At 39.4% G+C, this 111,842-nt stretch overlaps 1 protein-coding gene across 9 annotated transcripts; it reads left to right on the top strand.

The window, feature by feature from the left end:
* Positions 1 to 37,905: 37,905 nt before the first annotated feature.
* On the top strand, positions 37,906 to 109,926 carry FBXL4 (F-box and leucine rich repeat protein 4). 9 transcript variants are annotated; one of them, XM_055713186.1, is made up of 10 exons: positions 37,917 to 37,989; positions 40,946 to 41,073; positions 43,841 to 44,009; positions 44,813 to 45,402; positions 54,776 to 55,121; positions 63,212 to 63,456; positions 72,944 to 73,157; positions 88,938 to 89,009; positions 90,975 to 91,287; positions 100,247 to 109,926. In XM_055713186.1, exons 4-10 carry the CDS (start codon positions 44,894 to 44,896, stop codon positions 100,408 to 100,410), a joined length of 1,863 nt encoding a protein of 620 aa, XP_055569161.1. In that variant the 5' UTR covers positions 37,917 to 37,989; positions 40,946 to 41,073; positions 43,841 to 44,009; positions 44,813 to 44,893; the 3' UTR covers positions 100,411 to 109,926. The 9 variants fall into 9 exon arrangements, with proteins under 9 accessions (XP_055569165.1, XP_055569161.1, XP_055569163.1 ...); XM_055713188.1 differs by lacking the exon at positions 37,917 to 37,989 and adding an exon at positions 38,021 to 38,432; XM_055713189.1 differs by lacking the exon at positions 37,917 to 37,989 and adding an exon at positions 38,661 to 40,031.
* Positions 109,927 to 111,842: the final 1,916 nt, after the last annotated feature.

The following is a 111,842-nucleotide window of genomic DNA, read 5'->3' on the forward strand; positions in this document are numbered from 1 at the left end:
GATGTGTAGGAGAGCAAAATGTGCTTCCTGTCAGCTGGTGGAAATTAGCCATGATTTGAAAAAATGGTAAGGGTTTTTTTAAAATGTCTTTTTTTTTTTTGCATGCTCTCTGCATTTAATGATGTGCTGTGATCACAGCCTAGTGGTTCTGTGGGAATGCCTAGTGTGGGAGTATATAAATCACACCCTGCTTTTCTCAGTGGTTATTGGAGTTGCATGGAAAGCTTTCCGCTAAGCTGCCAAACAGCTGCTTGTCACTGTCGGTGTCCAGGTTTTATCCATACAATTCAGGAAGTTTATCCATATAACTCAGGAATTTTACATTAAATGAGGCAGAAAGTTCAGTCTCAGGCTGTAGCTCCTGTACAGCCCCAGGTGCCCTGGTGCTGACAGATCTAGGTATGTAGCAGAATAGGTCTATTCCTGTCATTTTAAAGAAATACAAAAAAATCCATAGGAATTCTCTTAGATTATTAATGTAGCAAAATTAAAAGTTCAAAGGCAGAGAAAAAGGGTGAAAGTGGCAGCTGAACTTTAATTCTGGTCTCTGAATCAGGCTTTTAATTATGCCATCAAGCAGTTCTGTGCAGAATCCCAGGTCACTATGAACGCTGAAACCTGCTGATTATTTCTTGCACCGTATCTACCTAGTTATCCCCAGACACCGTGGGATGAAAGACTGGGAGCCTCCGAACTCCACAAGTCACAGTTAAAATGAGGAATACAGCTATGAGCCAGGGTGCGGACTGAGCTGTACAGGCAGCTGCAGTTTTTATAGAGGGCAGCATTACTTTTTCCATGGTATATCAGTGGATGGGGGAAACTGAGTCTGAGTCTTAGCTGTTGGTCTATACGTGTGTTCTTTATATTATGCCAGAATTTAGCTAACCTGATCTCTGTAAAGGGAAAGTAAGCATTTCAAAGAGGCTATAGCTGAGACCTTTGGTCAGAGCTGTTGTAGCTCTCCTTTGGAAAAGTAGATACAGGACAGGAATTCTGATCCAGTTTTGCAAGGAAAGAAAAGACTTAAACCTGTACTGCCTGAGATTCCACTCATCCCTCATCATTTCTTTAATCTACTGATGACTGATGTAAACAAGTTTTACCAATTGCAGCTCTCGGATACGTGAGTTTATTAGAAACTGTGAAAAGCAGCATCTGCAAAGGGAAGAGGAATCCAAAGAAATGCTGTGCTGGAGATTTCCTCAGGGAGGAGCTCAGCAGCAGGGGCCTGAGCCCAGCAGTTATTTGGGGTTTGGTTGTCAGCTGCTAAGCAGGAGGTGCTCGCTGGTCAGCCAGCTGGCACTCTCATCCCCTGGGACCAGCCAGGGTGCACGCTGCCACTTGGGTGGCATAGGGGATGGCAGAGACACGACAGTGCTGGGGGACGTGGAGGGCAAGGGGATAAGGGGAGGATGCTGAGGAAGGGTATCGAGGCCATTGGGAACATGATGAGGATTTGGGATGGTTGGTGGGGAGGAGGAAGGGAATAGGAATATAGGACACAGTTTCATAGTAAAGTAGGCTTCGTTAATGATGCAGCTCTCAGAACTGCTTGTTTTCTAACTTGCGAAGAGTCTGTCAAGTGCTGCCTTTTTTCTCTTTTAGACTTTTCTCCTCATTACTGTGTTCTTTTCTTTATTGCCATCCCATGCTGTGACTTTGATTCTCTGCTCTGAGTCACAACATATCCACTGCTGCTTTATATTTTGAAATGCTTTCACATCAGCATTAATATAAAAATGCATTTTGGCATAATAATTATATCCAGTTATTGACCACATAATCAATGTGGAGTTGGTAGAACCTTTGCTGCCATTTAAATCAAATCATTAACCAAAGCAATAAACCCCTAAATGTATAGACTGCAAATGGTCCTAAGAGTTGCTTTATATTAAAGGGAAAAAAAGGGACTAGAGTTTGGGTATTTTTTCCTCCCAGTCATATATAAAGCTGCCAAATAAGATGATTTCATCCTTTTATTCATCTCTCGAGCAACCCCAGGATTAGGCACAAACTACCGCAAGTGTCAGGCTGGGCTCCCGGGAAGTCGCAGGCAGCAGCGGAAGGGACTGCAGGCCATGTCATGCCTGGATTGCACTGGCAGAGTGATCCGGGAACCGCAGTCACACGTTACACCCTGTGGACATTTCCATGAGCCTTGTTCTTGCTCTCAAAGCAAAAATCAAGTTGTCAAAGGCTGTGTCTGTGCTGCTAAATAAAGCAGGGCTATGGAGCAAGCTTGACTTAACCATCCAGGCTACTTAGCTACTTAGCTATTAGCTGTTAGCTCACACCTCAACACGGTCTTGATACATGCCAGCTTTTCTCCCACAGGGAGTGCCAGGATGCGGCTGGCCCATCGCTCAGCTGGCACTATCAGTGAGGGTGCACCAGGTTTGGCTCCCTTTGTCCTGCGGGCACCCGGGATGCTCTCTCCAACGCCTCTGCCCATGTAGTCACAGCACAGAGCCTGGGGTTCCTGCTAGGAAAACATCACTGTCACAGGCTGCAGATCCTCGTGATTCAGCACCAAATACAGCGATGACAAAGCCAGAATACCACACTTATATTCTAGGCCTGTAGGAGCATCCCACAGGGCCCAAGGAAGAGCCAGATCCTAGTGCCATGCAGCTGGTAAGCCTGTGCCTTTTTGAGCTGCAGAGCCAAAGAACAGCTCCTGGACCCATTTAATTTAGCAATAGAGATATAGCTGCTGTGACCAGCAGTGTAAACAGCTCAGGTGGAGGATAATTCTGCAAGGGCACATGAACTGCTGTGAGGTGATGCACTGAGCCCTCTCAGCCCACTTGCAAAGGTGTCTGAGCTTCCCTTTTTTTTTTTTTTTTAAGCTAAGTCAGCCTTTCAGTATTGAATTTTGATGTATTAAATGAAATTTTTCAGACACTGTTAATGCTCAGCATTATGAAAACTAAGACCTTTCGTAGACCCTTACACCAGGCATCTGAAAACCGAGGACCCTCAACTCATTGGTTACTTTTGAAACTCTTAGCCTGAATTTCTGGCTCACTTGTTCTCTTCTCTTCCTATACGATACATCATTATGATATGTAAGAATTTCTCACTGCTGTGCTTTCTCCAAGAGCCTGACTCAGTTCTTGCTCATTCCAGTTTAAAGGAGAATTACTCCCACTAATGGTAAAGGGGTTTTGTTAATGTAAATTTTCAGTACCATGAAATCAGAACCAGGCAGCCAGAGTTTAGGGGCCGAGAAGAAATCACAGTGGCGCTGGTACTCACCTCCCTGTGCTTGCTGTGAAACTGACAGCAAGACAGCACAATATCCTTCTGTGCTCTTTGCGGGGTGTTGGCTGTGACAGATGGGTGCACACCCTTAAAACACCTCTGTGCTTCTGAGGCTACTTGTTTGTGTGGAGTGCTTTAGGAAGGCTGTGTTTTTAAAAGGCTGATCAGAGATATTTAAAAGAGAAGACAATATACTGCTTTGGTCCCTTTAAGTCTTATTTTATGTAACAGAGACAAAATTGCTTGTTTGTCAAAGCCAGCCTTGCACTGTGAGCATGGCACCCACAGTTCAGGCTTTGTGGTCTCAGCCTTTCAGCTGAGATATTGTCCTGATTACAGGCTCTCCCTCCTCCTCTCCTGCTGTCCCCACCTTTAGGGTCAGATGAGCAAAAGTTACACCACAGTCCAGAATAAAGGAAAAGAGGAGGAGGAGTACTCGGAGATCAGCTGCATTGGGGCAGTTCATAGCTGCATCCCAGGCAGGGCAGCTCCCAAATCCCCCTCTCAGGTGACTCTCTTACCTCTTGTCTCTTACCCCAGGGCTACATGCATTTTTCACAATTCATCTGGGGCTTTTATAGTCAAAGGGTCAAATCTATAACTCAGATGACAATTTAATGTACAACAGCAATGTAACCTGCAAGTATCATGGACAAGCTCAAAGTGCGGACCCTGATCTGAAATATTTTATATATGTGCTTTTAAAACCATAAGCAGACCATAAACAGTCCTTCTCTACCGGTTTGCAGATCTTGAAACTGACTGCAGCATCTGCTGGCAATGTTGTCTACATATATGTAAGCTTTTTTTTTTCATGCATATTCATGCAGTAGGTCATTTATACACAGCATAAACAATAACAGACCAAGGACTATGTCTGATGGACCCCAACAGGACTAAGCTGAAAAGAAGATTTAGTGCTTCTAGTAACAATATTTTGTTGGCAATTTGACAGCTTTGACCTAAGTCAAGTGACAGCATTAGGTGATACACAGTATGCTGACAACTTATTACATAAAGTATCATGGTTGGCTGTCAAAAGCTTTCCTGGAATCCAGAAATATAGCTCTGGCCAATTTTTACGGTAGTGAAAATGTGTTCAGTAATTCCTACCAAGGCAGCTGTTGAGTGGGGAGGCTGAAAGACAGGACTGATGGAGAGTTATTTGATAACAACAGGTTGTCCACCTGCACTTGGGCAGGTTTATCCACATGGGTTTGTAACCTTCTTCACAGTGACTCAAACATTACAATACAGTCTGGATAATTCCCTTTTCTTTCTGGGGAAAAACATAATCCCAGCAAAAATAACATGCTACCTATTTCCTTTTTAATCTAAAAATGAATTGGGAAGGAGTAGCAGTGCATGGGAATAGTAAAGCGATGCCGGTTGGATTCTGTGACTCAGTAACACAGGGCACCTCATTTTATGTCTCAAAACTGTGAGGACCCCGAGGGCCAGTGGGCATTGCTCACCCTTGTGTGGCCCTGGGAATCCCAAGGGAATTAGCAAAGCCAAGGATACGGTAGACCTACAGGGCTGCTTTTTCAGCAATGATTTGGAAATACAAAACCACAGTTCTTCACGTTCTTTTTCTGAAGCTTTGCTTGCAATAATAGATGATTCTTAGACTATGTCATACAGTTTTGTGAGCAGAAGGAGTGATATGACTGGAATGGTCACTTTTGGCCAGCAAAAGCCTTCAGTGGCTTTCCCAAGTATCCCTCACTTTGCCCCTGTTAAGGGAAGGGATCAGCACATGTCCAAGTAGCGGGAAGGAGACATGCAGTGTTTTGAGAGGGGCAGATAGCTGCACTGCAGAGTGTATGTCAGCAGGCACATGACTCACATACTTGTCAGCTCAGGTATCCTGGTAGGCCAGGTCTGTTTGGATCTGGGTAGCTTCTTTTTGATGTGGTTTTTGCTACAGTGGTTTCATTCTCTGAGTTATAGAGGTTCCCATATACTTTTTAAATGCAAATCAAACATAGCATAACAGACACATGCTCTTATTTATAAACCTTGATCTTGTTTTTACCAACACAGCAATTGCTTTTGTAGAAAAAGAATATGAGTCTAGGGATTGAATTTAAATTAGTGCGATTTAGGCTGTGGAAAAAATCAAGAGGGTCTACTGTCTGGTGATTCATCAAGAGGCAGCTGCCCCCCAGCTTTGGTCCCTTGGGTGTGATAGCTCTGCTCCAACCTGGCTTGCTCCCTGGGTGGGGAAGCAAAGTGACACCAGTCCCAACTGAAGGGAAGGCACTGCAGTTATCAGCAACGGCCTCTCCTCTGCATGGTGCTGACCCATCTTGGTACAGCCTTATAAAACAAACCGGTACGATGAGTGAAGCAACCACAGGCAATCGTTTTTAACTGCCTGCACATGATCAGACACACAGACCCCTTCTTCTGGCATGTCTAGCACAGTCTTAATTAAGAAAGCCAGGAGCTGGAGTTGAAAATACGGTATCACATTTCCCATAATGTGCGAATTGATGGTTTCCCACAGTCAGCGCCGAAAAAAATCTTCCCTTCCTCCAAGTTCAAAGTAACCGTTGAATATACAGATGGGCCGTATCTACACCTTTCCCCTCACAGCAAAAAGCGCTTTAGATGATTAAGAAATTAAACTGTACTGTGACCGAGAACCTTCGTTGTTTTAAGGAATAAGAGTTTCCTTAGAAACCAGGAAAAGTAGTTTAGAAGCAGACATTTATGAGGGCGAATATGTACACCATCAATTAACACCTTGTTTCTTTCACAAGTTCAGTTATATTTACAACACTGCTATGAAGCAGTGAAAGCAGACAGTTTTGTATGTGCGTCAGGGCTGTGAAAGATAGACTCTGTGCTACCAGACAAACAGGGATTCACACCATATGGCTGGTTCAGGAGTTTTGACCAATTTAGAGCAAATGCATAGTAATTTCCCACCGGGGCCGCGTTAGGATGAATATTAATACAGGTCAGAAATGACAAACAGAGAAATGGACAAAGATTTTCCCCAGATTACACCCTCCCTCAGCCTTGCAATAGGTTTGAAAGCTGATTTCTTGGCAAAGTCAGTGGTTTGCACCTGATTTCCATGGTACTTTACTTACATCAGGTCTCCATAAAATCCCACCAAATGTTTCCAGCTCCAAGCGGCAGATCATCGCCTTTAATTTCATATCCAGAAGAGTTCATAGGCTGAACATGTTTAAAAAGCAGCCAAACAAGCAAAGAGCTTGACAGCTAACAATGTTGAGGAGGCTGTAGACACCATTCTTGGCATTGACAAACGCTGCTGTCATTCCTACCTTTAGTGCTGGTTTTATCCAGAGATGATTTTATATCAAACATGGTGCTGGAATACCAGCACATTGCACATACATATCCTGAGAGGCTGCAGTACTAATACATTGCAAATAACATAGCAGTTCAGCTGACAAGCAGAAGAGTAAACTACTGTGGACCCAGGTGGCATAAAATTAACCCTGGTTTTATCTTGCCTTCACTGAAGGATATTTACTCCTCTTCTTTGCAAGAAGATAATTTAGAAGATAGTTTACAATTGCCTGTGAGAGTCTCCTCAACCCAACTTCTGATCAGCTTATGTAGTGGAATTAATGAATAATTAGGTTTAAGCCAAAACTTCAGTTCCATATTTGGTGCAAAAAATGGACATTTTGAGCTGTAGTCTTTCCATCTCTTTTGTTTCAGAGATTCAGCACTGCATTAGGCTCCATGGAAAGCAAAGGTGCCACCATTTAAAGCACTGTTCCTCAGCTTCTAGAAGAAAGCCCTTTTGGAGATGATAGCTCAGTGGGTTTGTATCCTAACAGCTGGGTGGATCTGATCTGAGTACTCACCACCTGCGGAAAGATAACAGCGTAAGCCCACACTACGCTTAGGGTACATTGATTCTCCCTACATACAGATTCTGTTTTCAGCTGACAAACTGTAACCATGTGAGTGGAAATTTTTCATTCAATGGCTTATTTCAGGATGGCTGAGCTGAAAGAATTCAATTAAAAATGACTCAGCTGATTCTGAGGACAGGTTAGTAGAATGACTGTTTTTGCTATGTTAAAAATAATTCATTTATTTGAAGAACTCTCTCACGCAAATGCTCTGGAGTGGTGCCTTCAAATTTGGCAGGATGCATGACTCCTCTACACAAGATTGGGTTTTTTTTGCAGTTAGTCTGAGTATTCTCATCCATAGGTCTTTGAAAAGGTGCAATTAATACACACCCTTTAATATATGTGTCTGGGTTTTTTTACGCTGAATTATTAAGCATGTTAACATGGGGTTCTCTTGTGACTTCTTAATTTTCTTTTTTATTCATTCTCTGTTTGGATTTTGGGTACCACTGAGCTACAGTATTCATGGTGTATGTATTTTACTTCCAAACAGAATATATGAAGGAGCATTAAGTTACAGATTCAAAACTTACGCAATACCCTAAGCTTGATTTTCCCTTGCCCACCCAATGTACATAACAAATCGGGTGAAGATGACCAACTATCTCAGCAACTATGTGCAGTTCAGTTTTGTCTCCCTTCTCCTCTGTTTGGCATGCTTTATTTTCTATACATTGTATTTTCTAAAAGTTGTTCACATTCTGGTCTGAAGGCAAATTTTCTGACTTTCTCATGGCTTGCAAGGCATGTATCCTCATGGGTGTATCTTCATATTCCAAACACAAACTTAATTTTTGCAACACTATTGGCATCGAAGAGGACTGAAAAGACTACCACAGCCTGGAAACCATCTCTTCTTGAAATCCACTGATTCATCACTACCCACCTATTCCATGGCAAAAGAGGCAGAAGTCATCCAGAGATTCTCTTTTTTTTCTTAACAAGCTTGTTTCAAAATTTGTTGGCTGATTGCAGCATCAGTCGTGTGGCAAAAAATGCAGTCATGTAAGCAATGCTTACTGCAGATAACTATGAGGAGCACAAATTCAGGGTTTTCCAAACAATCCCAGCTGTTGCACAACCTATTTCTTAAAGTCTGGTTTTCCTACCTTTGAAACAGTCTCATTCAATGGTTGTGCAACAAGTAGACTGTTTACCCATTAACAGAAGAAGAAAACATAACATAACTAAAATCCACATCCTCAGAAAATGTCTGCACCATCTTCAGATGCCAAAAAGAAAGGTAGTTCTGATCCTGATATATATCCCAGATATAATATTATTATATTTACGATAACATATGGGAGGAAAAAACCCCAAACATGACCAGGCTACCGTTTCTTTTGAGCTACTGCAAAATTGTTCTTTAAGAATAGATGCATGTAAAGGGTGTCCTCCTGAACGGGATCTATGCAACTGCATCTTCTGACCTTTTGCAAACATGAGACCTCAGCTTGCAAAAAATACAGTAGGCTTAACAATCTGAACAGCCTATCACAGTCTGGTCGAGACAGACTCTGTGAACTGCAGGACTTGTTTTTCATCAGCGAGGCCGTTGCTTACCTCCTGAACGTTTCAATCAGCCTGCTGGCAGATGTGCTCCCATACAAGCCTGCACACTCAGCCCCCCCGTGGCCTCCAGCATTGTTTGGCAGCACCGCAGCAGAAGCAAAACAAAGATAAATGGAAGTGCAAAAGCTATATTTACACAGCATTTAAACATACTATATACTGGAGATTGAAGGGCTTGCTGATAGGTGTCACTGCAGGTTTCAATAGGGAGCACATCTCGTGGAGCCCTTATGCCTCATCCAGGTCATGCAGCTCCCATGACTTTACTTAAGGGTTGCTGTTTTGCCTGAAAACCAGTTTTTTTGTGGGTAAAATCCAAACGACAGTGAAGTTTGATCCTGATCAAACGGCGAAGCAGGAACATTGCTCTCCCAGAAATGTTCTTCAGCTATTCAAAGATCATCCAGATCTAACTAGGAAATAAATATGAAAAGGAACATGCACAGGAAGCACAAATCCAGGAAAAATTTACTTTAAAAACATGTTGATTTTGCTTCATAAGCCAAAAACATGAAGCAAGAATAGAAGTATTACATTAATTTTTCATCACTTGCCATTCAAATAACATCTCCATTTGGCATACCTTTAGAGATTAGTCTTACACTTCATAGTGTTAATATTAAAGGCGAAAAAATGTGAAGCTGCAAGAAGTATTTGTAATAAAACAGATTTTCATTGAGATAGGCCCTTTTTCAAATTCACACTGACAAAACTGGAGTAAACGTGCGATACTTTGAAGACTGAAAATCCATTTCTACCATGGATGACTTTGGAATTTTATGTTGGACTGGCATAAAGGAGATATTACGAGGCATTACAAGGTATGTCTTTAATGAGAAATATTTTACTACATTGATATTGTCCTGGTTTTGGCTGGGGTAATTTTCTTCCCAGTAGCTGGTATGGTGCTGTGTTTTGGATTTAGTATGAGAATAACATTGGGAACACACAGATGTTTTAGTTGTTGCTGAGTAATGCTCACTCTAAATCAAGGACTTTCCAGTTTCCCATGCTCTGCTAGTGAGGAGGGGCACAAGAAGCAGGGAAGGACCAGGGCCAGGACAGCTGACCCGAACCGGCCAAAGGGGTGTTCCATACCATAGAACATCATGCTGAGTATATAAACCAGGGGAGTTGGCTGGGGGCTGCCGATCACTGCTCGAGGACTGGCTGGGCATCAGTCAGTGGGTGGTGAGCAGTTGTACTGTGCATCACTTGTTTCTCTTGGGTTTTATTCTTCTCTCTCTTTTTGTTACCTCCCTTTTCATTACTATTATCATTACTGTTATTATTGTTGTTACTGTCATCATTATTCCTATTACTGTTGTTGTTGTTACTATATTTTGTTTCAATTATTAAATTGCTCTTATCTCAATTCATGGGTTTTACCTTTTTCCAACTCCTGTCCCCATCCCACCAGGGGCGGCGGGGAGTAAGCAAGTGGTTGTGTGGTACTTCAGTTACCAGCTGAGGTTAAACCATGACAGATATAAAGAGATCATCAGACTTACCACTGCTCCTTTCAAGAAATCTTTTGATTCTGTTGTGAGTCACTGACAGAGAATACAGAGTATGAATGGCAATAACCACAGTGGTATGAAATAATAAATAAATTTTCATTGTAAAAGATTATTTTAACCAGGTCTCCTTAGCTGGTGAACAGAATATTTATGGCACCAAGGCAGGCAAAATCTTGATGTTGCTGCTCTGTGAGTGCAAAGAGTGAAAGGCTGTTAATGTTACCGGTATCTCTGTTAGACATTAAACACAGAAAGGGATGAGGGTCATGCATGTTAGCTGTACAAGTAGTGCCTAAGCACCTTGAAGAGCTGTATCAGTTGTTCCACCACATCAGACGAGGTGCGATTCAGCTGTATGGCTGCTTCCTGCAGGCAGGTCTGTAGAGGTTTGCGGGAACCCTGGCCATAGTTCTGGGGTGTTATTTTTTCTCAAAACCCAGTTCTGATCCTCAGAGTATGCAATCATGATGAGACTGTATCCCTGGAGAGGTGGGGGGATGACTATGGAAAGGTATAGCTGCTCCCCCATCATATGCTGGGGGTTACAGCCCCTTTGGTTCATGCTGTTCCTCCCTGCCCATGAAACTGTGCGTGCCTGCCTTACTGTAGTGCAAAATAATTCAGCAGAAATAAAAGTAAAATACTTCAACCAGATGAAATTTAAATAGTATAAAATTGTGATTTGTGAAGCAAAACTGCTGAATGAGTAAAAGAAAAAGAAGCATGAAAGATTTCGTATCAGCTTTCCCATTTCAAAAGGCTCGCCTGTAGAATGACCCATCCAGCATTCTTCAGGCTTTAATTAATTAAAAGCAGGCAGAAAGTTAGGATTTTGGCACAGGATAAATATTCCAGACTTGAACAGAAGATGTTGCTTTAATGACCTGGACACTATCCAGGAAGTACGCAAAGGCTAGCAGGCACTTCTGACAGCTAATATATCTGATAAAAAAGAGCATTCTGGCCAATTAAAGAACTGGGGTAGAAATAATGGTTTGTCACCAAGTGTGTAACTGAGGCCAATTGGTCCAGATTAACCAATGGGTTATCCTTTGTAAGTGAATTTAAAGGTCACGGTGAGCTGTCTTGGTGGGTAAAAGATAAAAATGTTAAATTAATATGGTGGCAAAAGATTTTCAAATGTGAGATGTGGAGATAAAAATTAGATTTGCAAATTATGCAAAATCACCTGTAGTGGACTAAGCAAATTGCTTTTATGGCAGAAGGTCATTAAGAAAAAAGTGTGAATAGAAGTATGAATTTCTATCCACCATAGAAAGCAGAAGTTTTCTTTAAGTATTCATAGGCAAATGTACTCCTGAAGAGCTTTATCATAAACTAACAGCTGGGTACATACACCTCTGTATTCTGGGAGGAAGCGAGGTGGGGCTGTTTTAGGGCAATCTAGTTTCCACCTTCTACAATAAAAAACCTGGTTATGTCATTGATAGCTGACCTATGTGATACAACTTGACCATGAAGAGATTATCTCTAATCTAGCTGTAATTGTTACCGTTTCCATGTTGCAGATTGTCCATTGAAATCCCACAAATCCCATTGAAGAGGACTTTTCCACCATGTTTTGGTCTACAATCTTCCATTGCACAAAGAGGTAAATTTTGACACTGACTCTGGACAAGAAGATAGTCACAGACTTCAGGATTCCCACAAGACCTAAAGGAAGCTCTAGGACATCCACTCGGGGTGGCACTTTGCTGTCCCTGGTTTGGCTATGGCAGCCTGTGGCAGAGCAGAGTCCCTAAGGTTATGTCACCTGAGCATCCCAAACTACAACCAGGCACCCTGGGAGAGAGAACTGAGCCGAAAAGTTTGCACTCAGTGCTGAGAGGTCATATCTGTTCCTCCCAGCCTTCCTCTTGACCTTCTCCTTGCTCAGTCCTGCTCTCTCCCCACAGACTGATGTAGGTGGAGATGCGATTGATCACTAACAGGGTGAAAGGATTTTTGCACTCTGGCTGGCTTCCCAAATGCAAGAGAGCCTATTTAGACACAGTGTGATACCTAGCTGAGAGCTGAAGCCTCCCCCAGCTTGACTCTCTCCATGGGGGCAAGGTAAGATGTCCTGCCCTCATGCCTACTCCATGCACAAGGGACGCGGGGGCAGCCTCACAGCCCTGGCTGTCATCTATCAGCACCAGGGATCCCATTAAAACACCCAGCTAGCTGGCTGCTGCTCACTGCGGGCCAGGCAGCCACTCCTCATGAGCACCTCTGCCACATCCCACTCCAGAAAGTCCTGTTGGGTTGTTAACATCAGAGACAGCCTGTCCACCAAACACTTCTGATTTCGTGTGCATCACAGCCAGCAACTGTATTCAAATGGCTCTGTTTGCTGCTGCTTGAGAGGTAAGATTCCCAAAATAAGGCGATAAATATCCACAGTAGCTGTTGCTTATTTTTACAAGCACTTGCAACATTGAGGCCCCACATCATCACTGCAGTGCATAAAAATGTAGATGTTTGTAACAGGCCAAGTCTAGCCAGGCCCACAGGGAGGCCTTCGGTGCTCACAGCCTCCCAGCTGGGCTTGGCGCTTCCTTCCTACCTAGAGGGGGTAACGCCCAGCCCCATAGCCAGGGGGTACGCCGCTTGCTGCCTTTCCTGCGTCCCACTTCCAAGCAGATGCTCAGGAAGGAGCCTGACTGCCCCCTACCCTGCGTGGAGCTGGGCTGCTGGGGACGGGCAGCAGGGCTGCTGGCGAGGAGAAGAGGAGCAGTGACAGCCCGAGTGCAGAAGCAAAGAGCAGCACGAAGGAGGCTGCATCTGGCTGCTCCTTCTCTCCTGGCACAGCGCAAATATTTTTTACCCCCCTTCTTCCAGCTCCAGGTCTGACTGTGTGTGCAAACTGCTGTTCTGGCAGGATTTGGGTGGCTTTGAAGCTGCGGAAAACAGCAACAGCTCTGAGAGAACTCAAGCACTGTTAAAAAGCATAGACCTCCATTCCTGCACATAGCATTGGGATACTGGTGCCAGGCCATGAGATTTTGGGACTTCAGAAATGGGTTATTACACGTATATAACCAGTGATCATAAATGGTATTTATTTTTCTTTATGTGAGTACCTAAAATACCCAAAACACACATAAAGCAGCTATTTATTTCTCCAAGGAGCATTTAAAATTCTTGTTCTTCCATGGATTACCCATGTGAGTGAATGAACTTAAACCACGAAACAGCTGATTCTGAGCCACATTTTCAGCGGGTATTAAAAAAGATGTACACATACCTAGGAAAGTGTGCATTGCCATATGAGGTAAATGCATGCAAATGAGGATATCCAAGTACAATGGCCATAAAGCGTTGATGAAAGGTATTTTATTGACACTGAAGTAACCTTGTTGAATTGCAAATTTTGGCTTCATTTCCTTTTCTGTAACCAGTGCAAAAGCAAAGAAAGGATCTGATTTCCTGGAAGCAGGTTTGTCTTATCTGTTAATATATAGTCCCACCTTTTAAACTGGCTGAATATATTTGTATGTCCTTGGTTGGCATAATTTGGGACAAAAAAGGAGGTATCTTGAGTTTTCAGAAGTGGTTATTTGGGAATGAATTCTTGGGAATTATTCTGACATTTCTTTAAAGAAAATGTAAAAACAAATCATGTCTAGAAGAGCATTAGAAAATTGCTCTTCTAGGAGAAGGAATTACAGTACTGAAACTTTTAGTACATGGTTTCCTATAGGTAGACTATGTTATAGGGTTTTGTAGAAAGTGAGCAGTCAAGTTGAAGTTAGCTTGTACGTGATATTCCTTAGGATGGAAACTTCAGAAATACTAAATGGTGCATGAGCTTAATGACCCACCCTTGAAACTGGCTGAGCTTAGAAACACGAGAGCATGTGGCAGCCCGTGCTGGCAATGGTGTGGAGAATCCTGACAGCTCCTCCAGCCCAGGCTGCGATGGCATCCACCTGGGTCTGCCTCTGCTGGTGGTATCTGTGTGTCTGTGGTGGAGCTAGCAAGCTCTTCTGATACCTGCTGGCAAGGCTGGTTTCAAGGCTGTGCTCATGTGGTGCCATTTCAAGGACTGCTACACCATACTTAGCTGCACTAAGACCCCACTGATTCTCCATGCAGTGCAGGCTCCCCAGTCCCTTACTTGCTTTTGAAGCATCACTTAGGAAGCTTCTGAAACTTTTACCTTAAGCCTCTTTGCTGACACCAGGAGAAAGTGAGGGAGCGAATACAAGTACTCATGTAAAATAAAAATGTATGTATTTAATATTTGAAATTTCAATGGAACTGCTGTCCTGCTTAGAGATAGCATTGTCTATCCAAGTGCTAGAGTGAGAAGCATTTAATCTTAAACCCAAAGAGCTGGCAAAATCTTCTGAAATCACAGTATTTCTTTCATGAGGTGCAAAATATGGGGAAATAAAGCTCACTCGAACTTTTCCTCCACTCTTAGTAACATGTAAAATAGAAATAAAACCCCTGCACAAACAACAAGCAGAGCCTGCTTGACCCAGCTGACTTTGCTAGTTGGTGCCTCGTTTTCTTCCCTTTCCTTAGCTGTCATTGCATCTTGCCCCCCGTAAGCAGCTCAGTCTCATTAGAAGCAATGCGGTGAAACTAGCCACATCATTATACTCACTTAGACAGAGTTCTTGTAGCCAGCACTTACCACTCATAGTAACTGCCACTTAGGATTTGTGACCCCGCTACTGGCACCTTCCTGGTGTTTTGTTGCAGGGGGTGTGTGTGCGTGTGTGTCTTACTTTGAAATTTACATGTCTTCAGAACAACTAAAATTCACAAGAACAAACTAATTAATGGATTCCAGTTTTGACAGCTACAAGAAGACAGATGAGAAAGTAACACGCTTCTGGCAGCGTGTTATCAATTGGGAGGCACCAGTGCATCGCCTCTATGTGGTACAGTGAGCTGGAACTGACACTGACAGATGACACAGCCCTTGACAGTGAAGCCTGTATGAGCTGACAGCTCCACTTGCACTCAGGCAGGTCCACGCTCAATGCTGGAACTGAACCAGCTTGATGTGCAGAATATGCTTGCTTTTATCTTCGCCCCGGCTGTACAGCAGGCAGGCTGAACAGCACCGTCAGGTGGATCCCAGGACCTACCTTTGAAGGCTACAGCTATAAGGAGTGCTGAGATTTTACCAGTAAAAATAAACTAAAACTAAAACAATTAACAAGTATCATTATCTTCCAGCCAGTGCTTTGTTCTCCTTGTTGGAAGCAGGGTGGCTCCCTGTCTGGCAGGACTAAGGGAGCTTGGTTTCCTATAGATGTCTCTGGTTGGATTCTCAAGTGTCTACTAAGGGGGTTGCTCCAGTGGGCCTCTGCCACAGCTGGGCACGCCGAGCCTCCCTCTGCCACATGGATTCTCCAGTGCCAAAGGAGGGCTGAAAGCACACACCTGACTTTTTTTTTTTCAGGTGGATCTCTCTTCTCTGGGCAGCTGCCTGCTTTCACAGAGCTGCAGGAGCTTGTGTCTTTGGGCCGGTTACTCCTTTGTCAAATTTGGTCAAAACAGGCAAAGGTTTAAGTCCAGATGATGCTGGGATGTGGAGACAGGGTGCGGATGTGCACGTAAAAGCAGAGTGTGACAACATAGACCTAAATTCCTCTGAAAACAAGGGTAATACAGCAAGGGCAGAGTTTCTTCACACCATACGTTCAAGACATATATCTACAGTTTTAAGATTAGATTGAGTCTGAGTGTAGAGGCCCTGGCTAATCCTTCCCTAAGGGGACAGGGATGCTAGAGGCACCTGTGTAACTGCTCCATGCCATGGTGAATTACAACCCCACAGCAAGTATCTGTTCACAGATTCCTGTGATAGATGTTTGTTCCAGTCCTCCTCTCTTAGTGTACATACACAAGCTCAGGAAGAGACCGTACACTTTTAAAAGGAACGGAATACTGGAATCAATATTCTTTTGTGGATTTAAGAGAATGTTGTCTTAATGAAGAAACTGTCTGGTCAAATTAGTTTGAATCAACCTAGATCTTCAAGAAGCTTCCTTCATCTCTAATGCTGTATTTTTTTTCAGAACACATTACAGAGGAACTGAGAGCCCCATTAAGGGGAAAATCCAACTTTTATGGCTCCAGTGAGGGGATTTATTGCAGCCGACACATCTCTCCCCCTTGCTCCTTACAGCTCCGTGTGGCCCTTCTGCCTGCTTCCCTCCTGTTCATTACTGTCTCCTTTGGCCCTTGAGAGCAGCTGCCAGTGCTCCCTTGGCCTAACGCCGGGGTGACACAAGCAATAATACTGGCAGAAGCCAGAATGACATTGGGCATACTTGTCCGCATTCAGCAGCTGTCAACAGGAGCTATTTGAAAGATTGATGGGGGTTTATATGGCTTTGTTTGTGTACATGTGCCTCAGAATATGGCACTTAACTAGAAGGAACATAATTCTCCAAGCTTCACTGGGACTATTCGTATCCTTAATATTAAGCTCATGTTTTAGGGAGTTTGCTGAATCGGGACCTAAACTCATGAAATTTGTGTTGTGTGTACATTTGCCTGGTTTCCTCTCTGCTGCGGCTACCCATGCATGCTGCCATTTCAGCTACTCAAGAGCTTGGTAGTACTATGTAACAGGAGGTACATTTCACACAGTCTGTTTTCAACTGTTTTAAAGTCTAAGGAGAGAAAAAAGTTCATTAAAAATCGGTCTATAAAAAGACAACTGGGTAATTTTTTTGAAGTGCTTTTCTCTGTAAAGCTCTATGAGGACAAAACTAAGGGGTTTTTCCACATACTGATAGTTTTGATTACTGTTATATATCTATGTGGTGCATAAATTACAGATCTGCTAGAATTCTTCAGAAAAATTTGTTTACTGAGGCTCAAGATTAACAGAAGTCAACAAGGAGGAATTTCTATTCCTTTTTCCAGACAGCCTTTGTGCGTCACATTCCCTTTCACTAGAAACCATATAAAATCCACAGCCTGAGTGGCTCCAGCTTCTCAGGTTGGTCATATAATTGAGAAAATAGAAAAGCATATAAGCATGGTCATTATTTATGTTACACTGATGTCTAGATGCTCTTATTTCACCTTCACAGTCAAGGAATAGTGACGCAAAGAGAAGCAATTGCCTAAAGCAACATTATGGTCCTGTACTGAGCCTTGAAGCCCCTATTTCCTCTGTAGCAATGGAAAGCCACATTTTCATCTACACCTGGCCTCTCCTCCTGTTGAGGCAATCTGCCTGGGTGAGAGCATGCGAGCTTGCAGGCGCTAGCTTGGTGACGGCAGCGTGTCGGAGGGCAGCACTGCAGGCACTGCCTGTCTGAGTCAGGCTGGGCACATGGGGTGAAGGGCTTTGCTGTAAGGTTGCGGTAGCATGCAGTAACTATATTTGAGCAGCCAGTAATTGTTAAGTTCCTGCTTTCATGATCTTACCCCCACCCGAAAAGTTATCTTTCAGAAAGAAATTCAAATATCTTTTCTTAGCCTAAACCAGTTCAGAATTAACAGAATATAGAAAACCCATGATTTTCATTGTAAAATTCTTTTCATAGGCAAAAACATTGTAGTTCCTGGATCCAGATGTTTGAATATATATGTTGCACTAGGTATTTTTTCAAAGAAAAAGCTTATGGAAAAGATGAGCTAAGGATATGTGGCCAGAGTTCTTTCTCTCTTACTTCATACCAACCAAAACTAATTTTATATAAGCAAACAGAAAAACCTTGCCGGTGTTCTTAATTTTTAGGTATTTTAAAAAAAACTTTCTGGGGATGAAAATATCTCATGGATACTGCTCCTGATTTAAGACAAGTCTTCCCAAGCACAGAACAAACATGCTGTGGGAGGTGCTCAACATATTATAACTGAGTGCCCTGGATGGTCTTCTGCAAAGGTCAATAGAAATGGCTATTTAGAAAACCAGGCCCTCACTTCAATACTTCTAATATGAAATTGAGCAGTGAATTGACTACCCTTCATAATGCACCTTGCAGCAAGAATCTAGGGTGTTTGACTCTTCAGAACTGAAGGTATTGTCCTTCAGGTGGTTTTTTTCCTTTGAAGTTTTTTGCTTCTGTATTGGTTGTGAGAGTCAAATCCTTATGCACTTACAAAACAAAGCAGGATCACTGAACAGGCAATTTGTGAACTCTGCCTATCTAGGTTAGGAGCTGAATCCAAATTCAAAATAGATCCAGATGAAATATTTATGAGTATGCATAGATAGATATTTACAGAGAGAGACATGGATAGAGACAAATTCAGATTATCTGTTTTTCTCCTGCATGATCAGCTGTTCCTGGATTGCTCGCTTAGATATATTTTAAATGGCTTGCATTTATATTCATGGTGTTGTACATATCTGTATTCTTGCTGTTTTAGATAGATTTTAAAATATCATACTGAGAGCCTGATAAAGTTGGATAGCAAACTTTCTTGAACAGAATGAAATTGTGCTATCTAACATCATACAAGACTATCCAATATATTTAACTTCTTTAAATACAACATAGAGCATGCAGTTCTTTTTCTTTGATGCTTTTTGAGCAAGTTCTCTTCAAAAACCTCCATCGTTTATATCTGCAACACAAGAATACATGCAATATTTCTTTACAGCCTTGTTTATCAAGGGAATCTCAAGCAGAGGAAGCTATGGTGAGCCAAATTTCCTGGTGGTGTATTGGGGAAGCTCACTGACCATAAAGGCTCTGGCAATTTACACTACTAGAGTCCAACTCTTCTGGTGTATCTGTATTACGGAGATTAACAAAACAAACATAAAATTTCAGTTGAGTATGGATTGTGATACTGTCAGCATGAAAAAGTGTATTTTACACAAAGAAAAATGAGCTTAAATTTTTTCTTGACATTTTCACTCCATTGACTCTGTCCTGCATTCACACAGGTAAACGTAGTGCCTGACTGTTTCTTGTTTCTGTTTTGGAGCCCATCCATGGAAGAGAAATCCACCAAGGGCTGTTAAAACAAAACACTCTCTCTGGCTCAGAAAGCCCCTGAGATGCATATCTGTGGTTGCTAGGAAAGTATTTTGGGGAAATATCACTATGAGTTTTCTCTATTCTCATACTTTTCTGTAGCCATCTGCCCTTGGACACTGCTGAAACAGGGTCTTGGGCTAGATGGACCTTATATTCATTGGAGTCAAAAAAGCTTGGAGCAGACGTAATCCCACACCATCTTAAATTCTCAAAGTTGTCCTATAAGTCGAAATATTTGCTGATACTCAGAGTGCATTAGATTCTGATAATGACATTCTGCTCTATTTTAGATGGCCCTGGGTCTTTTCCTCAGATAATGTGTTTGTGTTTCTTTCTCAGAAATTACAATGAGTAATCAGAAAAACCCTATCAAAGATATCCTACTCAGAATGGCCTCATAATGCCCCTTGTCCCTGCCTTTTATACCTGGGAAGGACTAGTGCTTTGCTTATTTTGTCACAAAATCATACCTAGCATGTGAGAAATGGGGTTCCATTCTGTGCATGGATTTTCTGCTGTAACTCTGGAAGACAGAAATGGGGAGCTGAAAGTGGTGAGCGCAGCAAGGAGGAAGAAGTTTTACTCCTTTGAGAGTATGAAACACTAAATAAGAAAACAGAACTGTCGACTTTTTTTTTTTTTTTGAGATGGTGGTTTCCACAGTAGATGAAACAAGGAAGAGATTATCCAGTGCTTGAGTAACAGGGCTGAGATTCAGGACGTGCAGCTTCAGTTTCTGTCCTATGCTAGCAACCTCTCGCATGTCTATAGGAGTCTGTCCATACTACCAAGTGAATGAGTACCAAAGAAGGAGTTTTCACTCTGGGTCCCAGTTATGCACCCTGCTAATTGCTTTCCCCCTCTTGGCTTTGGTTTGGATCACTGCAGACAACTCATTCACAGACAAGGCACAGGTTCCTTCCCTGCTGAATTCACTTTCAGGTCCATTCCTGAAAGGCAGTATGGAGGAGATTGCATTAGATCTGGCTCCTCTTGCCTGGCATGGTTTTCCAGCACTCTCTCACCCACTTTGCACTCTCACATCACCCTCCAGGATGTTAAATGAAGCCCTCAGTTTTGTAAAAACTGCTCTAGCAGGTTGCAGTGCAGGTTTCATATTATTCCAGCAGTTCAAATTGAAGAAGTACATGGAAGGAGTCATGATTACATCAGAAATCTGCAGAGGCACCACTTGGCCCAGAAGAGACCCAGATGTCATGTGGACGATCTGGAGAGAGCTGAAAGGAGTACCTCCTCCTGCTTTCCTCTCCAAGAAATCTGAGTCAGCAGCTGTCCTTAATTTTTTTTTTAAGCAACTAGATTAACAGCTGGAAACTCTAAGCACTAGTAAGCTTAGTAAATAATAAAAATGAAGCCAGCTTTTTGACAAAGCAGTTCCAGTAGGAAAGAACAAGATTTTCCATTACTCTTCCTAAATGCAATGCCTTTAAAGGATGGCTCGTCAGAAATGTCTATAGCAACCCTGTTTCAAGACATTCTCAAGAATTTCCTTAATTAGCCATCCACGTTTACTGTACTTGTCCCTTATAATATGTGCAGTGTTATATTTGCTCTCTGTAATCTCTTTGTTGATTTTGATTCTTCTGAAATGCACTTTTCCATCAAATGAAAAATAGCAAAAGGGCTTTCATTCAAGCAAATATGCTCAGCATCTGAAAGTCTGGGATATGTGGGAGTCACATCCTTTTGGTACAGTTTCATTTAGTACAGAAGGAGTTTAACTCCTTACTGTCTCTTGCAAAATGAAGTCAAACTTATGAAGCTTGCAGTGTAGGTGCTCAGGGAGAGGGGAAGGTTTCCAGGGAAAGCCCAGCAGCTTCTGCTCACCTGGAGAGGGGGCAGATGGAAGGGAAGGAGAAGGAGCTCGACCTGTGCTTGCAGCGCTGTAGCCCGGAAAGGCAGAACATCGCTCTCGCCACTGCAAAACAGCGAGTGCAGCTGTACAGCAGCTTTAAATTTGGTGCTGGAGAGGGAGGACTCCCTGCAGGCACTTACCTTTCTGAGGCTGAAGGCCTCTGCAGGATAAATAGGCTGCATTTTCATTTCTTATAGATCAGGTTTTGTACTGTTAAGGATTAGGAATAGTATCTCCATGTTAAGCTTTTTACATAGATCCTCTTTTATTTTCCAGTACTGTTCTAATTCCAGAGTTAGGTTACAAGCTCTAGAAGCTGATGAGAAAGTACTGGGTGCTGGACTGGAAAGAAAATAATATTCTGAATTTGTCACCTTCTTATTCTGGCTGATCTGTGGGCCACAGGGGCTCCTCTGCTCCCCACCATCTGTAGCTGTTCTGCTTTGACAACCTTGCACATTGGTTATGGTCTGCATCAGTATGCACACTTTGCACATTAAGTATATCTTCTCCCATCCATAAGCCACCATCTCCTTTTCTTGGCTACGTTTGTTCATCTGAGACTATCTGGCACAGGCATAAGAGCAGTAAAAATATAGGAAATGTTGAGACTGTGGCACTAGAGAGTGCTTCCCAGCTCCTAAACTGGCTTAGCGTCCGACCGAGGTCTGGACTGCATGGAAGCAAAGGAGCTATGACGCTCTCTAGCCAGGCCCCTGAGAGCACCTGCTCTGTGGTAAAGGCACAGCCATGGGGCTGATTTACTCTTTTTGCACCTGAGGCATTGCCAGAGATCATCACAGGCTCTTTGCTCTGCAGGAGGAATGTAAAAGAAGGCAGGAACCAGTATCTGGCCCACTGACAAGAAGATTTCAGGCCAAATGAGTCACCTCTGGAGAAGTCAGACAAAGCATTTCAGGGGACATGACTTACAAGGTAATTCAGTAGCTGGTATTTATTTATTTTTCAGGACTCGTTGAGCTTTTTTGTAACTCTTAAACAGTAAATGGGTATACACAGAGAACACAGACTTCACGCTCATGAGGTCTAAGGACAGACTTCATAAATGGTCACTTCTTGTGACTTACCCACAGAGGAAGAGAAAGCAGCTTTTTAGAATCTTATTGTTGCCCAGATTGTAAGACACTAATGTTTGTTTATATGAAGATGGCAAGCTGAGCTTTTGCCTCTGGTTATACACACATTATTTGTGAAAGCATCCACCTTGAAAAAGAGGAGTTTGAGGAGTTTGCTTCTTATGAGAACTGTCTCCTTTTTCCCTTGGTTCTTCAGCTGAAGCTTTGCCAAAGAGGTCAAGCAGACAGCAGTCTCACAAAACTGAGAGTCACCCAATGTACTTAGTGTATTCATAACTCTGACGGCTTCTAAATATACTGCTAGAGAAAGACCAGAGTGTTCAGGAAAGGACCACACTGATAAAAATGTGAACATCCTGTACAAATAGCCAGACACAGAGTAAGATGTAATACAATGGAAAACTTGGAGCATAACTCTAAAGTTGCATTACCTTGACATCCTTCACATTATATGCAATAGTTTATACCTTAAGTCCTTCAAGCATTTAATCCAGCATAAACTATGTATGTCAGAATAAACCCACAACTTACTCTGGATATCACTAAAAATTAACTGATGTTAACCATGACTGGAGATATAATACGGGATAATTCTAATGAAATGTTTACTTTTGCCATAACAAGTGGTTATACTATACAATTTTCAAGAAGAACCTCCCCAGTGAATTAAAAGGATAGGAAATTACTTAACATATATTGATAATTTTTCCCTTTCAGAAGTCATAAAACAGACTTGCTAGGTAGTTTGTTCTGTAATATTTTGCACCTTCAGAACAACCCCTTTTATATGGGACAGAGAACGATTTGATATCTGCTTGTGACAAAATTACAGGCTACATATTGTTGCTTCACTCAAATATCACTTGAAATACTCCGAATTAAACTCTAAAATCAACAGTTCCAGAGTGACGGGGTTTGGGTACTGTGCAAGTCCATTTTTAATTAACCAATTTTGCTATAGATAATATAAACACAAACAAAACACATTCACAGAAGGGTTTTGTGTTTAGAATCTTAAATCTACCACTAAAACCCTTGCCAGAGCATTGGATTAAAAAATAATAAAATTGCATTTTTCTGTTCTGTAAGTGTTAGTTGGGATTTCCTTGTCACAATGAAGGGTAATACGGAAGGTGATCTAAAGAAACTTCTCATAATCCACCATACCAGTACTTACAGATGGCACCTTCACTACTACTACTGGCCTGATTTACTCATTTCACTAGGTTTACATAGTATTTCTATGTTTGTATGTTGCAGAAGTGAAGAATGGCCATAAATAACGCAGGAAGAAACACATACATAAGACATTAGAAATTATTTCACCAATGGGCTACAGCTGCATTTTACAATTACAAGGAATTGTAATATCTTCATGAAATAAATCATGTAGCTTGTCTAAGCACAACAAGGTGAGCTGGAAAAATAAATAAAACTTCTTTCTGTAAATGGTTCTTGTACTGGGACCAGATCTCATAGTCTACTACAAGGTAGGAACTGCAGCAGCAGGGGAGGATGACTGGGGAGATGTGAGGAAGGTGCTAGATGCCCAAGAAGCTGAGGTGTACATAAATGGTCCTTTGCACGCTATTTTCTTGCCAGCAGCAGTGTGCAGCATTATGAAGACACCTACTCTGCCTACGTTTAAAGACAACCCTGCTCAGGGTGTTCCAGTTCTGTCAGAGCTGGGCTTTTCAGCATTTCTGGATTTGGACACCCGTGGAAGAATTCAGATTAATATTAAGATATTTCTGTTTAGAGCTGTAGACATCGTTTTTAGTAGCACCTCACTTGCAGTAAGCCTCAGCTGCTGGTCCAGAGGGCTGCTAGTTGCTCATAGCTCTGTGCACATGCCTTAGATACCACAGAACATCTCAAATAACACCAAGTTCCTATATTTAAGTAACTAAACTGAGACTTAGGTGTCTACATGGAGGCTTCTACAGGGGATGAAGGTATCAACCTTCCTTTGTAACCTGTGGACATGCTACAGTCAACAGAGACCTGACTTTGTTCTCCATGGTCCACTGACAATATTAACAGGGTCTCTGTTTACTAAGACAGAAGCTTAGATACCTGCCTCCTAAACCTAAACATATACCTAAACATAGGCATCTATATCTGGAGCTCCAAATTCTGGTTTAAACTCTGGCTTGGTTTTTTTTTCATTGAAACCACGCATGTTTTTATTGCCATCTAAATTGTGGTGATATCTAAGATGTATGCAGTTTGAGATTAAATAACTCATAAATTAAGTCAACTTTAAAGTCTTGCTTGAGGGTGGCAGAAACAGCAAATTCATCTGTGGCATGCTGGCAACATGGCAACTGTGATCTACTTACTACAGAAGACTACAGAAAGCAAAATACAAATTAAATTTGAGTGTGCAGGTTTTCTTCCTGCTGATGTGTAAAATGGGCAGTTCTGGAAAGCAGTATTGAGCTCAGTATAATGGAGCTTTTACTGTTCTTCACTGCACGATAGCAAGCTCCTTTCAGTCTATCAGAACATGGGACTATCAGGAGGTGTAGAAAATGTTCTTATGCTTGGTCATCTGTACATGACTCCATCCAACTTAGCATTGTCAACATCAAATTGGATTAGAAATTTTTAAAATATGTATCTGTCAAAAGTGAATTATTAAGAGATTTCTTAATTTCTTTCTGGTTGTACCTGAGACGCCAAAAAGGAAAATGATAAATAGTCTATTTCATCTGGGTACTGACTACAAATCAGAGAAACAGCAGCAGGAAATAAAAAATAACACTGGACTAGGCTAGACTTTGAATGGTCTTGGCTACGGGAAGAAGAAATGCCCATGGACAAATTTGGAAAGCTCAAAGGTGGTGTACAACTTATCTAAGTAACTATTCACTTGGATTCAGTTCGCAAAGCTTGGTGCATAAGGAGGATATATAGCCCCAAATTTGGGTGTTGTAATGGGCAAATTATCCTTAGGTGAATGAAAATGAAAACGAATTTGTGCCTCCTATTGCAAATACCTAAATATGAAAAGTTAGGTTCTAAATATTTGCCTTCCTGGCTCAGAATTATCATCAGACATTATATTTTAAGGAGTACACTTTATAGCTTGCAAATAACAGTCATGTGTTTTAATGTATTTAATTTTACTGGCCTGACTTTCACATATTTTAAGAGCTCTCTACTTCTCCTTGGCAGCATAAGAAATTTATCTTGCCAGCGGGATATAAAGGGTCTGTAAATGAAAATCAGGGCTCAGTTATTCTATTTCTGAACATCAAGGTCTTGGGTATTAGGCTGTTTGAGATTATTGGTACCTAATCTACCTTAATGTGAAAGTGAAATCATGCAATGAAGAATGTGCAAGGATGAGTGAAATATTTCCCCCTTCTGTTGTTGTGTTTTGTTTCCTTGAAGTTAAGAGAAGCATAAAATGTGCAATTGAAACCTGTTTGGTTGATATTAAGATAATAATTTCATACACATACCCATACAAACAGTGCTGCAATGAAAACTGAATACATTTCTGCAGCCTATGAAAATCTGTAGTAAATAGACCTACTCTAAATTAGCTAATAAAACTTTTCTAATTATGCATGGTAGAAAGGGTAAAGGAGAGTGATAGCAGGAAATTCCTTTTGCCTTATGCTATGGGTTTGGAAATGCAGTGACATCATTCCTATTGCCAGGCACTAGAGGAGATCATAATGGGATATAGTTGTTGCTTGCTCATTTGATTGAACTCCAAAACTATATCAAATTACACTTAATTATACACATAGAATACTATTACAGAAGACAACTCAGAACTGAGAGCTCAGTGTAAGCTGAAGCATTTAATAATTATACAACTCCTGTAGATGCAAATAGATAACTTGCTGCTAATTAGTCTGGAATTTTATGCTCACAATATCCTAAGTAAATCTAGTGAAAATTATTTGGGAGCCTGAACATACAGTTTTACTATAGCTCCATCTGGTACGTGCCCTCTGATTACCCAGCACGTTGGCTAGTTTGAGGGACACATTTGATATCTGGCCAAGTTTAAAGGTCTGCTGGAGGTAAAACAATGCCCACCCTTTTACAAGGGGATCATTGTTGCTCAATAATAAAGCTCTCTGGCTTATTTGAATGTCAACAATTCAGAAAAGTTGATGTTTGGATCCATCAAATAAAATGTTTTTGTGAAACAGTTTATTATTTCAGTGGTAATTATTTGAATCATTCATGGTAAAGGATGTTTGCTAATGAGAGCTTGGCTGCTGTAAATTCCAGGGAGACTGAATGCTCTTTGTGCTGACAAAAAGGCCCAAATCACTGGAGAGCGACCGACTGGACAAATCATTCATCTATGCAAATGCCAGCTGAAATGGTCAGATGCATTTATTACCCTCCTCATTATAGTAAACAAGGCAGAAATCGTGACTGGCAGTTATCAACTTGGCCTGAAGTATGATTTGTTCTCCTACCACTATTTAAATTAGAGGAAGAAAAGCATGCCACCAGGGACTTTTTCAGTTTATAAAAGAGTAAATGTCACATAGCCCAGTGCTTAAAGACTTTTGATTGACAAATGTTTTATTTGACATATCAAACAATAATGGTTTTCATATCAAATAGTCCATATTTGTTAGCAGAAATTTAACCCTTGGAAGAGTGAGAACTGATTTTTCAGAATGCTCTGATTCCAGATGGAAAGTTACAAGTAAAAAGAAACTCTTTAACCGGGTGAACTGGAAAGACACACGTAGTACTATAGAAAGATGTTTTTAATGGAGGCTTCAAATGAACTGCTGTCTTAGTTGCTTCAAGAAAGCATCTCACAATGGAAAGGCTAATAACATGTAACAGAAGGAAATAAAAACTGATTTCTTATTTCTTTTCCTAAAGGAAATACAGCAACAGTTTAAGAGATCTAAACGGGACCTGCCTTGTCCTCAAACTATGTTCCTAGGACTCTTATGGTTGTATTAGGACAGGATATAACCCAATTTGTTTCAGGAATGTATGGGCTGGATAACCAGATAACCCCCCAAAAATAAAAATTACAAAAAAGCAGCAAACAAGAACACAAATCAGAATTCTTATTTATATTTTGACTGTGTATTTGTTACTTTCATTTTAACAGGCACAGGCTTTTGCATTGGTGATCTGCCATTATTGAATATGGACCCATTATGATATAGGTGGCTCTAAGAACCTGTATAAATATTTACAACATCATATGTCCTCTGGTATTAAACAAGAAAAGTTACATGTGATGAAGCACTGATGCTTCACACCCTTTGCTGATGATGTCTTCAGCTTTGTTGGTGCAAAAAGCATGTATGTTCTATCCAAATGTGAATGTACACTTTGACTGTTCAAGAATGATCTCTTCCAGCTTTATAGAAGTGGGAGGACAAACTCTGGGTCAGATCCTTTAAACCTTTTCCATCCAGAACAATAAAACAGGTCTCAAGAATGAGATCCTGAAGCTGAGGAAAAATGAGAGATCATTAGATATTGTAAGGGGAGAATAAAGCTCTTTGATCACAACTTTTGTGGGGCATGATCCTACGTGCCTGTATCTTCTAACCTGTGTGTAGTATTGAATCAAGATACTGCAATCCAGGTAGCCCGGAAGAGAAATACTAAGTGGAAAAGAAGGAAGAAAAAGCATATCAGAAAGATGCTTTGGGTCATCTGGGAAATATAACGTGATTTTAATAATAGTATAAATGTGAATGATACTGCTTATTAGTTAGCATGATAGAGGGAGGAACTAAAAACAAACAATGTCTGTATAATGCTTTATGGCTCTTGTGAATCAAATATTAACTGATTCATTTGCTTATTAGTTCTGTGAAGTAGCATCATTAATCCTCCTTTGCAAGGAGAGAGCATCTGCATATATAGAAAGGTGATAGATATTTAAGGTCACTCAGCTGGCTGCAGCAGACCAAGGTGTTACTACTTAGAGCACCTGATTTCCACTTGCATGCATAGCTATTACTGTATGCTAAGAGTATGTAGAGACATTTCCTACATGCTGAAAATGGATCACCACAGCATTAGCTTGTGCTGTATACCTCTGCCATCAACAAGTAAAGGTCCCTGCCTTTTAATATCATAAAAGAGCAATTGTCATCATGGCTATCACTACTGTCATTACAAATACAGGATTCTCCATTCCAGCCTGAAATAACAATTCTTAATTCCAGTATCTGAAGGAAGGTCAGCCTGGTGCTTCAGAGTAATGTCTTTGGCCAGTCAGGCTTTGCTGCCTCATATGGAAGGAAAAATCCTCCACAGATTCTGGAACCACCAGGACCTGGTGAGATATACCTTGCATACAGAGGACTACAAAGATTCTTGCTGATCACAGAGTTATCCAAAATAATATTTTATTTTCTGACATCAAAGATGACTGTCAGAAGATAATTATTACAAATACAGGGAAGAAAATATTCCCCTTTTTTTTCTAATATAGCTTCTATTGCTAGATCTAAGTGCCTCCTTGCATGGTGTTCCTAATGTAGTCTGAACACACATATTAAAAAATAAGAAGTCATTTGTTACCAGCATCCTCTTTATGGGCATTTTGAGATTACCCTCCTGTCTCAGAATCCAGCCAGCTCTTATTTATGAGAGCCCCCACTTCTCCTCCCTCCTGTGCCCCCATATTACCCTTTTATCATCCTCATGCTCTTGATTTCTTCCTCAGTCTCTGAAGCTGGTGTTTTTAATCCCCTCGTCCCACCATTCCAGCTGCCATCAATCTCCTTCAGACCTGCCACACCATTCCAGAGCCATTTCTTCTGCAGGTCTTGAGGGTGCTGTCACAAGGGGCTGATTCTGATTTAACACAGCAGAAGAGGCAGACAAATAGCTGCAGAGATAGGACAGGCCAGTGGAGCTTTATAAGAGCTATAAAAATAGCGTTCCTGGTTTTGAGGATTTTGCAGCTGAAGAAGGCAAAGTGCTAATGAGGCAGGGAGGAGCACCTGCTCTTCGATGACATTGCTGGCCTCCACCTTCTCCACTGGAGAAAAAGTTAAAGGAGTTGATTAATATAGTTCAGGAAGGGTTCAGGATTAATTTTCAGGAATGTGAAGTAATCAACATTTTCTTAAGCAGTATGTTCAGTCAATAACAATGCCACCTTCAGTACTAACTGTGTGCCCAGAATAAGTGATCATCAGGACGCCAGGGACAGGAAAACACTCAGTCTAAAGGGTTATAATAATAGAAGAGGGGAAAGTCTCACTAACAACACTGAATATCTTTCATTACTGCATACTGGAAGCTAACAGCAGGCAGCAGAAAAAGCTGTTTAATTTTGCCAGTTATTCCTAGTAACTTGGTGTCCCCTGTGTGGAGATGAGTGGGCTGCGCACACATGAGCATTTTTCTGTGCATCCCAGGCCTCCTTAACCCATACAGGAGCTGCAGATGTCACTGTAGCTTCAGACTTGGACTGATGATCCCTGGCTATGTCCTCCAAGCAGTAAGGAAAGCTTTTGATGCCAGAAGCAGAGAAATCAATAGAATAAAAAAAAAACCAACCAAACAAACAAAACCAACCAGATTCAAACTAAATGCTGCTCTTGTGGTGAGACTGGTGTATTTAAAAGCTAAGAATGAAATCATTCTGCCATGAAAAACATATTCCAGTGGTCTTAGCAACTGCACACTGTTACCTTGGTTTTGGATGGACTAATTAATACAGTACCAGTAACTCATCAACAAGTCCCAGGCATGACGTGTTGGAGGAAAAAGCTCCAGGAAGAACTGACCTACCTACGATCTTCCTTAAGTGACTTTGTAATAGTGTAAGTCCAGTCACTTCAACAAAGTTACCCTCATTCAGAAGTGTACAAATCAGTGCAGAGGGAGGCCATGTATTTCATATATATTTGCAGTCAAAACCTATGTATTAGTCATAATTATTGAAATCATTGGCAGATCTGCAGAATAGCTTGAAACTGAAGGGAGAACAAAATAAACAAACTGTGAAGACATTTACATATTTAAAAAATTGTTCCTTCACCGTCTGATCTGTACCCAATACAAAGATATAAATATCAGACTTTTCATCATTCAGAATGCTTTCAGCAACTGAATCCAAATTAACATAACCATCTATTTCCATGTGAGCAGGAATTCGTGCTAATTGTACATTAATTCCCAGGATGAATAATTGAGGTATCAGATGCAACAGCTCAAAAACTGAAATCTTGTTTAGTGTTAAAGTAACAAGTTATAAGCCTTACGTTAATCCAGAAAACTATACATAAGTTTTCACTCACACACCAGGAATCAACCCACAGCTGATAAAATCACTGACCATGCAGGTTTAGCAGTGTGTGACTATCGTACTTAACTCAGTCTGAGCATATCTGTGTCTTTAAGTTTCACAGTACTGGGAATTTTATAGCTAGGAACCATCAGCTCCTATTATACTATGAGTCCTCTTTCCAAAGCAATAATGATGTGTAGATGTGAAAAAGGAATTTGAAAATGATGCCTAGTTTTTCTCATTTGGGATCAGCTAGCATTTACTCCCACTTCCCTGTATTTCTCCCTGGCAATGCTGCATGGAGAACTTATATGTGGATGTTCTGCCTGTCACGATTCCTCTGTGTACTAGTACGACACTATGCTGCTTGATATTGCTGCCTGTTCACGCCCTCTTTGTAAATATTACCTAGATCTCAAACCTTCTTCACCAGCTATAGAAACCAGCCAAATTCCTGCAAGAAAATATGATAATTTCAAAAGCTAAAATATGCAAAATAGAAGGGAGCTAGCAAATAAACTGAGACCCAAGGGTTGGAGACCTAGTTGTACATAGCAGATCACTTATTTCTGACCAGTTGTAAGATGGAAATAGAGCATTGAGCTCACGAAGGTAAAAAATTCCAGTATAATTAGTAGACAAGAATGAAAAAAACCCAGATCTTGCCTTTTATATTCTGATTGATTGAATGCCAAAGTGGTATCCGTGCATACTTCAGAAGCGACTTAGTCCAGTTGTTTCTATTGCTGTAGCAGATTCACTCCTGAACAGAATATGCTTGGGTCAGACATCTGGCTGTGTTATTTTGTATTTGCACTGTACCCATACTTAAGGGACTTTCACAAATTAAGGAGATCAAAAGTGTTTCTTGCATGTATGTGTGTACACACATGCATATTACAAGCACGTATACACAGAGAAACTTCTGGCTGTTGGTATAGCAGGAAAAGGAAGGTGGCTACAAGCTTCTAGATAGAAGCTGAAGGTCATTAAGTCTTTCCTGAAATTGGCTGCTTAAAGCTTATATATTTAGGGAACTGACAGTCTGTCTTCTTACACATTATCTGCTGGAAACAAAAAGCAGAAAGAACACAACTAGAGCCTTTTTGCCAGTTTAACACACTTGCCCTTGCAATATGAGCCCTCTTTCTCAATCCATTCTCCTGGTTTGCTCTACATTCTGGAAAAATGCTTGAATGACAAACTCCGCTGGACGACCTGAAGCTGTTTATCCTCAGCTCTGGGAGCACTGAACTTCTGCTGATGAATAGACTTTAACTCTTTGAGAAGATAGGTTCCTTTTCTGTGTCCTTGCTTGCTGAAGAGGACTCATTAGGTTAACCAAGAGGTCATTAGGTCATTAACTGCCCAAGTTGTGGCAGATTTCCCATGACTTTTTAGGGCTTGCATACATTTAGAGCTCCCAGATTTTCCTTCACTAAAACCCAAGAATAATTTTGTTTTAGAAGAAGGCAGCAAAATAAGGTGCTGAATTCTAATACATATTCTTTTCCATCACAAAATAAGCTTTGCAATGTGCTTTGTATATTTCCTCTTTCTTTCTTTCTTTCTTTTTTTTTTTTTAATAAAACACAGCAAGTACTAAAGCCTCCTTAATTTTTTATGGCTACATTTTCTTACATTGTCTTTTAATACATCACTTTTACTTTTTAGACTTGCAAGATATCTTTAGCAGTGGAGAAAGGTACTGAGTAGGCGTATGGTTTTACTGTAAACATGTTTACATGGCTGAAAGCAGCTTTTCTGCATGCAGTGGATGCACACACTATTTCTGAAAGAAAACTTTTGCATATCTGATCCTTGATGTTGGAAGCCTAAGGCATCAGTTGCAAAGCACCACCACCAGCTTCTCCATTCATTGCCATTGATAACAATGCTCACATTGACCTGATTCGGACAGTGATATGAACTTCACAGTACTTTTCACAGTTTTCCAGGTTTCTAACCCTTGGGTGGAATTATTTTACTGTTTAGCGTCAGTAACTCTTCAGCTCTGCTGAGCTCTGATTTGACTGATAATGCCATTGTGAAATGTGGCAGCAGCGGACGAGCTACAGGCAGTTTTGTAGCCATGGAACACAACTGACCTATAAAAATATCTCTGGTCATGTGAACATACTATAAAGTGTTTAAAATAGTTATATGATGCTTGACAAAAGGCTAGCAATGGCTTTTTGTGAGGCTAAATGACATATCTCTATTGAAATCAATATGGCTCAGATCTGCAAACATTGAAGTACTTGCACTGCAGCTGTACCTATTCCCTTGGGTTTTGTCCTAAAAACCCACACAGTATGGACATTAAATACATCTATCTCAAAACTACCATTCATCTGCTCCTTGCTGCCAGTCAGTTCATACAGCCATTACCCAAGAAAATATGAAATGGCTGATACATCTCTAAAGAAAAAGTACTGGCATGATAAAGGAGACTTGAGCTTATTAACAATTACTACCAATCAATATTGTAAGCCTGATAAAACACACAGAGTCCCGCTAATTATTAGCACTTTCATCATGAAATTACATTAAGACCTTGTTCAAATGTACCTTGCAGCTCTCTAGTTGTTATGAAGAAGGAATCGATTGTCCTTGTTTCTTGAGCACACACACCTGTGATACTCTTCTGCACTCCTAGCAGGCTGCAAGGGAAGCTGAGAGACTAGAAGCAGTCGACAGTGCACCAGAAGCACTTAGCTTTAGAAATCTGACATTCAGAAGGTTAAAGCAAGGGGTCCGGTTTGAAGAAAGCAGGTGATTTGCCAGAATTGCCTCTGGGAAAGTTTTTATGGCATAGACACCTAGAGCATTTACTTGTCTGCTGGAATAGAAAAATGGTGGTAGCCCAAGGGCTAAGGGAATTTCCTACTTATTCTTTCAATTGTTATTCAGGTTTCAATGTTACTGTATATCTTGCTAAAATGTTATACAGGTTTTATATTCACACTCTAAAATTTCAATTGAATGCAGTAACAAGCTGTGCAGTGTCAACAGAAAAGCTTAATAAGGTTGTATCTATCTCTGTCTCTTTACATCCCTATATGAAGCCTATCGCTCATTAAAATTAGCATATTATCCTTACTGGATCCTACTGCTGCTGACAAAGGATTCTGATTTAAAACTTGTCTGAATACTCTTGCACAACAACCTCCTTGTATACAGTAGATTTTACTATCTCAGATTCCCTAATCCTCATTAAAAACCTCATGAAGACTTCAGTCAGCACATCCTTTTCAGGCTTTAGGATTATTGCTCATATTTCTGAGGAAAGACAAAAAGGAAAGAGGAAAGATTTTTAATCATGATATGTCCAGGTAATAGTGTATTTTGATGAATTAGGATTTTCTCGTTCTGTATGCTTTTTTTCTTAAAGCCTAATTACATATCATGTGGAGTGCTTCCACAGTAAGGGCAGTCAGTGCTCAGCCATTCAAATGCTGAAGCTGTTATTGTTATAGAATTTGATAATGTATACTGGGTACTTCAGAGGAGACATAGCAAGACATCGCCTTTGCCCCAGTGAGTCTATAGTCTAAATTCTGTGTGACCTATCAAGAACCAGTGTCAAGTAGCAGACATACATATAAAATACTGCAGTAGTAATTGTGTATAAAATTTAAGCACATATTTGTACTATGTCATATTCTGCTCTTTCTCTTTTAATAAAAATACAGGAATATAAAGATAAAATACAGCAAATACAATTAACTATGCAGTATGGCATTTTCATCAAGCATAGCTGAGAGAGGATGCTATGCAAAATACTGTTACATGGGAAAAAAAGACCCACAGGGAATAAAAAAATTTGCTCTGGAAAAAAACAAGAGTTCAAGCTGACACAGAAACCAACAACTTGTTAGGCCTGGCTCTTGGAAACACCTACAAACATGTTTACATTTACTCAGTGAGGAGTCTCATTGACTTAGTATACTTTCTTTTCCACTTCAAGGAATAGATGCAATTTCACATATCAAAAAGCAGAAAAGCCAGTCCAAGAGGCAGTGTGATTTTCCCATGCTGGGCTAATATCCTGGGATGCAGGGGAAGCCAGAGAGAACAACTCACACCAATGGCACCGGTGTTAGGCATATGCACTCAATGCTGCTTTGCAGTTAACACTTGGTTAAGTTTGTTGTATTAAAAATAACTCACTGATTTAAATTATTTCATTATTTTTTAGGGTTCAGTTTAAAACTTCAAAATACAAAGCTTTGCAAAGTGATAAAGTAATTCAGATCAGTTTCCTGCTGGGAACAGGAACTGATGACTTACAAGCCAGGTAGTTTTTTGCATGATTTGTTTATTTACAAAATGTTTTCTCAACCCATAAGTTAGAAATCGCAACAGAGACCTCTTTTTTTTTTTTTTCCCCAAACTGAAGTGCTACCCTGTTCTCAGGAGGAGCTGTTTCCTAACTTTTTACCAAGTGCTCAGGTAAGCTTCACAGCTTGATCAGCAGATTCTTCATTCTCACTAAAAATCCCTTTGCTACATATGCTTTTTCAATGACCACCTTGCCTGGAAAAGTGGATCTGGACATTTTCTGGGAGTGCAGAACATAAAAGAGTCTTGGATCTCCAACCACCAAACACAACAGCTGATGTGGTGGAATCTCTACTACCTCCTACGGAAACTTTCCCTCTGGACATCTTTATCCATCGTCACAATGGTACCTTGTGGTGACAAGTGAGTTAAAGTACCTGACTGTGGATCCAAGACCCAGCCAGTCTTGGGAGTCAAAAGTAATTTAAATGTCACTAGCCATACCACTCCCTCATGTGCCTTTGGTATAGACACAGACATAACTTAATCACATTTAACCATACCAGTTATATGGCCTTTCCACTCTTTATACCTAATTTTGAAATAACAATATTCCTACTGACTTCAGTACAATTTCCCCCTAATGGGCGAGCCATGGCACTATTTATCATAATGAGCAAAAGCTGAAGGAGAAGCAGGATGCTGTTAAGACATGAATTTGATGATTACAAAGTTTGATTAACACACAGAAGATAAGTCTCACTGTTGTTTTACAAATAGAAGGCTTCCTGTACTGTTCTACCAGTGTATTTCCTTTCAACACAGACAGGACCATTTCTGGAACATATTCTATGCCTAGTTTTACTGCTGATGTGTATATAGAAATATGTATAAATTGTTTATGTGCCATAGCTCACTAAAAATTATCTGTCAGCTCCAGATGTGTATAACTGTTGAATAAAAATAGATCATCAATTGATTTTTACAAAGGCTGTGGAATGACAATTTGACAGTAATTTGGAGCACATTTTGAATGCACATAGTTTGAATTTGAGACAGCAGCCCAGACAAAAAGGACACTGTCACTCAGCATCCTCTGTCCCCTTCAATAAATACTAGTCTGTAGTTTTAAAATTATACCTGCTGTTTGACAACCTCTCTGTGAATAACAATTAAGTTGGTTCTGCAGTTTGTCTAGCTTGGTAAGGATGTATTCGTGCATTTGGTAAGGATGTGTTCATGAAAGCCTGGGGATGATCTATGCTAAGTGGAGAGAGGTATACCTCCAAACATCAGTATCTTCTGTGTGTCTTAGGCACCTGTCATAGGAGTGAATGGGATAGGCTGTATCACCTGAAGGTATACATCTCCCCATGAATTATAGAATAAGCCTAGCAGACTACATCAAACACGTAACTTTTAAAAAGCTAAATTTAAGTACAATGTATTTGTGATAATTCCAGCCTCTGTGAGCTGGCAGATGAGTGGACTGAGAGAAAAACTTCTTGTATCCACCTATCTTCTGCACTGATGCAGAACTCAATCTCAATACAGTCTTAAAATAAACACAGAATAGAATAGGAATGATTTGGCCAAACATAGACCTCTGTACAGCTATGTCAACTAGTTGCCTGCTTTTTCTTTGTATCAAATAGAAATGGCAACTTTTATGCTTTTATGCTTTTATTCTTAGGTGATATATTTAATGCTAAAGTAGAAGCCTTAAATAATTTAGATAAATTGTGCCTTCCAAGTGTTCCCTTTCTCTTAATTTCATTTGGAAAGGGAGGATATGATATGTACAAAACAAAAAATGAAAACAATAACATAAACAAAATAAAACACAAAAACTCAGCTTCATACCTAACTTATTTTCTGACTCATCAAACTTACTGATAGTCTTATTTCCAGTTTGGGGTTTTTTGCATTATGAATTCAAATTTTGAGGTGGCCACTGCCTGGTAAGTTGATTGTTGAAAGCACTTCTATAAGCACTCTGTAACTAGCCCCGGCCTGTAGGACAGAAGTGAGGCTAAATGAAGAAAGGCACACTACTACACTGGCACTGGAACCTGAAGAGCCTACCTTCCTCTTCCGTAGAAGCAGTGCCTTAAAAGTTGGGCGTAAATTGTTACTTTAAAATGGTACAGTGCATCTTATGCATATAAAAAGCGTACCTATGTATGTGTATTTCTGTATGCACACACGCATGTGCATGCAGGTATATGAATTGCCTATAAACTGGTCACCCTGGCGTGCCTGCTTGTGGAAAGCAGGGCTGTGCAGTGGCCTGTCTGCCACTACAGCTGGCAACAGAGCAGCATTCTATCCTAAATTTATATATTAATATATATCATAGAGATGTATAGAATTTATATTAAAGCATTATACAAATAGTACCTTAGATATCAAGTATTTTCAATATTTTATGGATTTTTAGATTTATTTCTTGACCACCTGGTTGAAATCTGCATTTTCTACCACAACCGAATGGCCCCAGGTGCCGCCCAGCACGGAGCACGCTGGAGCAGTGAGAAGCCTAGAGGGGCCGGTGGTAATTTCGGTGATCCTTGCAGGAGCTGGAATCGGAAGCAGAGGCTGAAAGCATGAATGCCTGGGCATGCATACCAAATTAAAGGATATTGCGGCAAACCATGACACTTCCTTTGCAATATGCTAGTTAGGGACCCAAGAGGCAGTGCAATTCGCTGGAGCAAGTGCTCATTAAGATCAATTAAAATCAGGGCAGCCCTTATGACATGCCGGGGACTCGGAAGCATGACCCGGCTGGGCTGGGGCTAGGGCTGGGACTAGGGTTCATAAGTCTTTGGGAGAGACCAGGCCGGGGCTTGCCAAGAGCAGGCGGGCTTCCAGAGGAGGTCGCAGCGCGCGCCTCGCCGCAGCCCTTCGCAGCCGCAGAGGTAGAACGACAACAGGCCGAGTGGAGCGAATCACAAACGGTAACGCAGCAGTGACCCCCCGCCGCCCTGCGCTTCGCTCTGCGGTTAACACGCGGCCGGGGGGGGCGGGCCGGGCCGAGCCCAGCGCTCCCGTCGAGGGGTACCCGCCGCCCGCCACGGCTGCAACGTCCCGCCCCACGCTCAGGCGCGGGCACGCGCAGCCCGCGGCCCCGCCCCCACGGCGCCCCGCCCTCGCGGCCGTGCGGGGCTTCCGGCGGCTCCTGGCGCGGCGGCGGCGCGCGGCCCGGGCTGCTCCGCCCTCCGGACGGGGTAGGGTGGCGGCTCCGCTCGGGCGGGGGGGCCGCGCTGCCTACCGGGGCCCCTCCCTTCGGGATGCACCCGCGGGAGGGGGTCGCCTCGGTGGGGTTGCAGGTGCCGGGTTCCCCCCTCGGCGTCCCTGCCTGGCCTGGCAGCGCCGCCGGTTAACGCGGCGCCGGGCCCGGGAGCAGCCCAGTGCAGCTGCCGGTGCCGCGCGGCCGGCTGTGCGTGCCCACCCGCTCGGCGGAGGCGGGGGCCGGACCTTGCCCCGGCGGTGGTTGGCGGGGCCGGGGCGGGCTCCTGTGTGCGCCTCGGGGAGGGAACCCGGAAGGCAGCGCCGGCACCGGGCAGCGCCGACGGCCTCAGGCTGGGGGTGCCGCACTGGTGCCCGCGGGCCTGGGCCAGACCTGCCCGGGGGAAGGGCCTTGCCGGCGGAGGGCGTGTGGGCTCGGGAGGTGCGAAACCCCGCGGGGGGGAGGGGGGGAGGAGGCGGAGCGCGGCGGGAGGGGCGGCCCCGGGGTGCCGGCTGCCGCGCCGTCCCTGTTCCGTCACACCAGTTACACCGTGTTGCCCCATTGCCCCCTCACAGCGCGGCAGGACGGGCCGCGGCGTAGCTGGGGTGTTTAATCCCCCGCGTTGCGGTGCGCGCCCGGGGGTGCTGTCTGCGCGGGTGGCGGGCGGCAGCTGCGGGCCTGGCCACGGCGCGGTGAGGTGAGGAGGCAGCCGGTGAGTGCTGCACAGGGTATGGCTGCCTGCAGAGGTAGTGCGACTTCTGAAGAGAAAAATGAGAAGACGAATGCACTTGCACTGCATATTGAAAGTAGTATTGAATGGGGATATTTAATTTTTTTATGATTATGATTGTTGGTGTGAGGAGGAGAGTTTCCCCGTAGCTGGAAGCACAGCTGGTCAGAATGACATGCTTTAGTGTTGGTAACTGTAGGCTTTGTGTAAAATTAGTCATTTTTAAAAGGGCCTACCTGGTGATTTACCCATATTGATAAGAAAATTTCTGTTGTGTGTGAAGACAACCCCCACAAGCCAGGGCAGTGACCTGGAGCGTGTAATAGATGCCTAAGGAACTTCTGTCTCCATTATACTCCGATGCTAAACCACGCGATGAGTTTGGTCCTAGCAGGCAGGAGCAAGCAGTCAGTGAAAGAATCTGAAATTCTTGGGTTTTGCATGTTTTGATGCTCATGCCAGCAACACAAGTGAGATTTTTAAAAAGATAGAATTGTCATTATGTTCCAGGTTTTTTTCAAACTGATACAAGTTGCAAATGTGTAAAATGGCTGTTTTAGTGCGAGAACACATTACAGGAAGAGACACAGCAAGTGGGGCCTGAATTTAAAATATGCTGTAAGACCTTACTAATTTTTAATTAATATTAGCCTCTGTTTTCAGCAAGTTGAGTGTAGATGTTGGTATAATTAGGTAATTAATAGTGAGAGATGCTAACCTGTGGTAAAAATACTCTGGTTTAGCCTGTAACGAAAGGATCCAGTATTCCCTCTGTGCATTAATGTACAAAGATAAGTGATTTCCTATTTACCATCTTATTTAAGACACGTTTATTATATTGCATTAATCTTTCTTCAGAGGTAATACAATCAAATGTTTTTGTCATTTATACATTCTTTGTAATTTGTCAGTGTTGATTTTTCTTTTATAGTCAAATGAGAGAAAAGTCTGCACAGTACTCCCAAGTGTGAGATAAGCAAAGCTGGTATAAAGAGGAATTACTACCTCTCTGGCTTTAAAAATCAAACCTGGTGTACACATGACTTGTATACAGCCTTTGCCTCTCTTGAAGTAGTATGAACTCTTCGTTTAACACATGCTTTGCCAGGGGCAGCTCAGGGATTAAATATGCCGTCTTTCATTTTTTTCTTTGCTTAATATTTGTTACTTTTTATGTTTTTACACGCATCCTTCACCTGTAGCCCCTCCAAATCCCCAGTATTTTTCTGTGTATTTCCCACCTTTTCTCAGCACTCTGGTTGGTAAATAACTGTGTAACTGTCTTGTTTCTGCTCTCATGGGATGGAATTGTAAATACTAGAGAGCTGCATTTGCAAAAACAACCAAAATGAATAGGTAAAATAATCATTAACAAGATGCATTGCTTGGAAGCTGAAAAACAGATTTCTGTACATAAAGTCCCTGTAAAAAGAGGCAAAATAAACTGAAGAGTTCCAGGGGTTTTGAATGCTTTAGTTTAATTAATGCCTCTTCCCATAAAGTCTGTACAGAAAGCATAGGACATTTTCCTTTATCAAGGTTAGTTGTGTTGGAAAGAAGGAAATGGTGAATTACAGTCTTAGAAGATTTCATGCTATACGTACAGAAAGGGAAGAACGCTTAATCATAATAGAAAAAGGGAATTTGTATAATTGAGATAGTTGTCAATTAAATAATGGACTGAATATGAGAGATTATAAATAATGTGTTGGGCTCTAATGTATTTTGAAAGAAAGTAGCATATCTCTCTCTCTTACAAAAGTTTTATTCCAGGTCTAGTCCAGTCTGGTTCTCTGAAGTCCTGTCTGTCTTGTAAAAGCAGAGTTAGCATTTCCATGGCTCTTTGAGCTGGTCTGACTTGGGGCTCTTGTAGTTTCATTGCATCCTTGAGCCAGACTTCATGGTGTCTGGCAGTGATTTGGTTTGGGGTGATGAACAGACTGAAAACTACACTTGCTTGCAGCAGTGGTTGGTGTCGGGCTGGATGAGTCCCAGGACTCATCTGGCTCCCCAGCAGTGCTAGCTTGAGAGGTGGTTGTGAAACAGAGAGAGATGGGTCTGTGTGGGTCATGAGATGGGGTGGGGGCACAGCTCAGGCAGCCCCCAGAGAGGCTGGGGATGGGATCCAGCCTGGAAGTGCAAAATGGGCATGTAGGCATAGGGCAACACCTCACAACATCACTGTATGTTCATAGCATATTGCTTTTTGTTTCTAAACAAACAGTTAACGCCATCTGTGGTGGTCGCTGAAGATCCTGGTGTTAGCACCATATTAGTCCATTTAATGATATCTGGACAGAAAAAAAATTCTTATATGAAAGAAAGGCTGCTGCTTGGGAGGAGGACAATAAGGTAAAGTTTTAAAGAAACCTTTATTAAGCTTCAGTTTGGCATAATTATGCCTGTACAAAAGAAAATGAATAATATACAACAGGCCAAACGTGGTGGCAGAGATTGGAAGGTATAATTGCATAGGCTTATATATATAGTTGCAAGTTGCATAGAATCTCTTAAAAATAATTCAGCAGTTTGGGGGAAGGAGGAGTTTTCCACGTAAACTTCACATTACATGAACAACTGTGCTCCAGAGGTGTTTATCATGATGCTTTGCATAGGCCTGAGTCTGCCTTTTTCCTTTTTTTAATGTTTTTTTTTGGAGAAAAAAAAAAAAGTCAAATCCTTTTAGTTGGAAATCAGCTTGACCTGTGGTAGTTCCTGAAAAAAATCTCTCTATATGATCTGGCCCTACTGATCTGTGTTTAATGTAGTTCTTTCAGTAGCTTATTATCCTTTAACCTCCTGAGCAATTTTTCATTGGTCTTTTAACTTCACACAATTCTTAATGCTTCTTCTAAAATGCTAAGAGTTACTATTTGTTTTGTAGTCCTAATGCTTATTTATCCTTCTTTTATAATAGTTTCGTTTCCTCATACTTGTTATAAACTACTAAATCCTATGTTTAACTCTTTAAAAGTAATTTACCTCCACTTGTATTATTGAGACTAATACATTTTTAGGAAAACTGTATGCTCTTCCCTGTTTCTTCCTATTTACTTTTGAGCCTGTTTACCAATGGCAGCCAAAAATGACAAAGTGCCATCAGCGTTGGGGATACCAGTTTTTTGCAGTCTTTATGAATCATCAAGTCAGTAGAGGGGGAATGACCCATATTAATGTTTCTGCTAACTTGAAATCATGCAGCAGATTTTCCATTATCTGCTTTGTTGGACCTGACTTAAACTGGGCAGCTAGCTGATGTACAGCTCTGAACTGAGCAGCAGTTACGCTGCACTTTGACAAGCTGATTTTTACAACAGTGCTGTAAGAGCTCTGGGCTGCGGCCAGAGGAAGCCTGGAGTTTGCAGTGCAGATAGGAAGTTGTGTAGGATGCCTGTGTGAAATAAGTGATTCGCACCTGATATTGAAGTGCCCCAGCTGAATGACTCTTAAAATTGAGCTCTGTAAAGCCAGAATTTCCATGGAGCAGCCTTCAAACTGTGTTAATTGGTGAAATTTTGAGATAGAAGCTGGTGTATATGCTGGTCTATGTGTAATGCCAGGGCTTGACAGCAGAGTAAGCTTGTTGGGGTTTAATGTCTGTTGGCATATTCTCTAAATAGATTTTTCTTTTTAAGAGGGAAAAATCCAGAAGGAGAATGTATTGGCAATCTTCACTTGCAACTTAAAGCAACTCTATGCTGAAAAGATAAAATAACAGTTTTCAGTTTGGAGTTGTTTCTTTTGGGTCTTTTGGGTGGGTTTTTTTAAGGAGGAGAGATTGGGGGTTGTGCTGCTTTTTCCACAATGCCTTTTCTAAAAGGTGGTTCTACAGGATGTTTGGGGGAAATGTGACATTATTGGGTTTTGGCATTCCAGGAGAGCTTGAAGCGAATCCAACATATCTTATGCATTCCCTCCTGCATGGAATGTCAGGAGTAATTTATGTTGTTGACAGCTATGTCAACGTGAAACTGAATGAAGGACAGGAACTGAACAAAGAGCTAATAATAGAAGAGGCAAGAAAGTGAGAAGTGAACACTTCTTCAGTAAACTTTCTTGCTGTCACGAGTGAGAGGGTCAAATAGTGCAGCCTGTCCTTATCTGTTACCACAAGTGCTGCCCTGTTGGCAGCGTTCAAGTGAGAGCGAGCGGTTTGTACAAGCATTTTGTGACTATGGGAAACAAGCAGTTTGTCCAAGAAATGTGCACAGTGGATTTATATAGAGGCATACAAAAGTCACTTTGATTCGTCTCTATTTGTTTAATTTTTGGCCCTACTCTAAGCTTATGCTTCCAAAAACTCTATATGAAGTGTGGTCTTACTTGTACCCATTGCAGACATTAAATATGTGGTTTGTCTGCCAAGCAATGTGAGGCATCATTAGTTGTCGTTTGATGCGTGTTCTGCAATAGAAGTTGCCTCTGTTGGTTCAGTGATTACCACAGTATGTACCCTGTGATAAACTAACTGGCAATTCCAGTACAGGCTGCTGAAGAAACATGTATTCTATTCTGAGACATGCTTAGTCATCCCTGTTTTGGCCTCTATTGGGTTACGGGCATTACTCCATATTCTTTCCTAGTAAAGCTGGTGAGCAAGTTAATCAGAAGGCCAGTTGGTGAGAAACAGTTTGTGATACTGGAGGAGGTGAATTCTGGAGTGTGGTGTTGTTGCCCAAGTGTGTTGTGTACTGCTGGCAGAAATCAGAGAGTATGTTCCATGTTTTTCTGTGTGTAAGTAAATCTAATGGTTTATGTCATGCAGGTACAGACCAGCTGATAAATATGGGACAAGCATATGTGAGAGGATCTTTATTAGTAGGGAATATGATACAGCACTTGTGTGCTGAAGACAGCATTCAGCTGTAAATATTTCTTCATTGTAAATAGAAAACTTTACTAAAGAGGCTTACTTTTACCTTGGCTTTTTCTAATTGTTAAACCTGCTTGCTTGTTTGTTTTACTTCTGATGTGATGTAGACTGTATAAAACACATCAATATCCTTAATTATTAGTATGTTTTGTGTTTATTTTTTAGATGGCCTGGCAGTATTGCAGATCTAGTACATTTTGTGTTTAACTGAATTGTTACATAAATGAAAATATTTTCTCTTATTAGAAGGAAAATGCTTTCTGTGGGGACTTCTGCTTCTGATGCCCAGGACTCTTTTGAAGACTTACTTTGTTGCTTGACTTGAAGGTGATGTTGTTAATGAATTCTGAGCATCCTTCAGGAGGCTGGTGACCCCTCTAGCATTGGTGAATGCTGTCATGGACAACTTCAAGGGGTAATGACTGTATTTTTGTGAGTCTGTTTCAGGCTAGTGCCCTGATACAGGAAGCCATGGGTTAAGTTTTTGGTCTAGATCAACTGCCCCGACTCTTTCTTCTCACTCTTAGAAAAAAAATTCACAAATTATGGGAACAAATTATAGGGAACAATTTGCTGGAGTAGCTGTCCAACTTTCTATATGAGCTGTCTTAGAAGGGTGCTTTTGCTCTCCAGTTTGTAGGATGATATAGATATACTTGAGCTAGCTTTAGATTAAATAAATTGGGTCTGGGAGCAGTCTTACTGCAAAATACAAAGCAGTGAAGTAACTTAGGTTTTGTTGAGCTGTATACTGCTGCAGCGTTACTAGGTACCAGAGTACTTTGTTTTAAAGTCAGTTCTAGTTTAACTATTTCAAAATGAAACTACAGATAATTTTAGCTGTACCTTCAGATGCTCTTCTACAGTTATTTACTACAAGGGCCACATTTCATTTCATACCTGATTTTGTTTCCATAAGTCAGTGCAAGATTTTTTTCTTTTAATAAATCCCTGAAAATAATGCTGAATTTAACCATTAGTCTTTTTGGTGCTCGAGGGCTAGTTTTGGCTAATGTTTCTTCTTAGTCTTCTCTGTTTTGAATACAGTAAATGGGAAGCCACACTTAGTAGCCTCCAACTAAATCTCTTAAAATAAAATGTAATAGTTCATTAATATTTTAGTAGCAGTATTTTTTGTTTAAGAGGATATTTGAAAAGTACAGTTTGCCTTCTAAGAATGTTTTATCTGCTCACTATGTTTATTCATTGTTTTATCAGCTCCTTTCCAAAACACCACAAGCAGTTAATGCACCTTATAAAGGACTCATGACCTTTCACATCTTCCTAAGTCATATCTAGATGTCACCAGTGTTTCCCATGTTAACAGTTCTGAGCATGTTTTACTATATGTGCCTTCGGCGCCGAGCTAGGACAGCAACAAGAGGAGAAATGAACAGCCGGAGGGCTATTGAATCAAACACCCGAGCCTTACCTATCAATGTTGAAATAGTTCAGTATGCCAAAGAAGTGTTGGATTTCAGCTCACACTATGGTAGTGAAAACAGCATGTCGTATACCATGTGGAATTTAGCAGGTATTCCAAATGTGTACCCTAGTTCCGGTGACTTTACTCAGACTGCTGTCTTTCGAACTTATGGGACCTGGTGGGATCGTTGCCCTAGCGCTCGGATGCCGTTCAAGAGGACACCACCCACCTTCTGTAGCCAGGACTATGTGGAACTCGCTTTTGAGGAACCAGTTTATCCCACTGCGGTGCACATTCTGGAAACTTATCATCCTGGAGCTGTAGTCAGGATTTTGGCATGTTCTGCAAATCCTTACTCACAAAATCCACCAGCTGAAGTAAGGTAATTATTTTTTTTTTCTCCTTTATGCTTTCCTAAAAGACATTAAATACTACAAGTAATGCTGATTAGCAAACTTCCTACTATGTCTCTGTTTTGTATCTGACCCGCTAACATTTTATTTCTGCATGTTTTTAAAACTGTGGTGACGTGGTTTAATTGCAACTTCAGAGATGTGGATTTTTTTTTGTAGGAATTAATGTAGATCCTAATATCAGATCTAATTTATATAATGACAGTTTCTGTGTTGGAATTCATATGAGCAGTAATTATTATGTATGTACAGAAATCACTTTTGAAATGGCAGTTCTGTTTCTCCAATAAGAAAAGCAAGTTGTGTAGAAGAGGTTGAGGATTCACAGTTACTGTATCATCCTGCTTCATGTAGCCATAAACTCTTTCTTCTCTCTGTATGCTTTAGGTTGTATGTATAGTACAATCAGACACTATAACTATTCATATGGAAATGAGGCCAAAAACAGAAGCACAGAACAGTTGGACAAAAGGTGATGCCATTTGTCTGATCTTTGTTTTTGGTCTGATCGAAGGGTGTGAGCTGCACTTCATTTTTACATTTGCTTCATAGACTAAAAGAAGCTGATTTGATCCTGTTGGTTTTCCTTATAGTAAGAACTCCTGATGAAATTCCAGCTTGGGGGGCGGGGCGGGGCAGGAAGATAGGGACCTGGGGAATAGTAAGATAATTAAGAAAACCACTGTGTATGAGGTATGAAGCTCTTAGTGAGGAGGAAATAGAAACAGAGAAGGAGAAAGAGCAGGTAAAAGCACATAACGGGGGAAAAACATAAGAAAAAGCTATCAGTATATGCAATCAAAGCATTCCCTGTATGTCAAAAAGAGATGAAATGCTAACAAACCCATAAAGGAAGAGGAACTGATAAAAGATGACTTAAAATGCATCCTGTAGAAAAATAATATGCCGACAAATACTGTATTATTTTAAAATGCACACTTTGGCGGTATAAGCAGCGTTAGTTTGGATGCTGCATGTTTTTTGCCTGACCTGCCTGTTACAGATAGCTAAAAAGCATACTTTTAGGTCTCTAACTTAATATCCTGTGCTTCCTAATACTAGGCCATTGATGTTTATGCAAAACCCCATAGAAAATCTAGTGTCATGTTATATAATCAAATTTCCCAGTTAATGTTTTGTGGGATTCTGTCATCTACTGTTGTTTAGTGCAGCTGTTTGTTTTACAGCTCTCTAATGAGTATATACTGTATAGCTCTAAAGTAAACATCCACATTCAAGGAACAGTGATAGATCAAACAATAATAGGCTGCGGAACTTAAGCAGGAGTGTGTTTGGCACTGTAATTTAGAACTTATTTATAGGATGATATGTGGTGAAGGCAGCTTTTGAAACTTTTGAACTTAGAACCTAATGTGAGATGACTTTTGGCCAATTACTCTGAACTTTCACTTTATTTTTTTATTTTATGATGTAAATTTTACTTTTTTATTTTATGATGTAGCACAGATTTATGTAGAGATTATTTCTGTAACTGTTGATAAGGTTGCATTAGACTAATAATATTGTGCTGCAGTGTAATACAAAGATAATTTGGAGTAATAAGCTAATGCTATATTTTATAAGAATGTATGGTTAGGTTTTGGTTCTTAAAACAATATGGGGTTTTTTAGTTTTGTGTAAATACTAAGGAGTGTTGAAGGAAAGCTCAAGAAATGTTAGCTGAAGGAGCTACTTATTAAGGTGCACTAAAAAAAGGGAAAAATTGTCTGGAGAGCTAAAAGAAGATGGAAGTGAAAATACTAATATAGAATTTTGAGATGTGCTTTATGACTGTGCTTGGGGTGTGGTCAGAGTGAGAGCTCAGACTTCCCCTTCATAAAAAAGGATGACGTTCCTATGGGACCCTACTTTTTAATTTGTAGACAGGAGAATCTTCTGTTCTGCCTACCTAGGTTAACAATGTTTTTGTTTAGAAAGTTTTCTCAGTGAGCCTCAGAACCAATTGCCTGTGCTGCATCTTCAGTATTTGCCAGTCTTGATGATAGAGAAGTTTTAGAGGGACTTCTTTTTTTCTTTTGGCTTACCTTCCCTCAGCCAGATTTGTCCGTTCAGAACTACACATATGGTTTGTCTCCGTTCTTCTGAAAGAGACAAACATGTTACACATGGTGTCTTGAAGGGAAGATGAAGGAACTGTTTCTCCACATGAGGTGTGCAGCTTTTTTTTTCTCTGTTCCTTTGCTCACCTTTATGAGGGAAATATAAAGAGTTGCAAGAACACAGCCTCTTTTCTGCTTCAGTTCTTGGTCCCTTGTTTTCACTTACAAAAATTATCTGAGATGTCAACTAAGAATTATTTTTTGAAGGTGGAATGCTGCTGATAATCTTAGGTGATTCTGTGTTTAACTGACGTTTTGGACCTGAACTGTCATACAATTTTCTTCTGTTAAAAAAGGCCATGGCTCAGTTACTCAAAGGGCACTGAGAACCTTGTTTTCTATTTTGATGCTCAAGTTTAAATCACCTTATTACCTAAAATCCTTAAAGTGCTGCTTTATTTTATCTGCTGACTCTGGAACTGTTTCTTTCTGAACACCAGTGAAAAAGGGCAGGTCATTAGAAAGGTTCCTTTTCACGAGTTCTGACTTTGATATAAAAAGAAGGCCAAATTAATGGTGGAGTCGAAACTGTTGGGAGAAAGTCTGTTGAGACTTGTTTAAATGTTATGCTTAGTGGATTATACTTGTCCAGCTGAGTAATCTTTTTTCACTTTGTTTAGTATTTAAAACATGGGCTCATCCAAAACCGCTGTGTGCAAAAGCTTCTAACCTACAAGAGGCTCTGTAAGGACTTGGTGTATTGCAGTCCTTGATGAAAAGGACTTTATATGTTCTTGAAAAATGGCTATAGCCCACATATTTGGCCAATGTGTTGCTAAGTTGCACACTTCATGCTTCACTTGCATGAAAGAATGACTTATGCAGGTGTTCAGAAAAAGGTCTGTAGCCATGTTCCTCTCTTACTGGTGCATTGAATATTGCTATCAGTTACAGCTTTGTGTGACACTATCTCAGATCGGCTTTATTTAGAGGTTTTTTAGAGCTGGGGTCGGCTTCTCATGGAATGGGAATAAGCATTTATTTTTCAGAATGGAATGTAATTGTTCTTTAATAATTCTAATGCTTAAAACATGACAGTTAATTTGAAGTTTTTTCCATTATGGTTTAGCCAGCTTTCAGCAATTTGAGGATTCTCTGTCCTCTCATATATTTTGCTGCTTTAAACACAGAAGACACTACATTGCTCTCTTCTGCATAAAACAATTTTTAAAACCATAAAAGTCAGAGAAACTGCTGTCTTTACACACAGAGACCTTTTATGCTTTTCATTAGTGCCACTCACACCTTGGCTGGTGAGAACTGTTTGGTAATTTCTTAAATCTATACTAACATATGTTAGTATCCATGTACAAATTTGTTACAGGAATTATCTGAGTGCAGAAAATCCAAACAAAAATTAATAATTAGAGATAATGGGAACAACGTAGCCTATAGTTTCTGGGTTTATGTGGTGAAGAAATACCTCCCTTTTTTGTATTGTGTTGTGCTGGGGTTATTACACTGGTGTAGCCTTGATTTTTGACTGTTGTGCACATTCTGTGTACTTAAGAGTTTGGTGAGAACGATGAGTCCCTCTTCAGTCAGTGGAAGAGGCAGGGTTTTGCACAGGTGTGATGAGGGCACTGCTTGTGGTAGTGATGTAAGCTGAACGCAACCAAGACAATTTTCTTTGTTTCTCCTAGTGTATTAGATTGAAGAATAAGATATAGCTAGCTCCTGTGATGGGGAAAATGTTTTCTTTCCTGTTTCTTTTTCCTCCTCATTTAACCAGAAGGCTTACTATTGGTGATTCCATAATGGCTTCTTTAGTGCTTAGCCCTTTTGAAACATTTTGATGCACCTAATAGTTAGCTGCTGTCAGACAGGAAGTGTTTGTGTGTGTTTAAATGGGAGCTTTCAAGTCAAAAATAATTTTTCAGAAGTTTTTCAACTTTTTCCTTTAATAAAAATAACTCTGTGTTTTAGATTTAGTATATAAAAGAAAAAAATTCGTCCATGTTCTTCTGTCATGGTCTTTTTTTAACTTAATTTGACAGTTTCTCTTATCTCATGTACGTTACAGTGACACCACTTGTGCTTTTTATAAAAGCTCAAAACCAGAGATTCCTAACTAGTTTGGGATGTGTGCCCATACTTGGGTGATGTTTCACAGCATATAACCTTACTGCAGTGGAATGATTGCTTCATTAGTGGGTTGGAGATTGTTTGGGGATTATTTTTTTCTTATTTTCTGTAGATAAAGTGTAATACTGGTTAGGTGATTTATCACAGGTGAGATAGCATGGTTATTTGACTGGGAGCAGTTCCATTCTGCTTTGTGTGTTCCCACCATTTATTGCTATTTAATTTAATTTCTCCATGTTGTTTAGAATTTTGCTAGATGCTCTTTTGAGCAAAATTCAGAGTTTGATTTGTAGATGAACGGCTTGGCTCAATATTTCCCAACATAGCTGTGTTTGCTGGATGCAAAGCCTTTCTCTTTCTGAAGGTCTTGAATCCTGTAGAGGCAGAAGCGCTGCAGCCAGAGGAGCAGGCTAAGGAAGATGGGCAAAGTAAAAGGCTCCCTCTCCTTCCGTTGGGAAGTTCATTGTATTTAGGCAGTACAATGCCAATCTGGGTGGGAATTGTGCAGATTTGTTTGCTGGCAGCCAGGATGGGGATCAAAAGTTTGATGGAAAAAAAAATCCCCCCCTTCTGATAGAATGAAACCAGAAAGGCAGTATACTGAATGTAAATATTGTGAGTCTGTTGCTTATAGAGCAGCATTTAGATGGTTCTTTACCTTTTGTTCCCTGTGAATCTCAGACGAAGGCACCCAAAACACTGCTGATACCATCAACACATTAGAGTGTGATAAGGGACCTTCAGGGCTGTATCTCACCTATGTGTAACACGCAACTTGAATTCTACCATTTGCATCCTTCCTTATAACTTACTTTGACATCTGCAGGGGAACAGCTTTTTCTCATCCAGATGACTGTCATAAAAGAATGAGTTGTGGGTCCATGTGGGACAGTCATTTCTGAGAAACCCATAAAAAGTTCATGTGGATAACAGGACAGTTATTTGAAATATCTTTTGGTATTTAAAATGCCCTGAGCATTCTTGGGAGTCCTGTCTGCTCTCTCTGGTATTCCAGAATTGAACTCTCAAAGTAGAAATGAAAATCTGCTGCGTATTCCCCCATAGTAATTAGACTGCTGTGAACTCTGCTTATCACCTAGAACAGAATGGTTCCAATACTGGTCTCATGATTGGTCTTCCTTGCCTTTTGTATTTATCAACTTAACATCTGTGGCCAGGGGTGCACTTTCCAGGTTATGTTGAACATCGTGGGCTAAAGCATCCCTGGCATGTTAGCAGGTAAGAGATGTTTTCTTGTAGCCTAAAGATTATTTACTGAGCACTTGCTTGGATAAGTGCAGATGGGATGTATTATAATCACATATTATGATTATAATTGTTGCAGAAGTTGCCATTTCAGCAAATGTGTGGTCATAATATTCTCTGAGTTGCCTTATGTTCTCCTCATTGTTCTGTATGAAACTTCACTTCTGGCTTTTAACACAGCTGTAAGTTTCTTGGGACAGGGAATTTAATTTTTGTGATTGAATCACATGGAGTGAGACTTGCTTTCTACACCAATCTCAATTTTACAATGCAAGAAATCTCAGCAGATTGCAGGCATAGTTTTGTATCACTGGAGAGAAATCTGGTTACTTTTCCTAGGAGCCACTTCTATGAAGAATCTTTCTTATGTAATTTCTTCAGAAGTAATCAGGTCTACTCAGGGATCATCTTAGCCATTAAAAAGCTTTCCAACAGCATTAGGCCAACAAAAAATTAAACATTAAATATGTGCTCTCATTTGCCACAAACCTTGCAAGCATGTTCCTCAGCCTAAAAATCACTGGACTGTGTTTTCCTTCACGGTGAGGGAAGGAGAATGAGAATTATTTTTTTTATTTTTTTATTTTTTATCACATAGGTGTATTGAGTTTTTAGCATCAGAAATTTGAGCAGAATGAGTTCCTGGCTATCTTCATAAGGTAGAGGGAAATCTAAAGAAAATTAAGTTTTTCCTTTCAGCTTTAATGGACTCAGTTTTCCCATTAATCAGTAGAGAAAATAATACAGATGTTCGTACTTCTCATTCAGGCTTTGCATGGCAGTATAGAGACTGAGGCTTTCTGACGCCTTGCTGGTGAAACCTTCTTATCAAAGCACTGTCATTGCAACATCTTTGATCAGCTGTTACTGTGTATCTGCAAGACTTGAGGACAAACAATGTCCCACCTTCAGTGATCTGATTCTGCTTAATTTTTGTGAGAGCTACCTAATTAACTTGGCCAGAGGGGGGGGGGGTGTGTGTGTGTGTGTGAAAATTCCTTTGACGTTTTTACAGGTATTTGTTGGGATTCAATTTCTCTTTGCTTTGGGCTGAATAGTTTACCAAGCATCTTAAGCTTGGAACAAACGCAGGCAACCTTGTTAGGAAAGAAAGCTGATTTTGGAACACACCCTCAAACCAGGACTGACTGTCAAAATACCTGTCTTCTGAAGGATTTCATAATGGGTGACTATAGCAAAAAATGCTCCAGAACAGAAGAAATACAGTTCTTAGTGAAGCCTCTTGGTAATTTAGACTTTTTTGATCCATTTCCAGCTGTGGAGTTTTCACTCCCTTTCAGGTTACATGTAGCCCATTTAAGTGTCAAAGTGCTGATTGTAGATGAAGAAACAGCTTCCAAGTGCAGTAATGGGTATATTCAGAGTATGCTTATACTCAGGAAGAATTCACCATCCCTGACTCAGAGCAATTGGGATGGCACCACACACAAGAACAGACCATAAAAGCAGAGAAGAACATCAAATCAACCTGGTAGACTTGAGGTTTTCCAGTTAAACTGACAGCTGAGTCCTTTAAAGTTAGATTGGTGGGCTATTGATGAAAAGAAAGCAGTATGACAAGGACAGTGGAAAATAGCCACTGGTCTGGTTCATCAGCACTTGATATATAATGTGGAGTTTCGCAAGATTGTGAAGTCATGCTACGTGTCTTTCCTTCTCTCTAGTTTATTACAAAGACTGGAAACTAGAGACACTGCTTGCTGAATGAGGTTATTGCTCTGCAATTTGATGAAGCTAGACCTCCAGAGTTCTGCTACTGCTAGATAAGCCTTTCTCCAGGGCACTAAAGGAGAAGTCAATAACTGAAACACATTCTGTTAAAAGTTGTTGGTCTGGCATGTGCTAAACTAGTGAAAAAATAGCTTTTTGTTTCCCTAAGGATAGTCTGAGCGGGTATATGAAAGTGTCTAAGCAAAATGTTAGATGGTGATCTGGATGTGTTCAAGAAAGGTCATGTGCATTGCTAACATTAAGTATTTGCTTAGGGTATCGACCTATGTGAGAGGGCATGACAGTGGGACTACATCTGTTCCTTTTTGCCATGAGCTGATGTTCATTTCCTAAATGAATGAAATCTTCTCTTAGTAGTAAGTCTCTCTTATAAGAACTGTTAACCTTAGGGTAGAGTTGTCCACTCCTACATTGGTACTTTCTGATGTGCGATATATTCACCAATCCTGCTTGCTTGTTTTTAGTTCATTACTTTTTTTTTTCTCTCCTTTGACATAAGAGTTCTGCAGGCCTCCCATAAAGTATCTGTGGAGAATGGCATGGTGTAGGATAGGAAAATATGCTACTATTTCGAGGATAGGAAAATTAATCCTCACATACCGCAAAAAGTCCATTGTGACGTGGCAGTTTCAGCCAATAAAGATTAATTTTCCTATCCTTGAAATAGTAGCAAATATCAAGCTTCTAAGCCTTATTTATACTGTGCGCTATGTTTTGATGGAAGTACTTGTATATGTCTTTTGTCATGATAAACAAAGTGTAAGCATTTGGTTCTAGAAAACAAAGAATGTTTGATTATTTACTTACTTTTAATTTTATATATATATAACACCCCCACACCCCCCCGTGTGTGTGTTCTGTAGTATATGTCAGTGTAGAGGAATACTTGTAATTTCTGAGTAGTGGTGTCTGGCAGGGAAAGCCAAGGTGCTGAGGAATTGGAAAGCACATACGGTGTTTCTGAGACAAGCAGCCTGAGAGAAATCCTTGAAGCTGGAATTAGGATGCTCAGAAAGAGATGGGGTAGATATGGAAGTGCCTGGGTTATGCACACAGGATGCAGAGATCACTGTAAGCATACTGTTGAAGGGAGTAGCAGCAGTGGTTGCTTCTTTAGGAATTAACTAGACTTGAGGGAGGAAAAGGTGGGCATCAGTGACTGAAGGACTCTAAAATGCATTCACTGGATGAGGACCCATGTAGAGAGCATGTTTCCGAACTTTTGGCAAGTTTGGGAGCACTGAAGACCTAATGATTGTAAGACTTGATTCTCCAGCTTCCTCAATTGGCAGTAGGTTTCACTGTCATTTTCTGGAAGAGATTTGAGGTCTGTGTGTGAAAGTAAGGGTGTAGTTGTGGAAGTTCTATGCATGCTCTGAACGTCCTTCTGTCAGTGGACTAAAGAGGAGAAAAACAACTCAGTTTAGTAATGTAGACATTTTAACATTTTTTGCAAAGGACCCTTTCAAAAGTGATTTGAAGATTTTATTTCTCTGGTGATTTGAAAGTGAATTACTTTTAAAAGGAATAGTTTGCTTGCCCAGACAGATAAAGTAAAGTTTCTGGGGTTTTGCTGCTTGCTTTTTTTTTTTTTTTGTAATTTGCAATGCTGCAATTCGATCAGGTTTGATGTTAAGGAGTCTGAGCTGTGGGTTTGGGTTTTTTCTTTTTTTGTGAAAACCTTTGTGGGAAATAAGAGGTCAGCTGACTGTATGTTTGGATTATGTGCCGAGGCTGTTCCCTGCATACTTACACTAACACAGCATCATTGTGAACACATCTGCAATCCATTTCTTATGACTACCTTACATGTAAGATGTTAAAAACAACTTGTGCATGAATAGCAGTACTCTTAACAAATGTGTGACTGAGTATATAGCTTGTTTTGTTAGTTAGCAATGCAGAGAAGATATGCTAAGGTCATAGTATGCCCAGTTAAATTCACCCTTAGGATACTTACCATATCTAAGGAAAACATGATTTTCACTGTCTTTTCAACCATGTTTCTCACTTGTTAAATACTTCTGACAGAGAAGCCCTCTTACTGTGTTCAGGAATTGCTTTACTAACTTTGATTTTAATCGCTATGCTGTCTGTATGTGCAATTTTTCTTTCACAGATGGGAAATCCTTTGGTCCGAGGCACCTACAAAGGTGAATGGTCCTCAGGCTCGGCAGTTCACACCTTGTATCAAACAGATAAACTTTCCCACAAACTTAATCCGTCTGGAAGTGAACAGCTCTCTTCTAGACTATTACACTGAACTGGATGCAGTAGTACTGCATGGTGTGAAAGAGAGGCCTGTGCTTTCACTTAAGACTTCGATGATTGATATGAATGATATTGATGAAGATGAAGATGAAGAAAAGTATGGCTGTGGAATGGACACTCTTAATAAACAGTTCAGCATTGTTAACCTCAGGGAATGGCCAACTAATGGGTATTTTGATAAACTGCCTTATGAGGTAAGGAAAGCATGTTTATACTCAGTGTATTTATCTTGATCATTAGGGATGCAAAGGTGCTTTATAGGGTCCTGGTCAAGATTGTTGTTTTTTCCAGTTAGATTTCCTTGCATTGTTTTGTGAATCTCCTGCAGTTATTTTATAGTTGCGCCTCAATTATGTAAGTCTCTTTACTTCCATGGATGTGTAATAGCGAGCCACTTTGCTGTTATTTGCATAGTTATTTCACTTTTATTTCTCAGTAATCTGTCCGTTTGCACGTAGTTTTTACACCAGTTATTCTAGCTCTTGAACTTAGAAGCTTTTGGCAGTTTTCCAGTAATTTTAGTCCTCATGCTTAATGATAGAAGAGCTATAAAAGTGATATGAAAAGATTGAATCAAGATCTGGAAGTGGAAATAGTTTGTAATAGGCTAAATGTTTCTTTTCCTGTTACTTCTCTTACAAAACCCCAGAACTTTGTTCCTGAAACTGCCACATTATTTTCATGTTATTACGAAATAAGCTTCTTCCATGCAGCTAAGTGCAGGTAAAAATGTTAACAGCTGGACTTCTTTTTTTATGTTTGCTATTTTTTATTCTATCATTAGCACAGAAAACAGTTGTGAAGAAACTACTCCTTTCAGATTCCCTGGCAGTGGGGCAGTTGCAGGAGTGCTTAGAGTCAGTCAATATTTTCCTTCCTGTAATTTTCAGTATAATAAGAATGCAAAGTATGTCCGCTGAATATTGTGTGCAGGCCAGGAAATGCTCAGTATTTCAGGCTCAGGGTATGGAGGCTAGTACCCTAATTAGAGTAAGAATTGAGAGACAAAGTAATTGTCTTCACCTCTTCTGAAATAAACAGGTTTTGCACATAGTGGAAAGAAGCCTTTAATTGCCAGTCAGACCTCTGGACTTGAGCAGAGACGTGGTTGTTCCTGCTCTTCAGTGTACTGCAGTCTGGCAAAAGAAGCAAGTATTTGTTTACTGTGGTAACTCATCAAATGCTCAGTGCTTGTGGCTTGAATCAGACTTGCTCTTAAAAGTGAAAGGAGGATAGTGGGAGATACTGTCACTGACTGGTTTTCAGAAATAGGTGATCTATTCAAGTAGTATTTTGGGGTTTTTACATCTTTTGTCTCTTAAGTACCCCAGTTTGGCACCTGAAAGCTCTGGTTGGTTGACCGTGTGCCCTAGTAACCTGTAGAAGTTTGCTGTGCCTGTAAAGAGGTAAAGAGAAAGGAAGAGGATGTAACAACTCTCTCCATCTTTCTACTGCCTACCTTGTCTTTTAAATCATTTTTCGTTCTTGAGTTTGTTGGGGTTTTTTGTTGCTGCAGTGGAATAATAAATGAGGATACTAACTTCATCCTGAGTTAGCTCTAGTGGTTTTTTCTTTTTCCCCAGAGTCCATATAATGTTTAATATATTTTACTGTTGGTGCTTGTATATCAGTAATGAAGTAAAGAAAGTACTTTGCATATACAAAGGTGCAGCTGATTCCAGAACATCGTAAAATGTATAACAGTTTGAAAGTTTGAAAATTTGTTGGTTTTAGTCATTCAAAGGAATTGATTGTAGAAGAAACTTGATTTAAGTCTAGGAAGTTTTGTTAGAAAAGGCTGGATAAATTTATTTGTGGTATAATAGACTACCAGAGAGGTTGATTAATCTTTTTTCTGTTCATGATTATACATACTAAGATTGTAATTTGGGAACCATTTGTGTAGTTCCGTTACTCCTATGAACTTCATGTACTTTGTTGTGCTTTTCTGCTTTCCTGTTTGTGTACCAGCTTCCCTTTTTATCCTTTTTTTAATGTTTGGTTTCATGAATGCATTTATATGATCTATCCATACAAGCATATATTTTTTTCTTCTGCTTTGATTTAAAGAAACTGAAAATACAAGTGGAATATTTATCAGGAAAACTACAAAAAACTATTTCTGGACTGGTTTTGTGATAGCAGAAATCCCAGTCTACTACGTTCTTGGTCCAGCTGGAAGATTTGGGTATTAGAATGACAAAAATGTTGTACTTTTGTAGCATGACAGGTTTTTTTGTTGCATCAGATATGGGAGAACAGTATTCTGCTTGCTGTCTTAAAGACTGACAAGTGTCAGGTTTTTCTGAGAAGTGTTTGAACCTTGTAATGATGAAATAAGGCAATCACTGACTCCTTCTAGTTTTGATTGATACGTTACATTAAAAATGTGTTTCTTTTTATATGTTCTGGTTGATTGCAAACATGTAACTGTCCTATGTCTTCATATGAATGCCTATTCCTTATTTGAGCTGTTTCAGGCTTTTTTCATGCTATCCTCCATAATTCACAAAATAAACGGGCTGTATGGTCTTCTGGGCTGATCTTAAAGCAGGCAGCAGTTCCTCCAGCCTTTCTTTTGCCTTCCTTGTCTTTCTGAAACTTCCACAGACTACCCTTTCATAGATTGTGTTGTTCCTCAAAATGGCATTAGGAATGGCTTGCTGCAGTGTGAGCTCTAAAAACATTGTAAGAGTCTAGATTGCTTCTGATGACAAAAGAGAAAAATGCTTGACTCCTGGGGCATGGACTTCCTTAGAAGAAAGTGTGAAATCTTGGATGAACTAGGTGAGAGAATTTTCCTTTCTTGCTGGTGGATGGTGTTAAACAGCCCTTAGTAGCTGTGAAGTACCTGTACTTCATTAGTTCTTCAGAATTACCTTAAAATTTAGAGAGGATTTTCTGGGAGATACTTCATGTGCTTGTCTGTCTGCCCAGTTATCTTTGACTAACTGGTGCTGCTTATAAAGTGGAAGGAGTAACGTCTTAGTCTTAGTTGACGCTGCAAGAATGCTTGAGACCTGAAGGCCTAAGCAAATTCAAAGCCTTTGAGAAAGGTGAGGCATACCTGCCACTGTGTACTTGTGCAGTGTGGGACTTGCCAAGATGTGCCAGCTACCAAGATCCTAAATTTTCTTTTCCAGAGAAGAGAGTCAGGAGGAGTCCTGCAGGCTGCCATCCAAAAGATAATTTTTATATAAATTTTGGTATAAGAAAGATATAAATGACATCTTTGTCATTCCTTGAAGCCAATTTTTCCTAAAGCTGCCTACAAGATTTATGAGCTGTTCGTGGGTACTGGGGAAGTGAATTTCACTGCTAAATGTGGATTTGGCACCTATGTTCCAGGAAAATGGGTCTTGCATGTAAGATCTGCATCCCTTAAATGATACTTAAAAGTCAGAGCAATAAGCAGGAACATTTTTAAGTGTCATATACTTTTTTGCTCAACAGTAAACTTCTTACATCTTTCCAGAACAAGTATTTGTAGGCTTTCAGATAATCAAGGAGATTTTATGCCTCTCTTTGAAAAGAGAACATCATGAGGGTCTTAAAAGCAATCTTGACAGCTAATAGCCATATGGCACAAGATTCCCTTCAGGTAACGGCCAATACACTGCCAGTTGCTATAGCAGGCTAGGCTCTGAGTGATGGCATGTGGAGATCTCTCCAGCTTTAGTCCTCCTGGAGTCTCGATTATTTGATGATACAGTCTGTCAGTAAGATCCTTTTTCTGTTCTTTCAATCAAGAAAGGGCTTAAAACCTTTACAGCCTTTCATTACTGAGAGGATCAGAGCCTATAGCTTGGTGATGTGAAGCCCACTCCTCCAAAGTGTGTTACGCAAGTAGAATAAAGAGAAGTGAGACTTAAATGGCTGTGTTTTGTCAAACAGTTGCAAGGTCCACTTTTCATGTGTTTGTGTCCTGTTAAATGTGTATGCCTTTGCTGGTGCAAGCTATACGATCGTGGAATTAAGGACTCTGTTTTCTTAAACTAGGTTGAGGAATGTCAAAATCCCTAGAATACAATCTTCTTCTTGCCTTCTCTCTTTGATTTTTTGTGCACATATCGTTTGTCCTTTGTCTGAGCATGTCTTAGTATAAATTCTAATTAATTAAAAGCTAAGCCCTGGCAGCTCTAGCTACAGAATGAAAAAATTGCAAGTCATTCATTTGCATGTTTCTGAATGAGTGGTTTGTATAGGCCAATGTATTTTCATATTGGAGGGCCTCATGCTGAAGTCTGCACATGTAGAAAGTGCAGATATTCAGCTTTGGCCAGCATCCAAGTATTCTTTTCTGACTTAAGTTCTGTTATTGTCCTCTAACTACAGAAAGTATTTTATTGGGCATAAATGGTTATTGCCTGCAATAACAAAAAAACCCTCAAACCACAACAAATGGTTATTCAGAAAAAAGGCTTTAAAAAGCTGGATAAACTTTTGGGTAGGTAAGTAAGTTTCACCCTGTGTATTGAAGAGTATGATGGAGATCCTGTTTGAGCTTGTAAGTGAACTTTACAGTGGGCGAGATGTCTTATTTTTTTAAGAAGTTATATTTTTTTTAATGATAAATATGTATGTAATGCACTGCGATCAGGGACTATGACGATAATAAAACACATGGCTTAGGGATGAATCAGGATTTTTTTTGTGCTCAGACAGCACACAATGACTTTGTATACTGCTATTTGTTGAATTGTGAGAATTATGACTTGAAAACCTCTGATTTTTGAAGTTTTTAACTGTAGTGGGTGTTGATCTTGCCACATCTCTAAAGCTGGCATGTGCCATGTTTGCCCTGGAAATGGGAGACGAAGTACTTCAGGTCCATCATAACCTAAAAGGGTGATCAGTATTTGTATAAATTGTATTTTGTTTTCCTCTTTATACTCCTTTGTATTTTTTCCAGTAATCTTGGTTTTACTGATCAGTTTATAAGGTGTGAAAAAATAACGGTTGCCATAATTTTTCATAAATGCAGAGTAAAAAGTTGTTCGTGAGAAACTGTTACAAAATTAATTTTCAAAGCAGGTACTCAATTCTGTAACATTCTTGGAATCACCATGAACACTGTGTAGTGCAATGCAACACATCGTGTCACATATTCATTATGGTATCAAATTGTACTTTATGCTAGGATACACATACATAAAAAGCGAATTTCTGACAGACAACCAGACTCCAGACTAACAGTGATTAATGGTTATTAGCCTGTAGATTTGGAACCTGTTGTCTTTGTTTAATTGAAAGCCAGAAAAAAATTGATTCTTAATGTCAAGTAATGACATTTCATTATGGTTTTCCATTCTAGATAGTATGAAGTAGCATAATGTCAGTAAAAAATAAGGATTATGAATGTCTTAATCAGAAAAAATGTGGTAAGAGATTTCATCTCAGGTGTGGAAAGATTGCAGCGTCCTGCAAGTGTCGTGGTTTAACCCTGGCCGGCAACCGAGCAACACGCAGCCACTTGCTCACTCACCCTCACCCAGAGGGATGGGGAAGAGAATCGGAAAGGAATATAAAACTCAAGGGTTGAGATAAGAAAAATTTAATAGGTAAAGCAAAAGCTGCACACAAGCAAAGCAAAGCAAGGAATCGATTCACCACTTCCCACGGGAAGGCAGGTGGTCAGCCATCCCCCAGAAAGCCAGGCTCCATCATGTGTAACAGTTACTTGGGAATACAAACACCGTAATGCCGGATGTCGTCCCCCCCCTTCCTTCTTCTTCCCCCAGGTTATATACTCAGCATGAAGTCCCATGGTATGGAATATCCCTGTGGCTAGTTTGGGTCACCTGTCCTGGCTGTGTCCCCTCCCAATTTCCCATGTCCCTCCAGCCCCCTTGCTGGCAGTGCCCAAGGAACTGAAAAGTCCTTGATTTAGTATAAACATCACCCAGCAACAACCAAAACCATCAGTGTGCTGTCAACATTGTTCTCACATCAGAGCCAAAACACAGCACTGTACTAGTGCTAAGAGGAAAGTTAACTCCATCCCAGCTGAAACCAGGACAATATGTTATGAAATACTCGCTGAAGTCATCAGTTAGTGTAAAGGGATGTTGGTGAGGTATTTGTAGTTTTATCCACCATTATCTTTAATTGAACAAAATTGGTGTTACTTTGTTCTTATCAGACATTATTATGCCACATTAATTGTAGACATAAATTTAGCTAACAGTGCAGCCTTTCTTGTTGAGCTCTCTGCTCTAGAAAACTTACCAAGTAATTATGGGAAAATCTGAGGGAAAAGACATTCATAAAATAGATATTTAGGTGGCTTAAGGTGTGGAATAGCTGAAAGATTGCAAAATATTTTGAAGATGTCTTTCAGAATATTGAAATTTATTTAAAGTGTATTGATGGTTTTAGAAAAATGACTATGTTTAGGTATCTGCTATTAGAATGACAAACAAAACTTAAGCAACTTCTAAGCTTAAGTATGGATCTGAGCCAAGCAATAATCAAGATACTAATTTGGGATTATATCTATGCTATTTCCTAGTTACTTTGCTCTTTCTTGGATACCAAAATGCCAACAACCTAAATGTCAGTTGGAAGCAAACGTTTTTATTATAATACATTAATTGCAGTTATTATATATGCATATGTATTCCATATATATATGTATTGCTGTCACATTGGAATGTCTACATAGATCCTCTGCATCAAGCTGAGGTGAGAGTTCCAGTTACCCGCAGAGACAAAAAGCTTGGGTTGTTTTTAGGGGAAAGGAGAAGCGAGGAGAAGGGAAGTGGGAAGGCTTGAAATCAAGCTTGAGAGAAACCGGAGTATATGCAAACAGTGTATTTTGGCATTTGAGAAAAAGGGGGGGGTGGGGGTTTTTTGTTTTGTTTTGGGGGGGGGGGTGGGTTTGTTTCGGGTTTTTTTGAAGAGTTGTAGATCATGTTTGAAATTCAAATGCTAAATCTGGAGCCGAGTAGGAAGTAACATTTTTCATTTTGCAGGAAGTTGGCTTGTTTTCTTTTTCTTTCTAGAAATGAAGGGGGGAGAAGGGGAGACGATAGCTAGCTGCGTAATAAACTGGTACATTGGAAGTACAGTCTGTTTGGATCTCATGAAAAGCTTCATTTTCATTTTCTTAAGCATTTTTTTCTGATTTTTGGTGGGTTTGTCTTGAGAATCCTTAAAACATTAAAATGAAACATGGTATTTTGAAAGGGCCACAAGACTGCCTTCAGTCTAAGCTGATTTGTGGGGTGTGGTGTCTGGTGGGGTTTTTTTGTTGTTTACGGTGATTAATTTCAGCAGTGACCATTTCCCACTCTGCTTGAAAACAGTCAATTTTAGTTACATAACTTGAGTGCAGGTACTTAGAGCTGTTAAAGACAACCCTGGTAAAATAGGTCTTAGATTGCATGTTTCAAGTGCGTTTATTTTCTCAGATTCTAAGCTTAAGGAGATCTTTTTTTATTAAGAGTTTTTGTTATTTCCTTATGTGAGTATTTATGTGTCTGTGTGTGTTGATCTTCCTTGAGAAAGGAAAACAAGAGCATGATAGGAGATGGGATATTTCTTAATTTCTGAGTGTGAGATGTTAGTCATTATGAAAACATATATAGCGGTGCTAGTCTGAAGGGCTGGTGATTATTCTGAAGCAGAGATGATTCAGTCTGGTAAAGGTAAAAAGGGGATTTGCCTTTCAGGTTTGACTCTGGCGTAGAACAAAAGTGCTCTCTAGTATTACAGAAAGGAGGAGATTACTTTGTAAAAGAAGATCTGAATATGTTAAATTTTTTAACTAGTTGCATAGTCCAGCATGGATGGGAGAGGATATAAGGTAGAAGACAAATCACTGATTTTTAAAACAGGGAGCAGAGGAATAAAACTAAAATCAGTTCAAGGTGTGGGGAAACTGGGACATGGTACATTTTTTCCATGTACTCTGCAAATATGCTGCCATCTGAAAAACCAAATCCAGAGAAGAAAGAGGATGCCAGTTCAGTGTTCTGATCAATGGCAGTGCAGACATTGTGAAGGGAAACATGTCAACATAGTGTTTACATAGATATCACTGTTTAAATTAGCATGGGTAAAGAAACTTCTAATTTGAAAGCTTAATGTCACAATATTGTCAAATTGAGGAGGCAGTGCAGTCCTGTTTAATAGTTAATGATTTGAGAACTTACTTTTAAGTGAAAGGACTTACTTCTCTTTGAAGTTAGGACATCTTTTCTTATTCTTTTGCAGTTTTTTTTCTTAATGTTTTGAGCACTGTGTGACCATCTGTGACTTTTCTTTTCTGTTTTTAATATAGCTCATCCAGTTGATTTTGAGTCACCTTACAGTACCAGACCTGTGTAGACTAGCACAGACTTGTAAGCTACTATATCAACATTGCTGTGACCCTCTACAGTACATTCATCTCAGTTTACAACCTTACTGGGCAAGAATTAATGACACATCTCTGGAATACCTACAGTCTCGCTGCACTCTCATCCAGTGGCTGAATTTATCTTGGACTGGAAACAGGGGAGCCATCTCTGTTTCTGGATTTAGCAGGTCAGTGCTAAATATACGGAAGTGTTATCACAAGCTCTGTTTGCAGAGCTGCTGTATTTTCACTAAGTATTTTGAACCTTATTAAAAGACAAGAAATGTCTTTGATTTACTATAAAGGCTGTGATTGTTATGGTGTAGAAAAAAACAACAGCTAAAACAGTAAGAGATGTTAGATAAAGCAACAGAAGTCCGTTTCGGTATGTAGTCTGCATGTGACAGGCTGCCTGTGACTGAAAGACTTCTTCCAGGGGGAGCAATGTTTTGCTTTCTCCTGGGCTTCTAAAGACTCTACTAGAACCAAGCTGTCAAAAGTCCATCTCGCTAAGAAAATGTTTGTGGTTGTTCTTTGTACAGGTGAGTCATCAATAGGACTGTATTAGAGTGGATGCAGTAATAAACTGATTACAGTGCATGCTTACAAGGTATGGGCCCTATGTAATCACTGGAGTGCAATGTAAATGCAAATATTTTCATAAAAATGATTTAAAACATTAGTCCTGTTGGGAAACAGGGGGTTTGCATGTGCATCTTCCCAGGGCTGAAAATATGACTGTGCTGTAGGTCATTAAAATAGCAAATTTGCAGGGATTCTTCTCTGTATAACAGCAGTGTTCTCTGCTTTCTTAAGATATCATTTCTTGCTTCTTTGCTCATTTGCATTAGTTAAACAGCATGTATCAATGCATTTCATTTAAGCAAAAATTGCTGCTTCAACTAAGAGTAATCAGCAGTGGCAGGTGAAAGCAGAACTTGACTCATAAGAAACAGAACTGTTTAATATATCTAAAAAAACCTGTCTTAACTCTCATCTGTTTTCTGAATAAAAAGGTTAAATCAAGTATTCAAGCATTTTCTTTCCTTTGGTGTCTGGGTGCCTTCCCTGGGGAAGTAAAATAATTTGAAGAAATACTTTATAAAGATGAGAATGTCACTTCTATTTTTCCTGACCTTCCAGTATAATCCAAGAGCCCTATGCTCTTTTGTGCTTGTTGGTAGAAAAAGGAGATAGATGTCAGCTAGTTGTCAAATGGGGTACAAACATTTATCCTAAATTTGGATTTTATATTAGGTTCATTATACGGAAGATAAATATGCAGGCTTTAATTGAGAATTCGACTCTGAAATCATGAAGTGCTTGCTTCCTGATGCTTAACTATTGAATCTGCCTTACAAAAACTTAAAATATGTGCAACTTCATGGCAATTTTTAAAAGTTCTCATAATTTTTTTTGAACATGCAGAACTGCTAAAAAATGTTTGTGGTCTTGAAAGAAATGAGTGTTCAAATTCAGGGAATTACCAACTTTTCAGTTGGTGTAGTCGGCATTTCTAAAATAATAAATACTCATTGTTTGACTCAATCTGTGAATAAACATGGTCAAATTAAGTTCATTGTAACATGTGATACTTTTTTTGTAAAAAGGGGGAAGAGTGTTGGACATTGATACAATTTTGAAGTTAACTTGTATTTCTTGGAAGAGATACATGTAGTCAGGGGATGGGAAATGCAGTTCAATTGTAAATTTTTGAAAAAAAAGTTGGAAGCTAAATAATTTTCAGGTGTGACTTCTGCTCAGACTTTTCATTTCTGAATCAAAAATTCTCCACTGTAACTAGGTCTGGTTTTGAAAGTGGTTTTTTTTCTAATACAGAAATTTTGCAACTCCTTGTTCTGTGGAAGTGTCTTCTAGTAAAACATCCAAACACAAATTTTTCTTTTGACATTCTTCATCAGCAAGTTTGTCAAATTTGCTGGCATTCAGGAAAGGAGAATTTGCTGCTCATTTGCTATGGAAGTATCTATTAATACAGGAGACTTACTAAAACAACACTTGCTTTTCAAAAGCTTTAACATAATTTTCTTTATAAACAAATAGCTTCCTGGTAGGAGAGGCTGTTCCTCAAAGGTGAAATCTGTCAAGTACTGTTAGTTCTGTTGCGCTGGCTATAATTAAGATACCACCATGTGGATGTTGCAGCATCCAAGATGTGTAGTCATGAACTCCCACAATTTTTCCTTTTGAACTTTTAGATGCTCCTGACCCAGCCCGACTTTTTGCAGATACTATGCAAAACAGAGTTTCCAAAGAATGGAGGTATTTTGACTTCCCTAGGAATTCTGTTTCACACATAAATTTTTTTCCTGTTTATTCTTCAGAACGATTACTGCAGGGGAGGTTCTCAGTTGGCTGGGGAGTGCAATGCTGCTTTTATCAGTTACCTGCTGATGTTGACTGTTGCTAGTAACTTAATCAGATTTTCAGACTCTAATTGTCCTTTGCAGAAATTTTATATTTATGTATTTTTTTGTCTTTATACATAATGGTAGAAGACGTGTACCACTATGTATATTAGTGTAAAGTCTCTTGCTGCCTGCTGCATGAATGTTTCTGAATTAGTTTGTTGATTTCTCTTTATTCTGCTCCCTTTGGCTCCCTCTCTGGTCTTGGTATTCTCTATCACTTTCTGCAAAGGAAATTTTGAAGTAAGGCAGTGAGGTGTGCCTATAGAGTACCAAGCTGTGTCTTTTAGATTTAATTGGTCAAAGAGTCTTCTTGTAACTTGAGTCAAAGTGAGCCTGAATTGCTTGTTGTAATACTTCAGGTTTATAAATTTTGTGATGAGTCGCTGAAAAAAGCGACCAGAAAGGGCTGTCAAGCCAGCTACTTGGAGGTGTAGAGAATTCTGCCTAATAGTTGTAACAATTTGAAGGATTGTTACGCTTTTTTAAAATTTTTAAATAACTTTAAAAACACTACAGATTGCTGCAGTACAGAAACAGCAAAATGCTAGACCCAAAATACCTTATCCTCATAGATAACAGCGTTTCACTTTTATAGGACCTGCTTTTTTTTTGTTTTTGCACTTTTCTCAGCATTTGGTGTTGTAGTTGGCACTGTTGAATTCAAAACTGGAGGAGTCAGTTTTATTCTTACAACTATACAGTTTAGGTTATAATTTCTACAAGTCAGGGCACATTTAAGTGCTACTTAAATTTTATTTTGGCAAGTATCTTTCAAAAATGTTCATACCTGTGGTTTCTTATGACAGTCTTAAAAGAAGTAGTATGTATACACTTGTGTGTTGCTTTAAAACGTATATATAGACATGATTCTAAGGAATAATTGAAAATACATATTTTCTTGCAAAAATGTATTAAAGTAGGAAATTTTAAAAAAAGTAATTTTGTGACTGAAGAAAATGCTGTATTATCATGAGAAGACAGAATGCTTCAGGCATATGAACGTCCCGAGGCAAAGCTGAAGGTATTTTAACTTATTGATAACATCTACTCCTCTAGGGCTGAAAATAACTATCATTTTTTCATTTCAGCATATAATATAAATTAAGTAAATTTTATTGTTTAGGTTGAACTAAAAGTATATGAAAAAGTGAGACAAATGAGTATCCGAGCAGTCTCAGGTGTCTGGAATGCAAAGTGACAGAGAATAAGCAAAGATCTCGCAGCAAGCATTACATAAGCAGCACTGTATTTCTCTTGGCATTAGAGGATGGTGAATTTCTTCATGCCAGGGGAGTGTCAGTGTGGGAGGGCAAGACCTATTTAAGAAAAGTGAGGCATGTTGATTGGAGGTATACTAAATATCAAGATGCTGAATAAATACTCTGAGGTTTAAACAGCTCAAGGACAATTACAGTTTAAAAACTGAGTTCAGCATTCAAATTTCTTTGTATCACTGATAATGTCATTAGCTCTTTTGCTTTAAATATCTCTAGTATTAGGATTTTTATTTACTTCTAATATTTCATACTGTGAAAATGAATTAATATTGTTTTATTTTCAGATTACTGATGCAGTGTTTGCATGTCAAGCACATCCAGGAATTAACAATTCTGTTGCTGTTAATGTTTGAAGGGTTTAGTTGCTGTATAATAGAAGTGTACTTTGACAATGTTTAACTTGATTTGTTATAATGTATATATATTATGTTATAACATAGCTTTGCTATGAGTCAGACTAGCAGGAAGGTCAGAGAAATTACTGAAACATATCAAATACAGAAAATAGGTGTTGTGTGACATTCTCAATTTAAAAATCGTGACTGTCTCTTGCTTTAATTTTCTTTTTTTTTTTAGTGAAACCTAGGATTACTGAAACTGAGGTTAAGTAATAATGTTTAGTTTGCATGTTTTTATTGAAATAGTTTAATCTGTGTTGAGAAAGCACAAGATCAGGTCTTTATTTTCTCCCTACATAAATGCCATGTTTTTAAGATTTGCTGATGAATGCAATACATGCTGGAGTAGAAAATAACGTTGTAACAATTAGAATATCTTAGAGGAAGGGAAGGTGACTTCATTTTAACAACAAAATTACTTTACTCGGTCTTACTCTCAAGCATGCATACTCATGTGCACCAAGACAACTGAGAGGTGTATCAAAAGCAATTTATCTAGCATGTAGTCTCACCGTCCTGTGCCACTTCTGTCCTCCATCTCCTAATCTGCGTGTCCTGAGAAAGTGCACATATATATGTTCAAGGATCTTGATGACCTGTTAATCTGACTTCCACCAACACACACTGCTATACTAGCCCTTGTATTGTCATTTGTTCTTTTCTCGTGCTTCTACACGTGCACATACCCATTTGTTCTCCAGTCATACCAATCTTAACACTTTTATTACAGTTATCTGTACGAGATGCTGCTGCAGCAGTCCTGAAAGGAAAACCATCACTGTGAATATAAAAATATCTGAACAAAACTTTTAGAAGTATATTAAAATGTAATTCCGCAAGCCATTGAGTTAAATGCAAGACAGGTTGGGATTATGAAGTCCTCCGCCAAGGTTGTGCAAGTACTCATATAGATAGAGCTACAGTAAGAAAGAGAAGACCTCAAGATCTTAGAAGTGAAGTGAGGAGGAATAAAAGCCAAATGTTTGTTTGACACTGTTCTTGTCTGGTGGTAGGCTCTGGAAAGGACGAAGGAGGAGGGAGTGTGTAGTTGGCTTGAAGCAAGCTGAAATGGTTGTTTTCATGAAATACTGTTCCTAAGAGGGAGATACCAGGGTAGGGCTAGGCAAATAGGGCAGTTATATCTGTCAAGTAATGGAGGTAACATTCCTGATTTGGATGCTAACATAAAATAATACTACAAGGGAAAGTGCTAAAAAAACCCCACAACTTATGCAACACTATGTTATTCATAAATGGAAGTTGTTTCCTTCCCCTGCCCCACCTGCCTTTGGGCACTACATCCAGAGGTTGCTATGTCAATGACTACAAATTGAGTACCTGAGATTTCCCTTGAAAATCGATTTGGTAAAATCAGTGTGATTGAAACCTATTGGGGTAATTGTACTAAAGGACTATAAAACTAGGTAGCTATTTGTGTTTAGGAAGGATTAGTAGATGAGGCAACACTGGACTGTGATCCTTGCTTGTTGTAGAGTTTTCAGTAACTTTGAACCATAGGATATCAAGTAAGTGAGGATCACTAAGCTAACTGAAGTGTAGGTTTTAGATCCACTGCAGTTCCAGCAAATGTGATATGTTTAGTTACCCTCATAAGCATATATCTAAAGCTATTTTGAGAATTTCATTTGGGAGGTCTTATGCAGCCAGTTTTGGCGTGAAGGGTGCTATCTCTTGTACCTTGGTATTTTAATTTTGGATCTTTGTTGGCTCTTGGGATATGCTTATCATACAGACATGAATTAAAAGATTGGAAGTTGCTAACAGACTAAGTGATTCTATGATCATGACAGGTTTAGCATAGGCATGAGCAAATAGCATCAGAAGGAATCTGTTAGGACTAACTTATTTCCCAAATAATTCCCCCCTGAAGCAGGGGAATATAAGGAGCAGTTCTTCAGAGCAGGTAGCGGGTGATGGAAAGTAAGATTGCTTCTTTTTATTACCAAAAAAAAAAAAGCAACCAGGAAACAAAACAAAAAATCCAAACCAAAAAAACCCCACCAATGCCCCCTACCCCCCTCCAACAACCCCAAAAAACCAACCACCAAACAAACCCCTGAAATATAGCAGTCTAGAATGAAGATAAGCTTTAAGGAAAAGGCCTGGTCCAGTGTCTAGCAAAATAAATGTAGATGTTCACATTATTCTAGGTTCCTTATGTTTCATAACAAACATGAAGGGACGAAAGGAAATATTTCAGAAATTGTGTGTATAAAATATGGTAATAAAAGCAAAACTAAAGGGATGGATGAATGTGCAGAAAGCAGATACTAAAAACAGGTACCAGTCAGTCCTTAGTGATTAAAGGAGAGGTATGTGAAGAAATGTTGATTTGGGTAGAAGGTGCTTTCGGTGGGGTGGTTTATTTTCAAATAAGCTAAATCGGAACCAGGCATGCAGTGTCTGTTAAATCCCAGAAGTATAAAGGCCATGACACATTTGTTCTGAAAGCATGAGAACCTATGTTTAACTTAGCTATATGGCTTTGAAGATCCATGTAGAAAGACATTAGTGAATACCTCTGTCCTGACAAGCCTGTTTAGTCCAAAGACTGGGGTGTCTTGATCATTCAGAGAACTCCTGCAGTTTTGCCTGATGTTTTCTGCCCTGTGCTGTTTGGTAACTTCCTCAAATCCTCCTCTTGTTTCTCTTCATCTTTTTACTTTATGCATGTCAGCCTGTTCCTGTACCCTGCTGCATGTCCTTTATCCCCCTTACCTTTCTGTTTAATGTCTCCTAAATAACCTTTCCCAAAAAGTCAGCAAAGCCGTGAAGTGCAGTGCTCTTCTGTTCCTGTGTTCACTCTGCCTGTGTGTTTCAAATGTAATGAATTTAAATAAAATGTTACAAGGTTAATAACTTCTCGAGCTGGTGAGCCTGGAGTTCTCTGAGACTAGGGGGTTGACTGAGTGTTTCCCTGACCTGGTAACGTTAACTTTTAATAGTGGTGAAAGGAGAAAACCGTTAGTTTTGTACCAACATTTGTAACAGCCAAGCCCTGTTAAGTTATATGGCAGTTAACCTACCATCTATTATTGTAATGGAATAATTCATAAAATATGTATCTGTTAGCAAATTAAAAGCTAGAGGTATAATAAATGGAGACTGACAATGTTTTATGGAAAATTTCACCAGTCAAAAAAACCTGATAATGAGTGCTTTAGCAATACAGCTTTTTTCATCAACAAATTAAACAGAGGAATTGGCCAATTGGTAATAAGCAATGAATCCGTATGTCTCTACTCTGATTTCCAGGGCGTTTCCATCCTGCATTTTTCCGTGGCAGTGTTGAACTCTATTGCTAGTCTAAAATGGCTCTTTAATGTTTAAATACCTGATATTAATCATTGTGAATGGTCGTGTCATTTCAGCTCTGACACTCCCATAAGAAGGCCTACTAGTCTAAGTGAATTTACTGTATCCAGTATGAAACCAGCAAATAAGTCCTTGGTGTTTTGATTAATCTCTGGGTTTAGAAGCTAAAATAGAGTCTAAAGAGAGACTGCAGTTAGGCAAAAATAGTGGAAGAATAAATCTGAAGGCCATACTTGGCAGAACCCCTGTGGCTTTGGGGCTTGTATCTCCCTTTTCATGTCTCAGACCCCCTCTTTGTTCCTGTTTGCATAGGCTCATAGAAATGTTGGATGTGAGGGACCTCTGAAGGTCATCTACTCCAGGCTCCCACTTGAAGTGCCAGTGTCCCCTGCAGTAGATCAGGTCAGTCAAGGTTTCAGGTGACACTTGGAAACCTCCAGGGATGGAGATGCCACCCTGGAATCTCCTTTCCCCTCTGTATTGAATAGGATCTGCATAATCAAACTAAGGCTGTGTAATGTGCACCATGAAAAGAAGAAAGAAAGGTAATGATGAATGGCAAGTATGACTTGGGAGTAATGAAAAAATAAAGAAAGGATGTTTGAAAACTTGGACCTTGAAAGACTGACTTCAAGTCCTGTGCTACTGTTCGTGTCGTCGAGGAATGCCTCCCTGAAAGTGTTTGCTTTTAAGACCAACAGCTATATCATCTTAAGTTTCAGCAGGAGAAATGTCTTGGGAAGGCCAATACCTGTTGTAGCAATAGGCGTTTTTGTGCAAGCAGGTGCCTGATGTGTCTCTGGCATTTCTATTGTATCCATTAAACCCAAGAAGTAATATTAACTTTGCAGTGAAAGTGTTCTAAAGCTGCTCTGCCTGCATGAAGACTTTTGTAGAATAGAACTGGTAACACAGCAGATCAGAATATTTATTATGTGAAACTAATTCATGCTGTCTCACAAGTAGCTCCATTATTCTGGGAAGTAACAAGGGGAACTCATTGCAGCCCATAGTTAGGAACCTAGTTTTTTCTACTGGAAAAACTAGTAAAAGTGTAACAAAATCATAGCATAGCATAGGGGTTTCTTCTCCTATTAAATATCAAACTTAGAAGCCTAGTGATTGATTTACGATTTGAAGGTTATCTTTGCAATAAAAAGGGAGATATGTGTGTGTGTATAAAGCTTGGATTAGATATAAAAGAGCTTGAATTTCTGACACACAATCTCTGACAGAAGATGTAATTCATGCAGAGACCATCAAAGCTTCTAAATTTTGGATGTTTTGTCTTTTAAATATCATAAATTTTTATAATTCCAATGAAAGTCTTATGAAATAGTCCTTAGGAATCCCTCTGTTCTAGAACAGCTTCGAAGAAGATTTTGACTTGTTAATGTAACAAATGACATTTTTCTGAAAATCTTAAAACTCTTCTCCTGAATATGCCATCCCATTTACGAGTATTTGTTTAACCTCATTTTTACATTTACAGATTTTTCCGAGTTAGAGAAGTATGAAATTGTTGGTGGAAACTTGCAGGCTATTGTCAAAACTGGCTTTGGGGACTGTTTAAAAGCATTTGAAACATTATCTGTGTTGTCCTTTGCTTCATTGTCTCAGAGTAAATGGCAAGAACAAAGCATTTTCCAACTTCTAAACTGAAACGGAGTTTTCAAGACTATATGTTAATTTAATAAAAAGCCTTCTCTGTACTGTTCTCGCCTCCAATGATTCTTCTGCAATTCATTTTCAAGGTAGCATTGTTTAAGACTGCTGTAGTGACATTATCCTCCTTATGCCATGTACAGTGTTACATAGCCTTCTGTGTTGCTTAAAAGGTAGTCAACTATTCCTTTGTACAAAACATTGTATAGTATCTAGGTTATGTACAGTATAAAGTTAATGTTGATGAAATGGCCTTGACTCTTGGACTACCTTTGTTTTTTTAATACTGCTCTCTAGCTCAGCACCTAATTGATTTGGTGTCTTCTGGATTTGTATAGATTTGACTCAGAAGTAACTTCTTCAGAGTGGTTATGATTAATTTACTTTTACCTAGTCATGTTTTCTCTATATAACATTTAATGAGGTGACAAAAGAGCTGTGGTCTGTCGGCTTTTCATTGTTAAAAGGAACTATTTCCTGGTTTACATGTTTAAGGTTTTGACAGTATTCGGACTCTCACCTGAAAGTATGTTTGTTTTTCATTCAAAATGTGGGGGTTTTTTACAGGTTCTTGAAAGTTTGTGGCTCTGAACTGGTACGTCTTGAGTTGTCTTGTGGCCATTTCCTCAATGAAACATGCTTGGAGGTCATTACTGAGATGTGTCCAAATCTTCAGGAGTTAAATCTCTCATCGTGTGATAAAATACCACCTCAGGCTTTCAACCACATAGCCAAAGTGGCCAGCCTCAAGCGTCTCATTCTCTACCGAACAAAAGTGGAGGTAGGAACAAGTATTTTTAACCTTTGCAATAATACTTTCAATCCTGGTAACACTGTGTTTGTTTTGTTTTCATTAACAAAGAAGTGAATTAAAATTTTGCATGTAAATTCAAAGGTAGTTTCAAAAAGTGGAGGATTTCAAAATAGCTTTTGGATTTAGCAAAAATAAAAAGCCTGCATGTTTTAACTTGTATGGAAGATCAGTGACCTTTCATCAGCTATTTTAAACAATGTAATATAATCACAGATGTGAAACTCTTGTTTTGAAGTGTACTCCAGACAAACTGTATTTGGCAATACAATTGGGAAGTTACGACATTTAGTAGCTTACTGTAATTCTCAACATTCTGTCCTTTAGAAAGGCTTGCCAATTACTAGATTCCTGCTGCCTTTGTGTATTAGAAGTATTTGAGATGTGGAACACAATTTTTTTTTAAAGAACTTCTGATTTACAGTGTAGAAATTGCTACTTTAGACAGTTACTCAGCTGCATGACTCAGGGTTATTACTGTTTGCAGCAACACATTTCCTGTCTAAGATGGAATGTTTTTACATACACAGTTGAGAAGAGTGTTGTAGTTTACAACGTTTTACAAGTGTTGTATCATAATAAATTCAGCAGTTTGAATTGGAAGCAATTCCATTCCTTCTCACTATCTGCATTACTCATGTATTACAACCTTACTATGCTGGTTTACATGGAAGCTTTCATACCAAGTGTGCTTCTCTTGTTGCAAAAGCTACTGATTTAGTAGAGCCCCAAAATGGGGGGAAAAACATGTCTGCAATTTTTTTCTAGCTTTTAGTTCTAGGTTAAACATTTTAAGAAGAGCTTGCTTCTGTGTGTTACTTCTGCTTATGCTTTTGCTACGCAGAAGTCAGGTTACGACACTGTGTGGGGTGTTAAGCTGTAGTGTAATAGAAGAGCTGGAACAGTAGAGTCTGGCTACTGGATGTCCCAGAGGCATCTGAAGTTATAGTACGTTATTTCATTCATAAGCAGTTCCCATCTAACACATGCCTCAAAGTTAGTTGCATTTTGCCTTTTTTTTAGTAAATTACATGTGCATTTGTATCCAAGGTCTAGCTTGGTGTAGTGGTGACAGGTGTAATGATGATTTGGTAATGCAAGGTGTTTAAAGGGTAGGCTGCCTGGAATGATTGGCACTTGCTGTGGGATATGCAGGCAGTCACCATGAAGCCAGTCCCCCTCAGTAATTCGCTACTTCATGGTAGTTGCTCTGTGTATTGAAACAATTATTATTTTATTTAAGCTAAAAAATAAATTGATGAGTCCTGCTTTTAAGTGTCTTTTTTGTAGAGCTGAATTGGTGCCTTGGGTGTATCTGTTCTGTTTCTAGATCAGTAGTCTTTCTGTAAATCTTGAATAAATCTCCTCATTTTGACTGTGGGTTCTAATTCACAAGGCTTTTTCAGATCCAAGAAAGATCATTGTATCAGAGGTAAAGACTGTATATTTTTTCTGCTGTTGATTGATTATAATCTTCTTGATTCTACTCAGGTAACTTCTAAAGTTTGAAACTTCATGCTTGTAATAGTGTAGTGCAGCAGCTGAGGTATACTCTGAAAATTACTAGTAACTGTCACTTCTCAGCTATCACTTTGCTGAACAGAGCTTGAAATTAGATTGAACGTAGGTGATAAAGATTTCCCGACTTTAAAGCCCTTAAATCGTGAAGATTCATTTCTGCCTTTCCTGTGTATGGACATGCATCTGCTTGTAGCTGACAAGAAAATTCATTCATAATCAAGTTCACTTAAGATTGTGCTTCCATTTTATACATAAGTGTAAACAAAAGGCATTGTTCCTAACAAACCATGGAAATTTCTATAAATTTAAATAGGTGAATTGGAGAGGGTGGCTTTTGTGTTACTTGTTAATATGAAGCTACTTAACAATATACGTTGCACATCATAGGTAGAAAAGTAAAAGGGAAAGAATGAAGATGTAGCACAGGATTTGAGTTAGAGGATTAGAGAGAACAAAAGTCACAAATTTGTAGAACTAGCATTACCTTTCTTAACATTAGCTTTTCATAGTGCAAATCTTTGGTTTTCTGTACAAAACAGGCTGCTCTTCCTTCTGTACTCTTCAGCTGGTACAGAGGTGCTAGGTGCAAAAAGGACAGGGTAGATTAATAAGCATGCTCTGAAGTGATTTAGACCTTTCTAAAACTCAAAGAACTGTAATATAGTAGCATCCTTGGGTTTTGTGCAACTTCTACTACTGAGTCTTCATTGTTGGATCTTCTAAGAAGCAAACATTGGAACAATGCTAATGTTTAATCAGGAGCTTGGTATTGTAGTGTTGCCAGTTGGAGCTGCTCGGAGAAAAGAATCTGAGGCTGTGAATCCACTAAGGAAAACTCCTAACTGCTAACAAGTATGTGATTATTAGTAGAAAGTAAGAAGGAAGATGAGTAGGACAGAGCTGGTGTGTGTGTGTCATGTCCTCCATAAAAGTTCCATCTCAAAATTGGGGGGGGGGGGGGGGAGAAAAATCAGCTCTTTCCATTTAGATCACCGTTTTCCTAAATAAATCAGTGGTTTGGTGTGTTTATTAAAAATAAACCAAACAAAGCAAGTACCAGGTCTCTTGATGTAAATTTTCTTCTCACATCTTGTTCTAGAATGGTGAAGTTACAGGTCCTATCGTAAGTATCAGTGTGTTGTCAGCTTTTGAGACAGAAAGATGGCATCCCTGTTCATGCTGTGTTAACCACCTTCATGTAAAAATGGGATGATGTGCTTCTGATATTACTGGACATTTTAAAGTAATTGCCAAAATGTGAAGAGGGAATGAATATGCAGAGAACAAACAGGTAAAAAGTTGACTGAAACTAGTTCTCCAATGGGGTATTGTAATTTTCATTCTGTGTATCTTTCTGCACAATTAGAGGCAGTCACTGGAATTGAAGCACAGGAGAATTAGATTAAATTAGGAGACTGCCTTTTATGCTTGTAAACAATCTGATGAATTTATTGTTATGGCTGATCAAAGTAAACACTTGGGTTGAATTACTGAAGTGATCATATTTTTAAGAAGAGGCAATGCTAAAGAGAACAAGAAAAGACTTTTAAAGCAGGGCCCTTCTCTGCATGTTGTTTATGATGCCAGTGAAAAAGGGGTCATTTTCCTACTCCACGGTTGTCAATCTGTTAAAATGCAGCGTTGTGTTAGAGCATATCTGGGTAAACAGTACAACTTGTTCTTTTGGTTGTGAATTTGGGCGTGTGATTAAATAACATAGAATATGGGATGAAGATTCTCAGGCCTTTTTGTCAGTATGTGATAAAGCTGTTTTGGTTTTTGTGTGATGCTTTATGAAGTACAGTTTTAAAATTTTAGTAAAAGAAATGGTGTTTTGTTTAAATGAAAACAAACTCCCATGTACCTGCCCAGGTGCTGGATTTCTTTACTTAGACTATGTCTTGCAGTACTCGTTCCTTTTTTTGTTTGTTTGTTTTTAATGCTTAAAAAATAATTGCTTTTAACATTAAATTTAAAGTATTTGTTGCACTTTTTCTGTTTATATGATTACTGTGATACTAATTAATGAATTCTCTGCAGAAAATTGACTACTGTTAATGATTTTTGTCAGGTACAGAAAAACAGATTTTGAGGAAAACAAACTTAACTACGTGATAGGTTGCCAATTTTATCTGAGCAATTGTTTTGATAGTTTCTTGTTATTTTAGCTGTTTTCTTTGAATAGGTTTTGTATTTTAAAATGTTCCCATTGTCTCTGTAATCAAAACTCCAATCTTTAAGTGTACATTTTTAATGAAATGGGCAGTTCTGCTTAACTGCATTGCTGCTTTGGAACATGGTTGTACTATCTGGAGGAGTTTATGCTCTTTGGTCCTAACTCTGCTGATTAAGGTCATGTGTAATGTTACTGCCTTGACTTACTGAGTGCAAGTTTCTGTGTACAAAATTAGTTTCAGACCTTTGAATTGAAGCTTCCAACACTGCTGAATTATTCCAACCTCTCTACTACAAGAAGGAAAGTCTAGTGACTTTCAGTAACTTGTTCTAGGCTGAAAAGCAACAACAACAAAAAAAAATGTCCTGTATCACTATACTCCTGCCTACTAAATGTAGCTCATTTTCCCAGTGCTTTAAGTTAATTATTAAAGGTTTCATAGTTCAAGGCTGTTTGATTATGTATATGCTTGAAATAGTTTCTCTAAGAAAGTTACAAATTAATTTCAGCATTTTGTAAATGTAATTTCTGCTACCTCAAGACCACTGTTGTACTTGGAGGATCTTTGTGCTCGTGGTTTTGGTATTTACTGATATATGACTCCTTAATATTTATTCACTGAGAGTGTATTCACAGCATAATTTAAGACTTGTTGGCATTGATATATTTGAAGAATACAATGAACAATGGAGGTATTATTGCATATAATAATTGGCAATGCACATCTTTATGGTTTGAGTATGAATATTATCTTGATTTAATGCTTACCATGTAGTATTCCATCCATACAAATAATGCAGCCGAAATTGTATTTTAAAGAAACCAAAGTCAAAATTACAGTAGGAGAATTTTACAATCTCCTTATTGCTGGGTGTAAATTTTAATGTAAGATTATATATTCCATGTTGCATAGTATCTGTATTTTTTATAACGTGTGAAGAAAGTTTCTGAAGTTTAGAGTACAAGTATAGTTGAAATACAAAATTAACTAGATTTAAATCAAATTACAATGGACAGAGGACTTTGGTTTGCACACATTTTAAATCAAATGTATTTATAAATTTTATCTCTGATACCTTTTGACCAAGAACAAATTTGGAACTTGGGCAGCTGTAAGCAAGAACACTGGATATTTTAGATACCAAGAGGAGGCATAATAATCTTAGTAATAAATGTAATGGTTCATACTTTGTTCTGCCGTAAGCAATGAAAGAGTTAATGCTGCCATAAATTTTTTTCTACAGATTTTTCAGAAATAACCTGTTATGGGTTATGTTATGCTTCTGAGACCTATTGTCTGAGGGTTTTCAGCTTGGGCGAAATTTCATTGGCTTGAGCACAAATCTTTAGGATTAAGAGTTGCAAGCAAATGGGGGCGGGGGGAAGTGAAAGCCTCTGCCTAGAAAGTGGATTCTTGGAAAGAGGTTGAGCTGGTGACAAATAATCATGTAATACACAGGGCCTTGATGGTGCCGCCTTATCCTGTATCAGGCTCATAGGGCTGAATTTGGTCATTTGAGCCTGTAATGTGAAGAGTGAGGGGGGGGGAATGAAGGTGAGGTGCAAAACACATTTGCAGACATAAGGGAGGGCATCATTTTGACGAAGCAAAACCAAAATACAGTAATTCAGTTCATTACAGAGACTATTACTTTCATTGAATTAATTCAGTAATCACTGTGTTGCTGTGTCCCTGGCACTGCCAAGTAGCTGTAGAACACAAAATGGTGCCCCTGCGTACATCCTGAATCTCAGTTTGGAAATTACACTGTGCCCATTTGTGAGGAGTCAAGTGTTTTTGACTTTTAAAAGGCTACACCTGCAGTCAATACTAAGGTTAATTCTGTCTTCATTTCCACGTACTCATTCTTCTCTCACCTGATGCTCATGCAGTGTTTGTATTGCATCTGTTTTTAAACCTATCATAGTCTTGGAGGCAAATGTTTTATTGCTGTCCAGTATTTAATCTCAAAAATGGTCCAACAATCCAAGTACGTTGCTGGGGGGAGCTGAGTTTTAAAAAAACATATTCCAATACTAACCCTTTTCATCATGTGTCTTCCCATATTGTGTCTTCCATGGTAGTAGCTGATGGATGCTCAAGGGAGAATAGACTATGTGTTATACTGTAGAGGAGAGTCTTTTCGCTGCCATATTTATTTTGAATCTATAAATGAAAATTACCTGTGTTAATATCTTTATCCAGAAGGCATCACTTAAATACACTTGTGATTGTGATAGTAAAGGGCAGGGTGAGGGGTTATCCCCTTCTGCAAACATCAGTTGAGAAGGTGTGAAAGGGAGTGGCTCCTACATCTGTTGATGGTCTGGTTGGAGAGGCCAGGTGGGCTGAGCTAAACAGGCTCCAGAAGCGCCTTCTAACACTCAGCTCTTCTGTGATTCTGTGATTTGGTGCTGATGGTACTAACTGAGGACTTAACCCCTGAGCTTTGTTCTTCTGATCTGTGAGGGGAACAATGGCCGGTTGTGAGAGGCACCGTTTATGTATGCCACACTTTCCCCGTCAGTAAAAGTTGCATAATTGCAACTTTCTAATTTTGTAGCTATGGTATGAGGATAGATATACAGAAGACTTTGAGATTCTTTGATACGTATGGTACTATATAGGGTACTCTACATAGAGGTGTGTATAAGGACTTGATATGCTGTACCTCGATAACATGCTTTTCTAAGTCACAGGAAATTCAATTAGTTAGAAAGTTTAGCCTTTTCCCTCTGGAAAAAATGGAGAAAAGTAATGCCAAAGAAAGCTTGCTTAAGAGGTATAATAATTTCTGTGAATTAAATGACTGGAGACTTTGAGCAGTTATCTCTGTCTGGGACTATGTGGGTACCTTATTCTTAAAGGCCACAAAAACTACCTTGTAAAGGATGAGGTGACCTCTTCTATTTGCTTTCTCATAAAATGGCACCAGATAGCTCAGAGAACTGAAGGATTTAAGCATAAAACAAATTTGGCCACCACTTTAGCATGTGATTGCCATTTGCTGTAACGTTTTCGTTTAACTGAAAACTAACATACAAAGAAGTGAAAATAGCTGAAACCAAAAGATGATGAACAACTTGAATAGGTTTGTAGACCTCTAGACCCAATTTTAGTTTCCAGAAATGGTATACTATGTAGTTCATGTGTTACTGAAAGTTTATGTACTATTCCAAGATAAAAATAATTTATCAAAAATAAAGTTCTGAGGATCAGTATTCATCCTTAGAACTCAAAATTTTAGTAGTAGTCTGAAAATGAATGCTTTCTGGGAAGCCAACAGGTATGTACACTTCCTGAAAGCTAAAGCTAGCACTGTGTAAGTATCTAAAATGCATTTTGTGGGGTGTTTTTCCACTGGTTAAACCAATGACTCTCCGATGTTTGTAAGCGTGCATATCATCTCATCTCTCTAAACCTCTCAAATTCCCTTGTATTTTTAACATACTCTTTCAAAGTATCATAGTACCAATAAGTACATAACTGAAATTATCCTGATGTCTTAAAAAAAAAAAAAAAGACCAGAAACATGTTTTACAGTTTCTTTGCTGGAGCATATTTAGGTAAGAATTGCATTTCACCATTTCTATACCTTTTTTTTCTGAATTATTAATGTATTACATTCTTCTTTCTGTGAGAAGAATTGCTTTAAGTTTATAGAATTCTGGCTTTGCATCTGATGTGTTTTTTAATTACTGTATTAGCATAGCAGATGCCAAGTAATTTCTGACATAGTCCTTTCCCAGACTGTACCAAACCTATCCCACCCCCCAAAACAGTTGATTTTTGGCTTTCTTCTTGTGCTATGTAATGCCAAAGGCGGCAGCAGGGGAAGTATTCTGAATTTATATAATTTTTAATTACTTCTGGCACTCATGACAAGATTACCTTTTCTGTTTACTTGAGGTGTTTGTAATTACAAATAGTTATAGCAGTACTGACACTCAGATTGAAATGAGATTGCTTTCATCTCAAGATTATTTTTTTTTTGGTTGGTTTGGGGTTTTTTTTACCACAAGTAGTTCTAGTATGGTAAAACTTTTTTTTGTGTGTGATATGTACAAAATGGAACTTCACTGGCTCAAGATAAAGACTGTTAAATTATAATTGTGTATTTTCAAATAGTTGGTAGACAACACAAATAACAATGTTTCTGCAGTATTGTTGCTACTAGAAGCCAAAATTAGAGGGAAGAGCTTTCTGTTGCTGAGCTGTGTTATTGAGGGGGAGAGGATTGGTTGTTTTTTTTATTTTTCAAGGAGTCTTACTAGAAGCTCCTTTTGTCTAGTTTTACTTACGGAAATAAATTGCCATTCCAAAGATACCTTAGTCACAGTGTAGTCTTAAGAAAATGAATCCAGTGATGTGCTGCCATCAAGATTCCTTGTCTCCGCTTTACACAGGAACACATGGCACAGTTGCTTTTCACTAAGGTATTTCTGGAAGTCCTAAAGCAGAATTGACATGTAGTTAAGTGTCTCAGTTATTCTTCCTAAAATGAGAAGTAGTTTTGTTTTCTGAAATATTTTGGCAAAAGTTGTAGATGGCAGTTTGTAGTAAAGAGAAGGCAAGCTGCCATATGGAAGAGGACAGTTCAGGATGCTTCCTTTGGTTGGCCTTTTGAGGAAGGGCTCGCTATCCAAAGGTTCAGCAGTAGACCACAGCAGCCTTTTTCTGTCTGAAGGATTGATGTTGAGAGATGTGGGGCTTGGCAGGAAAACTCCTTCAGCCATTGCGTGAGAGTGCCTGCCCCAGGGGAGGTGAAAGAACTTCAGGAGGGTTTGCTTTCTGGGTGGTGAGGCTGTGCCCAGCTTTAGCAATGCTCTGCTATCTGTAACTTCTCTGGCTGTTGCTCAGGCTTTGCTGCCAGTCACCTGGTAGCCGTCATTACATCTGTTTTTCCGTCCTTCACCTTTGATTGGTTTGTCTGATTTTGAGTAGTCTGAGGGAGGATAATGATAATGATGGAGATGTAACTGCCCCAAAAGAGGCAGTGAGGGTGTTCCCCTTAGGAGGTTCCTGTCAGGTGTTCAGTTTTGCAGATGAAGCAGCTGAGTTTGATAAAGCAATATTACTTGTAAGAATTCAGAGTTGGTGCATGTACACAGGGACTTAATGCACATCACTGGAATAACTCAGAGACCACATATGATGTGGATGATATTTTAAAGCCAGTTTAAAAGCAATCACATCTTTCAGGTGATGATCACGTGTGTGTGACATGTTTGTGTTAAATGAGCATGTATTTCTTAGGTCCCTGCATGTGTCCCCTCTGTTACGTTAGCTCTTAGTGGGGAGAACTACTTTGCTGCCCATGGAATCACTAACCATTGCGTTTTTCAGAAACACATCCTCGGTGAAAAGCGGGATGTGGCTGCTCTTAAGTAGGATGGGTCTTACCAAAGGAGTGAATGGTTGAGGTGTTCATATAAAATTGGGAAAAGGATAAACTTGTAGTTGCTAGTCTGCCCTTCCAAAGTGTTTGGACTCAATTCCGGTAGTCATGTCATTCTGTGTAAGACATCACTGTCAAGTGGTAAGTACCACATGTGTGATTTCTCTTCTTCATTTGCCAAGAGCTTGTTTGTAGTTTTTTTTAAGCAAGTGGTGGTTCCTTTCCTCTCTGTTTTCCCGTTTGTCAGCTTTTTGTTTCACCATGGGGTTCTTTGTGTATGTATGCTCAACATTAAGAGCATTTGGTTTTACTTGTGATAATTTGGCAGATCTTTTCCATTATTACTTTAAGGAATGAGTTCTTAACCTAATTTCTATATCATCTTTACTTTGTGACTGTGTGCAGAAAGATGTTGATTCAGACTTCTCATGTCTTTTGTATGTGTGGTATGTCTCACTGTTCTCCAAAAGGTTAATTCTAGTCTGTGGCATGCTGGAGGCTTTGTGTTACCTATAAGGAAAATTCACAAGGTCATTTTGTACACAGTAATGTGTGTGCAGGACACAGCAGGTGTGCAGGAAGGGGTTTTGCCCCTGTGGCCATAGAAGTAGCATTCATGATGTGTGTGCTGAAGTTTGAGATGTTTTGGTCTCATCTGTTCCCACAGTTGTGTGTGTGTGTGTTTGGCTGAGTCAGCTGGTCCCGGCCTCCCTTGCTGTACATTTAAACATTTGGGAAACAACAGGAAAGCTGCTGCCCAGATCCATGAACAAAGGAACCTTTCTGTGCAGTTTTGAGAATATTTTGATATCTCCGCTGAAGGATTACTTTCCACGAATATGGATGTGATTGTTGGGCGGAGGGACGCGTGGAAGATTTCATTGGCCTAGCTTTAGTCTGCAGTTCTCCAGTTCTCCTTTCTGTCTGCTTCTCAGGTTCCAAGAATTTTAAGGAATTCATTCAAAAGTCATTGACTGTGACTTCTATTAGGAAGACGGAATACTTAAGGGTACCCTGCAGAGTTACCTTCTTATTACCACATTTACCCTTCCTCATTCAGGCTGGATTTTCTGTCTTGGATTTTCACTTAGATTATTAGATGTTACTAAATGGAATAATATTGTCATGTGTTCTGTCAGATAAATAGGCTCCCAAAATATAACTGCATTGTTTCAAATGTATACAGACTATTTGATATCCTATAGTAATTGCCTAATTGCTGTATCAACTTTTAGCTAAATGTTGAGAAATGTAAATTTGATTTATACACAAACAGCATTTGACAGCTAGTGATTGGGTACTGGATGTTCTAGGGTTCCACAGTTCTTTACTAACCAGTGATTGAATCTTTTGATGCTTTTCCTGTTTGTGTTATGAAAAGGTGATTGTGGAATAAGCTTGTCTAAATATGCTATCCAGTACGATTGGTTAATATAGTCCTAAAGACTCTGATTCTAACCTAAAAGCAAATACTTTTTACAATATTTTAACATAGATCTCGAGAGTAAGATGAAACTGCTACCTAGAAACATGGGCAAATACTGCGATAGAAACTGTTATTAAATATAACAACCTCATAAACTTGTATGCAAAGGCAACTCGCTGCAAAGACTCTTCAAGATGCACTTTTTGATGGAGAGATAAGTAACTGAAATATGAAAAAGAAACTGTGGTTTTTAGGAACTTCGTTATGTTCTTTGATTTTGTAGGAAAATGAAATATTAGTGTGGTGAGCTTGCAAATGTAGGCATGTTATCTGATATCTGCCTGCAACTGATGTTATATAAGTATTTGAACGTAAGTGGAGACATCAGGCTTTGAGGAGAATAGGGCAGGGAGGGCTAGAGATGATGTCATTTGGCAATGAAAAGCGAAAATAATACAACTTTAGTTGTCCTCTCATATAGTACAGTTGGGAGAGCAGGTATTAAAGGAATTTTTTTTTCTACCCCTAACTTAAATTTTTAATGTAAAAACCCCAAAATTTAAGTCCTGCATAATTCATTTTTTCTTGAACAAAAAGGTTAACTGGCAAATTAGTAACTGTGATTAAAAACATAGCAAGCAAGGGAAACAGAAGGAAGGAAGCAGTCTTTAATGAGACTTTAAGATTACTTTCAGCATTCACTTCACAGAAAAAATTGAAGAAAAAATTGCAGAAGGGTGAAAGTCCTGTGAGAAGTTTAGGCTCTCAAGTTTTTTTCATTGAGGGGCTGGAAGAATTCCCAGCTTATGTCAGTTTTTCTGAGAAGGGGAAAAACAGCCCGTTGTTTGTTCCCAGCATAAAAAGTAACAATTTTAAAAGTAGTTTTTAAGATTTGTCTGTAAAAAGAAAGCTTATTAAAAGGTGCAGACTTTCTTCCCTATCCCAACCCTAAAAGTAAAACTTTGTTGTTTTTCTTAAGCTTTCTTTCATCTTTGAGGCACACTGTGGTCCACTTATTCTCATGCCTTTTATTATTGTGCAGCCATTACATGATAGTAATATTACAGTGCATCATTTGTATTTTTTAAACCTTTTATATTTTATTTTTTTAAATCTTGGACCACTTGGCAATGAAACTGCAATGAGTAAATGGTCAAATACTCACTGTATCTTTCACAGGTGAGCCACATCTGCCACGGACAGAAGGGGGTTCTGTTTGAACCGATACTGAGCTCAGGCTATCTGTTGGATGTTTTCCTTACCGTAGTATCATCAGAAATGATTTGCACTTCCTGCTGGATCATGAATGCAAAAAGTCCTGAAAAAGGCCAAGTGAGATTCAATCTTGCCAAGTGTATTACTCTGGCATCAGTATGGTTTCTTCACTGATGGGTTGTCTGTTCAGACCAGCAATACTCTTGCAATATGTAAGTCAAAACTTAAGTGGGATGTCTAAGGTCTTTACAAAGACAGGTAGGATACATGTTAGTCCAGTGTCACCTATTAAGTTGAAGTATTCACAACACATAAATGTCTTCTGTGCTGGCCTGTATTACAGAATGGAGGGCTTTAATATTTGGGCAGACTTCTCACCTGTCTCATGTGGAGTAAGGATTTCTTCTCTTGCCCAAGGCAGGATCAATTCTGTTGATGTCCTTCCTGACAGATGTTTGTCTGACATGTTCATAAAGACTTCAGAGGCTCCTCAGGCAGTATGCTTCCCTTTTCTGGGGGCTAACTGCAATGCCATAAAATATTTATGGAGTCTGCTCTGTAAGGTTGTGTTTAGCAACAGTATCATATCCATCTGATGAGCTTGATGTCAGTCTTCTCTCTTAGAGAGTCCTGCACTGTATGTTTTCCTCATCTGAAAACACCTTGCCTGGGAATGGAAGGTAGGGTAGACCATTTTATTTGGCCCCTTTGGACTCTTCCTGCTGTCTGTGCTGTTGTATAAAAATTATTTTAGTAGGTCTTGTTTCATCTTGGATGGCAGAAGAAATGTAGACCACTGAAGCCATGCCATGCCTTACTCCACAAAGACAAAGGAATTCTTGTTTGTTTCCAGAGCAGGATTTTTTTTTTGTTTCGTGGTCTTTTGTGGCTTTGTTTATGATTTTAAACATTTTTTTTTTCTTTCTTTTCTTTTTCTATTGTCTTTTCTCAATCTCTGTAAAGGGGAGCAGGTACAAAGCCAAACTTTACCTTTATAAAGTTTTTCCTTTCAGGGAAAACTGAAAAAATTGCCAAACTATACATGTCTTGGCTACTAGGTTCAAGAATGCTATTACATGGGTAGTCTTTGATTTGACTGTCTCCATTTGGCTGAGAAAGTGAAATTGAACTCTCTTCAGGTAAAAGCTCACAGAATCAGAGTTTAGGTGGCCCCTCAGCTCCTCTTGTAAAGCACTCGAACATCTGAAGTTTGGCCTATGTTTCAGCTTAAGGGTCAGATGATTTCCTTGCTCTTCTCCTTTGCTTAAATAGGGACCGCTCATCTTGTGTTGCAAATGAGATGAATTGTACAGGTGGCTTGAAACAGGTTACTACAATGATAGTCCTTCTATATGTAGTGCATATGTATTCTGATGTAGGGCATGTGAGCTGCCATTCTCTCCTGCTATTTTCATGTCTTTTGCCACCTAGATTCTTAGTTGACAGAGGCACAACTAGGCACGCACAAAGGGTTTTTTCTTCTTTCCTGACATATGCAAACCCCACCTGTTACAGAAGAACAGACACTGCTTCTGAAAGAAAACTGATTTGTTGTATGTAGGCATGTATGCACCCCAGAAGAAGAATTCATATAGGCAGTATAATTAATGTTGAGTAAGCAGTTGTTCATTCTTGGGCTTGACTTGGCATGATTTGTGGTAGTACGACATGGTGTTCTACCAAGCTCCTTTCTATTACCCGTGCTCATAATGGTTTTTTTAAATTTTTTGGGTTTTTAAAAATAATTGGTTTAAATAATACTTCAGGTTTTATAGGTTGTGAAAAGACCTTTGAAAATGTGAGCTTGCTGCACATCAATACAAAGAGGACTGTCTCAAATTAGAGAGGAACTAAAAAAAGTATTGAGAGATGCATCAGTTTGCTGTCCAAGTTAACAAAAGTAGCTCAGTTACCTAATCAAGATAACTATGACTGTTAGTCTTCCTACCTATTTCACCTCTGTCTGAAGAAGAGAAAGTATGGAATTGATCTCACATCCTACAAACCTGTTCAGTGTGACTGTTTACTTTTGCACTGTTCATGTCAATTAAGGAGAGATACTGCTGCTTCTAATCATCCTTTCAGGCCAATGTTTATATCCCAGCCTGGAAACCATTACTAAAAAAACATGGTGGAATGCAGCAAGGTATTCAGCTTGCCTGTGGAGTCACCCGAATACCTACAGAAGCCCTGGCTGGAACTGTGTGTGCAGTCAGACTGATTTATTTAGCTCCGGTATTTAAGATTTGTAGAGAGGGGTTTGGGGATCTTGTTTTTAATTTGTGCACCTGAATAGGTTCTAAAGCTCATAGCTTTCACTGAGTTCAGTAGTAAAGACTGTCTCATTCTCTTGGAGTTACTCATTTATCCGGCTTGAAAGATCCAAATGAAGTATTTGCTTAGTAAGTACATTATTTAAAACATATTGGGTATTTACACATTTACTGGCTTTAAAGTGTTCTTAAGTGTTATCTTTTAATAATGACTTTTTATGCTCTTGTATTTAATTCCCTAGCTACATTTTTGTTTAAAAACATGAATGAAAGTAGAGCAAGCAAATGGGCAGTGGCTTTGTAAGACCTCTGCAAAGATACGTGTGAGGAAGGCTTACTCATAGTGTCTACTTTTAGGCTGCCTTTGGGAAATCAAATCTTAGAAGGCCAAGTTGGAAGTTGAGGTTCCGTACATGTCAAGTGTTGGATGTCTCTAATTGCTCCCTGGAGATACCTAAATTAGATGTCTGAAATGGTCTCCATGAATACCCCATGCTATGTCTCTGTTCTGTGTCTGCCAGCCTTTTTCATGCAAGGGATCAGATACTTCTTCATGGTGGTAGGACAAAGGATCGTTTTCCTGCCAAGTTTCATTTTATTAGTCTCATATAACAAACTGAGGAAACTAAGTAAAGCATTTAACTGTAAGCTTTCTGAAAACAAGTAAACATATTTTTTAAAAACTGTATAAATTATACTAACGGTGGGTACAAATGTTGACTAGTGTTCTTATAGGAATTCCCTTTAATAGCAGTAGATTATTTTGCCCCTTGTTTATTGCTTGGGTTTTTTTCTGCTAGAAGCTGTTATACATTCTGTAATAATCCACAGATGTTAATACATTGTGAAACTTACTCCCATTTTCAAGCTCATACAGATTACAAAGTCCTAACAAAGTGATGTTTTAAGTATTTGTGATGTTATTGCACAGCTGTTTGTGATGTGAATCCCAGGCTACATCCTTATTTGCACTGCGTGTATTTCCAACTACAAAACAAAGTATGGCTACAAACAAGACAGAAGTGTCTTTTCTGTATCTTAGGAACACACCTAAACCTGTGAAGTTTCCCTTGTGGAACAGAACAGCTATGTACTTGATGCATTTGATGTTCCAGTCTAATTTCAGGCTGAGCAATGTTCAGTACTTACTGAGAAGAATGGCCATGTTAAATGGCAGGAACATGGCTGTAAAATACACGTTATATCTGTTTCAGTCTGCATGCTAGTAGTGACAGGTGCTCAATGGTTGTCAGCATCCTTGTCAGCACAGAGACTCCTTTGACATTAAAGTCACCAGCTTGGTCCTGATGCTGTGCAGCTATATTGGCAGTTCCATCAGACTGCCGCTGATCAGTGAATGTCAGAGCCTCTGCTGTTCTTCGGGTATGTCACCAGCCCTTTGTGTTTTCAGGCTGGCCTTGCCTCTTATTGAACTTGCCACACTTCTTCAGCAGCTTTCCTGTGGGAAATGAGTTGATAGGTCATGGGTATGTAGGTATCTTCAGGGCAATGCAAAACCACATCCAAAGTGACTTGCATAAAGGTTTGTAACGATTACTGTTGCTTTAAGCCAATCAATGGGTAGAGTACCCAGGGACTCATTAAGTGGCATTTGTGGTGTCTGTAACAGAGTTTTGTGCTCTATTTCAGGAAATGCAGTGACAGCCTTTAATGTCTAATTGACCTCTTCTCTTTGTTTCACTTTTCCATATTTCCTTCTGATGTGTTCCCCTGTGGCAGCAAACAGCCCTGCTCAGTATTCTGAACTTCTGCTCCGAGCTGCAGCACCTCAGCCTGGGCAGCTGTGTCATGGTGAGTACTTACACCACGCGGGATGTGTGTGGGTGTATGTGTGCGCACACACTTGCTTTGGAACTCAGTCTGGGTTTATGTTTCACAAAGACATGTTAAGTGCCAGGTTGATAGTATACTATGTTCTTTCAAAAAGTCTGAGATGAACGCAGCTCAGTCATATGATAAAGGGTTGCGTACTGGTTTAGCAGGCCTAAAACATAGCTCATAGGCTTTCTCATAGTTCTTCAGCCTCTTCCTAAGTTTCTGAGCATTCTTTATATGTATGATCGCTTTTTCTTTCCAAAAATAATAACCAAGACTTAGTTATTTTATTCAGACCAAATCATCATTCCTAGCAGATTAATGCTTGTGTCTGGCCCTACAGTAATAATCATGAGAGAAATATTTTCAGCAAAAACCATTTGAGTCATAGACTAGCTGGGCACACTCATTGATTTAAAGAAAGAGAATACAGGGACAGCAGCAGTTCCTGCAGCAGTTCCTGCAGGACACTACTCTGCGCTGTACTGCATGTGTGTGTCAGAGCTGTGTGTAGGGGGATTCTGGCTTGCGGCTGTCCTTGGTGGTACACATGCCAGATAGCTCGTCACGGAGGCTTAGCTGACCTTCCTCATAGCTTAAGAATCATAGAATGATTTGTGTTGGAAGGGACCGTAAAGATTCTCTAGTTCCAACCCCCCTGCCACGGGCAGGGACACCTCCCACTAGACCAGGTTGCTCAAAGCCCCATCCAGCCTGGCCTTGAACATTCCTGGGATGGGGCATCTACAGCTTCTCTGGGCAAACCAGTTCCAGTGCCTCACCACCCTCACAGTAAAGAATGTCTTCCTTGTATCTAATCTAAATCTACCCTCTTTCAGCTTAAAACCATTACCCCTTGTCCTACCACTGCATGCCCTTGTAAAAAGTCCCTCTCCAGCTTTCTCATAGGCCCCCTTCAGGTACGGGAAGGCTGCTAGAAGGCCTTCCCGGAGCCTTTTCTTCTCCCGGCTGAACAACCCCAGCTCTCTCAGCCTGTCTTCATAGGAGAGGTGTTCCAGCCTCCTGATCATCTTCGTGGCCCTCCTCTGGACTTGCTCCAACAGGTCCATGTCCTTCTTAGATTTGGAGCCCCAGAGCTGAATGCAGTACTCCAGGTGGGGTCTCACGAGAGCAGAGGGGGAGAATCACTTCCCTCAACACTGGCCACTCCTGATGCAGCCCAGGATACAGCTGACTTTCTGGGCTGCAAGCACACATTGCCAGGCTGTGTTGAGCTTTCTGTCCACCAGCACCCCCAAGTCCTTCTCCTCAGGGCTGCCCTCAATCCATTCTTCATCCACCCTGTATTTGTGCTTGGGTTTGTCCCAAGAAGCAAGTAAAGCGGAATTATCTCAGCCTTCCCTGCTTTGACTCATGGGCAGAAGAGGAGGTCAGTATGACTATGCTTTTCCAACAGTCTTTGTCTTCCCACATTTTTTGATGGTGGATTTTATTCCTTCTGCCTGTATAGTGAGACCCTGTTTCAGTCTTTTTGGCTTGCCCAAGGTAACTAATAAGACTTCCATAAGGAGATGCAGCAGCTGATCAACCTAGAACAGAAATAAGCACATTCCTCAATCTGCATGTGTTTATGGTTGCAGTGCCTATGGTCATAAAAACAGTTTTATTCATCTTTTAAAGGAAAAATTACTATTTAAAAAAAAAGGGATTTTCAATGAAAGTAAGCTTTTCACTGCATTTTCACTGATATTTAGTATTAAGTGAATTTAAAAACACCTGTGTCTGGGAGTTGATTGGAAATTTATTTTGTCTTTAGTAAAAGTAGACCTCACTGTATTCTACAGTAAATAATTTTCAGAGCTCTTTAGAAATGACAAATGCTTAAGACAAATATGTAGGTGTGTTAGCAAGTAAATCTTAAAACACCTAGGTATGTCTGGAAAGATGGTATACATAACAAAGTGTTTGCTTTCCTTGCAGATTGAAGACTATGATCTTATAGCAAGCATGATGGGAGCAAAGTCCAAAAAGCTTCGCAGTCTGGATTTATGGAGATGTAAAAACATAACTGAAAGTGGAATAGCAGAATTGGCTTCAGGTTGCCAGCTTTTGGAAGAACTTGATCTTGGCTGGTGCCCTACATTACAGAGCAGTACAGGCTGTTTCACAAACCTTGCACGTAAACTCCCGAACTTGCAAAAGCTCTTTCTTACGGCCAACAGGTCTGTGTGTGACACAGACATTGAGGAGCTTGCTGCTAACTGTACGCATTTACAGCAGCTGGATATATTGGGTAAGAAAATGTGGGAATATCGGTATTTATCTTACTGTGTCTCAAAAGCCTTGCAATTAAAAAGGAGTCCTTAAGACAAAATGTCTTCTATACATGTTTCTAAATAATTATTTCTTAAAATTATGGTTTAGCATATAAAAAGAGGGAAGTTTTACTCACTGCAGAGTTTTTACTCACAGTGAGCTTCTGACTCAGAATCCAGTTGATTTGTACCAACCATGTAATTTGACTACTCTAGTATGAATTGCTTAAACTGAGATTTAAGTGCAAGATTTTTCCAATAACTTTTAGTTTCGTGACCATTAGGGTTTTTTAATTGAAATCTTTTTTTTGACTGTCAGAAGATCCAATTTCTTATCCTTCTTTCTGCTTCTGTTTATTGTTTTATTTCTGTGAAGTCTGATAAAGTATATTTCCAGTGTGAGTCTGTGATCAAGAAACAGATTTCTGCTTTTGTGCAATACAGATACACCAAGCAATATTGAATTTCTTTGTCACTTTTACCAGGAAGTGAATTTGACTCATTAAAGAGGAAAAGGTAATTAACAGCAAAACTTGGACTTCCTAGTGAGGTGGAAAGGAACTGATGAGGGGCAAAAAGCATAGCAAATCTGAAATTTCTAATCCTCTGCAGATTCTATAGTTTAAAATATTTTTAGAAATCTAAAGTAAATATAGACTCTTGAGTAAGGACTTTGAGAAAAGTAGTTTTGCATGATACTGAACTTACTTTTGTGGTGGAACATGAGGTTTTCTTTTTTAAATAATGTAGGACAGCAGGGATATTTGTGACTCAATATGAGAGAAATATCTTTATGCTTTTACTGACTTATTTTCACAGGGTTAGTTGAAAAAGGAAGATTTAAATGAAAGGGAATAAAGTAGCTGCACTGTGTATTTTTAATACTTAATAATTTTAACAAAAATATTATATATAGGTTGAGAGAGATGCTGAAAAGAACTGAAGGCCCTCAATTCGAATAATGTTCCAAGCAAGTTTGTTTAATGGCATATCTGGTTACAAAAAATATTACCATATGGCTTCGGATTGTCACTCCAGTATAGCTAGTACACTATTCTATCGTGAAATATGGTTTGACTGACCTCTGACTGAGAAAGTTGCCTTCTGACCAACATGGGAAAGGGGGATGAACAGATAAAAACTTAACTCCACCTAGTGCAAATTGTAGAGATTTGATGTAGATGTCCACAGGAGGTAATGTGCTTTGCCTATCCTTAAGGGAATCTGTTTTGTAGCTAGATCAAGGGCACATTTCCCTATTCAGACATGAAAAATTTCCAAACAGTGTAGTGAATGAAGTCTTTCATAAACATGTATGTTCTCCTGGCCACCCACTTCCATGCTTTTCTGTTACAATGGCGTTGTGTCTGCTCACAAAGTGGTCTGACCTTTTCATTACACCAGAGGCTGCCCAAAATGAATACCTTGGCTGTGTTAAGCCTACAGATAGTCTACTACTTCTGTTGCCTCTCTACCAGCAGTGAAGGCTTGTTGCCATACTTCTTCAGTATTTGAATTCATGTTTTAATTCAGTTTGACGTTTTATTGATGTTTTTGTGTAAAAATATGTGAATGTGGAAAAGGGATTTATTTTTTTTTCTGTTCCCTGGGTGCTTAAGAGTATTCCTGAGTCAAGTGGATTTGTAGTCAACCTTTCCCAGTGAGACTACGTGTTAGGTTCAGATAAATGCTGTCCAGGGAATATACAGTTGAATTACCTGCAAGATTTTACCAAAAACCTTAATACCGACCTTCCAGACCTCACTTTCTTCCTTCAGAGGAGTACTTAGTATGGTGAAAAAAAGGTTGTTTTCTGCTGTAAAGGAGTCACTACTAGGTTATGTGATATATGTGATGGAGTTACCCCATGTTTTTGGCAGCAGCAAGGAAACTGTGTTCATTTCTTTGTCTGATTGTGGGAACCATTACAGTCTGTGGTTAAAAGAAAGAGTTGTCAAGTAGAAACCACATCGGGTCATCTGGAGCTGGAGTTGTCAGGTGTTCCCATGTAAGTGCAGAAGTCTCTGTTATCTGAACTGAAGAGCTAGTCTCTCACAGTGCACGAGTACCAAGAAAGTAATAAATCTCTGTGTGCTCTAACTTTTGGCAGCTGATGTAGGGCCATCCAGTCACTATAAGCTACATAAATGCTTAATGTGTTTTTGTCCTTCTGAAGAAGTGTGACAACAGGCCTGAAGCTGTTCAAGGCCTGAGGTCAGTGCTCAGCTTTGCAAGAGTCACCTTGAACAGTGGGTCTTCCCTGTGATATGAATGAATGAGTGGTGCTTTCATTATATCCTTTGTCATCTCCCAAGTACAGAAATGTCTGGCTTTTACATGCATTGTGAAGGGCGTAGAAGTATTGCTGCTAGGTTAACAGTGCATGCTGTAAGAGAACTTCTTTTGCTTCGACAAAGCTGTGTAAGAGCTTGAGGGGTTTTGCTGCATGCAGACACTTTACCTAAGTAGGGATCAGAATGTCTTACCTTGCACTGTGGTCACCAGTGTTGACAATACTGTGCTGGTTTCTCTCTGCAGTTGTTAGAACTTATAAACTTCTCAGGGAAAACTTCTTGTTTCAGTTACAGGTTATTTATCATCACAATAGCTTCGGGACTAGAGGAGTCTAAGCCTCTGAAATAAATCTGGTTGAACTGTGTCTTGTTTCTTTAAGTATTACAAAATGAATGTTATTGTACCCTGGATGCTGTTTTCAGGGGGTAGGTCCTGGGGCTTGCTACCCATCTGTCCTTTACCATTATGGTTTGGTAATCAGAGGACTCTAGAAAATTGCCAGTTTTCAAGGGCTTCATAAACTTACTGGTCCATGTAAAGCATTGTTTGATGGGTAGCTGTGTTTTTGGTGTGTAAAACATACTTTGGAAAGTAAACTTCTGTTTAAAAAGATAAATCATGGGTTGGATCCATATCCCCGCTGTGTTATAATACAATTTGGAAGAGGAAGCATGATGCAGATGTGTCACTGAGTACGTGAGGGTGTGCTTCTTCAAACCACAGTTCTGAGCTTTCTTTTGCCCATTACATACTGAGTTGCCTCCTTACAAGTATCATTTCCTTCTCTGCCCATATCTTTTCCAGTGACTGACATGGCAGGTTTCTACCCTGCAGTAGAATGATCCAGCTGTGATCATCTGACAGTTTTGTAGTGATGGAGTACCTCATCCAGTGCTGTCAAAAGCTAAGTGGACACATCTACACCTGCAGTTAAAAAACTAGTCTTCAGTCTGTGATCAGCATTGACCAATGTGAGGAGTTGGATGACAACTTAAATTGGCAGTGTCAAAAGCTTTTCTTGTACATCATAGCAGCTGCTCAGTTCTGTTGCTGTGGAGCTACCAACTGCTGGCAAGGGTGAAGAATAAATCATCTTAACCTTGCTCCTCAAAAGTCCTGATTGTTTCTGTCCTTCACAAAAAGAGTAATGAAAGGTAGACACCCTTGTTACCACAAAATTCATGTATTCCTATCTGCATACCAACACCTCCCACACCTTCCTGAACAACAGAAAACCTAACTGCCCCCTTGCCAGCTGTCAAAATTTTCAGCTTTATCTTGAGAGCATCAACATGTAAGTTAGTCAATTCAAACATGAAAATGTGTAGCGTTTTAAAATTTTGAATTTGAGTTGTGTGCAATAGATCAAATAAAATGTAAAGAATAAAAAACTAATCTGGCTGGTCTAGGGGAGGAAAGGAAAAGTAAGAATGTTTGAGGGAGTAGTGCTAGTTACTTTCAGGGTCTCTACTCTTAAATATTATTTGGTGTAGTAGTAGTAGTATTCCTTGCCCTAGAAACTGGTGCTCTGGCAGTTTTTATAGCCATCATACACAGGTTTCCTGAACGGGTCTAGAATTTGAAGACTTACATATGTGATAGAATCATGTAGGTTGGAAAAGACCTTTAAGATCTTCAGGTTCAACCATTAAGCCAGGACTGCCAAGCCCATCCCGAAGCACCACATTTAAGCATAAGGTCCAGGCAGACAGCATCCACAGCCTTTCTGTCACCCACTAGGCAGGTCACCTTGTCATGGAAGGAGATCACGTTCGTCAAGCAGACCTGCCTTTCATAAACCCATGCTGACTGGGCCTGATTCTGCAGTTGTCCTGTACCTGCCACATGACGGCACCGAGGACGACCTGCTCCATAACCTGCCCTGGCACCGAGGTCAGGCTGACAGCTCTGTAGTTCCCTGGATCCTCTTTCCTGCCCTTCTAGGTGGGCATCACATTGGCTAACCCCCAATCTTCTGGGACCTCTCCCCAGTTCGCCAGGATTGCTGATTAGATATAAATTAAAGCATTTACAGCTAATAAACATAATTTTTCTAGGAAAGAAATTAATACTCAGAATTGCCTTTTGCAGAGGCGATACCAGAGAATTTTTCCAGAGAATGAACTAAAAAAAATGAAATAGCAGCTTTTAATGTATTGGCTTTGTATTTATTCTGAAAAATGGACAACTAGTCCAGGTAGGAAAAGTTGTAGTAAATAACAAAGGTCCAAAAGCCTCTGGATTCTAGAAAAATGCACTATGTAGGTAACTAGCAGAATACATTGTCAGTCTTTCAAAAGCACAAGAGAATGTGCTGTATTAAATTTCTGAAATGCTTTTCAATATGCTGTTAAGAAAGATATATCACTAATTGTACATTGTATAAATGAAAGTAAGACTGTGGATCATGTCTGTTTGTCCTCTGGTGTTAATGACAAAACCCCAGCCAGATTGCTGGCATTCTTAGCTTTTAGAAAAAGTTTTTTTCTAACATAAAATTTTAAGTCTGAGGAGGAAAAAAGAAATGGGTGCAGTAAAACATGTAGTTTAGGATGGCCTACTTAGTTACAAATCTATTAAAAATCTTAATGTTAGTTGAAATGGTAGGAGAACTGTTGAAGTTCAGGTGGGAAGGAATGCAGAACATCCTACACAAAAATTCTGTGGCAAGGCATCTAGATCTAGCATTTCTGTAGAAACACGCATTTGGATCTTGAGGCGTATAAGCTGTAATGAGTAAATGAGAGTGGCTTTAAATGAGGGTACTGATGCAGTAGCAATTTTAAGGCTTGGTGGAAAAAAGATGAGTAGCATAATGTGTTGTTCCTAGAGTTTCAGTTGGAATAGTAGAATAGATCCTGATGGTAGGACAGTGGTACAATAATAAAACTTACGATCAAGTGAAGTGAATAAGTAAAGTGTATTACAGAATTTCTATGTATGGCCATAGGACTGTTTCATCAAGCACCAGATAGTTGTGACAGTGATTCTATAATAATAAGGTATTAAAAATGGCAATAATAATGTTTATTATCTTATTACCTACGTGTAAGTGAGGTAAAATTTATGATTATATATGATAGCAAAGACTGCTTTGGGGTGATGTTAAATGATGTCTCAAAGCAACTAATCTGAGAACCTACCATGGAACAAGTGAAGACCACACTTAGATACCTCCTTGTTTATGCAGAAAAGTACAGGAGACAACTGAAAACAGAGGCATTTTTCTGGAAATTAATCTCGTTCAGAGAAGGAAAATAGGAAGATGAACTCTAGAAAGTGAAACAAAATCATAGTAAGGCAGTATGAGATATTAAGGAGCCATTGGCTGAAGGTGAATGCTAAAAATGTATTTCAGATACGTTAGAAGTTTACAAGAGAGTTACTGGGGTTATTAGATACTCCAGTTGTGAAGGATCACTCAGATACAAGAAGGTCGTTGGAGGAGGACTGTTGTCCGTTCATTAGTGTTCAGGGCAAGGGGGATCAAGTAGGCTGCTACATCAGAGCCGTTCTTTCCAGGAGATTAGCCTGGAAAGCTGCCTTAAATTAGAATGCCAATACAGAAGGCTTTTGAACAAATCAATACATTGAACAATAATAAATTGTTAGGACTAAATGGTATTTATGCAGCAGTTCTAAATGAGCTCAAATACAGGGCTGTGGAAGTCTTACTCCTGGTGTGTGATCTGCACTTAAATCAGCCTCAGTGCTAGAGGAGCGAAGCGTTACAAACATGGCACAGTCTTCTGTGAAGGGCACAGTTTGGAAGCTACAAAACAGTAAAATTGTCTTTTGGTCTGTGTAAACCAGTTGCAACCATAAGAAAGTCAGTCAGTCAGTGGACATGAAGGCCATTATGGTATTTTGAGAGAGCTGCATCCCTGTGAGGATAGTATAGTTATGCCTCTCTAGTCTTAGAATTCCTTGGAGTTCTTGGTGAAGGTGAGGACTGATCCAGTCCACAGAGGACTTTTCAAAAGCTTTAGACAAGGTTGTTCTGCTTTTATAACTTAGCTGTCTTTATGAGTGATTCAAGGGAAAGATGGCAGGACAAGAATGCATCCTCTCTTTTCACACTGTATGTCTGTGGTCACCAAGGGTCAGTACTAATCAGCTTATAAGTAATCCATGCAAAGGGGTGAATAATGCTGTACCAGAGTGTCATGCACAAGTAGTCAGGGTAGAAAAATCTCAAGCCGAAGAATTTTAATACTGAAAAACTGCAGAATGATCTTAAGATACTTAGTGAACAGATGATAAAGCAGGAGGAAAACTGTTCCATTGAGTGCAAGTTGCATTAACTAAGCATATAGAGAGGTGACTTTATATTAGTTAACTCTTTTGTAGGAAAGATCTGTGGACAGTTTTTGGAAAACATCAGCTCATTGCTCAGCTTCATTCTAACAGACAAAGAGAAAGTTAGGATGTCTTAGGAAAGAAATGTAGAAAAATGCCGTAAGAGTTCATTATACAATTAATGACTTTGTGTTTAGTGCACTGTACAGTTCTGGTCATCTGATTTCAAAAGTAGTAAATCAGTGCAGAAAGAAGACAACAGGGGTCATCTGAGATGCAAAAGGGTCTGGAAAACACAGCCTTGAGGAAACAGAAGAGATATCTATAGGATTATGAGTGATGTGGAAGTAGTGAACTGGGAATGATCTCTCACTGCTGCTTTATGATTTATTGCCCCTTAATTATTGCAATTAATAGGTAGTGGTTTTAAAGCTGATTTTTTTTTTTCTTTTTTTAACATTATATAATTAAACTGTAGAACTCATGTGAAGAGGCTATAAGTATACAGAAGTTCAGAAAAGTAGTAGCATTCATGAAAGGTAACTTCAACAATCCCTAAAGTGATAATTTTGGGCAGTTGAGAAGATCTACCAGTGAAAAGCTGCTTTAAAAATCTGTTTCTACTTTGTTTGTTTGTTGGGGTTTTATTTTGGTGAGCAGCATTAGCACTGGCCATAGACAAAATCTTGGACTAGTTGGCTTTTTGGGGTGCAGTTCAGCTCAAGATGAGTATAAGTTGAAGTGTCTACCAGCAGGTTTGCATGGTCATGTTGGATGTATAAACTCGTTTTAGAGCCAGGAGAGCTTGATGAGCAGTTCAGCCCACTGTAGACATCCAGGCTTGGTTTCCTTGCCTAGAGTAACCTGCCTGGCTTCCAGCTGTTCTAATAAGGCATGGATCTCCTTCTCTGGGTACAGTGTCCTGTCTGCCAGCTCGCTGATGTTCTACACGGTGTAAGGAGCCCCAAGGGGCGCTAGGCACTTCAGGCAACTGAATCATACACCAGTGCGGAGTCAGCTGAATCATGTGTTAAGCACCATTGACTGTACTGACTAGATTTCCATCAGATTTATAATGGGGGTGTGGATGCATGCTTATAAACACCTATTTATTTGATTTCTGGCCAAATCCCATGCTTAGTCTGACCCTGTGTGACACTTACAAGTTCAGTCACTATGGTCTTGTTTATAGCAAGGGTAAATAGTGTGTTTTCTGTTACACTTAGTGTATATATAGGTATGACTGGTAGTCTGAACAGGTGCCCCTGCACTGTAGAGTCCTGGAAGCCTTGCTGATGTGTTTAGAATTGCAGTAGCCCCCAATAGCTCCTGTGCTGTGCTGACCCACCAGTGCGGTCAGCAGGAGAGCTGTGAGAGTGTAAGTGCAGCATACTGCGTTGCTTGCTGCTGAAGCCCATCATTTGGTCATTGGGAGGTCTTGTGGCTTTGAGTACTTGGCTTCAAAGTTTCCACCTGAAGTTGTAAAGTTGACCCCAATAGAAAATGATTAAGTTACTTAAGCACTTGAGTTAAGAAAATACAATAGTTGTCTTAAAGGTAAAAATTCTGCGCTGCCTCTAGAGGAGAAGCTTTTAATTTGAAATCTAATTGAAATAATTGTCCTGGTTTTGGCTGGGGTAGTTTATTTTCTCTTCAGTAGCTGGTACAATGCTGTGTTTTGGATTTAGTATGAGAATAATGTTAATAACACACTGATGTTTGTAGTTGTTGCTAGGTAATGTTTATACAAAGTCAAGGACTTTTCAGTTGTTTAGGCCCTGCCAGTGAGAAAGGTGGAGAGGCACAAGAAGTTGGGAGGGGACACAGCCCAGACAGGTGGCCTGAACTAGCCACAGGAATATTCCATATCACAGAACGTCAGGCTGAGTGTATAAACTGGGTGGGGGGTGGGTGTGTCTGGGGCCTGCCGATCACTGCCCGGGGACTGGCTGGGCATCAGTGGCTGGTGGGCAGTTGTGTTGTGCATCACTTGTTGGTTTTTTCTTTCTCTCCTTCTCTTTGCTTTTCATTACAATTGTTGTTACTATTACCATATATTATTTTATTTCAATTATTAAAATTTTCAATCCATGAGTGTTACCTTTTTCCTGATTGTCCTCCCCATCACACTGGGGGTGGGAAGGGGAGTGAGCGAGTGGCTGTGTGGTACTTAGTTGCCAGCTGGGGTTAAACAATGACCGTGATCTAAATAAAAATTATTTTATGGTAGCATTTTTTTCATGACATAGTATTAGCAGCTAAAAAAAAAACACAAAAAAGACTATTCTCAGTAACTTTACAATTTCTTTTGGGTTTGTTTTTTTTTTGTTGTTCTTTTAACAGGGACGAGGATGGTAAGCCCTGCATCTTTAAGAAAATTGCTGGAGTCTTGTAAAGATCTCTCTTTACTCGATGTGTCCTTCTGTTCACAGATTGATAGTAGAGTTGTCCTGGAACTGAATGCCAACTTCCCTAATGTGTTCATAAAAAAGAGTTTCACCCAGTGACTCACTACATATGCTGCTGTGGAGTTTGTTTGACAGAGTTGTTTCCTGTAAATTTGTGCTGACTTTTAAAGAAGACTATAAATCCACTGTGAAATAGTGGAAAATATTCATTATCTACACAAATGGGTAAAATACATTTAAATGTATGATGGAGTTCTTAAAGAGTTGATATTGTACCTAAGAATTGTTTTACTCTGTGTTAATTGGTGGCACTGTATGTTATAGCAGCCATATATGTGGCTTTAATGAGAAGAAAATTAATAACATCTTCTTAAATGTCCCTTTATATAAGGTGTTACACACAATAAACTATGTTAATATCCAGGTGAAAGCAGAAGTTCAATATTTACCAGTAAGGAAAAGATGGGTGCTTCCTTTTTACATGTATGTTTGTGTGTGTATACGTAAATGTATACAGTTCTATTTGTATATACGTACACAGATACTGTAGCATACTAGTTTGGCCTGCAGCATAAGATGTTATGATCTGACCTATAATTAGTTGTTTAAAAACCTCTTCAACTTGTATAAGAATGGATTGAAGACACAATTGATTTCCAAAAAAATGAAGAAGACAAAAGTACCTGATGCATTTTTCTCCCTTCCTCCACCTGGGATAGATGTAGTGATGTCTTAAAGTCCAGCCTAAGTGACACAACAGATAAATGCAAGAACCTTCCACCTGAACTTAGAGCAGAAATGAAAGGGAAAATTGCCAGCTGCTTCTTGGTATTGGATATAAAGTTTGAGCCAGGTACTTAGTGTTGTAACTGGTAATGTGTAGAAAACCCCAGAGCAATTTTCTTTTCAAATTTCTGTCATGGTCAAGACTTGATTTGTGATACATCTGCTTTTCATGCAGAGTACCGTAAAAAATAGAATGTAGGATAATAAATTACCAACTGTCCCTTACACTGACATCAAATCTACTGTCAAGTGTTAAAACAAACATCTTTGTTCGGTAAAACAGCAATGAAAATATAGTGGGTTTGTAACAAGGACAATATGATTTGGTGATTTAATAATCACCAAACTTAGTATTGGATTTGTTCTGGTTTTGTGGGGTCTTTTTTGCTTTTCCAAAAGGCGATCGCTCAAAGTACTATTGCACTGTCTCTCTTTAACACTGTTTAGCCTCTAGAGAAGGAAAACTGTGTTGATGGACAAATTCTGGAGGTTTCTTCCTTTTGCACTTTCTTGGATGAAGTTTTTCTTTTTTTTTTTTCCTTGTTGAGTGCCACTGATAGAGTATGTTGCTATGTACAGTTTGAGTTTAGAATTTTACCTTTTTAGCCATTGTTGATGAGTACGGACCACAAAATACATGCTGCCATTTGATATTTGTTCCACTGTTCTTGTATTGATGGCACTTACTAGCTACTGGAATAAGAAGGAAAATATTTTTCTGGCAGAAATAAAAGATTACACTGAAGATCACTGGCAAAGAATACTTCAGTTTACACAGTAAATAACCGACTGCTACTAGAGGACTGCTACAAATCATTAAAGATTTGACAATGTCTGTGACTCCTGTATGAATGCTTTGAACTCTGTGCTGGTGCCAATACTTTGTAAACCATGTCATGAATCAGCTACAAAACATTTATCAATTTTATAGGAAGACATTTTTCTTCAATTTTTTTAAATTTTACAGAATCTTTTGGGAATTCCAAACCCAAAGAAGGGCATGCACAGTTGGCTTTTTGAATTTTCCTCCACACAGATGGCACTATGGGATTTCCAACAGGATTATGCCATTCCATTCCTTTTTATATATTTTTTTTTTAAATCAGAGAACTGGACATTGTTGGAGATTTTTATAGATTGATTTACCTTTGTTTTCCCCCACCACATTGATGATGTCAGCTTTGGTGTAATTCTGTGAGACCTCATTTCTTTCAATCAGGTTTGGGTTGATTTTCTGGGAATTTAACTTGTAACTTTTTTTATTTATTTACAAGTAATATTTTTCATTGTAATTGCATATAAATGTTCTAGTTATTAGGAGAACACAGGTTTAGGTAATGGGAGTTTACAAAGAACAGTATTTCAAAACTAATGTTTTTGTTGTGAAATTTCACTTCTCAGGGTGCATCTGTGTTTATCTCCTTTTTTTCTTAGAGATGTATCTTTGGTTTTCACTGTAAATAGAATGGGATGTGGATGAAGTGATAGCCATTGTGCCTTCAAACTGGTAAACTTGGTAAATAATGCAGTTTTACTTCTACAGCATCAGTGAATCAAATAAGTGCTTTTGTAATCATGTATGTGTAAAGGATTTAATTCTCGGTTGCTTTTTAGGTAGTATAAAGGAGGTTTAAGTTGACTTTTTTTTCCATACTAAAGGGGTTTTTTTTTCTTATGTTGTGCCTTCTGTTTGGTTTTGTCAGGAGTTCTCTATTGTCACTTGAAAGATAAATTGAAGTCTACTTTTTGTTTGGACTATTTAAAAATTAGCTATTGCTAACACATAATTCAAATACCTGAGAAATAATTGTGAAAGACTTCCATTTATAGTTGCAGGCTTTAACCTTCAGTCAGAGGGTAAGAAGCTGTTTTAGGTGTGGCTTTGTACACCCAAGAAGCCTTCCAGCAATGAGAAGACAGACCAGACCTGACATTTCTAATATCCAGGATAAAGAGAACATGCTTTTAGACCTTCCTTATACATCACAAAGAAGCAACAGTAGATTGCTGTCTTTTTAGTTCTGTTATTTTATACTTGTGTGTATATCTATTTATACATATGTATGTATAAATTATATACACACACATGTATATACATGAAAAATTTTTGTATGTGTGTAGGTACTTTTATGTATAAATCTCAAAGGTTTTCATGTAGGAATTACTTTGTGACGTGAATGTAAGAGCAAAAGATGTTTCATAGCAGTTCTGTTTTCAGCTCTTGTTTTACTGTACCTGGAGACTGAGTTCCTCTCCACCCATGCAGCAGGAAAAGCCTGTGGGAGGTGTGCTTGAGTTCCTCTGTTGCTTTGCCGAAGTGCCTTTTGGTTTGTCTAAATGTGAAAGGTATTACAGGGTATGGTAGAGTGTGAATGCAAAGTCCAATAACTGCTGTGGACTGTCTCCTTGTGAAGCAGTCATATAGAGGGAAACTTCTAGTTTCATTGAATCCAAAATGAATGATGGCAATTCCTCGGTTGGAGGAATTTAAATCATCCTGGAATTGGGTCATCTGCAACACTAGACCATCCCTCAGTCATGTTATATAAATTCTGCTTTTAAGGATATTCCCTTTTTTTTAATCTTGTCTGTCTTTCTGAAGCATTGTAAAAGATGCACTTTGGCAATAGATGTTAAAAAAAAACATTGCTAATGTGTCCAGAAAAAAAGAAGCTTTCTCTGAAGTGCTCGTGTTCTTAAACTGAATGGGAGCTTCAATACTATCTGTATGAAATCGGTGTGGGATGGCATGTAGCTAGATATGTCATTCTTTTGGTCATTTAAAAAATTAATATGATTATTTTGCCATTGAAAGCATCTTCCCAACCCTTGAAGGCTTCATTCAATAGTGTACTTGTATTCATAATTCTGAGCTGTCTGGCTAGGTAGCTCTACAGAAATGGATGGGGTTTCTGTTGTTTTAATTATGCACATGATTAACTACATGACTGAGCAGGAAGAACAGTTTTGCATAGAAGTTTGGACCTTATAATTCCCATGTACTTGGAGTTCCAAGTTTCAGGGGAAGAAAAAAAAAAAATAGCCCTGTATTTACTGCCTGATTCTTTCCTTGGAGCTCTCATACCAGCTTTTCTGGATACAAGATTTCTCATAATTGTGGTACACAGTGAGCAGAATGTCAGCTATCCGAAAGTTAGAAATCTAGTTTGAGGAATCTAGAGAGCTAATAATCTCCTCCTGAGGTAGATACTTAAGGAAAGTAGAATGTATCATATTCTGGAGAGCATCTCTGAAGGCTGTGGAAGCCATGATTTAGCTCAGGTTAGATACTTGGCTTTAGAATACTAGACTGAGATTAATTCCATCCAGCACTGTATTACCTGTCTTGGAATATCAAAAAACAAGACCAGAACAACATCCATTCCCAAAGCTCAAAATCTTCCAAAATCCTTACAGAGAGAAGCAAATTAGAAGAGATACCGACAACTTGAAAAGTCAGTGTTTTAAATGCCAGGATCTACTTCTGCCCCTGAGTCTGTTGCCAGTACCTGTAGAATATCTTTTTTTTTTTTTTTTTTTTTTTTTTTTAATGTGGAAATGCATCCCCTTTCCCTGTTCTGACATCTCATGTACCTAACTGGCTATATGTATAGTTCTGTAAATACATGAAATTAATAAGCAAACATAATTAATATTTCACAGCTATTTTGATAATCTTTCATATTGCTATGATTAAGACTATGACTAGTTTAACTGCTCTCCTGTCATCAGAAATGTTACCCACTGTGCATTTGCAAAAAGCGTATGTTTAGTCCTGGTTATTGTGTGTACTTATTGCATCTTACGGGATATGTTTCCCATGTTACATTTGCAGGACTACTAAATTTACAAGAACTAGATAAAATGTAGCATTTTATTATATGGAGTGTGGGGGTGACTTTATACATTGATTTAGATGTTCTTTATTACTCTTTTGCAATGATTCCGTAAGTTGTGGCTTTTGAAATGACTAGGCTAGAAATTCCTGGTTTAACGTGTCTGTACATGCTGTGTTAGACACAGTCAGCATTTTTCCCAAATGAAGTTATTTGCCCTTCACTGAGGGGATTTCTATGATTTTTAGGTTTCTGACTTGGTAATGAAATCCAAGAAGGGCTCTTTATTAAATATTACCAGGCATGGGACAGTTGGTGATAACTGACATTAGGAAGGGCTGAGGCGTGAGTTTGTGTGTGTTACAAATCTTCATGATCTTCAGAGAAGGGCCTTGGCAAGAGGTGGCTCTTTTTAAGAAGTTTCAGCCTCAGTAACAGCAGGCAGTGGTGAGCTTTTCCTTTTTAGCTAATCGACTAAGCGGTGTTACGCTGAGTTATGTAGCTGTAGTTTCTTGCTGTCTTGTTCTTGTTTAAGAATGATAAATGGGGGAGACATCCTAAATTGGAGGGGATCCTTTGTGAGGAACGACGTTTTTCTCTTGCATGTTTTGTTCCCCTTTTCTAAAAACAAACAAACAAATAAAAAAGCATCAGCTCTTGGAAAGCGCTCTCTTTTCCCTTGGATACTGAAGAAATGCAAATGTCAAGAAAGTTGAGAAAGGAACAAAGGGGACTTAAGCAGATTTATGTGGAAACTCATGAAAGGGTGGCCAGAGCTATTTATAGACATGAGGAAAATAACTGCATTGTTCTAATCAGCTGTTACCTTCCCAGAAATTCAGTTTCCCGTATAATTTTGCATGCTCATACTTAAGTCAAGATTTAGCATTTAGATGCACTTCATAGTGACTTTTTGTGTATGTGCTCATACAGTAATTCTTGATGTCTGTTTCATTTTTATGAACTACACGAAAATATTTTTTTCACCTACCACTGCCCAGCTGCATTTTTTGTTAAACTCTGAAATGATTTTGTGTGTGCACACACAGACACATATAAGACTTAATTGCGTTTGTAATTGGTCCTTTTTGGAAGACAAAACCCTGCAGTTTTGGGGTAAAAATGGTAAAGAGGAGGCTCAGGGGAAATGTTGTCAATGTATAGGAATACCTGATGGAGGCAGGGAATGAAGAAGAGGGAGCCAGATCCTTCTCAGTGGTGCCCATGGACAGGACAAGAGGGAATGGGCAGAAACTGAAACAGGAGACTCTGTCTGAACACAAGATGACATGTTTTATAGTAAGGGTGGCCAGGCTCTAGCACAAGTCTTCCAACAGAGCCTGTGGAATCTCCATCCTTGGAGATACTCAAAAGCTGTCTGGACATGGTCCTGGGTTGGTAGCCCTGCTTGAGCAGTGACCTCCAGAGGTCCCTTCCAACCTCAACCATTATTGTGTGTTCTATGTTCTGTGACCTGAGTCTTGCTCTTTGGTTGTTCCGTTTGCTTCAGTGTACTGATCGCTGAAGGTGGTAGGGAGAGGGAAAAGAAATAATACCTGTTCTAAGAAACTTGTGATGTTGAGAACAGTCACAAGCTCATTGTTAATTTTCTTTTTTTATTATTTTAAGAGAAGTAACATTTTCCTTGGTTTAGGTTAGTAAGAAAATTTAAATGTACCTTACTAAAATAAAATGGTGGCGGTGTTCTTGACATGCATGTGCCAAACACATTAGTAATTTACGGAAGTATTACTATCCCTCCTAAGTCTGAAAGACCAAGGACTAAGATAAATATCCCTATTGTTGGGTACTGACAGTAGTTTCTGCTTAGAAACTGTGTTGTCTATAAAACATCAGGAACAGATTAGTTTGCATATTTTTAGTATTTAGTTACATAGATCTTACCATAAATTGGGATTACCATGGCTTACATGCTAGTTGTTTCTGCTTACTCTATTGGAAACTGAGTATAGCAGTTAACTGTTCCTAGTATCAAAACATGAAAACTTGAATTCAGGTGAAAAAGAGAACAAAGCTTATGAAACACTGAACTGTCTGAGCTTGTAAGGGAGCTACTGTTATAATTGTGGTGAATTCCCATCTTTTTTGTATTTATTTACTATTATACCATTGTCAGGAGCTGTTGGGTAGTACCGTCATCTGCTCACCGTCAGGGGATGGGCTCTCTCAGACCTCAGTCTCTTTAGTGCCACAGATTTCTGCATGTATACACTGTTCTGAAACTAACAGAGGCAAATTAAAAACAGCTGTTCTGGTTGTAATTTGGAAACTAATGGGTAGTCTGTGCTTGGAGTTACATTGGAGTAGTTACTGAAAGTGAATTAAAATAACCAGGAATTGGTGCATTTGCAGGGGGACTTGACGCTTTCTGATTTAACTTTTGCATACAGACAAGTTGTAACTACCAGCTGTCCCTTGAGCCATCTTAGTCAAATCAATGTGATGGTCTCATTCTGGATCTTCCTGGTGAGCATAAAGCCACTGCAGCTCTTCAGCGCCTTGTGGCACTCTGCATTCATCTCCTTACCAGGCAGAGCGTGTAACTGGGGTGTGTGGAAGCTGGCCTGATCTCTGCAAGTGAGGTGCGTGAACTGCCTGGGGAAATTTCCTGCTCACATTTATTCCTCTGTGTGGGTGAGAAGGAATGGCATCTCCAGGCCCTCAAATTTAAATACCTGAAGCCAACATCTGGATTTATTTAAAAATAATAGGTCTTTCCCTGCCCTGCCCCCCCTTAAATAACCAGCAACAGAATACTTGCATGGTATTTATAATTTAATACTATGCTCTGTTTTCTGCTGGAATGGTAGGAGTTTGAGTAATGTTACAACAAACTTCTACAGGGTTACCTTTTAGAGGGACTAATTTCTGTAAAAGGTGGCAGAGCAGCAATAGAGGGAACAGTTCTGGACACTGTCTGTAAATGGCTCTGCTATGTATGCTATGCCAGTAAGCACTAGAAGCAAATTATGCCTTTTTTTAATAACAAGTCAAGAAGGACGAAAGGGATAATTGCCTCTAAGCACATTTTCTATAGCTGGAGGATAGTTGTATCATCTAATTTTAACTATCTTGGGTAGGTACTAAAGTTAGGAAACTAGTCTCCCAGGGTCCCTTCACTCTGGGTACATAGGTTCTTCCATAGGGTAATTCAGATCAGAAGATCAGTCTTAAATTGAGGTCTTGAATTGATCTCTGGAGAAGCTGAGGGCTATGTAGACCACATAAAACTTCTACTGGAAACTAGCTTCTCGAACTGCGCGTGCTGCCCTGGCACGTGTGGATTCAGAGCAAGATGTCACTTACCCCTTGGTGCTCCCTGTTAGGCCCTAGGTTCTCTTGTTTCCACCAAAGACCACCACTTTCTTTGCTCTCAAAGACCACCACTTTCTTTGCTCTGTTAATTGGACTGTATCTGATTGCTCCTACAAAATATCTTGGCTAAAAGTAGAAAACCTTTTATTTTCTATTAGTTGAGTGTTTAAAGTTGGGGTTTTTTTACCCTCCCAGGTTGGGTATTAAAGCCAGCAGAAGGAAGAGGGTATTTAACTTCAGTCAAAGGAGTAACAAGCAGCAGGTGGGAGCACGTTGGTTGTACAAATGTTTTAATTCATATTAGCATAAATGAGGATGGCTGCTCTTGACTGTGTTGCCAGGCTCCTTAACCTTTAGATGGTTCATCTCAGTACTGTGTTGCAGAGATGTCCAAACAGAGGTTGGTTATCTTCACCTAGTAATGGTGGTTCCAGCCATAAAGTATAAAATGCGGCTGCGAACGTACAGGAACATGCAAGTTGTAACTGGCTTCAATAAATGTCCTAACTAAGGTCCTTTGAGAAACAGACGTTGGAAGGTTTAGGTTAGAAAGGCTCATAAGAGCGTGTTTGAAGCATGGCAAAGGCAGCAATTGGCAAAACCAAAAGTGAGAGACACAGGCGGCCGTTCCTGGATGCCTTTTCAGGACTCTTTCCTGATGTTAAGCTGCATGGGCCCATAAAGCTAACATCCACTACTTTGCACCCCTGCTGTCCTAAATATAGTCAGTATTCCAGGAGCTGTGTCTGTAAGTGCAATCTTGGATCCCAGATCTGTTCTCTGTGTTGTCATTCAATGTTGTACACATTCAGCATTAACCCCATTTTTTTGTTTTGTGCTCCTCTTAGTGTACTAGCAGTGTTAGTACTAGCTAGACCTTAGCGTCTTCTGGGTATTTGTTTTTAATATTCTCCTCTGAGGCTTGTTTATTTCTTTTGTACTTACAGTACTTGATTATGTTTCAAAATCATGGGGTTTTTCCCCCATTGGTATTCTGCTTGACCAATAGTAAATGGAAGGTACATTGTTAGCGTATCACTTCTGTTCAGATTTGACTACTGCATCTTCTCTCTCTGTGTAAACCCAAAGGTCTTTGTGCCTATGCTATGCAGACACAGCTCAGGCATGGATACTTGGTGGCTCCTTGTTTGAATACCTTTGACTCATGCCACTTGATAGGTTTTTGTGGTATAAGGTAAGGGTTTCCTTGAACACACACAAAACAAGAGATGTTAGCCCAATATTTATAAACAATTTAATTTATTATGGAAAAATCATCTAATGCCTTATATTGCTAACTCAAAAATAGTTTCTTTTTCTCTTAAAAAGTTACATATTTACACACGTATTACTTCTATTTAGTAAATTAAGTCTGTTTTATTCTGACACATTGAATAACTTAAGATGTCATAATACTGTGTTCTGTAGTTTTATTCTGTTACTGCCAGTATAAAGAAGTTGAAATTAATGACCTCACTGAATTGTCAGTGTCTGCTAATTCAGAGATGACAGAAATGTGTTAAAATATATTCCACCTATAATATTTATCTTGCTTTGAACTTAATTTGTTTCCCTTTGACAGTGTTGCAAAATACCAAGTGTACATAAAATAATGAATAAATAAAACAAAAATAAATTATTTATCTACATTCATTGACCTTCTGTGCATTCATTTTAAAAAACAATGAATTAAAACACAAAATATGATGGATTCAGAGGAACAGTTTGGTCATACTTTTATCACTGTTCATTTTGAAATAAACTACCCTGTATGTTTAAATTTGTGAGAACTTTTTTTTAGGAAAATGTGTTATTGTTTAATAAGCAGCCCTGTGAAAGCACATAGAACTAAGTGCCTTACACAAAAAAGATGCTTTGCTGCCCAAAACAGCTTGTAATCTAAGTACAGAGCAAGAGACAGCAGATGCATATGGACAGACGGAATAGAAAGCAAAATATGGTGATTACAATGTAAAGAGAGACCTCCAGGAAAAAAATAATTCTTGAATTTCTTTCAAGAATAATTTCCTACTCTAGTGCAAATTATGTTAGCATAATGTATTTCTTAATCCCTTCAATTATAAAGGTAGTGATACAGTTGTGTTTAAATGTTGTGGAACTTAAATAACAACGATAAATTTAGCAAAAATTTTAGAGTTCTGCAGCTTTGAAAATGGGAACCAGAAGGGGACGGGTGATCTGCTGGACTTGACTTGTCTGGAACAACCCAAGTATTGAACAGGAAATGAGTAAGTGCTTTGCTAGACTTTGTCTTTCTTTTTCATAAATTACTGAAGAATTTGTTTATTGGGTCGGAAATTGGTGTTGGTCTGATCAGTGCCTGTTTTCTTCTAGACAAGGTAGGTTAAGTGTTGGGTTTGCCTGATCCTGTTTAATTGCTTAAGACAACACCTCTACTAAAACAAATAGAACACCCTGGGTTGTTTTCTTGCATCTCTCATAAGACTTTTTAATCTCCAGCATCTTACCAAAGCATTTGGCTTTTGTATCACACCTTTACCTCAGGCCAGTATAGTTTCAAATGTGCTGAAACTACCTTCCAGCACCAACTTACAGCTGCTGGCGCTTCTGATTATCAAGTAGCATAAGGAGAGACTGGACCCAGCTTCTGTGCATCTTGGACAAAATGCAGCTGACTTGACACATGCTAAGTAGAGTTTCAGATGTCCCTTCTGATGGCCCTGATTCTGACATACCAGTTTCACAGTGCTGTTTTCACAGGATTGACAGTTCATGCGTAAGACTGAAAATTGTCAGGTTTTTCTTCCTCTGTGTGGCACTTCTGATCATGCAGAGGGCTTAAAAACCATGCAGATAAGGCCAGATTTCAAAATATTTCAGATTTCCAGGCTTCGGTGCCTGAGAGATTGTAATACGCTTTATTAATTGGCAGGAGTGCATTATTATTTGAGGAAGTGAAAGCGGTTACATGTTCTCCGTACTCACATAGTTTTACATGTTGTATGTCCAGAGGGAGGGAGGAGTTTGGTGTTCTGTGAGAACATTCAACAATGCGAACATTTCTCTGCTACTTTAAGATGCAACTGGCAATCTTGGATGAATGTAAACAGGACACTGTAGATCTGATACCATGCGCACTGCAATCGTTTATTCACTGGTAAAGTCAAATGTCATCATACACAATGCAGGAATTCATTATTACAGACAGATTTTAACATTATGCTTTCCCTCGCAGTTTTGAAGAGCTAGAAATACAAATGCCCTGACACAGTGACCAGGCAGTTTTGAACCGCCAGGTATCTTTAGGAGTTAAAATTAAGTGCAGGAGCATTTTTGTAACAAGGTCACGTCCATCTGTCTGGGTGCAAATGCACAAACAATTTCAGTTCCAACTTCAGGTCAACAGGTCTCTGAGTGTAGCTGGACCCGCATGATACAGTCCACGCGGTTCCCCTGTGGAAAGGTTAGATCATGCTTGGAATTGGCCTTGTTAACTGGCTGCAGGCTCAGGGCTCAGAGTCCACCACAGGCAAAAATAAAAAAAATAATAAAAAAAATTTAAGATGGTAGGCATTAAATAGTCTATATTTT

This window comes from Falco cherrug, chromosome 6, assembly GCF_023634085.1.
Source record: "Falco cherrug isolate bFalChe1 chromosome 6, bFalChe1.pri, whole genome shotgun sequence".
Classification (NCBI taxonomy): domain Eukaryota; kingdom Metazoa; phylum Chordata; class Aves; order Falconiformes; family Falconidae; genus Falco; species Falco cherrug.

Bases quoted from the DNA above. Each gene is read 5' to 3' on its own strand.
- FBXL4 (XM_055713190.1), top strand. From the start codon at position 44,894: ATGTCACCAGTGTTTCCCATGTTAACAGTTCTGAGCATGTTTTACTAT. The intron at 89,010-90,974 runs GTGAGTACTTAC...CTTTCCTTGCAG, and splicing joins GCCTGGGCAGCTGTGTCATG to ATTGAAGACTATGATCTTAT. The intron at 91,288-100,246 runs GTAAGAAAATGT...TTCTTTTAACAG, and splicing joins ACAGCAGCTGGATATATTGG to GGACGAGGATGGTAAGCCCT.